The sequence below is a fragment of the Cryptomeria japonica genome, chromosome 3, assembly GCF_030272615.1.
Source record: "Cryptomeria japonica chromosome 3, Sugi_1.0, whole genome shotgun sequence".
NCBI classification, from domain to species: domain Eukaryota; kingdom Viridiplantae; phylum Streptophyta; class Pinopsida; order Cupressales; family Cupressaceae; genus Cryptomeria; species Cryptomeria japonica.
In genome coordinates this window covers 383,417,295-383,542,779 of record NC_081407.1, presented here as the reverse complement: position 1 = coordinate 383,542,779, position 125,485 = coordinate 383,417,295, and the positions used below count along the sequence as shown (strand labels likewise).

Here is a 125,485-nt window from a genome sequence, read left to right as displayed (position 1 = left end):
TGGGACTAACACGTTTATGGGAAACAAAGTTGAAGCCACTTAGAAATTCACTATTAAAAGCTTGGGCCAAAGTGAAAGTACCCTCACATATATTATAGGTGGGTTCTCTAAATTTGCAAGTATTGTTCATCTCTTTTTATGGGTTGTAGGAACATGGATGATTCCTTAGGATGGAGAGCTATTTATTGGGTGATGTTAGAAAGACTTACAACCCTAGAAGATGATTTTAATTTCTTTTAAGACATCAGAGAGATAAAATTGATTCAAGAAAAGACAATTCTAGATGAAAGGGACTTAGTCATGGCCTAATGTAGATGCATCTCAAGGGTTGAATGATCCTGAATTATTGAATAATATGTTTTCCATTTACCTTCTTGTTTTGTGTTTTATGGGGTTTCAAGTTCTATTTAGAGTTTGAGTTTGTTGTAGTGCAAAACCTTTTGGCTAAGTTATTATTGCAGCTCAAATAATTGAGGTTCACATAGTCTTTAGCCTTTGTGGTAGCATGTGAGATATAATTCAGCATTTAAAAATAGTGCGACAACACTAAGGGGATTCTAATTCTTTATCCACATTTCACAATGGCATGAGATTTCAAATATATGATTACAAGTTCTAGATTCATTTATCATGTTATCCATGACTTATAGAAGAAAAGGGGATAATAGGAAGTCCCATGGCTTGCAAAATATAGGTCAACTAGGAACATCATCCAAGGCTATGGTTTACACATTTTATCTTTTGTGGCCATCTTTGGTTCTTAACAAATTTTTTTTTATGGTGCCAAGGATTTAATGGTTTCTTAAGTGTTATTATCATGCAAAGACAATTGTATGTTAGAAATTTTACATTGGAGGTCATCCTTTTCTATTAGAATGTTCTTTAATGAGTTTTCTAAGCCATTGGTTATATGTATTAGAGAGATGAGAACCCAAGAGTAACATGGTATTGGAGGAAGCCTGTGAGGATACAATTGTGCTAATTAAAGATGGGTCAAGAGTATGTATTTGAATTGAGGATAAGGCGCATGGGGAGTCTAGAGAGTATTTGTAGTATCAATCATTATCACGAGGCTCAAAAACCCAAACTTGTATTGATGTTGTAAGTCTTAAAGGCTTAATTGTAATGTTAAGTGGCATGATGGAGTTGTTGATGAATACAAGACATCATTTTTAAGTTCACAATCTTGTTGTATTGTGATTTCTATTGTGCAGGTGGGTCTATGTGCTTGGGTTGTGAGATTGGGCTTCCTTAATTTGGGAGTCTTGATCTTTCACTACATCAAATTGAATTAGAATAGCTTGAATCCAACTTTTAAGAGGAGATGAATGCAGGTTTAATCTTGCCAATTTGTTAAGAGGAGAGTGGGATTGAGTTTTGCTAGAGAGAAATATGAGTGTAGAATATAATTTTAACATAGAGGCATAAGGTAGAAGATATCCAAGCTGTCAATGTTGTAGATAGAATGCTGAAGTGAGGTATCCATCACCGAGTGGTGATAGACCTAATGTTGCCAAAATAGGTCTTCTGTGAAGCATTTTCAAAGAGAGCCATCAATTGTGAGGTAGTTTGCAAGACTGGGGAAGGAGAGTATCAACCAGATAGAAATACCGATTATGGGGCAAATTCTAAGGAGATTGCCAAACATATAGAAGTGTTGATTGTAATGCAATTTGCAAGGAGAGGGCCAAGCAAATAGAAACAACATTTGTGAGGCAACATGCAAGGAGAATGACAAGTAGATAGAAGTGTTGAATTTTGAGGCAATTTGCAAGTGGTTTCTAAGAGGAGTGAGCAGATAAAATCACCAAGTCTAAGACAATTGCAAGTGGGGTGAAGGTGAAGTGTTAGTGGGATTGTAACTTAGTGTGCTCAATCTATGGAGCGTGGTTTGTAGTTCAATTGACAAGGTTTTGTGATCTATAATTAAATTGCTAATAAGAAAATTGAGTAGTAGATGTAGAGTTAAAGTTGCCAATATGGAAAGAACCCTAGAGATGCCAATGAAAGTAGTAAAGAAGATGTTGAAGGACATGGTGCCCAAATTATATAAGTTATAATAGAGAGCAAAAATGAGAGAAAGAAGGTAGAAAAGGATCAATGAAGAAGAACGAACGAAAGAAGAGGTCTTATAAATAGTGAGGCATGAGTGTTGCGCAGTAGGTTATAAGTAGTACTGTAGAGTGTTCTAGTGGATGTGTAGTGAGACAACTAAGATTTGTAGGTAATAGAAATGAATTGACTTGTTGGCAACAAGTGGTTTTTTGAGGAACAAATAAAGAAGAAAAGGTTAGTAGTGGCGAAGAGAAGGGAATCAATCCTCATAGATGAGGATAACATAATATAGATGGATGTGGAGAATACCTAAAGAAAAGACATTAAAGGATTTGGTTTCCAAGATGTTCCCGCAATGGAATTCATAGATAGCAAATTGGTTGATGTTTTGATTATTAATAACTTGATTGAGGAAGGATCAAAGTGTTGTAGTTTGATACAGTTTATGACAAGCAAGAAGAGAATTATAGATACAATTTATAAGAGAACATGTATTGAAGCATAGACAATTGTAGTGGGATATATTGGTAATAACACAAAGCATTGATGGAGATGCAGTGAATCAACTTACATAAGAGGTTGAAGCAAGAAAACACTTTAGAGAAGAAATGAGAAAAGTTGAAATATAATTAGTTCTATTTACGAGATTGAAGAGATGTATCAATTCCTAGAGGAGGAAGTACTAGTGGGTGACTTGAAGTATGAGGCTTAGATTCGTTCAGAGAAGGACTTGAAGGGAGAATATAAAAATATACATAGTAATGCATTTAGCAAAGAAGAATGTCAATTCGTTGGCAAACACATAATAAAGTATTGCTCAAAGTAGAGGACATAATCATAGAGGTTTGATTTCAGCTTGTGGAATACAATGAGATAAAATGGGAATAATTCACATTTGAGAAGATCCTTGGGGAAGAGGAGACATGGGTTACTAAGTGTAGTGATAAGTACATGTTTGTTGGATTACATGATGAGTGAAATGATAAAGAGTATGGTTTAAAGGATTGCTCCAAGTTGAGTGCCTTGCATGGGTGCTAAGTGTAAGTAGAGTTGATAGATAAGAAGCAACCAATGGAGGAAGAAAGTAGAAATTAGAGAAAGTGATAGTGAACCCAAAGGTTTGCATAGAAATGTGTGGATATAGTTTAAGGTAATGTTATTGAGTTGTAAGGATTAGAGAGAGGGATTGCAAAAGAACTAGAGAAAGATGAGGGAGAAGTGTACATGTATTGGAAATGCATTAAAGAATGAAGAAGAAGATTCAAGTCTAGAGTGATAGGATGGATCAAGGAAGTGGTAAAGGATAATAAAGTTGAGCATGTTAAAGGAATATTGCCATATGAAGAGTACACTTGATGAGATCCAATAAGTTTTTTGATTAGATGAGTTGTGAATGAAAGAAAGGTGGCAAATGAGGTTCCATTAACGAACATGAGATTGTGGCATGTGACATTGTAGTTTGTTTTTAATTAAGAAAGCAACAATAGACAAGGGTGTTGACCCTTAATACAATTGTCCAAAGGCAGTAGGAGTTACACTAAAAAAGGGAGAAAGCCTTGAAAAAACAAGGTTGGACAGGTGAAAGGAAAAAACATGTCAAACCAACAACAACTCAACCCAACTCAAGGATGGGGAGAGACATCCGAGCCATGGCAAGGAGGGGTTTGGGGGAGGGGGGAGGACTTCCCCTGCCGCTTGCAACAAACTATGATCCAGGTGATACTGTCAGTAGGACCATCAAAAGAAGAAACAAGTGGGAAGGCCCCCACAAGGATTCTATCAGAGACAACAACAGGTTGTTGTTGCAGAACAATGTTAGGAGTGAAATCAATAGAAGAAGATCGGGGCTATAGAACAAGAGCAATAGGAGTTGAAGCCTCAGGAATAGAGGAGGCCACAACAATAGTAGCAAGAGGCTTAAGCTCAACATCAACAATAGTAAGAGGTACCACCTCATCATTGGTAGAGGCGTCGTTCTCCTGGGAGGACTCAATTGAATCAACATCATAAGCCTTGACCATCAAGTGATCAACTGTAGCATCCTTCCACCATAGAGCAACACCTTTGTGATGCGGAAGAGAGAAATCTGAAGCTAGATGGCTCATACAGAAACATTTTCAACAACGAAAGGGGAGACTCTCATAGTCTAATGGTTGAGTCCAAGGCTTGTCCCCAACCATAAGAACCACATCCCCAAGGAGAGGCGAATAGATGTCAATGCCAATTAACATGCGACCAAAGATAGAATGACCCATAGAAGATGTGGCATCATAAACCTTTAAGAAATGAGCAATAGAGTTACTATTGGCCTCATAGCAAGAATGCTCCTAGAAATTAAGGGGAAGGTTTGGAAGACAAACCCAAATCGGATGCACATTAAGATGTTTAGTAAGAGGGTTAAAAGAAGTAGTCCAAGATGTAATTAAGAGAGAATGATCTCCCCAAACCCACAACTTGCCCAAAACTAAGTCACGATCAAGCGAAGAGGCAAAATAAGCGATGAAAAAGCCTTTAGCACAAGGAAAAATATCAAGGCTATGAGCAACCAAAGGCTTCTGGGAGTCACTCACCCAATGATGAAGGCACAAGAGCGAAGGCCACAATCCAACAAATTTGCACGTCGGTGCACAAAATTGATGGAAACCAATGTTGTCAACAACATCCTATCCATAGACCACCATAAGAGAGGAATTGACACAAGGAAGAGGAGGAACCCCCTTGGGGGGTGAGCAACAGATCTGGCCACACAAGCAAAGCTACGCTTACTAGCAAAGGAGGAAGTTCTAGGCTTAGCATCCACAATTGGGTCACCAACAACATCAACGAAGCCAACACCGACACGAGTCTACACAAGACAAGCAACAACACCAGGTAGAGAATCATTAACACCAATGCTCAAAGGAAGGGCATCCATAGGGGAGGCACCCAACCCAACCCCAACAAAAATGGTGGAACCAACGATATCAACAACACCCATGTAGGGAGGGGGGCAAACCAACCAACACAAAGGCGAAGGCTCTAGGGGGAGTTGCAAACAGATCAACAATGTTCAAATTCTTGTGGGCGTGAGAGCCATTAGCCATCAAACCGGGGAGTTGCTAATGCAGAGCAAACAAATTACAATTCATAATGTGACATTGTAATTTGTTACAAGAGTTGTAGTAATAGAATTTACTTTGAGGAGATGTACTTTAAAGAATAATTAAAGAGGTCTAGAGAAATTGGTGTTGTAAAGGGTGCATATGAAAGGAAACAAAAGAATGTTGGTAAAAAGGAAGAAGGAAAGAGTTTTGTAGCTTAGTGATTCTAGGGCACAAACTGATCATTTCATTGTAGCCTATTGTACACATAGGTGAAGATGTAAATTTTGAATTGATTGGAGACTTGGAGATGAGAACAATATTTTTGGGCACGTTTCTTGGAGTTGCTATATAGTGTATTAATAGAAGTAAAGGTGAAGTATTGTAGAGAATTGGAAATAAATATATTGAAAAGTTTCTGTTACATTAGAATGCGATAGAAGAGTAGTGGGAGGAGGTGGAGGTCCTCAATGAATGGGTAGAAGTGTAGGAGATCCAATTTTTAGTAGAGGAGATTTATCAATGCCTTGGTTCTTAACCTCATAGTTGGAAGAGGTAATTGGAGATGTTTAATTTTATTTCTCGTAGCCTATTAATTGTGAAAATGACTAGCAAATGAAATATGTAGATTACATCATCGTTGCAAGTAAAAACAATATAGAAAAATAACTTAATGTCTTAAGGTATTATTACATTTCATTGCACCGACACATATAGCTATTGTGCAAACTACCTATAGGAATAACTTCCCAAAAACTAACTATTAGATTTCTAACATTTATTTTATTTGATATTATTTATCAATCACTAAACTTTAAACTAACCTATTTACAAAATAAAAAATTTAATAGCCCAACATTCCCCCTCTTATTACATCAATCTGAACAAATGATGGACCATTGTAAGAGTTGATCACAACAACCCTTTTGGAGACTTTCATGAAGCGCCTTCACCAATTCTCCTCGCTCAATCGAGAAACACCAAATAGATTCCATCAATGGATCTCTTGATTGTAAAACTTGCAAAACATGTATACAACATGAGAGAACATAAAGTGTACCCATCATCCTTGCAGAATGAGATAACAACTTTTCTTTGAAAGTACACATCTTTAAGAGTGCCAAAATCCATCCTCTAGCCTTACACACAAGAGAACAACTCTCCTTTGAGATTCCACATCTCCTTTAAGTGTGTTATTATACCTCCTATAGCACTATGAAAAATGTCCCTCCTCTATTGCACAAAAAAAACCTCATCTAATGTAGATACATTAATTGCACCCACAAGATTTTCCACGATGCCAAGCCCCTCTTGCTCCTGAAGGGACACAAATGTGAAATAGTGGTTCTCATGTAGTATATCATCTCTAAATGAGAAACTTGCTTTAGATGACAAAAGTCATCCATCCTGTAATGGCTCCAACCTCCAATTTGATTTTCTTCAATTTTGAAATCAAATTTTCCTCCTCACTATCATAGTGGGGAATTTTTCTTATGCAATGAAAAACCACAATCTTTTATTTCACTTTCAATTGCAAAGAGAGCTTTATTTTTCTACTTCCCAATCAATAAGATCTTTGGCACATAGAATGCAATTCAGTTGAACATGTCAATTATTTTGACAATAATAGCATTTGAATTCTTTATTCTTTCCTATTGAAATATTAAACTTCTTAACAAGAAAAAAAGTTTTCTCACTAATTGAATGACTTTTCTTAAATGCTACTTTCTTCATCAATCAAAGAAAATATAATTGTTTTCAAAACTTGAAGACATACTACCTAGTAAAATTGCTTTAGCATAATCATCTTCAATCTTATAATTTGTACCAGCAAGTTGATTTGGAAGGGATTGTAATATACTAATGTGTTTAAAAAATCTTTCCTTTTCATTCATCTTGAGGCTAATGAGTTTCCATTTGATTAATATCTTGGCACTAAAAGATTAACATCCAAATAATGTACTAAGAGCCTCCCAAATTTGTTGTGATGTAAACTAGATCTTGCATATCCATTTCAATTCCAATGCATTTCAAAAACAAAACAATAAATCAAAATGTTCAACTCTCTTTTGAGGACCGAAGTTGAGCCTTTTTCATTGTTCCCCAATTATCCTGTGTGAACAATAGAGATCCTAGTTTACATTCCTAGGCTTTGAATCACAATGTTCACTATTTCAATTAGTTATATAAGCTTGAAAAATTAGATGGTATTATTTATATTATTATTATTTAAGGGAGATCTAATTATATTTTGTATCATTTTGATGATGATTTTATATATATATATATATATATATATATATATATATATATATATATATATATATATATATATATATATATATATATATATATATATATATATATATATATATATATATATATATATTCAAATTGATATGAGTATATATAATATTATTTTGATTAGGATGAGAGTAAACAATGTTTAAGGGATATTTTATTCCATATAATAATATTTATATGCAATAATAGCAACAATAAAGTATCTATTAAATCAAATAAATTTCTTCTTTGATGAGATTAGATGACATATTTGTAACTTTCTTTAGTATGAAAATTCTCCAGAAAAATTTAATTACTATGTCTATGTACCTAAACAACTCTTTATTGTATTTTCATTGTTTATCTAAATATTAATATCAATTTCAACAATAAATTATTCCATATGATCTCTCTTAATATTTTGGGCTCTTTCATGATTAAGATTGAAGAGAAGTTGCATATTGTGGATTTTAAATTCTTCAAGAAATAGTTGTTTGATTGATACACATATATCCATATGCTCCAATATTTACTAGGACACAATATTGAAGGTGATAGTTTTCGTAATGTTGATTAGGACTCAATATTAAAAGTGACAAGTTTTCATATCTTTCTTGACTATAAAAATGTGCTAGTGTGCCATTGAAAGATGTTGCAATATAATTGTGTGCAATATATATATCAAGTATTGGGTCTAGCTCTAAGTATTCATCATTAATTTTTTTCTAATTTAAAAATGTTTGAAATTTTTTCTTGACTTTCAATTATATGATATTTGTTTGTTATTTCACCTTAGCGTTGGTAAAATAAGTTAAAAAATTGCATGTTTCTTGAATATTAGAATGTGCTAGATATCATATTTTTTCTTACTTGAAATTTTTGTTGTCGCAACTCAAGTAGCACAATAAGGTAAATATATTGAAAGATTTATATTTTCATATGATCCAAGATATAGAAGTCATGGAATACCCACAAATATTTTAATTTTCATGTTACAATCAATCTATAAATTTGTTACTAACATTTACTTTTCCTTCAGTATACAAGGAAGTTATCTTTGACATAGAGTTAGTGAATAAAGGTTTCATAAAATAAATCTATAATATCTGTCAAGTAGTATCCAAAGTAGTTGTATCTATAACACAAGGAATATCTTGATGCACTGCATCAATGGATGTATACATACTAAACATGTCAAAAGCAACAAGAGATGGAGGAGATGAAATGGCTCACAAGTTTATAGAACTTTAATTGATGAAAGAAAATAAATATTCAAATGACCATGTATTATTTCTTCTCAAAAGTGTCGACACTCTATGCCTATGTGTGTGTACATGAGATGAAGGAATAATAGAGTCCAAATGTGAGAGAATTTGTACACTTGAGATTGATGATCTACCTCCCCAAATGTGATAATATCATTGCCATACAAATGTAAGAAAAAAATTTAGTGTGATCATTAATTTTCCTTAGCTCGTTGTGTAATCTAATAAATGAAAAGAAGATTAATTGGTAATGAAGACACAGAAAGGACATCATTGAATGATCATTTGTGTCAATAGACCCTTTCACATGTGTGTGTGTGTGAGTGATATCCATTAGGAGGTGTGGTGATGAACGAGTCTCAAATAAAGATAATATACTTAATGATGAAACTATATGATGTGAGGCTTCTAAATCAAGAATCCATCTATTTGACTTAGAATTTATAATTGCAATAAATATTTGTCCCTTCTATCTATTTAACTTTGAATAAAAAGAGGATGAACCCATTAACATAGTTGAAGGAAAATTGATTTGATTCTTCTTGTGGAGATGCTTCAACTCATCAATTTTATTTGAATAATATTGATGGTCATCATGCTTCGATTTCTTGTAGCATGCACATTTGGGCTTCTCCTTCCTATATGGTTCCCCTTTAGAAGAGGAATTTTTATGTTTTTCTATCTAAGTGGATGAGATCATGTATTCTTCTTAAGACTGCTCTTTTTCTTCTCTTTTCCATTAGAACTCTTCTAATCCTTTGCGAGCAAGGCTTGCAATTTTTAAGCCTTCAAAGTGCCTATTTGAATAAGCTTATCTTGCTCCCTAGCAAATGACATAGAAACATCCTCTTGAAGTAAGGCATCTTAAAATCACTCCATAAAGCACTCTTTGTGGTATAAAAAGCATACATAAATACTAAATAATTAGGTCCTATCTAAGAAATAACACTTAGTGTCAACCACTTATTTAATTTCTTTATTTTATAATCCTTCAATTATGTTGTTGGAGATTAAATTTGGTGAAGTCCTATGTGTTATCAAAAGTGTATAGACTGAGACTTATTTGTCCATTTTCTACTAAATATCCTTGGATTTTATTTATTTTCTTAAATAATTTTTACAATGTATTCCACATAGTCATAGGTGTATCCAAGTGCCTCAAGTGAAAAAATAACATACAAAAACAAATAGATAATGAATTCTTCACAACTAATTAACCACCTATTTAACTCCATTATTAGTTTGTCCATCATCATACAACCTCCTAACTCTTAGCAATTCATTTATTTCAAAATTTTATTTAGTATAGTTGTAAAGTTATAAAAATGAATATGAATATTACTCTATAATGAAGCTCTAGGCAACTATATTGTCTATACTCGACCACACTTGACATTACCCCATCTTAGCCAAATAAATAATATTTATTGTTTATTTAATTCATCCTTTGTCTATACTCTCACCTTTATCCCTCATCTTTAATTAAATCAATTTATATTTATTTAATTCAATTTAACCTTATCCCCTAAATCTTCTAAATAAATAAATAAATTAATACCTACTTAATTAGTTTATTTAGCCTTATTAATCCTTATTATAATTTTTCGTTATATTAATTTTTACCCTCCCTCAATCCTTGTCCATTGAATCCTAGCCATTGAATCCATCTACATGAATCAAGATCTAAACTTTCCAATGTGAAAAGTTTCCCCACCCCCGCATGCTCACACATGTGCTAGCATGCAAAGGATACCTCATAGCCACCCTAGCTCTTACATGTCATATATTAACCAACCCACCTCTTATTCATGTCATAAAGTAGCTACCCTACTTCCCTCACATAGTACCTTTCACGAAATTTCCCATGTTTAAGTACACCTAGCTCTTACATCTCCATTCATGTTATGGCACATCTCACAAAACTAGGTCATTAATCCATGCCCTCACTCTCATTCAAGCCTTGCTCTCATTTTGATAATCTACTTTTATGCTATCATCATGTTGTTTGATTTCCTAATTACCTTCATCCTATAATAATAATGTTGGTCTAAACAACCACATTTTTCATGAACAACATAAAAATAGAAGATCAAGTGAATGAGGGTGCACTCAATTCATCTTAATCAAGGAGACTGAAAAGGTAAATCCAAGGTAACACTTATTAATTTGTTTATCTATTTTTTTAATGTCTTTTTATTCTATTTTTCATCTTCAAAAGCAATTAGTAGAAAGTACAAATCAAGAGAAATGCAAGCACGACCACAAGAAGATCCTCCAAATTCACTCAGCCAATGAACCTTCTAGCAATATATTACCTTTGAACTTTATATTTAGTATGATTACCAATGCCACTTTCCTAATCAATGAATTGGTCTTGACCTTAGTACATCACATATACCAAATTTAGCTAGATAGTATAGTTTTGTGACAAAAAGATATCAATCTAATTACTATCTATGAAGTACACAACAAAAAATATGCACCTTAAGATATCAAATCAAATAAATGTTAACATATAAGCCTAAAAAGAGCCTTAGAAGTTCCAAAAATGAGAACTACTTAGTAACACAACCTTTGAGAATCTTTAATTTTTGGGAATAAATACTTAAGAAAAAAAAAATCGACACCACTATGAATCTCTACAAATGCTACACTAAAAAAATAACTTACGTAAAGAAGCTAATATGACTTAGAACAAAGCCTCTAAAAATCTAGTGTCAAAACCAAAATACCAATAGAGTAGGGGGCTTATTGGTGATTAAATCTATTGATGTCACACTAAAATCACTAAACACTTTCAAATTAAACATTTTAGATTAAAAATGTATTTTAATAGAATATTGAAATAGTCATTTATTTTTTGTACACATAAATTGCTGTCAGTGAGTAAAAAATCACTTGTAATGTATGAAAAACTAGTTGCTAGTTGCGTAAAGGGGTTTGAAGGATTTGGTGTGGATTTGCATTACCAATAATTATCATTTTCCAAACTAATTGTTGGATATAGCCCAGGCGATGCCATGTGGAACGCTAACACTACATTATAGATGTTAGGTACCCTAAAATTCTTGATATGACCTACAAAACAAAATATTGCAAAAAATCTAGCAAACAAAAACATTAACCAACAAACCAAAACATTACCAATGAATAATTGGTTGTGTAAAAAAGTATGTTGATGCCTACTTGTGCAAAATATGTTGGTGTTGATTGTTGATCCACACAAATCCCATAAATCACCTAACAACAACACCTATCACAAAGAGAGAAAAAACAGTTAATTTTCTATGCAACCTTGAGAATTATATTAACTAAAAAAAACATCATGAATAGGCTTCTAATTTTTGTATATGATTGCAATGTATAACAATAAATCCAAGTATAAAAGGAAAAGGGAAAAAACATAAAAAGAGTAGAGGTGGTACTCTTATTTTTCTAAGGAACAAATGGTCTCAATTTGTGACCAAATATGTGGTCTCTCCTTGTAATAGGGTTTTGTGGATTATGTGTTACATTGATAAGAAAAAAAATTGCATTTTCTCAATTTATGCTTCTAACCCTTATAGTGAGAGGATGAAGTTATGGAAATTACTCTATAACCTACGAGCATCATTCCTTGGATTATTGGTGGAGACTTCAATATGATTGAGAATAGTGAAGACAAAATTGGTGGCCTTGATATGAGGTGGAAAGGCAATGAAATTTTTTTTGGGTACAAAATGTTGGATAGTTTAAATCTCTTTGACCCCATGGGTGGTGTATAAAAGGAGAATGGGAATACATGGTTCACTTGGTGGAACTCACATAAAGGCTCAAAAAGGATATATCGTAGGCTTAACGAGTTTTATGTAAACCAAGTTTTTTTTAAAATTTTGATCAAATTGAGGAGGGTTTCTAAGTGAGAGTTCTCTCTCTCTCTCTCTCTCTCTCTCTCTCTCTCTCTCTCTCTCTCTCTCTCTCTCTCTTTGATAATCATCCTAATTAAGTGAAGATCCAACTTTACAATGATAGGCCTATAGAAATTAAGATGAATAACATTTATATGCTTAACACCTCTTTGCTAAATATTGAGGATTTTAATGATGTCATCTTTAATCTAAAAGAGATCAATAAAATCTTGTTGATGAACTATTCTGCAATTGATAGATGGAATACAAATGCTAACAATTGTACTATCTTTTTAAAGACTATTGGGAAGTGGAGGGCCATGAATTGTAGGAAAATTGAAAGTGCGCTTCAAAATAGGCCATTTTCTTTGGAAAGTGATATGCAAAGTAACCCATTTAATGAGAAATTGAATGATAAAATGGTTGTTGTAAAGCATAGTTTAAGGTCACTTCAAACAAAATTGACCCAAGGTTTAGAAGTTATATTTAAGATGAATCGGCTTAGTAATTGTGACAAAGGATCTAGTTTTTTCTTCAAATACTTTAAACAAAAAAGCATTCAAGAAAATGTTGATTGTGTCTTAGTTGATGGTGTTTTGTTGAATAATTTTGAGGAGGTTAAGAATCAATTTTTTTCTATTTTATAAATCACTTTTCTCCTCTAAAGGGGATATAATTCAATGTGAAGCTTCTGGGAATTGTTTTAAAAGGATCATGTCAAAGAAAAGCAAAAGGGAAGACTCTGAAATGTTAAATATAGATATCTCCAAGCCATTGAAACCTTTAAGAACAACAAATCTTCAAGTGTTGATGGTCTTATTGCAAAGTTCTATAAATAGAATATTCAATGGATGACTGAGGATTTGATACAATTATACTCATAAGCTATCAACAAGTGATCTTTGGGGAGCAAAATCAATAGAGGCATCATTAGGCTCTTATCAATAGATGAAGATGAGACGTTGATTAAGAATTGGAAGTCCATTACCCTCCTTAATATTTCATATAAGATCTTAACCCAAATATTTTCATTGAGGTTAAATGATATCCTCCCAACATTCATTAGTAGTACCCAAACTTGCTTTGTAAAAGGGAGGTACATTTTAGAAAACTTGATAACAAGTTGGGAAGTGATGGAATGAGCTAGGGTTTCTGAACAAGAAGTTGACATGTTCCTTATAAACTTTGAAAAGGATCAAGATATAATATAACAATATTTTATTCTTGTCTGCTCTTGAGGCATTTAGTTTTCCTGTGATATTTTGTCATACGGTCAAAACCCTACTCCAAGATGTAGTTGCTGAAGTTGATGTTAATGGGTCCTTGTCTAAGTCCTTTGTTCTATATAGACCAATTAGGTAGGAGTGTTCCCTTGCCTCTGCTTTATTTTTTATAGCTTTTGATGTCATTTTCTCTCTTTTAAGAGACTCTAGCCTAGTCCTAGGGTTAAAGGGGTGAATTTTTCCAATCAAGATGACCTTCTAAACATTTAATTTATTGATGATACTACAATGTTTGTATACTTGGATGAAGATAATTTTGACAATCTAATGCACAAACACCTCTTGATTGGTTTAGTAAGTTTTATTTCTAGTGGAGGCCCCAACAAATAGCTCAAATATTTGGGTATGGCCTTTTCTGTTAACCCTTCTCTGAAAGACGCATGGAGTTGGATCATGGAAGGATTGAAACTAAGACTAATAAATGGAATATATAGTATTTTCTTAGACCGGGGGACTCCAAATTTTATAGAAAATCCTCTCTTCATGTAGCCTGTATTATTCTTCTATGTGGTTTTCCTACAACTATGAAGTTAGTTATAATCAAAAGAAAATCAAATCCTTCATATGGTTAGACAGTAAACATAAGAACAAAATAAATGTTGTAATGTGGGAATGGTGTTGTCTATGTAAGAATATAGACATAGATTGGGTTTGAAAGTTTTGAAGCTTCATCATGTCTCCCTAGCTATTAAATGGAGTTTGAAGGTATTAGAATGCATTGAACCTTGGAAAGTGCTAGTTAGAAACAAAATTCAAATGAAATCTCCTAAAGATGCTAAGTTTTGGAAAATGGTCACCTTTATGACTCCTTTGTTTGCCAAATTCTTGGTCATTCCCTTAAGTTCTAATGTTTTTAAGAGTATTTGGAGAGCTTGGGAGATTGTAAGGAATTGATTGTTGGTCCTGGCTTCCATAATAAGGATGACAATATGATCTTATATTCAAGTGCATTTGGTTGAACTTGTTTAATAAGGATAAACCTTTTTCACTTTTGTAGGGTTGTTCATCAAAAGTTTGAAGCAAAAAATGCATAAAAAGACAATAAAATTCTTGAAAATGATCAGTTGAGTTCTTAGTCTTCTTTAAGTAAGAAGTTTGAGCTCCCTTATACCCACTAGAGAACCTTCTTTATGCTCAATTAAGCTTGTAGGATATTTCATTTTCCTATTCAAGGTGAATCTGACTTAGACGTGATTAGTAAAGACAAATGGTGTGATGGTACTATGTTGCACAAAGTAAATAACAAGTTGATTTATAATGCTCTTATAATTCCCAAGAAGTGACCAAACATCTTAATGTGTGGTGGAACTTAAACCTTAGTCCTAACCGTTGGTTTAAATTCTTCAATAATCTCTAGTCTAAGGTCCTTGAACCTAAAAAATAATGCTTAAATGGTTGTTTCTCTTGAATAAATTGCCCTTATTTGTGTCTTCTTTGAGCCCTAATAATAATTTTTGTTCTATTTGTAAGATTCCCAAGAGTATTGATATTTTTTTAATTATTTGTTTGCTAATGAAATCTATTTTTTTTGTTTGGATTGGGAACTTCGGGGATTATAGGTAATCCGTCCAAGATTGAAATCCTATTTCATTTTGTTGATGGTTTGAGAAAAGCTTGTAATCTATTTTGGCTTTTATTTTTTGAAATACTTTGGTTTCTTTGGAAATCTAGGAATGGGGATTGGTTCCAAGACAAGAAGAGGTTGCTTGTTGAGTCTTCTTGATGACTCATCTTTACTTTTATTGTTGTGCAGGTCACCATCACTATGAAGGTCTCCAAAGAGAAAGTCTTGAAGTTCATTGACATAGGTTAGGCTACATTTAATATATTAGAAGTAAAATATGCCATCAAACTTTTTTCTAAGGAAGGTACTGAGGATTTCATGAGGAAGTAAATAACAAGTATTCCCAAGAGACCTTGATTGAAGAGTTGGGATTTAAAGAGAAACAATTTGGTATTGACGATGATGTTGTGATGGAAGTTGTAATATCCAATGAGGTAATTTTTGAAATATATCCTTCTATTGGATGGAATAACCTTGATGCATATGGTGAAAGGTGTAATATGTAAGCTATCATTGGTTTCTATTTGTGTTGGCCTTGTATGACTTGAAATTTTTCTATACCTTTTTGATGGGGAACAACTTCTATTAATTAAATGTGAACTGCAACTATAAGAAATTTGTGTAACCATCTTTGATCCTTTTCAATAATATATTATCAATTCAAAAAAGAGGGAAAAAATAACCCTAGATGAAACACTTAAGGATTAAATTAAATCATGAGAAATATCCCCATCATATGGTTTGAGGCCAAAAAGATCACAACCTAATAATAGTAAAGAACTTCACTAAGTTTAGCTTCATTGTAATAAAGCAAAAAGGAGACCTAAATAATTAACTAGGTTTTTGTCCTCTTTTATTATAACAAAATATTCTATTAACATAGAATTAAATGGACAACTATATAATTTATACAATAAGGGTTGAAAATATTTCAAAGGCCTAAGATAAAAGTGTACAAAATCAATAAATTGATAGTAATTTTTTTTAGGTTCTTGGGCCTTTTGGATATGACTAGTCGTATTTGATCTAGAATACTCTAAAAGATTAGGTATCTATTGGATATGGTACACACCTTCCAACTTTAAACCCTTGTATAGATCTAGCCTTCAATGTCTAATTTGGATAAATCAACTTTCTCAAACACCCTGACTTTCTCAAACACCCTAAACTCAATGGTAACCTTAGATTCACTTCAAATATCTCCCCAAATAACCTATAATACAAAGGCATAATGTAAAGAATAACCCTCCTCAAATTCAATATTTTAATCAAGTTTTTCTTTCTAATTCTCCAAGTTAACATTTAATGCAAAAGAAGAGAAAAATCAAATATTTTAAAAAATGTGATATTGTAATCCTATATCTCTCAAAAGACTAATAAAAAATCATTGTAAAAGCTCTAATACTATGTAAGAGTTAGTATAAAACACTCATACCATTCAAAATTTGGACCTAAGATTTAACAGCTTTAATGAAATCCTTATAAAATAAAATGTGAGAGAATAATTCTATTATATCAAAGGATTCAATGCATAATGAGTATATTAATTATAATTAATTAATATTACAATCACAAACCCTTGATTATATAGTCCATGACGAGACATAGGAAAACATAAGATAATGACTTGTGTCTTAATCTTAAGACTCGAGACATAAAGTGATATTAATTTAAGAATGCCCTAAGTAAGCTTAAGTAAATTAGTGTGAATAGGACCTACTACACAAATTGAGTAGGTAATATGTCCTATTCACACCAACAAAATCTAAATGAATATAATATAAATTGTTGAAATGAAAACTAATTTAAATTTAAAGATAAATCTAGATTTGAAACTTGTAACAATGTGTTGCAATCTCAAAGAAATGAGATGACCATTCTAATAATTATTTTTGGCTATAAAATATTGAAATACATATATTATTATAAGGAAAATGATATAAGAACAACACACCTAGTATTTGTGAATATCAAAGGTGAGGGATGAATAATGGATGTTTATACGATTATCCTCAAGGAACTATCTTGACAATCCTTCTCTTTTTCAACTTTGGGTGGTATTATTTATGGAAAAAAAGGTAAAGTGTCTATAAAGTAAGATGGTAGAATTACAAAATTGAAATAAAATATTATTATAGTAGTATATTGTGGAGTTTGAATATGTTAAGTTATGGATCATAAATCTTAGAGGTTGCAATTGACTTATAGCATAGGGAAACCTATACAAATAGTTTAAAAAATTGATATGAATATCTTAAATAATTATTCAAACCTATTATTGTATGTGTATGAGGAGGCAAGAGAAAAAAAAATGTAATAAAAACCAATACATAACATTTTAAAAATCTATTCATGAGACTAAAAATTATGTGCAAGTTTTCTAGTTTCACCAAAATAGGATTATCAAACATGTGATCATTGGATTGAATTCTAAATTACTTGAGTGGATTGATATAAAAGAGTTGATCTAGGATTGCTTAATCATTGAAAAATATTTTATTTATAGACAACAAATCATGAAGGATTAAAAATGATCAATAAGCATGAGATAAAAGGAAAGGGAGGTCCATGGGATAAATTAGCACTTCCATAAAGTTTGGATTAGCTAAGAGAGAGTTATGCATTCCATGAAGGTCATGTGCAAGTCCACCAAGACATTATTAGAATAGCCATGTATGCATGCTCATCTTTAAAACACTTAGATGCTTTAGAAATAAATGGATCAACAAGATGATAATGCTCTGAGGCTTCAAAGCTCTATAAAAATAATAACATGCATGCAAAAACTTGATTGTGAGTGAACCTAAATGGGAGAAATGAACCCCTATTTATATATTTAAAAGGGAATGTTAAGGTGAGAATAAGTGAAAACATAACAATTTAGCATAAAATAACCTTGAATTTAATCTTTTAAGTCAAAAAGATGTGGGTCGACCTAGTAGCAAACATTTGAGACATATCCTAAAGAGGCTCAAATCTCATAGGAAGGAGGGAAAAATAAAATATACATGAATTCTAGTTTTTATTGGAGTTGAGGAAAAATCAACTCTATAGATCCCAAAGATCACCTGCATGCAAACCTATCACAGAAGGAGAGAAGCAAAAAAGCTATGGAGGACAGATTTCAGAGATCCATAAAAGAGGAGTCATATTGATTGTGCAACAAGAATGCAATTCAATAATTACATTTGTTATGAAAATACAAAGAGAGAATCCTTATAAAAGGATACTTGAAACCCTAAAGGTGAAAACCCTAAAGAATTATAAGATTCCTAAGTTTAGCTTAAGCATTGAGTATAATAGACTAATAATTAAATAAATACTTATTAGCTAATAAAAGATTACTCAAACACCCCCCTTAATATGAACTTAGGGAGTAGCTAAAAAATAACTAAGGACTATAAAAGCATGTAAAAAATGCAGGAAAACAACAATGGGTCCCAACAACTAGGCTTGATGAGGTTCCCCAGTACAATAAAATCTTTGAAAAAGTGGAGAAAAAAGAGAAAGTCACGTGGGAACAAAACTCCCCTCCAAGAAGAGATGAAAGCTTAGGTGAAGGACTAAGAAGCCTCCAAACAAAGTGTTCCAAAAGATAGGAACGAAAAAAAGAGCAAGAAGAACACCACTGAAGCATGAAATAGCTGCAAACACTGTCGAAGAGTAACTGCTGATCTGAAGAACCTCCACTGAAATATAACATGACCAGGTAGAGAAGACTATAATATGCATGAGTGCCCTCAAATGACACTACTCGAATCATATGACAAACAAAAGAAAATAACTGAACTCGAAGATACAGATGGCATGAAACACCATAGCCTGAAGAGTTGATCAATCGAACCAAGGAAGCATTAGAACAACAAGACAAACCTCCCCATAATGCTGAAAAGGGAGAGTGACATGTAGACTGAAAATAACGGCCAACAAGAACTGCATGACGAAGAACCAAGAACATCGAAGGTGCAAAGAAAGTGCATAGTGTCATGGAAGGAACACTCACTTGACACACATCATGAGGCTAACATCGTGGAAGGAAGACTCACTTGATAAAGGTAGATGACAAACAAAAGGCAAACATCAACCCTCCTATAGCACTTTACAATTAGTGCATGTACAATAAGGCACAAGATGTGCAAGATCCCAAGTATACAATGCATGATGGCACTTTATCTTAGCGTGTTTGTATAAATAAAGTGCTACAATGAATAGAAGAGACAAAAGATTGGAAACATAAAGAATAACCAAAGATGAGACTTCCTACTCAAAGAAAGAGATCTAGGACCCGAAACATCCAAGATATTCACTAGAGCGTTGAAAATAAAAAAACTGAATAAAATATATCTGGAGCATAATCTGGAAAGAAGACTCATATGAATGGAAAAAATATAGAACAAGCTTTCCAACAATATAAAGTTTTCGGAAAATGGAGTTCTGATGCTCAAGTTATGTCTCCCGGAGTGCAAAAATGAACCTCTGACTTTGACAGAAAAAACCGCCATCAAAAAGGTAAAATCAAAAGTTCAAACCTCCAGATCTGGATAGATCTCAGAAAGAGTTTTTCGAGGATATAAGATTTGTCAAAAAACGCCTCCGTATGCCCAATATACGACCAAAAGAAAAAAAAAACCCCTTTAGGGCATAAAAAGGGTAAAAAGGAAAAAAAAAATTGACGAAAATTTTCTGACGCATTTTCATATATTGTACGGATTTTTTGTGCCTCGAAAAATGTGCCAATAAAAATAATGTCCTAAATGCCCCTGTCACAGAAAATAGGTAAATTATATATCAAAATTCATGGAATCAACCTTTTGAATCCAACTGTGAGGTCTTTTTGGCACCAAAATGTACAAAAAATCAGCTACCCCTAGAAATGAAAAAAAAACAAAAAAGAAACTGCACAAACCCCCGAATACACAAATCTGAATAACAAGGCCTAAAATCTCTCATGAAGAGAACATGGGCATGCAAATCTAGAGATCTGATACCATATTGGAGTTGAAGAAAAATCAACTCTACAACTCCCAAAGATCACTTGCATGCAAACCTATCACGGAAGGAGAAACAAAAAAGCTATGGAGGCCAGAATTTAGAGATCCAGAAAAAAGGAGTCATATTGATTGTGCAACAAGAATGCAATTCAATAATTACAGTTGTTATGAAAATACAAAGAGAGAATCCTTATAAAAGGATACTCAAAACCCTAAAGGTGAAAACCCTAAAGAATTATAAGATTCCTAAGTTTAGCTTAAGCATAGAGTATAATAGACTAATAATTAAATAAATACTTATTAGCTAATAAAAGATTACTCTAACACCCCCCCTTAATATGAACTTAGGGAGTAGCTAAAAAATAACTAAGGACTATAAAAGCATGTAAAAAATGCAGGAAAACAACAATGGGTCCCGACAATTAGGCTTGATGAGGTTCCCCAGTACAATAAAATCTCTGAAAAAGTGGAGAAAAAAGAGAAAGTCATGTGGGAACAAAACTCCTCTCCAAGAAGAGATGAAAGCTTAGGTGAAGGACTAAGAAGCCTCCAAACAAAGTGTTCCAAAAGATAGGAACGAAAAAAAGAGCAAGAAGAACACCACTGAAGCATGAAATAGCTGCAAACACTGTCGCAGAGTAACTGCTGATCTGAAGAACCTCCACTGAAATATAACATGACCAGGTAGAGAAGACTATAATATGCATGAGTGCCCTCAAATGACACTACTCGAATCATATGACAAACAAAAGAAAATAACTGAACTCGAAGATACAGATGGCATGAAACACCATAGCCTGAAGAGTTGATCAATCGAACCAAGGAAGCATTAGAACAACAAGACAAACCTCCCCATAATGCTGAAAAGGGAGAGTGACATGTAGACTTAAAATAACGGCCAACAAGAACTGCATGACGAAGAACCAAGAACATCGAAGGTGCAAAGAAAGTGCATAGTGTCATGGAAGGAACACTCACTTGACACACATCATGAGGCTAACGTCGTGGAAGGAAGACTCACTTGACAAAGGTAGATGACAAACAAAAGGCAAACATCAACCCTCCTATAGCACTTTACAAGTAGTGCATGTACAATAAGGCACAAGATGTGCAAGATCCCAAGTATACAATGCATGATGGCACTTTATCTTAGCGTGTTTGTATAAATAAAGTGCTACAATGAATAGAAGAGACAAAAGACTGGAAACATAAAGAATAACCAAAGATGAGACTTCCTACTCAAAGAAAGAGATCTAGGACCCAAAACATCCAAGATATTCACTAGAGCGTTGAAAATAAAAAAACTGAATAAAATATATCTGGAGCATAATCTGGAAAGAAGACTCATATGAATGGAAAAAATACAGAACAAGCTTTCCAACAATATAAAGTTTTTGGAAAATGGAGTTCTGATGCTCAAGTTATGTCTCCCGGAGTGCAAAAATGAACCTCTGACTTTGACAGAAAAAACCGCCATCAAAAAGGTAAAATCAAAAGTTCAAACCTCCAGATCTGGATAGATCTCAGAAAGAGTTTTTCGAGGATATAAGATTTGTCAAAAAACGCCTCCGTATGCCCAATATACGACCAAAAGAAAAAAAAAACCCCTTTAGGGCATAAAAAGGGTAAAAAGGAAAAAAAAAATTGACGAAAATTTTCTGACGCATTTTCATATATTGTACGGATTTTTTGTGCCTCGAAAAATGTGCCAATAAAAATAATGTCCTAAATGCCCCTGTCATAGAAAATAGGTAAATTATATATCAAAATTCATGGAATCAACCTTTTGAATCCAACTGTGAGGTCTTTTTGGCACCAAAATGTACAAAAAATCAGCTACCCCTAGAAATGAAAAAAAAACAAAAAAGAAACTGCACAAACCCCCGAATACACAAATCTAAATAACAAGGCCTAAAATCTCTCATGAAGAGAACATGGGCATGCAAATCTAGAGATCTGATACCATATTGGAGTTGAAGAAAAATCAACTCTACAACTCCCAAAGATCACTTGCATGCAAACCTATCACGGAAGGAGAAACAAAAAAGCTATGGAGGCCAGAATTTAGAGATCCAGAAAAAAGGAGTCATATTGATTGTGCAACAAGAATGCAATTCAATAATTACAGTTGTTATGAAAATACAAAGAGAGAATCCTTATAAAAGGATACTCAAAACCCTAAAGGTGAAAACCCTAAAGAATTATAAGATTCCTAAGTTTAGCTTAAGCATAGAGTATAATAGACTAATAATTAAATAAATAATTATTAGCTAATAAAAGATTACTCGAACATTTTTTTTTGGTAAATTTGGAGCTACAATTTTATAGGATATGATAGAAACATAGGAAAGGTTGGTGTTAACAAAAAACATAGACCCAATTTCAAGGTTTTATATTCTATTTTATATAGTAAACTCCAATATGATGTAGTAAAAATGGAGAACTTAGATATGTTAAATGTAGAAACTAAATTTAAATAAACCATACACACAAATACACACACCAATATACATAAAATCATATATTAATATAATTTGATTGTTTATACATTGCATTTTACATATTTTATAATCTGATCCTCGTGTTTTACTCTCACATAATCATCTTGCTTATTCTCACACACATATATATAATTCATGCTCTTATCTCCCACTTTTTCCTTCCTTGTATAGCCTTGCCATTCCTTTTCATGATGTCCTTTTGTAATATATATTAATTATCTTCTTCCCACAAATTTGTCTCTTCTTTTATGATATTTATCCCTTGTATATCTTATTTAGACATGTTATAGTGTATTAAGAATTAATTAAATAGTATATGGCCCATACATGGGTCTATATATGACCCCAATTATATGTGTGATATCTCACAACCTCTTATATTATGCCAACATTTGCTCTAGACCTAAAATATTACCTTGTTCTTGAGAAAACCTAGTGGAATCACTTGTAACCAAGTTTTACTCGAGGGCTAATCATGACGACCTTTCTTGCTAGAGTGGAAATTTGTATTAGGCCTCTTTGTTGCTATGCCATGTGTTTCTATTTTTCTTGTGTTATCCCTTATTCATTACTTAATAATAGGGTTAGATTCAATGTCACCCCTTTATTTTTCTACCTAACCTACTTCCAAATTAAAGATAGTATCTTCATCTTTTCCTTTAGATTTTCTATGAATTAGTCAATGCGGTCTTGTTCTTATAGGCATCTTATATTTTGAATTGATTTTCTCAATGAAATTTTAGTTGACATGACTTTGTCCTTATAAGATTTTTCTTCGTTACCTTTATTTTCTCAATAGTTCCAAATGAGAATACTCTTGTCTTTTTAGGAATATTTTCCTTGTCCTTTATTTCATTGATAGACCCTACTTGGTATGGTATTATCCTCGAAGGTTTTATATGTTTATTTATCAAAAGCCTTTCTTCATCTTCTTTTCTTAATTTATGTCAAAATTTTCTTCTTCTCCTAACTTGATTATTTCTTTGAATACATATATTGCGTTTAGCTATGGGGAATACCACTACAATTTTCTATGATCATTATCTTTTATCCTCTTCCTTCACATTCTTTTTCTCCTTTTCAAATTTTCTTTCCAACTATTTTTTAAGTAGTTCCCCTTGTGAAGTTTCATCATCATAATATTCAACAATATGTATCTTCCTCTTAAGTCTTTCTAGTGTTTGTTTAGGTTCCTCTATTGCTTTCCATTTTTGACGATTCTTTTGTAGTTTCATTGTTTTGCCGATCCTTCCAATCCTCCTTATTATTAGGTATGGTTGTCATTACACCAAAAGGTCGACTTGTCAATGGTCGCTACAACCACTAGATACATAGAATCCACGGGAGGTGGTTAAGTCATGTCGCAAATCCACCACTTGTCCCGCATAGAGACCAAGGGTGCACACCTTGCAAAAATCCCCTCCTAAGTGCAAGCAGGGTTTGAACCCGCAACCTAGCTCTGATACAATTTGTTGGGTACTATTGTCATTGCACCAAAAGGGCGACTTGTCAATGTCCACTACAACCACTAGATACATAGAATCCATGAGAGGTGGTTAAGCCATGTTGCAAACCCACCACTCGTGTTGCACAAAGACCAAGGGTGCACACCTTGCAATACATATTATTTTTATTTAGGGATGTAATGGAGGGTTGGTCAATTTATTTATGATTTGGTCTAGCTCACAAAGTCTGAAGGTTGTGTACAAGTATTTTCATGTTTTTACTTAATCCCTTACATTTGATCTTCTTGTTTTAAAAATAAAGAACAAGAAATATGCCATTTGTCATTAGAAATATTAATAGATTTCCCAATTCCATATATAGATTTTTGGTGTGGTGCCACATTGGTGATTGTAGTACTCTTTTTTGAATCTTCCTCATGTTCCTTACTTTTCTATGTCATTCTCTTCATTCAAAACTTATTTTCTCATATCTTGTTATCTTGTTATCTTAATAATGTTCCATATGCGGCATGAAGGATGCCATTTGATTAGGGAGGGTCTTCTCCTTATGGAGTCTCTCAAATTGAGGGATTACATCATATTACATCCTTTGGGATTTCATCTACTCTCACATCCTTTATTAATTATCATATCTACTCTATATTTCTCTCCTAACTTATCACCTTCAACTATACTACCATCCACTTTCTCAACTTATTTTTCTCTTCCTACTTTTCATCTCATGAATGAACATGTGTTTAATATACAAGGTGTTGCCTCTCCTTACCTAGTTTCTCTATATTTTTCACCCCATCTATCAATTATAGGGAACTCATATTTTCTTGACCTTGTACTTCACTTCATTTTCAAGCATATTGGTGTTGGTTGCATCTACTCAACAATCCACATCCTTTAGGACATTTTCATAGCTCTCTCATACTTTGAAATGTTGACTTCTTCATGTTTTATGGGTTCTTTATGTCATGGCCTTAATAATTCTATGAGCTTTTGATCTTTCACCATTTTCTATCTCTCTCAACAACCCCCCCCCCACACACACACACTTCTTCTTGTAATATTATCCTCTATTTCTAATTATTTTTGATACCTCATTCACCACAACGTCCTTATTCATTTAATTCCTATTACACTTAATTTATTTTAGCAACCATATTTTTGTGGATCTCCTCCCTTCTTTATGATTACCTTAAATACTAGATAAGTATATTTATTTTAGCAACCATACTTGTTTGAGTCTCCTCCCTTCTTTATGACTTCTTTATTAAAAAATATATTTGATTAATTATATATATATATACACACACATATATTTTTCCTAAAAATAAAGGTGTGGATACAACCGTTATGAAGTATTTTTATTATTATTACCAAATATTAGTTATTAATCACAAATGTAGTGCTTGTAATTGCAATGTTGGGAAAAATGAGTGAATGATGGATCTAGAGGAAATCTTTTCTTCCCTCTGAGGAGAGATGAAAGTTTCACTTTGGATTTCCCTTCAAACACTTTTCCCGTATTACATTGGAAGAGGTGGGGAAAATGCACTAGATTCAACCTCTAGAGAAGGAGATTGAATTCTAAGTGATATAAGAATGGTAAGTTAATCTCCTCTTCTGAAATGAGATTTGAATTGATTGAATTATGTGCTTAAGACCAAGCAAAAAAATGACAAAGATATGATTATAAATCGAGATAGAAGCATAAGATGAAGCTGTGCACCTGAAGCTAGCATTAATATGTCAAGACGAAGCCGCCCTGCGAATTTGAGGAAAATTTGCCCGAACCGTGGCGGACGTGTACATTGTCTACTCCAACAACAATAATAATAACTTTATTTGAAGTCTCAACCCGAAGTTTGGACATTCATCTGGTAAAGTTACTATTTTCATGGCTAGTGCTCATTTAGTTATCAACCCAGGGACATAATACTTGAAATGGGTCTGCACTATATATGCACTAAGTTCTTTCAATGGCTATTCTGCATTACTGCAACAACTAACATTATGCGAAAAGGAAAGGCAAGCATGGAAATTATGGAAAGGCTATAGGAAAAAATTCTGCATAGTATTCATAAAAGCAATGCTGGAAAGATCTAATATGGATAACATAAATGACTCTGTTTTGGCTTGGCTGCAGGAACAATCAGTGGATCTGTTTCCAGTGGCTGCAGGAACAGTCAAGGAAAAAACCTCTACTGCGACTAAGGAAAGAAAAATAATTTTAACTAACACGCATAGGATCACTCACCAAGTGGGCCCCCTTGGATGAGTGATACCAAGCTTCCAAAAAACTACTTTTAACAGATCAGAACAACATAATTTTATTCATTGCTTCCTGAAAGTGATTACATATTTTGAAAAGAAACTCAAGAATGTTTATCAAATATACTCTGCTCTATTCTTTTCCATTATGTCTAACCTCTGAGACAAAGAAGAGCTTATTATAAAAGAGAGGATCAACTACAATAGACAACACAAATCACACCCAGAAGAAGAGGCAGATGATTGACCGATAAAGAAGATAACTAGAGCTTGGTTGCAAGAAACGTGAATCTAAACCGAACCACAGTCTTTGCATGCCGTGGCAGTGTTTGCAAATTCAATTCCCACTAAAGTTAGACTTCAGTAGTGTCGCTTGGCTGCTCCGCCTATGCCGTACCTTGCGCTCGCTCCTCTTCAGTTTGATCTTCAGTTATCTCTTACGCGATCTTTCCTTCTTCAGACGCGAAAGGAGAATATCCACCATGACATCATTTATCACCTGCACTACAACAAAAACAACATACAAGGACATACATACACATTTTATTTAATTAACACATGTATTAATTCACATATGATATTACCCTAAATAATCCGCATGGCAACAGGAACAAATAACATGGCTGGAGGAATAAATGACATGGCTATAGGAATAGACCGACAAAGTTCAAACATGATTTCATAAGTTCAGGTTTAACACATGGAATACATATAGTCAATTTACAATACATCACTACTACTATGCAAACCAAAAGATGTCAAAAACTTGAGAGTTCTGATGATAAAAACATGACAAAGTCTCAACTTATCATCCATGATCCTCCAAAAAATCCATGAAACGAAAAGGTTTTTTCCGCCTTTGCAAATGGAGTCCATATCCGAAAGTACAACTGCACAACTGCAACCTACACATAGAAAAGAGAGAAAAAGGGGTTGGGATTGGGGGTTTGTCTTCAGTTTAGGTCAAATCCCAGTTTTGGAATTAACCAAATGATGAAAGAAAGTACTTGCAAGTAATTGTAAATGAAAGACTGAAATGTAAATCACCTCAAGGGAGGTTGTGATAGAGCTGTTGATAGAATTGCTTGTATAAAGTTGAATGTTGAAGTGAATCTCCTCTACAATGGTTGAATCCTTGACTTGAATGCAACACCTAGCCTTGAAAGGAGACTTGATAATGCTCATTGCTAGAAAGGAACGCTTGAATGATTGAATGTTTTTGAATGCTTGATCTCATGCCCACCTTATCTCTTATTGAACTTATTCCAAATAGGAGGGTGATTGCGACTTATATACTTGTCAATTAGGGTTAATTGACTGATTTTCTGGCGCAGGCCGACACTGGGGGAGTTTTCCCACTCAATGCACAACCACCAAAGCACAATTTGAAGGGTCCTATCCCAAAATAGGGCAGGGGACAGGAGTGCCACGCGCCTGTCGTGCCCTTTTTTTCAGGACATGATGCAGTTTGGGCAGTGTAGAGGGCAAAAAAGATGCAGTTTTTCAGGTGTCGAGCAAGTCTTCGGTCTTTAGAGATTCGATTCGCATGCGTGAGGACCCTAATGTGGTAAAAAATTGCAAGGGTCGTGATTTTATGTCACTACAGTAATACTTATATCACACATGCAAAACTTATAATTCTCAATACTCACCATCTTTTTTCATTTAGGTATTTGTTGAGAAATAGTCTTTTTTACTTGGGCTTCCCACTACTTTATCATTTTTTTAGATTTTAGGGCTCTTTCCCTTTCCCAATCCATGATCAAAGAAGAGTTTTAGTCAATATTGTCTTCCCCCATTTAGTTTGACAATGTTCTATGTTTTGGAAGAGTGCAATAAGTGAAATGGAGCAACATGGATAATGAGATTTAGAGTTACATAACAAATTCCACACTTACTCAAACATTTTGTGGTCATTTATATTATATATTAAGGTTAGGTATACCAAGACATAGGTTTATCATTTTTTTTATTATTATTCATGTTGGATATAAATTCAATTTTAAATAAGAATATTTTCTTAGTAATAATAAAAAGTGTTTTTGTGTTCAATTATTGAGTTGTCTATATTAATTATAAGAGCTAAATATAAAAAGTTTTTTTGGCAACTATAAAGGTTTGGGATCATTTAAATAAATATGAGTTGTATTTTAAGTAAGAATGACATCTATCTAACAACAAATAGGATTTTTGTGATAAACTATAGGGCGATGAGATAAATTTTGGTCAAAATTTTAAAAGTTCATTTTAATGACACCTCTAGTAAACATGGCGGTATAGTGAGTTCCATGATGAGCCACACCTACAAACCTTGGCTATAGAAGTATACAACTCCATGTCATACATTAAAAAAAATGTTGTCCAAAATCCCAAAAGTAAAAACATCTCTCGGTAAACATGTTGATGTGACAAGTTGCATGGTGAATCACACTTCACACCTTATTTGAAGATAAATAAAATTCGATTTCACATTATATACAAAAATTACTATATACTTCCATATAGTAGTAGAAGAAGAAATTTTTTAATGTCCACGAGCCTAAAAATAGTTTTTGGGACAATCAACCTAGTCAAATGGACTTCTACATTTCAATCCTTTCCCTATTCAAGGTGATGATGAGTGCTTCCAACTTTTCAATAGTCTAGTCCCCTTACTGAATAGATTATGTCAAGATATTAACATGTTTGTCTATTGAACAATATAGACATCACATAAAAAAATAAAAGACGCATATTAAAAATATAATAAATGATTTTCTCTACACATTCTAGCTCCCTTTTGTAGGTGATGTGTAGGAAGGCAAATGTTTGTAACAATAACGAACTTGAGCATATAATTTTCGTCCATCTTAGTTTCAATCGATTTGGCCTACTTGAATGTTTTTCTTTCTACATGTGTGCTGGGATAGGTTCAAAACTATGTGCAAACAATCCTGTTAAAAAAACAAAAACAAAACATAAATGCCAATATTATTTGTAGCACCTTGCACCCTTATTTACAATTTACAACCATATATATCAATAACTGCGTAAAAATAATGATAAAAGTAAATTAAGTATAATGAGTAAAAATTTGTTATTATTTAGAATTATTCCACATAGATTTAAAATATTCGTATCTATTTATTTTTAGACAATGAGAACCCAGTGTCAACCCCTTGATCAAATCAACAAGGTACATTTATGATGATGTATAAAATATTTTATATGTAATTCAAGTCATTAATTGAGTAAACAAAATTTATTTAAAAATCAATAATTTGATTTTTGCAATGACCATTTCCAACATGAACCAATAAATAAAAAGATAAATGACATTTTTTAAATTATCAAATAAAAACAAAATTACAGATTATAATTGTTAGATGCAAACTATGGAGAAATTAAAAATTAGCCCCTCCCCTAAAACACTTGCCCTAGACTCTAGGCCCTAACCAAAAACACCTTTTAAGTAAAAATATAATATGCATCAAAAATAAATTTTGCTTGAAAATCAAGACTACACTTAGCTGCTTAAAAAACAATTTATGGACAAGGTGACTTTATGGATAGTCAAATGACTAAGCAAAATTTTAGATAAGTAAATAAGAAAAATATGATAAAATCATGTATCTTTTTTTCAATAAGCAGAGAAATATGATGCATCTTTTTTTCAATAAACAGCAATAAAATTTTACATGAGCACATAAACAGCCATATGGGAACATGATTAGTTCAGAGGTTGAACGTATATCAAGGCTCTAGCCTATGTTTAAACCTCTCTTTCTCTCATACCATTACAATGGCAGCAATCTTACGGATTTCATTGCTCAAAACCCACCTTCGAGTTTCAACAATGGCGAGCCTGGGTACAAGAAGCAGGGCAAACTCTGCATACGAAGAAGATGAAGACGACCCGTTCGTAAACTCCGTCTTAGATTTGGTCAAGAGAGAAGGAAAGTGGGAAAATTCATTCAAAAGGAACGGAATTATGCAGAGACTAAGAGACAAGCATGTGGAGAAATTGCTGCTAAAGTCACAGGACAATCCAAGGCTATCCCTCAGATTTTTCAACTGGTTAGGGTTACACGAGGGCTTTGATCACAATATTGAATCTTATTGCATTCTTGTTCACATTTTAAGTAGGGCTAATTTAGAGTGGCCTGCTTCTTCTGTTATCCAGAGTTTGATACATGATCACCGGAGTTCCACACCCGCAGAAATATTTGAAACCTTAGTCAAAACATCTCATTTATTTAAACTTTCTTCTTCGTGTTCGGCATTTGATTTGTTGATTCAGACTTATCTTCAGGCATTGAAGATTTTGGAAGCTGTTGAGGTGTTTCATAAATTACACAATTGCTTGAATGCAATACCTACATTGCGGTCTTGTCATGGGATTTTGAACGGGCTGGTGAAGATTAATAAGATAGGCACTGCTCGGGAGATTTATGGGCTTATGCTTCAGGGTGGGGTTTGTCCAGATGCATATATTTATATTACCATGATTCATGCTTACTGCAAGCAAGGGAAATTGGATGATGCAAAGGCTCTTTTAAAGGAGATGGGGAGTAGGGGTTTTGTTTGTAGTAATGTTGTTTACAGTATGATGATTGATAAGTTTTGCAAGTGGGGAAAATTAAGAGAGGCCTTTACTTTGTGGGAGGAAATGGTAAAGAAAGGTGTAGTGCCTACTGTTTTTACTTATGGTGCCTTGATTCATGGATGCTGCAAGGCTGGACAACTAGAGGACGCCAACATATTGTTTCGAGAAATGTTAGGCAAAGGTTTGCGACCAAATGCTATCGTATACACTGTCTTAATAAGTGGGCATTGTAGGAAAGGGAATATAGAGGAGGCTTTTACGCTCCGGGATGAAATGCTGGAGAGAGGGCTCGTGCTAGATACCTTTTGTTACACTGCAATAATTGGCGGTCTTTGTCGTGCGAACAAGATGGATGAAGCAAGAGGCGTTTTGAAAGAGATGCAAGATCGAGGCGTGCTGCCAAATTTGGTCACCTATAATGTCATGATTGATGGGTATTGCAGGGAGGGGAATATAGAGAAAGCTGTTCAGGTCCTTGAAGAACTGAAGGATAAGGGTCTTATTCCAGATGCTTATACATATAGCATACTCATCGCTGGCATGTGTAAAGAAAGCAAGATGCAGGAAGCGAGAGAGCTAATCGAAATTATGTTTGCCAAGGATATACCACCCGATGTTATTTCATACAATTCAATTCTTAGAGGATACTGTGATCAAGGAAATATGAAGGATGCTTTCCTTATACGTGATGAGATGCTAGAGAAAGGAATCATGCTGGATGTTGCATCCTACACTGTTCTTATTCATGGTTTGTGTAAGATGGGTGAAATGCAGAGCTCACATGCACTTTTAGATGAAATGTTGCAGAGGGGATTGATACCAGATGAGGTTACATACACCACACTCATTGATGGATACTGTAAGAAAGGAGACAGCTCAGAAGCACTTAAATTGCTTTCTCAGATGGTTGAAAAAGGTTGTAAGCCAAATGTTGTGACGTTCACTTCCCTTATTAGTGGCATGTGCAAGGCAGGAAAAATGAAAGAAGCTGGCATGCTTTTTGAAGAAATGCTGCACAAGGATTTAGTACCGAATGAGTTGGCTTACAGTGCCTTGATCAATGGATATGCCAATGCAGGAAACACTGAGGATGCTATCAGAGTCCATGATGAAATGGTGAAGACAGGTGTTGAACCTAATGTTGTCATATACAATGCATTGATAAAGTGTTTCTGTAAATCTGGAAGGATGGTAGAAGCTATTGGACAACTTGAACAGATGCTGAGTAATGGTTTGTTACCTGATTCTGTTACTTACACCACTATTATTGATGGCTACTGCAAGAAGGGTAATTTGGTGGAAGCTCTCAAATTGTGGAATGAAATGCTGCACAAGGGTGTAATTCCTGATGTTGTTACTTATAATGCTCTGTTATATGGATATTGCATCAAAGAGAGCTTAGTGGAGGCTGTTAAACTTCTGGAAGAGATGGTTAACAAAGGCATTTTTCCAAATGTGACTACTTACAACACACTTATTCATGGTTTCTGTAGGGCAGGTCAGATGCAAGAAGTAAATAATCTGTTGGGTGAAATGGTGGGAAGAGGTTTGGAACCAGACCATATCACTTACTCTACGGTAATCAATGGTCACCGAAAAGATGGTAATATCCATGAAGCTAATAAGATTCGAAACAAAATGTTAGAAAGGGTACAATAATGCAAATGAAAGCACTAAAGCCGTTTGTAACCAGATTACGTTTCTTACTGTGGTTGTTGCAAAGCTCCAACGTGTTGATGCTTGCAAGGGTTGAAGGGGATGACCGAATGCATGTGGAAACAGAAAGTATGCAATATGGCGAGTCCAATGAAATGAGTGCCACATTATTTAGTTTATACCGGGGTTGTTTCTGGAGCTCTTGAAAACGGGAGAGTACTGTATGGTTATTAAGCACATTCATTTGATCTGTTAGCTCTAGCAAATATACATGTCACTCATTACAGTGCCTTTCCAGAATAAAATTTGCTGGGCATTACATCAAAGAATGCCACTGCTACTCGTGAAGGTTCATGACTTGGCATATTTACCGATGCTTGGAGTTTCAAGGTTGGTATTATCACAGTGAAATTCCATTAACAGTTTTCTTGTTCCTTTTTCACTGCGGGCTTCATGTTTCATAAGTCTTGCAATGTAATGAGAGAATTTTTTGATAACCTAAAGAAGCACCATAAAGATAAGAAGGTAGATCGAATAACTCGGTTACTTTTGAAATTAGTCATCTTTTCTCATTATATGAAACATAGTTATGGGTTCTGTGGTGCTGTAGCTGGAATGGGTCAGAAAGATCCGACGGACTCATGGCAGCATAGATAACAATCACAAACAGAAAACAAAAAAACAAACAAACAAACAATATGACAATAAGAAGCAAACACGGAGTTGATTTGGATCTTCAGATTTCAATTTCAAAGCCAATAGATTAAGCCTCAACACAAAAGGTGGTCTCTATGGTCTACAACGAGACTATCTCCTAGCCTAGGTCTACAATGATACTGGTGTGTCATGCCCCGGATCATATCATAATGACCTTAATATAATAATAATATTCATTAACATATCAATGTAATCAGAAATAAATAAAGTAATAAATGAATTCAGGAATATATATAAATATATATAAATTTAATTAATGTTGCTCAGAAAATTGTCTTATTGATAAGACTTCACAATTTTCTTATGTGAAGCCTACAGTTACCATATTCAATGGGCCAAAGCCTTTCATAATATTGACGCGATAATAAATCAAAGATAAATTTGGGTTTTAGAGTTATTATTATGCTCAATTTCCTTAGCCATGGATGCCATGGATATTCTGTGTTGGGCAATTGAGGTAGTCATCTGGTTGATCAGTGAGAAATTTCTAGTCCGTGTATTGTTTCCGTCCCTAGCATGAGTTTACCAGTATCTGAGGCGAGGAATATAGAGCAGACTTGAGGCTGCCATTACTGCGTGAGAATACCAAGTGCAACTTGTGGGCATCTGAGTTTTCATCATTATGTACCTAAAACCGGGTGCAAAGCTATAGGAAAAGCGCAGATTATAACATGGGTGCTATTACTGGTAACAAACCAAACAATTAAAGGCAGAGATGATATCATTGTTTTAAGGCAGCAAATATGATTAACAAGAAGTAGCGGATCATTTGCAATTAATCGGCAAACTTGTAGTCTTAACAAATAATTAAACAAAGTGATTTCTAAGGGACATCTTGAATGAAGAGTGAAGTGATTAGTAGAAGAGGCAGTGATTAACTTGGAGAAGACACCTCATTTGGGCAAGAGGTAAGGGAGGTGTCTATTCATCCCCCTTGAAGGCAATATAAGGAAGAACATCAGTTAGAGGAAAAGGGGATCATCGAAGAAGTAGAATCACTGAGTTTTCAATCTAATAAGAGTTGCAGACTCAGAAGATATATATTAAACAGCAGTTACATATTTATCAAATATTGTGGTATGAAGTAGAATCCATAGCAATATAATTTGGTTAATTTGTTATTTGTCTTTCGTTTGACAGGAAGCTGGAATGTATGCAGATTCTGTTGCTTCTAATGTATAATAAATAATGAGTAGGAATGTATGCAAAAGTAATGATGATGAACATTCCTTTAAAGCTTCAGCCAATCTGCCATCCCATTATGGAGGGGAGATATGTGCATATAAGGAATGGAAGTAGCATAAGGATCGATTTGAGTTGGGTAACCTGTTGACGTGTATTTTGTACACTATCAAACACAGAATAAAATACCTAAAGGTACCTTATCCTCTCTTGAATAAAGCCTCTGATTGCTGAAGATATCGCGAAAAAGGATCAATCAGGATGACTCCAAGGTTCTTGTATGTAGGGTCTCTACATGTGGATAAGCTCTTTGTGGTATGATGTGATTTGCTGGAATCACAAGGGGACTTACATTTGATGCCTGAACTTCTGATTTGCTTTGAATATTGCTGGAACACAGGATTTTCACTAGCTTTGACTTGAAAAAAAAGGAAAAAAGATAAATAAAAATTAAATAAAAGGAGAGGCCGACTTGATAAAAAACATTACATAATACCCCAAGCGCTCCCATTTAATTTTTTAATTTAATAATAATTAATTTTAAATGCCTTCATAATTAAAAAAATTCGATTTTTAGGCTCAAAATTAATTATTAAATACCATGCGCACTTATTAAATGTCAATTTAATTTTTAAAATATCCTGGAGTTCTAGCGAAATTGGCATGTAATTTGAAGGATATTTGGCACCCAAGCATGGAAAATAATGGCTATTAACAAGATCGCTCTGGTCCCTTGGAGAGGGACAGGAGCGATTATACCTTTTGGACCTCACACTTCTTGTTTTTTTACGTCCAAGACCTCATTTTTGACGTCCAAGATGGCATTTTTACTTAGAATTTCGAGTTCAATTTATTCGATCTTTGAAATGAGTGCACTTTAAAGCATTTTCGCCCTGGTCCCTTGGTGAGGGACAGGAGCGATTTCATCTTTTGTCCTTGGTCTTTGCAATCTCGTACCCTCTTGAAGCACTTTAAATATCATTTTGACCTTGTGTCTTGACTTGGACTCATCCAAATTTGGAGGGGAAGACTTGACAATGTATATTTCGCCTTGGTCCCTTGGAGAGGGACAGGAGCGATTTTGCATTCATAAGCTCACTTGTGTTTTGCTAGCTTCCAAAATTATCTTCAACGGATTGATCGCGTCTTCCTTCACCCACCTCAAATGTAAAACTTGTTTTTCTCTTGCCCGAATCTTGTCTTGAGGGAAAATCGCTCTGGTCCCTTGGAGAGGGACAGGAGCGCCCTAGCCAGTCACCTTGGTCCCTTGGAGAGGGACAAGGGCGAACTTGTTACTTAGGCCGGTTTTCTTCATTGTGGCGTACTTAAGTTATATTCAACGGGCAAAACATACTTCCCTTGACCTCCTCAAATCGCGAAACCACTTAAATCTTGCAAGGATAATGCGAAATTGGAATTCAAGCTCCGGTCCTTCAGTGGGGGACAGGAGCGATTTTTGCTCTCAGGGCCAAATCTTTTTACTTTTCACTTCAAATTTCCTTCGCTGAGGAAAATATCATCTCTTTACACGCCATGAATAAAAGTTCGAGTCCAAACAAGGTCTAAAAATGTCTATATGAATAAAATCGCTCTGGTCCCTTGGTGAGGGACAGGAGCGAATTTACCTTTCTAGACAAATACTCCATCATTTCATCGTCCTTAATCAAGTCTGGATGCTCTATCACGTTCATTTTGTCCTCCATCATGCCTTTGATGTCTCAATTTGTCCAAACAAGGTCAGGAATGACTCCACAGGAGCGCTTTTCTCTCTGGACCCTTGGTGAGGGACAGGAGCGATTCGCCTTGGACCCTTGGAGAGGGACAGGAGCGCTTTTCGCTCTGGATCCTCAGTGAAGGACAGGAGCGAAATTTGACTTTTTGAACTCTCTATCAGGATAATTTTTATGGAATATAACATTTAAGTATAAGACTTATACTTTAAGTTATATTCCATATATACTTTCAGGATGTTTGAGAGTGGTTTTAGACCTCCAGGATTTATATTGCAAAATCTAGTTTTTTGAGGTTTTTCAGTTTCCAGACTTAGCCAAATTTCAGGATCAGGACTTTCAGACTTAGCCAAATTTTCAGGATCAGGACTTTCAGACTAGCAGGACCTGCTATCCTATTGATCTCCCCGACAGCACTCAAAATGCAAAGGCTAACTAACAAAACCCTAAAAGACCTAGAAAACAAACCCTAAAAAGCAAAAAGCAAGGGTCCCCATTTGCAATGGGGCGATGTGTGAAAACGTCACAACATCTAGCGCCACCTTGAATAAATGTTCCTGAAACATTTCAGAGATAAAGACTCAATCGACACCTAGAATCTCCGGAAAATTCAACCTAGCTCATCAGGAGATTAGAAAATGTACTCAAAGTGGAAGGAAAATCCTTAACCAAATCCAGACACTTAGTCTTTGATTACCCAAGTGTGTGCAAGTGTATTCATTCCACTCGACAAGACAATTATAACCTTCAGGTTCCCCTGTGATTAGCTACGTAGTTTATCTGAACTTCAAAAGCATCCTGGATAGAGCCTCGCTGCCAGTCAGACGTCTATAGTCCCGACGAGGTTATCGCCGCAAGCTCACGAACATTGCTCCATTGCCAGCCAGGCGTCTATAGCCTCGATGGAGTTACTCGCATATTCCCCTTAGCCAATTTTGATATTTCATTTCATTTCATTTTTTTTTTTTTTTGATATTGCTTTTTCACTCCGTCAATTCCTTTGGCTCGTAAGCAATAAAGCTTACTAGGGTTTGAGGATTGCGGTGGCGCTGAAGCCAGATTTTAGATTTTTCAAAAGTCTGGAAATTTGCCTTCAAATACCTTCAAAACATCTGGAATTTATCCTCCAATCTAGCAAGAAATACGCCTCTCCAATAGCCTTCAAGATGAATTTCGCCTTCCTTAGTCTCCACACTTGGTAGAAATTCGCTCCACACAAGCTAGATTTTGCACCTTGTGTGGAGACTAAGGAAGGCGAAATTCATCTTGAAGGCTATTGGAGAGGCGTATTTCTTGCTAGATTGGAGGATAAATTCCAGATGTTTTGAAGGTATTTGAAGGCGAATTTCCAGACTTTTGAAGAGGAAGGTGGAGTTCTTTTCCAAGCTAAAGGAGGTGCATTTTATCCAAGGGAGAGCTTTGATCTACACTTTGCCTAGCCAAAATTCATCTATTTTTTAGAGTTAATTCTCAAGAAGAGGTATGGCAAAATCATCTTGACACCCTTATTCAAGGTTTGATTTTTTTAAGCATTTTTTGGAAAAATCTAAGTATTGCGTAGTTAATTAGGAAATGATAATTCAAAGATTTATCATAAAGTTTCCTAATTAAAATCTTGAGTCTTCCTTTTAAAGTTTAATTTTTAGATTTCAAGATATATTACTAATTTTGAAATGTTGTGTAGGTATCAAGATGGCGACTCCCAAGCTCGAAGGATCTACAAGTCGAAAGGCTCTCATCAAGGAAAATCAAGCCAAATCAAGGACGGTCTCATCAAGGACGATCAAGCAAGGACAAGGGCGACCTCCTCCAGCCTAGCATCGACAAGGACGGCCTTCTTTGGACTAACGTCATCAAGGGCGACTTCTCCAATCCAGTATTCCAAGGCGAGGTACATCAATCATCCTGCACATCAAGGACACAAGAAGTTAGAACAAGGGTTCGTTGAAGAAGCAGATAGTTCCAGATGAATTAATTAAAGCTAAGCTTCTCAACAACACCAAGTTGAATATTTACCAAGTTACAAGTGTCAGACGAGGTGGCATCCTAGTCATCACTTCTCCAATCAGTGTGGCCCACCTCAGCATTTCCAGATTCAATGTACCTAACTCATGGAAGGTGGCACAAACTCCGATGTACCTACCCCGGCTATCCATTGGTCGATTTTTCCAGAGAGGACATGTGTCCAAGCAATACAATTATTTCATTGGTCGAGCATTAAATGTTATGTAATGGTTGTAACAAACCCTAATTAGGGTTTTCATTGTTGAATCTTGGCCATTGATCACGAATTGATCTAAGCCATCGAATTGTATTGAGGGCACTATATAAGCCCTGGCATTTCATTTGTAAAGGAAATTAGAATTAGAGAGAGTTAGAAGATAGTTGGAAGAGTTAGAATATAGTTGATAGAATAGCAATTAGAGTAGAGTAGAGAGAGAAGGCAAAGATTGTCGCCAAGATGTTGTTGTAAAAGACTTGTAACTTCATTGAAGAAATGGTGAAATTTATGGGTCGATTTGACAATTTGCATGGTCTTTATACTTCTCATATTTGATTTCATGTTATTAGATGAGTGGAAGAAATGTGCTTGATTGATGGTGAAATTTGTATATCCATACTACTAGCAGTTTGTTGATTGCAGACTTGCCTTGCGTAGTCAACTGGAATCATTCAGCTTAAGCTTAACTTCAATTGTCGCTTCTTCATCGATATGCATCAACCTGATGGTGTCTATGCCTGTAGTGATGATTTGAACATCATAAAGCTTTCCTTCGAAGATCGCACTAACCTTGTGGAGATGGTCCTGGGATGTCAAAACAAGACTTAGTTAGAATTTCATCAAAGATCATTCATTGCTTTTACATTCTTAGTGTTAGGATTAGATCCTTTCCTCGCCCTCATCTTTTTTCCTTTTTTTTCAAGTCAAAGCTAGTGAAAATCCTGTGTTCCAGCAATATTCAAAGCAAATCAGAAGTTCAGGCATCAAATGTAAGTCCCCTTGTGATTCTAGCAAATCACATCATACCACAAAGAGCTTATCCACATGTAGAGACCCTACATACAAGAACCTTGGAGTCATCCTGATTGATCCTTTTTCGCGATATCTTCAACAATCAGAGGCTTTATTCAAGAGAGGATAAGGTACCTTTAGGTATTTTATTCTGTGTTTGATAGTGTACAAAATACACGTCAACATAACCCCGGGTGGGGCTGGGAGGTCGAATGATAGGTGTCATTCCGTGCTCTTGGGCTTGATTGACAGGCTCGGGGCACCTTATATGATCTCCCATGGTGCTTCATAGTTCATATTGTGGATAGGTTATTGGATAGAGCTCGAAGGGAATCCACATGCTCACTATGTAAACTACAATGATGATTAAGATAATGTTGCTAACCCTAGTAGGAAAGATTGATCTTATATCTAACATGATTGAGGGGTCTCAATCAGGATTTAATTGGTAAAGTTATTCCTCTAACCATCTTACATTTCTTATTTGAATGGAAATCATCTTACATTTCTTATTTGAATGGAATTTGTGGTTTTAGCCTATTGGGCATTTACAAAAGGGAACATTACATGGTGAATCGAATCGATACTGGTGAGGAATATTGGCCGGTGAATCGAAGAAGAACGTCGATATTGGCAAAGATCCTTCAATTGGAATACTCGCTTCATGTTCTAGCTCGAGATGATGGATGGGAAATGTGGGGTGAATAGTTCAGGATAGGGAAAATTCTTTTCTGGAGCTTGGAGGGGTCAGTCCTATTACAGTCAAACAAGAAATGATAGCAAGTCACAATGGACTCATAATGGATCTGGAAAACAATTTCCAGTTTCAGCAACTTAGGTCCACAATACATACAAACACTGCTTACTTCTGTCTCCTATCCTCAGCACCACAGATGCTCTGCTCGATACTTTGTCTCCCATACCCAAGTAGATTAATATGCAGACAACAAAAGATCCCATTTGCAGACACTCATGAAGACAGCTCTTCAAGTGCTGGAAGATGTCCTCTAATGGTTACATTTGCAATGTAATCTTCATATAGGTATGTTTCACCAACTTTCAACTGTTTGGAAACTTCTAAATCCTGCCTGGATAAGTTCTGATGTCATTGGAAATTCCAATCAAACCATGGGCCAAAACAATTGACTATCTTCGATCCAACAATGACAGCTCCTCTTGGAATCAATCAACCCCGTCAGTTACCTGCAAACAAATTTATACAAGTAAAACAAAACAATATTCTGTTGTTTGATGTTGATTGCGTGTGAACCTTGACATGCTTCTGTATTAGACACCCTAGGTACAAAAAGGCAAGCTCCTAGAACTGAATTGTCTATTTGCACAAATGAGCAAATACTTATTCAATAATCATTCATCATCTGTAGATCTCCTTTTTTCCATCTCATGAAATACTTTTTATAATTTCTATTTTTGGTCTTATTCACAACTTTCTGTAATATTTTATCAATTTTATCCCTACTTTGCTTTCAAATTTGATCAATACAATCAATAATGTGTACTAAATCGTCAGTCTGTAGCAACTTTATTGTCACTTGTGTATGGGTGCAGATCAATAGCATTTACGATGTGTGAAGTGTCTATCTCTGGTGGAAGACCAACCTTATACACATTATCAGAGAATTTTCACAAATTTTATAATGTCCAATTTTTTAATATTTTTTCAATTTATTATATGTCCCCTTCAAAAGCCTCTCCTCTTGCATAAATACTATAATGAAATCACTGGTTGCAAATGATTCCACTCTTCTTTTTTCCATCAACCTTTCACTTGTATTTTAAATTACTCTTTTTGAATCTGCTTTTTGATTTTTTCATGCAGTTGTTGCATATATATTTTGAAGTTTTTGTCCTTCACATTTTTTTAACAGTTTTTTTGTTAGCAACTATAAGAGCTGTTGATCAATCCAATGCTAGCCCAAGGATCATCTGCAACTAAAGCAACCTTCCACACAAGAGAGAAACAATGGAAACAATACGAAGATGCAGAATTCATTAGATGCAAAATGAATCTGATACAATATAGATTGATATGACCCTTGTTATAAAGAAAGATGAAACCCTAGGACATACTAAAATCATGATAGAAACCCTAGGACATACTATAAGTTCATGACAAGTGTCTTAATCCTATGATATGAGACACAATGTAAATGACCTAAATAAGTTTAAGAATGCAAGTGCAAATAGGACCTTATAAGAAACTAGTTAGGTAATTGTTGATGTGTCTTTTGTACACGACCAAACACAAAATAAAATACCCAAAGGTATCCTATCCTCTCTTGAATAAAGTTCCCGAATGCTGAAGATTTCGCAGAAGGTTCAATCGGAGAAGCTCCAAGTTTCTGTTATGTAGGTTCTCTACTCGTGGATAAGCACCAGTGGTCGTTGTGTTTGCTGTTTTACAAGGGGCCTTACGTACTTTCTGGGAAAGCTTGTTCTTGCAACTACTTTTCAATGAGGAAACTGAATTCTCCTAAGACTAATTGATGTTTCAAAAAAGGTCAAAAGATAATGGCTTTAAGGAGGCGATACTAAACTAATCCTAAGAATGACTAAATGAGTACTGGTCTTAGCAAAACTCTACCAATTTCAGTATTGCTAAAAGATTACACCTCTACTGGAATTGGTGCGATCTTCTAAAGGGATTCAATGATTTTCAAATCATCAATGGGATAGATACTATCACTAAGATACATATCAACATCTCCAATAATGATTGAACTCTTAAGCAATCTTAATATCTCCAGTTGACCACACAAGGCGTGCTTACAATCAGTAAGGAGCTAGTGGTTTGGACTATGAGTTTTACCAAAGATCAAACACAACATTTGTCCTTCAATCTAAATTCTAAAACTTAAGTACGATCTCTACTAAGAGTGATTCATGAAGATAGCCACAAGGATTGCAATAAAACACCATAACTTCAATATTTCATTGATCTCATAGCAAAATAAAACAACAATTGTTTAACTTTCTCTCTTCACTACTTCTTTCTCTGCTGCTAACAATTTTAATCTTATTTCTCTTTTCTCTGACTCTAACTCTCTAAAATGAATTGAGTGAGGGCTTATATAGCACTCTCAAATACAATGAACAACCTGGATCTAAAGAAGATCAAAGGCTGAGATTTTGACACCTAAACCTTAATTAGGGTTTATTACAAAAAGAACCCCATTAAGATAAACATTATCAATCCATAGCCAATAGAAATTGGCACAAATAACGAGGAAACATAGCCCAATGGGAATAAAGTTGCTACATCATTTTACAACAACTTCTCATCTAGAATTTTGTTCCCTTTTCTATGCTCTTTTCTGGCATATTCAATGAATCTGGACGTAATCCCCTCAATCTCAGCAATGGGAATCTCATGCAGGTTCTTTATTCGCTCTTCCAGGTGAAGGATTTGATCAAAAGCTGCGAGAAGAGTCATCTCCCATCCAGGCTCTAGCTCTTTTGTCTTTTCGATCAAGAACATAGTAGCATACATTTGATCTCGCTGCTTTTCTGTGACCATGTTCTCCTCTTTGCAAAAAATAATATTGATCCTGTTTTCCAATTCTTGGATATCCACATCTGTTTCAATCTCTATCCTTCTATCAAGGATTATACATAATACATCAAACACCTTGTCTTGAATAGGGTGGATAGTGCCTTCAACTTGGTTGCATTTGGTATTGATGTCTTCGAAAAGAACTTCCTTCATTTGGAGCAAAGTTGACCATTGCAGAAGGCTATGGGTTCCTCCATCCATTATCTTCTCTTGTGCTAAAACCTGCCTTGACGTCTTTCTTATCACTTGCAAGACCGAGATGACAATGTCTCTAGTGTGAGTGAATGCATCCACAGTTATCAATAGATTATGAATGATTTCAAGGACTTGGATAGTCCGATGAACTGTCTTCATCATTCTTGTTACGAATTCAATGGCTACCTTGTAAGATTCATCAATCCATGAACTCATGAGTTGGGCTAAGTTCTTCATCCTTTCTGCCTCATTTATTGATTCAGGAGGAAGTGCATGCAAAGGTGATACTGCTAGATTCTGTCGCCTTAATGGTTGATTAAGGTGGCTAAATAATTCCTCCAAGCACTAACCTCCCTTTCTAGTTTCTTATTCTTTTCCATTTCCTCTTTGAGTTTGTCATTAAGTGCTCTCACTAAATCAGTTGCTTCTTCCATGGCCTGCTCGGAGGTAAGTGGACCAAGATCAAATGTCTCTAGATCATATTCCTCTGCCATAATCTCATCCTCATATTTGTCCACTACTGGTGTGGCTACCTGTATCTTCCTGGATCCTGCATCATCTCTAATTACCTTTGACATCTTTGTAGCCTTCTTCTTTTCGATCTCTTCTTGGGAATTTCCTATGAGACTTTCCAAATCGAATACTTGTTCTTCCTCTTCAACCACAACTACCCTCGTCAGTCTTTCTTTCAGCCAATCTGGAATGGAAGACTTTCTTTCCCTTACCTGTATTTCCTTAGGCAGAGGTCTATCGTCTCTGAAAGGAGACGTTGCTTCATCATCGTTCTTTTCTTCTTGTTGTACATTAGCACCAACCTGGAAAGATTGACTTGATGAGTGCTGAGGTGTTCGTCCCTTGCCTTGTTTATCATTTTGCACCATGGATTCCATAGACTCATCAATTTCATACACTATCTGTCTTTGATCTTCTCTTTGACTTATCTCTTTTTCATGCCTAGAAGACGTACTCGGTGGACGATCAGGATTCACTTTTTGTTTCTTCTTGGAAGGTTCTCTCTTCTCAAGTCCTTCCTTTCTCTTCGATCCCTTGGAATGAGAACTGCTCTCACTCACACTTGCGTCTCCTTCTTCTGGTCTTGTTTATAGGGTGAATGTCATGGCTATATTTTGCTCCTTCAATTTTTGATGCTGTACGTCCACCCATCTGTGAGTGCAATTTAAAACAGGGTCCATCAATGCTCTTAGGTCTGCAACTTCTTGCTCATTCCAATCTATCTTCACTTCTTTGTCTTCCTTCTCATAGGACGATTGGAGATATCTACCACTGTCCCGAGCTTGATCGGCTACTCTATAAACCTTACATTTCCGGATAAGATCCAAGGGTAATCTAGAACGCATCTTTCTTTTCACCTCTACATCATCCTAGACATTCATCCAGAAGTCCTCTACTTGAAACTCATGTTTGTACTTCTTCCCAACTGTCTCTTCCATATGACCATGAGGATCAAAATTCTCTCTTGAGGCAAAGGATGTGAATGAATACAAAGATAATTCCTTTTCTGCATCTTCTGCGGCTTGAGAATTAGGACACACTTCAATTGAATTTCCCAGTAAAATAGGTACGGGGATACCATTTCCATGCTTATGTCTTGATGCTTTAGCATAAGGAGCCAACTGTCTAGTCACTTCTAGTAATATTATTCTGTCTGTAGGATACCTTGGCAACATATAGGGAGGTGAAGGACATCCATGGACCCTGATGTAGGTGAATTTTGGAAACTGAATGAACCATGCACCATGTTTCTTCACGAGCTCCTGTGCCTCGGTAGATAGTCGATGGTGAATCCCTCCTTTCAATGTCCTTGTGATATACATTGTGAAGGTGTCATTGACTAGCTTGTAGTCATTCTTTGGCGGATGATGTAGTTGAACATAAGAATCACATGCTCTTATTTCTCCGGGTTTTCTCCCAACAACTCCTTCGTGTGGTAGCCATGCATTCTCAAAACTTCTTACTAAGGAATATATGATATATGAACTTATGTGGAATGACTTAGTAGGGACTAGCCTCCTCAACTGCACGTCTAGGTTGTTGCTAATGATTCTAGCCCAATCGAGCATCCCTTTTCCTTGGACGATCACTTGAATAAAGAAGAACATCCACTTGTCGAAGAAGAAGGCCTGAGAAGCACCTATAACCCGATTGAGCATGGTTATCAAGTCTCCGAATTCTTCTTGGAAATCAATTTTGTGTGGCGTATTAGGTATCTTGTTCAAGCGAGGCCTACTCTTGAGTAACCAATTCTTATTGATGAAGTTCAGACAGGTATCAGGATCATCTTCGTAGATGGACCTAGCTCCTTCCAAGCTTTTGTAGATCATATCTCTTAGCTCCGGTAGATGAAAGGCTTCACTTATAGCTTCTTTTGAAAGATAGGCTAAGACAGTTCCATCCTCGGCTACGATCGTCCTTGAATGTGAATCATAGTGCCGGGCACATTCAATCATCAATTCAGAACATTTGACTGCGGGAGGGAAGCCTGCAGCCTTGATTATGCCACTCTCAATTATCTTCTTGGCTATGGGTGATGGCTTGCCGATGTAGGGCGCTTCTCGAAACTTCCGCATATTGAAGTTCCCCAAGTTGGTGTCTCCGATATTGCTCCTTTTGGACACGATCCTGGTCTCCAAATCATCGTTCTTTTGATCTTCTTTGATGAGAGCCTGCCGGGTAGCGGATCCACTCGCCTTGGGGGTTGTCATTTGATACCTACAAAAAGAGGCTCAAGTTAGGTTTAAGTGAAGAATTTTAACTAGGTGACTTGAGACTCATTAAAAGGTAAAACTACTAAAAATTGAGAGCTCTCAAACTAGGCATCACCTAGAAATTAAACTTGATATAGAAAACCTAGCCTTAAGCAAAAATAAAAACTTGAATTAGATCTTCAATATACTTTCAAAAATCTGATTGTACATACCTTCTCCTTGATTTCTAGCTATCAACTTGAAAAGATGGATAAAAAAAAATGAAGATTTGTGTTGGATGAAAGGTCTTTGATCTGCACTTCTGGTTCACCCTTGATGATTTAGCCTTTAATCAGCCTTCCTCAATCAGAAATTCGCCTATACCTGCTGCAATTCACTCCTCTAATTCTGCTCCTCAAATTCGCATAGGAAAGAATACAAATGAATGAATGATGCTTCACAAATCTCTTCCGCTTTATATGGCGATTTCTCCATTTTGCCAATAGGCCGACTTGCATAAATAAAATAAAATAAAATGAAATCACCTCCAAGCTGGCCGACTTAGCTAAAAAAGATATAATTGGGTGCCAAAGAATAGAGTTTTTTCTTTTTTTAATTAATTTCAAAGCTCAAAGGTCAATTTAGCCAATTTTAACAATTGTTTAGTCAAGGCGTATTTGCTTTATTTATCAAACATAAGGCTTAATGAGCGACTTAAGATAAGAAAAATGTGCCTTGAAGAAATTCGCTTGTGGATTCTTTAAAGAGACAAGGTAAACCTAGAAGATGTTAGAGTTTCTTCAAAATTTGATGAAGGCACACCTATTCTTCATAGTCAATAGAATGTTCATGGTGTGAGAAAGGCTTAAACCACCCCAAGGAGGCTTGCTTGAACATCTCACCTAGGTCCATTTACTTCATCTTTCAATACCTTCACAATCTTGATTTTTCACTATTCCATGCTCTTGTCATCATGACCTTGCAACTTGCCTTTGCCTAGCTCAAACAAGGTGAAAAATAGGTATATCAAAGGATTTCGCCCTGGACCCTTTAAAAGGGTCAGGAGCAAAATTCATCCCTTAGCTCAAAATCCTCACTTCTTGCACCCACAACTTACTCAAATGCATGCTTGTGGCAATCTTCAAGTCTAATCCACCTTGATCACTGTCCCGGCTTAACACAAACTTGAAGGAAACATGATATTTTGTGAATTTCACTCTGGACCCTTTGGAAGGGTCAGGAGCGAAATTCAAGTTTTAGGCTTGATCCTTCATTTCCTTTACTTCAATTCATCTTGCAAGGCTAAATAACATCATTCCATCCTCAACCATGCCCTAGGAATCAAAGTCTTGACTTCATACAAGGAGAAAATAGTTGATTTGAAGAATTTCGCTCTAGACCCTTTGGAAGGGTTAGGAGCGAAATTCATTCCTTGCTTGTCTTCTCTTACTTAGCTCCATTCTTTTCACTTTGTTTCCCCTTGACTCCCTCATTTGGATCCATTTCTCAACCTGACAACATTTGCTTAATCCCCAAAAGGCCTGAGAGGGAAAATTTGCTCAAAATCATGGCCAGGGATAGGACCTATCTAGGATTTTGCTCTGGACCCTTTGGAAGGATCAGGAGCGAAATCCTTGTCCTAGTCTAAAATCTACATCTCTGGTGGCCAAAATCCATTCAAGGGCAATCCTAAGGGCTTATCTCACCTTGGTCTAGGCTTGGCTTGGCACAAATTTTGGAGGATAGGATGGGTTTTAGGATTTTCGCTCTGGACCCTTTGGAAGGGTCAGGAGCGAAAATCTTGTTTTGAGCTTATTTCTTCATTCTTTCAACCTCAATCAACTTCAAGAGGCAAGGACACACCTTCTCACTTCCATCCATGCCATAGAAACCAAAAGTTTGACTTGATTTGCAAGGGAAATAGGTGATCTTAGGAATTTCGCTATGGATCCTTTGGAAGGGTCAAGAGCGAAATTCTTGGTTTTGCTCAGTTCCTTCAAATTCATTGATTACTAGCAACTCAAAGTCATTCCTAAGGACATCCCCAATCTCAATTCATCTTGATCCACACTTGTCTTGGCGTAAAATTGAGAGAAAAGAGAGGTTTTGGGGAATTTCGTCCTGGACCCTTTGGAAAGGTCAGGAGCGAAATTCCCATTCTAGGCTTGATATTTCATCTTTTCAACTCCAATCTTCTCTGGAAGGCAAAATACATCACTCTCCTTGCATCCACGCCATAAGAACCAAGGTCTTTGTAATGTCCCCTACCTGATCTATTTAAATATACTAAAATTGATAGATTTTCTTCAATAAGTTATTAACAAGTGCTTGTCTATTTTCCTCATTAGCTGATTAATTTCATTATTCATAGTTCTTAATATAGATATCAAACCTTGCTACTACTTCAGTTTTAAGGGAGAAGGGTTTACATATGTTACCAAAGTGCTTAGAGACCAACTACAATAGGTTCCCTCAAAGTTTACAGATCCAAGCCCTTACCTATCTTGGGTCTATACCCTCAAGGCTTATGGGTTGCTGATCCTCACCCTATCTTGGGACTTAACCTATTGCTTGGATTTAGACTGCCCCTCTTTGGAACATCTCAATCCCATCTTCTTAAATACGGAAAGTAATAACATGATTTAGACTATAAGTATATATATTTCTTATGTATTATGAATATATATATGAAATTAAGTATGACTGTCATACATATTGCAGTCCATATTAGCATTACTATTAATTCTGCATAAGAATATTATTGGGCTTCATATATTAAGCATACTTATTAAGCACATCCCCATGCATACCACCAAGAACACAAATGTTACTGCCTGTAACTTGATAACAATTCTGATCTAATCTGATCAATGGTGATCTTACTAGATGCTTTCGATTCCTTTCCCTTATATCTCTCAATGTGAGGGAGAGGTCACACCTCTTCATCATGTATACCCTTTGGCAAGAGATACACCCTTTCACCATTAGCACCCTTTGAAAGAGTGCAACTCTTCATTATTTCTGCCCTTTGAAAGGGATACAACCTCTCATAATCAGATCTGCACTTATCATTTAAATCAGATCTGCACTTCTCATTTCCAAATTATTCCCCCCTCTCAAATGAGGTTCTCTTCTCCCTTTTATATCTCATTGTTGAGGGAGTCACAACCTTTCCTTTCATTTCTTTTGACTTTTCATTAACTTAATTAATTTTTAATTAATCATATTTAATTATATTTAATTATTTTATTTTATATTTTAATTTTATTATTATCATTTATTATTGAATTTTATTTCAAAGTGGGGACATTACAGTCTTGACCTTATCCAAGGAGAAAATGGGTGTTTTCAAGAATTTCGCTCTGGACCCTTTGGAAGGGTCAGGAGCGAAATTCACCCTTAGGCTCAGATTTACTTTGGAATTAACTTGAATTTTCCCTAGACTCAATCCTTGGTGTATATCCTTCCACATCCTTACCAATTTGCTCAACAATTCCTGAAATCGCCTCCTGAATCTTCCCTTGGCCACTGGCTTTGCCTAATCGACTCTGACTTGATGGAAGACAAGACTTTGACATGAAAACCAACACTCCTGACCTACCCTGACTTGAGACTTTTATCTATTTTTGCACAATTTATCCATCTTCAATCTGCTGAAAGGTAAGACCCCTCTAAGATAACCCTAGGGTTCAAGACAACATATGACTTCCCAAATCCAGGCTACACTCAGCTTTGAAAGAAACCCTAGGATGAGCTCTTTGAGAGAAACCCTAATCTACCCAGCCTAGGCGACCACTAACTCACTCAAAACACCTAGCAAGTCGAGAAAAAACCTAGCTAAGGGAAAGCAAAACCCAGAAAAAAAGGGGGTCCCCATCTCGATGGGGCGATGTGTGAAATGGTCACAACAGTAATATACCATTTTCACATCAACATTCCCCCTTAAGTGCAACTTAGGGAGCATGAAAAAATATAAATATGCAAGAATGATGAATGGATGGATGGGTCTTGGCTACATGGCCATGTTAGGCATTAATATACACACAAATCGCTCACAAGTGAAGGAGGAAAACCCATGCGAAAAAAAACCTCTCCAAAAGAGAAAAGATGCAAACATCTATGTACAAGTGAAAGAAGGAAGGAGAACTCAACATGACCCCTTAAGGACTATTTTTATTGCCAATGTATCATTAATGCCCCCTATAAAGGAGAGAAAGAGGGAGACTATGTAGCCCCTTTATAATATGTAGCACCCCTATAATGTGTAATCTTCTACAATAATGGTTTTACTTGACAAAGGATGATAGTGAAGATCCATGAATGGCGAACAACATTCCTCCCCATTGGTAAAAAACTACGTTACCCCAAGTTTCCAAGACGGGGGGACGGGGGGGACGAGTTTCCGGGATGGCAAATTTTTTTGCCAAATTTGGGGACGGGGGGGGACGGCAAAGGGGACGGCTATATAAAATATAGGGAAAATTTAAAATATATAGGATGAAAACATTTTAGAATGCAAACATCGAACATACAACATTATCAATAGACTCAATACTCAATATGCACTCATAATTCAGAATTTCAATTCATTCACATTGTCAAGATGCATATCATAATAGATATTAAAGAAATAACATACATAATGGAGCCTAATCAGACTCAGAGGTTAAATTTTCACTACTTCCATCAGCGCAGTTTTCCCCTATATTTTTCAACGGGGGTTTGGGGGCAGCGCCCCCAAGTTGGGGTCAAGGGGCATCGCCCCTTGCGGGGTCAAGGGGCAGTGCCCCTTGCGCGCTCCTTGTTTTCAATATAGGTCATCCAAGTATGTTGGTCATCTCATGATGAAGTATCCATACAAGATGTTTGAGTATGAACACCTTGAGATGAATTTGTCAATTCTGGAAAGCAAGAATCCTTAGCCTCAAGATAGTGACTTGAAGATAGAGAAATGAAGCCTCTGAATCTGGATTAGGAGTTTTATAGGCCAATAATTAATGAAAATATCTATAGGAGGAGAAGGAGTATTGGGTGAAATCTTAATGTCATCACAACCATCAAGATGTGGCAAATAATCAAGCTGTTCTTCTGCATCATCATCATATGGTAGGTTATCACAATCATCAAAGAGTAGAAGATTATTCATGATAGGATCATTTAGGAATGGAGAGTGATGTGGGTTTTGTAGAATCTCCACCAAAATATACTTGAAAATTTCCAACTTCCTTGACATAGAGAGAGCAACGTTTGGAAGATTGTTTGGATAGTTTCTGACTCGTTTATAGAGTTTATATGGCAAAGATAACATACAATGAAAATACTGAACTTGATATTCTAATTTAAATCAAACTTGAATATGCATCTATTCACTGAAATTAATAGGAGGAGCAACAGTTTAACTGTGATACAGTAGAGGGTAAATAAATAATTCTGACCTTATTCAAACAGCAGTGATAGACATTTTAAATACATGTGCAGGTTTGACATATTGTTCCTTCACATGCTGGTTCCATAATGAAAACTCAGCAGTGGTTAAGAGATTACAGTTTAGACAGCAGAAGGTATTTTGCATGAACTTGAGGCCGATGTCACAGAGTTAAATTCCTATTATGGAGATTCCTCATGCCAATAATAAGGGAAGGTGTCGCTCCCTCTTTTCAATCCACTAGCCACATCTAGACAAGGGTTTATTTCTGTCCCTAAATCTGCAAAGAAGAATGCTATGCCAGTTTTCTTTAAATTCTCATGCCTCTCCTCAAACTACCAATCCAACCCAGCAATACCATGCACCAAGCTTCAGCAGCAATAAAGGAACTCTCATCTAGCATAAATACTAGCAAGTCCACATTACACCACTTACCAATTCGTCCATCAATCTCTTAAATCAATCCAAACTGCAAGCATGAATCTGTTCAGTCAGACCAGCATATACTTTCACATAAGTTATCATATTTAGAAGACCCAGGCATCCATAATAATCAGTTCCAACTCTCAAATAAACACTTGAATACCAAAGTGTCCAAAATATTTCACTCAGCAATAAAAATCAATGATAAACTGTCATGTCGTCTTGCTTAAAGTTTCTCATATGAAACAACTCATAAATTTGTCTTTGCAAAATACATCACAAATTTCTATAAATCTCAATCATTGAATCTTAAGTGAGAAATTTGAGTGATCACTCTTGGAAACTGCTAGGTAAAATCTTGCACTACCAAAACTAGTATCCCTTAAAACTTCCGTGCTAGGGTTTATGCTCCAAAAGATGCTCTCCAAATTCTAAACAGAAGAAATAATCCAAGCATATGCCCAAATGAGCTCAAAATCACTTCTTTATAAAACCCATAGAACATTCACATAGTTGAGTGATGGTGGCCAAGTGGAAATCAACATGGTTGTTTTAGAGTATTCGGGTATTTACTTGATTAATTAAACAATATTTGTTTAATTATTTAAGTTCCCTTTATCTCTTTTACACTTAAGCTAACTTTGAGTGCATAATAATTAATTCTTTTATTAATTAATATGTGCAAATCTAGGTTTTCCCTTTTAGGACTTCTTGACCTATTAAAGGTTGAGTTCTTTCTTTTCTTTGTAACAGAAGGAGGATTATTACATTACATTTTGTGAATATTGAGCTCTCTTTTTGAGCATATTTTCTGTGTATTTCTTTCTTCTATGATTTGCTTCCTTGCTTTTCCTTGTAACAGGTTTTTTAGCTTGCAAAGATCATTTGGGCTCCTGTGGTGTTGTATTTTCTCAACTCCAACATGGTATCAAAGCTCAGATCTGCAGCCATCTGTTCCTGTTTTTGAGAATTTTTGCATTGGAAGCAGATCTGGGGTTTTTCAGAAAGTTTTTTTATGTGCTTAGGGATGGGCCTCTTTTTCTGAGCACGTTGGGCCTAAACGGACCTCACCATCGTGCTCAAAATGCCCAAAAACCCCTATAGTCATATAAAATTTGTCTATTTTTGACTTTTGAGCATCTGGGAGTATTTTTTCTCCAGATCCAGACTTTACGGCCATGACATGCAGTTCGAGAAAAAAATTTCAAAAAAATTATTTTTTGCTTTTTTACAGCATGCAAGCCGAAATTTGATATTTTGTAAAAAATAAACAAAAATCAAAAATAAAAAAGGCGAAGGTTGTTTTTTTGTTTAAAAATAACAATTTTTTTTTTTTTTTTTTGGGTTTGTTTTTTATGCAGGGTCCAGACTTGACAGTCCGGCCCTCGCTGCTCCTCGGTCTCCGGCCCCCGCCGACCCTCCAGCTCTTGCCGGCCCGGCCCCCGCCACCACCGGCCTCCGGCCCCCTGCCGGCTCCTGGCCTCTGGTCCCCTGCACGCTCGGCCACCACTTCCTGGCAGCCCCGCCTTCTCGGCCCTCCGCTCGCAACTCGCCGCCGGCTTGCCAGCGCCGCCCGCCTTCGCACTGCCAGCGCCAGCCTCCCTACACCTGTCGGTCCCTTCTTCTCGACCCGCTGCCTGCAGCTCGCCACCGACCCACCTGTGCTGCTCGCTGCCGCTGCTTGACCATTGCCGCCGCAGCGTTCGGCCCGCCTGCTGGTCTCTTACTGCCGGAAACTGCCCCGGTCACCGCTGCACAACCGCCTGGCCATCGGGGCGCCACCAGCCCACCACCAGTGCGCCGCTCACTAGCCACCTCCGCCCCAGCCACCAGACTACCCCTTCCTCTTGTTTTGAAGGGAGGTTTGGTTTTTTGGTCATATCTTGGGCATATGGAGTCGTTTTTTCGAAAATGAATAGGCATCGGAAAGCTGGTTCCGAGTCGGACCTCATCATGTTGGTAATTTTTTCCAATTTTGCTGTTTGGCTGTGTTTTTTTCCAGTCAAAGTGAGGTCTCTTTTTTGCACTCCGGGGGACGTAGAATGAGCATCCGAGCTCCGTTTTTCGAAAAATTTATATTTTTGGAAAGCGTGTGCTGTGTACTTTCCAGCCATATGAGTTTTATTTCTAGATTCTTCTCCATGCATATTTTATTCAATTTTTTGCTTTTCAGTACTCTGGTGGATATCTTGGTTGTTTCAGGTCCTGAGATCTCTACTCTGAATAGGATGTCTCGGTTTTTGTTGTTCTTTCTGTTTTTAGTCTTATTATCATTGTAGCATTGTATTTATGCAAACGCACTGAGATAAAGTGCCATCATGCATTGTTTACTTGGGATCTTGCACATCTTGTGCCTTGTTGTACATGCACTACTTATAAACTGCCATGAGGGGGTTGATGTTTGCTTGTTGTTTGCCACCACCTTTGTCAAGTGAGTGTTCCTTCCATGACATTCGCCTCATGCTGTGTGTCAAGTGAGTGTTCCTTCCACGACACCATTTACTGTCTCTGCGCCTTTGATGTTCCTGGTTCTTCATCATGTAGTTCTTCTTGGCCGTTCTTTTCAATGTTCCTGTCCCTCTTCAGCATTATGGGGAGGTTTGTCCTGTTGGTTCTAATGCTTCCGTGGTTCGATTGATCAACTCTTTAGGCTTTGGTGTTTTCATGCCATCTGTATCTTCGATTTCAGTTGTTTGCCTTGTTTGCCTTCTGATTCGAGTAGTGTCATTTGAGGGCACTCATACAGATTACAATCTTCTCTACCTGGTCATGTTCTATTTCAGTGTAGGTTCTTCAGATTAGCAGTTATTCTTCGACAATGTTTGTAGGTTCTTCATGCTTCAGTGGTGTTCTTTTCCATCTCTTTTTGGAGTAGAATTTTGTTCTCACGTGGTTTTCTCTATTTCTCCAGTTCATAGAGATTTCATTGTATTTGGGTACCTGATCAGGCCTTGTTGCTGGGACCCATCTTTCTTGCTTTCAGTAGCTGTTCTAGGTTTTAGCTTCTCCCCCAGTCTAGCTTAAGGGGGGGTGTTAGAGTATTCAGGTATTTACTTGATTAATTATTTGTTTAATTTTTTAAGTTCCCTTTATCTCTTTTACACTTAAGCTAATTTTAAGTGCATAATAATTAATTCTTTTATTAATTATTATGTGCAAACCTAGGTTTTCCCTTTTAGGGCTTCTTGACCTATTAAAGGTTGAGTTCTTTCTTTTCTTTGTAACAGAAGGAGGATTATTACATTACATTTTGTGAATATTGAGCTCTCTTTTTGAGCATATTTTTTGTGTATTTCTTTCTTCTGTGATTTGCTTCCTTGCTTCTCCTTGTAACAGGTTTTTTAGCTTGCAGAGATCATTTGGGCTCCTTTGGTGTTGTATTTTCTCAACTCCAACAGGTTGGTGATTATTTTGGGTGGTGTTTGGAGGGGGGGGGGGTCTAGTTCAATTGGGCTGGGGTGATCACAAGTTCCCCTCCCCATTGGAATGAGGGGCTTTGACACTCCCTTGCACAACACTTTTAGAGTTGGCCTTTGTTTGTTGATATCACCAAGGTTCTCAACCCTTTTCTAGTTTGATTGTTGGCTTGTTGACATCATTGTACCAACAAATTAATTAAAAAACCCAAAAAATGTACCGTGCCACCATCGTATTGATCATGCCATTCATATGTAGGGCTAATGCCAACAAATATTCCCTTGCAAGATTTTGATTTGATTGTGATTGGCAATGGTAGATTACGATTACTATACACACTTGTACAAATCCATATTGTTGTATGGCATTTGACTATGATTTTATGCAAACCCCAAAAAAAGATTAGAATTTTTTTGCCACCAAACCCCTTTCGATTTTTACATAAATTTTTAGGTTATTGGGTCTTTTGAGCTCAACCGTGAGGTTTGTTTGGCACTAAATGCATTGTGTGAAAGATCTTGGCCTAAACTCTCCAAAAAGAGGAAAATGAATAACAAATATGGAGCTCATACGATGTAAGAGTTGTTGATCAACCCCACAGTAGCCCAAGAATCTCTTGCAACCAAATCAATCTTCCACACAAGAGAGGAGCAATGGAAATGTTATGAAGCCAAAGAATTCATTATATGCACAATGAAATTGATATAATATACAATGATGAAACCCTTGTTATAAAGATAAGGATGAAACACTAAGACATACTAAGATCATGACAATTGTCTTATTCCTATGATATAAGAGACAAAAAGAAAATGACCTAAGTAATTTAAAGTATAGAAGTGAATATGATGTGATGTCCTCTTTTGGGATATTCCTAAAATTTGCCCTAAAACCATAATTCCAACTAAACATAAGAAATATGATACATTTAAGAGAATAAATTTACCAATTGAAATGCCCTTTTAATAAGACAAATCCTGGTTTAGGTCTTGCACACAATATTAGTCACTTGGAAATTGACATTAAATCATAAGCCAAAAATTATACTAATCATTAGTAAACATCATTCATATTGAAATCCAAATAAGCAATAGACATTTCAATATGGATTCCCATAATAATCTCCTTAGGAATTTGTTGAAACATTTGCAAACCACAATCTCAAGGTTGGTTGCCCTTGTACTGCGAGAGCATGGAAGTTGGGTTACCCTTCCATCCCTCAGTTTACCTTGGAGGCTGGTCATCCTCCTTGATCAAGCCCAACGGCATGGAAGGCCAGTCTTCCATTCCACCGCCTGACCCACGAGTATGGAAGGCCGTCTTTCTTCAACTCTCGTGAATTCAGAAGGCTGTCCGTCCTTCCTATTGGCAATCTGTTTCTCTAAATTCAAAAAGATTATTAAACAAATCCTTATCAGATATAATAAAGAGAAGCATGTAGATTACTCACAAAGATCATTAATTTCTGCAAATATTACTATTGCATGAACACATATGCATAGGTTTATAATTTACTATCTATCAGATTTATCTCTTAATTAGTATTGCTGCTAATATTAATTCCAGTTCTGTTTTCAATTCCTTTTCTGCTTGTTTTCCTTGATTGTTTGATGGCTTCTACAAATGAGGCTTCTTCCCCTTTTTACCCTCCATAATGGAAAGGCTCATGCCTTTTTGTTTTGAAAGGATATACCTTCTTGCAATTGTTGCCCTTTCCTTCCAGTCGCAGCTGTTCAAAGGCTGCTTGCTTTAATAATAATTAATCATTGCCTAAAGATGAATGATAATTAATATCATCTACTAAAAACAAATCGCTGAGTAGGATAATTTATGACTCTTGCTCTTCGTAGGGGCTTTCCTTAGTATTTATAATAGGTATAAGGTGGCAATTCCTTTGTATTTTTTTTACTTGTTAATCTTTACAGTGGGGGCATGGCAGTCCACCCTTCCAAGATTGGTTGTCCTCAAGCAATTTTTAAATTAGGATGATTAAGAGGACTTCTCAATAGGAAATGGCTTGTTCTTTGCAACTTCTAACCTTTTTTTTGGGAATTGTTTTAATTGGGTCTATTTCATAATTTAGCTTCTGCTGCACTACTCTGATATTGTCACAAATTGCAGATTCGAACCAAAACATATTTTTTTGCTTTTAATTCTAATGCGAGTTATCCCAACACATATCCAATAATTGGAATTTTGCAGTGTTTGTAATTTTAAGACAAGTTTTCTCTCATCTTTTTGAGAGAAGGAACAAGATCATCTTTGTAATTGTATGGTATCAATTGTATTTGCAGGAAACTGATTGATTGGCCTTATGTTTGCACAATGTTAGGGAGATTTCTTCAAGTGAGCCTTCCACATCTTAAGATGAGGATTAGAAACATGGCAAATATCTATGGCCATAAATACAATATTCCTTGTTAGAAATGTTTAGAGATGATTTTGACTAGTTCGTTTTATTTGGCTTGCAAGCATCCATGCTTTATGGATTTTCACAAAATCTAAGTGATTAAGTCCAGAAGTCTGCAAGTGTCTTCTTGATAGGTCCCAAAAGCTTAGAATTTTTGAGAGTTTTGTGGTTATGACTTTTCATGATTTATTTATCCAGAAACATGGCCTTTCCTATATTTGAGCATCTGAGCTTTGTTGATTGGATTGTTGACAATGGTGGTAATTGTTGTCATTTTATGACACCCTTGGTCCATCAGTAAGAACCGATCAGAGATACGATCCATGGAGCAGTGCTGCCCTAGTTGATCAAGGAGAAAGCAGAAGAATCATGAAGTGTGAAATGTTGCCTTGTTTGGACGAAGTTCCTCCCTTGCCCTTTTCTTCCTTCCCCAGAACCCCCGAAACCTCGAGGTTCTGAGGTTCTTTCCCTTTGCCCTCTCTCGCTTTTTCTTCTCCAGAACTTCGGAACCTCAAGGTTCCGAAGTTCCCTCTTCGTTTTCTTCTTTCTCCAGAACTCAGGAACCCCGAGGTTCCTTCCCTTTGTTGCCTCTCTTTTCTTTTCCTTGAACTTTGGAAACCCGAGTTTCTGAAGTTCCTCTCTTTCTTTCTCTTTCTCTTCCGTTCCTCGGAACTCCAAAACCCCGAGGTTCCAAAGTTCCTTTGCTCAGTTCTGCCTTTCCCCCGAAGTTCCCTGGAACTCCGGAACCCCAAGGTTCTGAAGTTCCTTTCCCTTGCCTTCTCCGGAACTTCGGAACCTTCCTCCTAGCCTTTCTTCCTTCCTTTCTCTGGAACTTCGGAACCTCGAGGTTCCGAAGTTCTCTTCCTTTGCTTCCCTTCTTCCTTCCCGGAATTTTGGAACCCCGAGGTTCCAAAGTTCCTTCCTTAGCCCCTTTTTTCAGTTCTCCGAAACAAAGGAACCCCGAGGTTCCGAAGTTCCCTGTTGCTATCCTTTCTACTTATCGGAACCTCCGGGAACCTCGAGGTTCCGAAGTTCCTTCCTAGTCTTCCCCACTCCGAGAACCAGAGTTTCCGAAGTCCCCTCTGATAGTTTTGGCGACTTATGCACCTTCTTTTGTGGAGACACAGGGGTGCATTTAATGTTTTGGGTAGGATTTCCATTAGGAGAGGTATGGGGCCATGCTTGTTGTGGTAACTTATGTCATTTCTGCATGCTCTGACTTTTGAAGGTCAGTCAATCCACCCTTCTCAGGGTTGCCTTTTCAGGGTATGGCTAGGTTGCTTACATGTACAGAAGTCAAGTGCATGCACTTCCCTGCACTCCCAGACTGACATTCTGGGGTCATGATCACTCTTGTAACCATTTTTCTATATAAGGTTGTTAAGCCTCATTGTAAAGGGTTCTCTCCCTGCTGCCTTGAGCTTTCCTATGCTCTTTCTCTTCTCTTGAAGACTTGTAATTATTTTTGCATTTCTGCAATTGTAAGTTTGACCTTTGGCCTTTGAATGAATTGAAATTACATTCTTGCCTTCCTTCAACTTATGCATGCTGTGTATGTTTCCTTACCTTCATCATAAGTGTATGTTTTGTGGCTCTTCTCTCCATATGTGTTGTGTTAACTTGTTTTTTCTGAGTGTGACTTGTGGGAATCCTTCTGCCCTCTTGACACTTAGCAAATTCTAGCCTCCATATATGTGTTTGGGTCACTCATACCACTGAAGTTTGTGCATCTCTTGGGTATTTTAGTTGATTCCTTGTGCCATTTCGAGTGGAGAGAGGAACAATCTCTTATCTTGGTGCATCACCTCCTTTCATTTTAAGCATTTCTCTCTTCCCTTTTCCTTTGCAATTTGTTAGGATAGCCCTAGGAGTTAGTTTTGCAGTGTTGAGTTGGTTCAACACTTGCACCTGGATTGAGAAGGAAGCCGACCTTCCTCAGAGATTCAACCCCCTTGCGCAAGGTCCCACACTTTGGGGTTGTTTCAATGTTTCACAAGGTTGTTGAGTTGATAGCTCAACAAGGGTGCGAGCTTTTGTGATAACAGTAATCATGGCTACTATATAAGTATGATGTCCTCATATAAACAAATGAATTTATTCATTTCAATAGTGTAAAGAGTGCATATTTAGTCATTAACAATACGCGACTTTAGCAAAATTCGTGACTGTAACTTGGAAAAAGTTGTAGCGATAAGACTATCACGGGGAGTTCATGGGATTCTTCATGTTGGTGTACTTTCATGATATAGTAACGTTTGATACTCATTGTTAGATGATTGGGAGTGTAGTATTTGGCTTCTCTATTGTTCAATTATGATGGGATCTTTGGATTCCATGTTGATGTCTAGGACATGACTACATTACCATCTGATTTAAAGATAGATGTCTTGCTAGGGAGAGGACGTCCAGATTGCATTAGGGAACTTGTGCTACCAGAGTTTGGTAATGCCCAACTTCTTCCCTATAGTAGATGCCTCTATTCAATACATGATACCTTATATAATTAGCAAATTCTCTCTTCGGTATAAGCTTGCAAAGCTATGTATTTGAATTTTTGGGCAGTAGTATTCCATAAGATGGATTTTTGCGTCTTAGCACTATAATTCGTATGAGTACCTTGTAATCTTGGTGGCATGACATGTTACTTCTGATGTGGCACCCTAAAGGTCGTATATAAGCTTGGATTTTCTTAATGATGTAATTATTAAACTTGTTCTTGTTTGTTTAAGCTTGTGATAGACATAGCAATGAATGGCTGAGCCCTGGGCTCCCATATGACATTAGTATGGAGATGATTGTTGTGTACATGCTATATCTTCACAGAGCTAGACATAAGATAATTGTGTAGTATTTCCTTTTGTCATGGGAATTAAAAATTTTGAATTTAATGGTTGATGAGATTTCAATTGCTTCAGCACCAAATACTGAAATCTGATATCACCCTTTTGGCTATATCTGTGACAAGCTAAGGGGGGACAAAGCCTAAAATTGATATTTGAAAAGGAAGTGATAGGAGATGAGTAATGGGAATAGTAGACTCCAGGGATGTGGATGTGACCTGTTGATGTGTGTTTTATGCACGATTGAACACAGAATAAACTATTGAATACTCTATCCTCTGTTGAACAAAGACTTTTCAAATGCTGAACTATGTGATCACTTGAGCCAACTCCAAGGTTTACAATGTCAGGGCTTGATGTGTTGGATAGCTTCAATGGTTTGACAGCTACTACGCCTATTGAGCACATTGAGCATATACCAGTGGCTGCGTTGAAGAGTATACAATACTTCACTGGTGAAACAACTACTACGCCTATTGAGCACATTCAGGACATTGCAAACATCTGCTCCGTCCATAATATCACTAAAGTTGATGTTGCTGTCAAACTCTTAGCCACATCTTTGAAAGGCAAAGCTTTGCAATGGTATAGAGGGTTGCCGTCTAGGTCCATTCACAATTGGGATGAATTGGGGGAGAGGTTGTGCTACCATTTCGAAGACAAAAGTGATCACCTATCGGCTATCACTTGTGGAGCAGTTGACTATGATCAAGAGGGCACCCCACGAGTTCATGGGAGATTTCAATTTTAGATTACATAAGACATGGAATAGAATTCTTGCTCTAGTGAAGCCATCTCCAAATCATGCCTTCTTGCATTATCTTAGAGCTCTCAATAGCGATATACCTGTCATGGTACAATCAATGGGTGGAGCCTCTCTACCGGTTGCATATGACATAGCTCTAAGAGCAGAAAATTGTTTGATTCAGGCTAGGCAGATAGCTCCAAGGCCTTCGATGCCTCTCTTCCCAAAAGCTCCCACTCAGCAACCCACCTTGGCTCCTATTTCCACGGCTCCCGCAGGACAATCATCCACACCCTCTACATCCTCCAATGAGCTCCATGAGGTCAAGGCTCTACTGCAAAACTTTAGCAATGAGTTGGTGACACTAAAGAGGCAACAAACCCAACATAGCAGACCTTATCAGGCACAAAATCAGAACTATCAGCAAAATAGGCCACCCTTTCAAGGGCAAAACCAATGGAGCAATGCCAGGCCTTTGAATAGTGTGAACCCCACAGTTGCAAGCAACTCAAAGGCGATAGTTCCAATGCAAAACAATCTCGCCCAAGAGCAAGATTGGTGTCAACCATGCAATCAGCCACACAACCAAGGTGCATGCGAAAATGGAGGGTTTGATCGAACCTTAGTGGTGCAGGACGAGCCGACCACTTCTGGCCAGCAATATGACCCAAATCAGCTAAGTGTTGGCGCTCAGGCTTACTTGCAAGGGATTCTACCTTTGTCAATTAGCAGGAGGCAAAATTTTGTGGTTTGAACCAAACAAATGGTGAGTCTATGCTGCAATATACAAGGTCAAAGAAGAGAGCCATGGAGGCTGCCTCACCTTCAACATCAACCCAAGCTCCAATGGCCAATGCAGTTGTCCATGATACAAGCTAGAATACCATGCAGGGGAGCAAGAGGCAGGAGGAGGCCCAAGTCCTCCAAAGAGCAAAAGTAGACCTTGTAGCCTTAAAGGGGCCCCTAAAGTCAGCTAGTGCTCCTTTCAACATAGTTGATTAGATGAAGAAGGCCAACTTCAATGTCACTATGTGGGAGGCCCTTTCCATCCCATCTCAAAGGGATTTGCTTAAAGAGGCACTGAAGGAGGTCGACCAATCAGGTGATGAGGCAACAGTCAGCCAAAAGGCAGTCTCCACTAGTTTGGTGCAACCCAAGGAGGAAGAAGATTCAAGCAAGATCAACAAGCCTCCCCCTTTCTATCTCTCCTTAATCATAGGAGATAACTTGGTTCACAACTGCATGATAGATTCAGGAGCTAGTAGCTTAGTCATGCCTAAGAAGGTAGCCGATCTTTTTGGCATAAAATATGAACCTGTGACTAAAGGGGTGGTCCAATTGGATGGCACTTCTATCAAGACAGTTGGGGTTGTAAAAAAATTGAAGTTAACCTTTCATGCATGCCTTGGTTGCACTGTCTTGCAAGATGTATCAATCATCGACCTCCCTGCCTTCTTTGCCATTTGCCTGTCTAGAGACTTCACTGCCAAGATAGGTGGGTACCTGTCTTCTGATTGGTCCCATATGCTATTTCGAACAAGGTATGGTACGAAGGTTACCATAAGGGTAGAGCCCATTGCTTAAAACTACATTGAGCCCTACACTGCCTGCCTTATAAACGTGAACTACACTTTGCATGAAGAGGGGGAGGAGTGTATTGTCCGTGATCCTGCTATTCTTTTGCAAGAGGTCACTAATTGCTTGCCAGACGAATGGGCCAATGCTTTTCAGTTTGATCCATTAGCTGAGACTGACGAGACTGGGCTTGGCACCTATTGTATCCATGAAGAAGATACTCCTATCCCTAACCTCATCAAGACACAAAGAGACTTAGAGGGGCTATGGAGCATGAATTTTGATGGTTCAAGAAATAAGAACGGTGCAGGTGCGGGTGTGATGCTTGTTTCTCCTGAGCAGGATAAACATTTCTTCTCTTTTAGGCTTCAATTTGGTTGCACCAACAATGTCGCTGGGTATGAAGCCTTGATCCAAGGTCTCCAACTTGCACAAAGCAGAAAGATCAGATCTTTGCAAGTATTTGGAGATAGTGAGCTGGTTGTTAATCACATCCGAGCTCAAAGTGTAGCAAAAAACAACCTACTCAAATCATACAAACATAGGGTTTGGGATTTGATTGAAGGATTTGAGGCTTTCAATATCCAGAGCATTCCTAGAGGTCAAAACAAGCATGCTGATAGGATTGCAGCGGTTGGTGCTCAATTCGACATACCAACGTGTTGTGACGTATTCACACATTGCCCTAGGGTTTTGTCTGTTAACCTTTGCATTTTGAGTGTCGCCAGGGGGATCACTAGGATAGCAGGCTCTGCTTGAGCCAGGGTGAGTCCACAGGGCCCCAAAATTAAGGTTTCTTTGAGAGTCTTCCTTAGGGCCTGGTTTTGCTCTTGTTGCTAATTGTGTCTTGCTTGGTGAGTGAGTATCATCCTTGAAGGTCTGAGTTAGGTCAAATTGGTGAGTGATGAAGTCTAGAATGTCATCCTGATCTTCAAATACCCTGAAATTTGGCTAAGTCTGGAATGTCTTCTTGATCCTGAAATTTGACTAAGTCTGGAAAACTGAAGAATCCTCCAAAAACTAGATTTACATTATAACTCCTGGAGGTCCGGAACCACTCTCAAACATCCCGACAGTATATATAGAATAAGTATAAGAAAGAAATGTTATATTCCATACATGGATCCTGACGGAGAGACCAAAATGTCAAATTTCGCTCCTGACCCTTCCAAAGGGTCCAAAGCGAATTTCGCTCCTGACCCTTTCAAAGGGTCTAGAGCGAAATTCTCCATAAGACATTCTAGTTTGACCCAAACTTAGAACTAACTCATTCCCAGGCATTATTGAGGTCAAAACACTTGTTTGGATGGAGAAATGTGAGGAATGAAGTCAAGATTTGAGCCTAAATGTGAATTTTGCTCCTGACCCTTCCAAAGGGTCCAGAGCGAAATTCTCCCTAGACACCTTTTTTCTCCTTGTTTGCACTGGAAACCTTGATTCCGTGGGCATGGTAAGGGCAAATTGACATATTCTTGCCTTAGGAAGTGATTTGAGGTGTTTGAAAGTGTGGATTTTGTCTAAAGCATGAATTTCGCTCCTGACCCTTCCAAAGGGTCCAGAGCGAAATTCACCTTCTCCTCTATTTTGCTCTTTCATGTGGCCAAGTTTTGGATTTTTGAGGCATAGTTGAGGAGACTTCGATGCATGTTTGCCTTGGAGAGGAGGTTTAAGACTACAAAATGGTGAAAATCAATCTAGAATGGAAATTTCGCTCCCGACCCTTCCAAAGGGTCCGAGCGAAATCTTCCATTTGACCTTCTATCTTGCCTAAAACGATGAGTAGAGTTTGAAAGGACCTTGCAATTGATAAGTTTGAGAGAGAATTGGATAAATCAAGATTTTCGCTCCTGACCCTTCCAAAGGGTCCAGAGCAAAAATCCTTATAACCCTCATTTCCTTCCTAATTTTGGCTAAAGGGTTGGTCTCTAAGGCATGTTGGAAGGTGGATTGATTTGTTCTTGCTTTGGGGGATGATTGAAAGCGTTGAAAAGTGAGGATTTTGTCCAATAATGGAAATTTCACTCCTGACCCTTCCAAAGGGTCCAAAGCGAAATTTCCCATAAACCTCATTTCCTTCCTTGTTTGGACCTACATTCTAGTTTTTGAAGGGTTGGGATGTAAGAATGTGAAGGATTTTAGCCTAGAACATGAATTTCGCTCCTGACCCTTCCAAAGGGTCCAAAGCGAAATTCCTTACAAACCTATTTTTTTAACCTTGCTTGGGCTTAAAACTTTGTTCCTTGGGTGAAAACGATGAAATTTTATCTTCTAATGAAGAATGAGATTGAAAGGATGAAGAATCAAGTCAAGAATGAGAAATTCGCTCCTGACCCTTCCAAAGGGTCTAGCGCGAATTTTCTCAAAACCTCTCTTTTCTCTCAACTTTGTGCTAGATCAAGTGTGGGCTAAGGTGAATTCAAGAAGGAGATGTCCCTAAGAATGACTTTGAGTTGCTAGTGATCCAGGAATTTGAAGGAATTGAGCAAGGGTCTAGAGCGAAATTTCTAAAATCACCTATTTTCCGTGCAGGTCAAGTCAAACTTTGAGTTTTTATAGCTTGGAAGAGTGTGAGGAGAGGTGTTCTTGCCCTTTTGAAGTTGATTGAGGTTGAAAGATGGAGGAATAAGCTCAAATCATGAATTTCGCTCCTGACCCTTCCAAAGGGTCTAGAGCGAAATTCTTCAAAGCACCTATTTTCTCCTTGGATGAGGTCAAAACTTTGGTTCCTATGGCGTATATGGAAGTGGAGTGATGTATTTTTGCTTGGCAATGTAGATTGAAGTTCAAGAAATGAAATATCAAGCCTAGAGTGTGAATTTCGCTCCCGACCCTTCCAGAGGGTCCAGAGCGAAATTCCCCAAAACCACTTTTTTCCTCAATTTTATGCCAAGTCTAGGGTGGTTCAAGGTGAATTAGGATTGGGAGTGTCCTTAGGTGTGACCTTGACTTGCTAGTGATTATCAAAATGATGGAAATTAGCCCAAACCAAGGATTTCGCTCCTGACCCTTCCAGAGGGTCCAGAGCGAAAATCCTAGGATCACCTATTTTCTTTGCAAGACAAGTTAAGTTTTTTGGTTTTTATGGCCTAGATAGGAGTGAGGCGATGTATCCTTAGTCTTGGAGGTGGATTAGAGTTGACAGAATGAGAAAATAAGCTCAAATCATGAATTTCGCCTCTGACCCTTCCAAAGGGTCCAAAGCGAAATTCTAAAATCCACTTATTCCTTTCATATTTGTGCCAAACCAGGCCTAGACCAAGGTGATAGAAGCCCTTAGGATTGCCCTTGAATGGATTGTTGCCTCCAAAAATGATGATTTTAGGCTAGAGGAAGAAATTCGCTCCTGACCCTTCCAGAGGGTCCAGGGCGAAATCCATTATAGGTCATGTCCCTGGCCATGTTTTTTAGCGAAATTCACCTTTTTAGCCTTTTGGGGACCAAGTGAATGTTGTCAAGTTGAGAGAAGGATCCAAAGGTGAGAAGCAAGGTGGAGAGGAATGGAGTTGAGTGAAGGAAAACAAGCAAAACAAGAAATTCGCTCCTGACCCTTCCAAGGTGGAGAGAAATGCTTTGAATCCGAAACAAGCTGCTCCTGAGAGGAATAAATGAATTCCAAAAATCTTAGGCAAATCTAAAGAAGGTTTTCCTGTACGGGAATCACATAATACGTCTAGATCCCAATATACCCAATGCCAGATAGCTGCTAAAAAGCACAAGCCAGAAAACACAATATGTGCCCCGACCACACCTTCATAACTCCAAATACCTGGATTAGATCCGGTTTCTCCGGTTATACTCCATCCACCCCATGAATCCTTTATTCCCAAACGAGTCATAAAAGGTATAACGAACATACCTTGTCTCCACATTGGATCAAGAATAGGATTGGATGGATCGAAAACTGCTAATTCGTAAAGAGCCATCGAACTGGCCCATCCAAAAACTACAGCTGGGTGCATTATATGCACATTGATTAACCGGCCAGGATCATTCAACACGACGGTATGGACACGATACCAAGGCAATCCCATGAAAATACCCCTTTATCAGAAAAAGTAGACACTATGTAACTTTCTCGCATTAGAGACAGATTATGCTATGGAATTATAGCTTTGTCTCAAAGGTGAAAATCTATCTATAAATAGAACAGTTTCAAAAAATAGAATTGAGAAGCGGATATATTTTATCATTTATATGTATCAATATACAATGTGGTAATTGGTCCCATTTGTTTTGTATCAAACAAAGTAAAGTAATTAATTACTTTACAAAACACCCAATGAATTAGGTATTTTACGAAGAAAGGCACGTCCGCTTATTTGGTCCTATCACTCATTTGATCTTATAATCTATCTTTGTAATAGAAAAAAAAGACTATTTAATATACTTTTGATATGATAATCAACTTTGATATGATAATCGACAGCTTACCCTCTTTTTTAGTCCCTTTGGTGGGCTTGTTTTTTCGAGCAATTACAATACTTTTTCTTTTTTTCTATACTCAAAATGACAAAATTTTATGAATCTGATCAATATATCATATATATATATGTATTTTTTTTCTAATATAAGATAAAACCTTGTTTAAATAGATCTAAATAGATATTTTTCTTTATTTAGATCTATTCATATATGATAAATAACAAAAAATGTAAATGTATATGGTATCATATGTATGAGACATATTCATACAGACCCGTGTGTGAAAGAATAAGTCTGGTATCATATGTATGAGACATATTCATACAGACCCGTGTGTGAAAGAATAAGTCTTTCTTACTTCTACTTCAAAATATGTTTATAATACATTTGAATAAGACAGATTCATATTTTTATTTGACTGATACAATGAAGTATTATTTTGATAGTCAATAAGTTAAGGACAAAATTTCCATGTTAAAAAAGAGAAGACAAAAAAATAACATGGAAAAAGAAGAAGAATATATATATGTTCTTTTTTTCTTTTAAATGCTTATATGTATATGGCTAGTTTATTAATATAGCCAATTTATGAGAATGACTTTGGGGTGGGAGTCAAAATTTGTTCAATCCCTCAAATTAATTTGTTATGAATCGTCGATCCAAATGGCTCTGGATAGAACCCATAACAGGGTCTCGAAAAATAAGCAATTTTTTTTTTGCTTGCCTCCTCTTTTTGGGTTCACTAGGATTTTTTGTGGTCGGAATTTCAAGTTACCTTGGTAGGAACCTGATACCCTTATTGTCATCTCAACAAATACTTTTTGTGCCACAAGGAATTGTGATGCGTTTTTATGAGATTGCAGGTCTGTTCATTAGCTCTTATTTGTGGTGCACTATTTTGTGCAATGTGGGTAGTGGCTATGATAAGTTTGATGAAAAAGGAGTTGTATGCCTTTTTCGCTAGGGATTTCTCAGAAGAAATCGTCGTATTTTCCTTCAATTTCGTATGAAGGATATTCAAGTGATCAAAATGGAAGTTCAAGAAGGTATTTTTCCTCGTCGTGTTATTTATATGGAAATAAAGAGCCAACAAGACATCCCCTTAACTCGTACTGAAGAAAATTTGACCCTGCGTGAAATGGAACAGAAAGCTGCCGAATTAGCCCGTTTTTTGCGCGTATCCATTGAAGGATTTTGAAATGAGGGGGGAAAGTCTTCTTAATATACAATCTCGTATCAGTAGATACCAGAAAAAGTTTTGACATAACATTTGTCTGGGGGGAAAGACCATATAGTCAGTATATTTCCACCAACACGAAATGTTACTTATGGAACCATACCGATATTCTTTGGCAGTTCGCAAACACTCCATATCATTCTTTATCTATTGGAAAACACGGATATAATATCTTAAAAGAATACAATGAAGTAGATGACTATTGTTTTTTACACCTTTTTTCACATATGCGCCCGAAATATTATCATCTCCTCTATGTACCAAAGAGTCCAAAATTGAACTTAATTTTCATTTATTTGCCACTCAAATTGAAGCAACTCTTCGGGTCAAGAGTTAAATAAGAAAACAATAAATAGAAAATGAGTCCGGATCCAAGCAATTTTCAAGGATTGATCCTTCCTTTTTTACTCTACTTCTCAGTCGGAACAAACCATCTTTCATCCGAAAGATATTTTCTCTCAAGGTCAAAGAATTACACAAAATATCATTCTATGGATCTCATACCTCGTTCTATAATTCCTACTTTGTTCAGATTTTGGACAAAGCTAACGAGTCAATCGAGCTCGTTAGCGATTCACGAATTGGAAGTCGCCAAATATAAAACATTCACTTCTCTACAATATCTTACATGTTTAATAGTATTGCCTTGGGCAATTTCAATTTCATTACAAAACAATTTAGAATCTTGGGTTACAAATTGGTGGAATACTGGTCAATCAAATTTTTTTTTTGATTATTTACAAGAAGAAAACGCTATAAGAAAATTTGAAAAAATAGAAGAACTATTCTTGTTAGAAATAATGGCGGAAGATTATTCAGAAACGCCTTCACAAGATATTTGTGTAGAGATGCAGAAAAAGACGATCCAATTGGTCAAAATATATAATCAAGATTGTATCCACATCATCTCACATTTATTAGCAAATCTAATAGGTTTGGTTCTTCTAAGTGTTTGTCTCATTCTGGGTAAGAAGAAACTTGGCATTCTAAATTCTTGGATCCAAGAAGTCTTCTACAGCCTAAGCGATACAATGAAAGCTTTTTCTATTCTGTTAGCAACCGATCTATTTATTGGGTTTCATTCGCCCCATAGTTGGGAATTGATGATCAATTGGATCTTTGAAAATTATGGATTTGCTCATAACGAACGAATAATATCTGGTCTTGTTTCAACTTTTCTAGTCATCTTAGACACAATTTTCAAATATTGGATCTTCCGTCGTTTTTCCAGAGGGTCCAGGGCGAAATCCATTATATGTCTTGTCCCTGGCCATTTTTTTTAGCGAAATTCACCTTTTTAGCCTTTTGGGGACCAAGTGAATGTTGTCAAGTTGAGAGAAGGATCCAGAGGTGAGAAGCAAGGTGGAGAGAAATGGAGTTGAGTGAAGGAAAACAAGCAAAACAAGAAATTCGCTCCTGACCCTTCCAAAGGGTCCAGAGCGAAATTCTTCAAACAACCCTGTTTCTCCTCGAGTAAAGCTAAAAATTTGATACCTATGGCATGGTTGAAGGTGGAATGAGGTATTCTTGCCTTGTAAGGTGAATTGAGGTAAAGGAAGTGTAAGATCAAGCCTAAAACTTGAATTTCGCTCCCGACCCTTCCAAAGGGTCCAAAGCGAAATTCTCAAAACATCATTTTTCCTTCAAGTTTGTGCTAGGCAAAGGGCTAGTTGTGGGATTATGATGAAATGAGGTCTAAATTGGCCAGGAATGCAAATTTTGCTCCTGACCCTTCCAAAGGGTCCAAGGCGAAATTCTTATAGGGCCTGTCCCTGGGGAGGATTTTGAGCGAACTTTATTTGAAGTCTTCTTGTTGGTGATTTAAGGTGGAAAATGCTTTGTTGAAATGAACATGTCATATGTACTTATCACCTTTTGGTTTATTTTGTAGATGGAGAAAATCAGGCCAAGGCAAGGACGACCACTTCCAGTCTAGCATCATCAAGGACGACCAATTCCAACCCATCATCGTCAAGGACGTTCCACAAGAAAAAGGGAAGACTCAAGTTGTTCAAGGAATTGCCAGCTACTTCCAGAACCTTCACTTTGCCACACTAAGGAACCACAAGATGACAATGAAAGGCGTGACCAACATTTCAAGGAAAGGTACACCACCCATCCATCACGTCAAAGACAAAGTAGAATCAAATAAAGTCAGTGCGAGGGTCCGTTGAAGAAGCAGATAGTCTCAGAAGAGTTAATCAAAATTAGCTTCTCAACATCATCAAATTCAACATCAACCAAGTTACAAGTGTCAGACAAGGTGGCATCCCAGTCATCATTCCTCCAGTCGGATTGGTCCACCTCAACATGTCCAGATTCAATGTACCTGACTCATCGGGGACGACACAAACTTTGAGGCACCTACCCTTGCTTCTTATTGGTCCTCGCTTTTGTAATGTAATTTTCTAATTGGCTAAGGAAGTTTGTTGTAACAAACCCTAATTAGGGTTTCTATCTTGTAATCCTAGCCATTGGATCTAAGTCAATAAGAGCTGTTTGTTTGTAAGGGCTCCCTATATAAGCCTTGGCTCCTCATTTGTAAAGGTTAATAGTTGATAGTGGTTGAATAGTTGGTTAATAGAGAATAGATAGTAGTGAATAGTCTGAGAGTAGGAAATAGTTAGAGTAGAGTAGAAAGAGAAGGCAAAGATTGTTGCCAAGATGTTGTAAAAGACTTGTAAACTTCATTGAAGAAATGGTGAATTCTATGGATTGATTCAACAATTTGCATGGTCTCTATACTTCTCAAATTTGATTTCATGTTATTAGATGAGTGGAAGAAATGTTTATGATCGATGGTGAAATTTGTATATCCATACTACTAGCAGTTTATTGATTGCAGACTTGCCTTGTGTAGTCAACTGGAATCGTTCAGCTTAAGCTTAACTTCAATTGTTGCTTCTTCATTGATATGCATCAGCCTGATGGTGTCCATGCCTGTAGCGGTGATCTGAACATCATAAAGCTTTCCTCAGAAGATCGCACTAACCTTGTGGAGACGGTCCTGGGATGTCAAAACAAGACTTAGTTAGAATTTCATCAAAGGTCATTCATTACTCTTACATTCTTAGTATTAGAAATAGATCCCGTTTCAACCCTTCTCCTTTTTCCTTTTTTTTTCAAAATCCAGGACCAGTAAAATCTCACGTTCCAGCAATATCTAGAGCAAATCAGACGTTCAGGTAGTCAAACGTAAGTCCCCTTGTGATCCCAACAAAATCACATCATACCATGAGAAGCTTATCCACACGTAGAGAACCTACATACAAGAACCTTGGGGTTACTCCGACTGATCCTTCGGCGAGATCTTCAACAGCCGGGAAACTTTGTTCAAGAGAGGATAAGGTACCTTTAGGTATTTTATTCTGTGTTTGGTCGTGTACAAAAGACACATCAACACAACGCATGTTGCAAGTGAGAAGGAGCAACACATTAGGCTTGTTGTGACGCCTGCTGTCCCAGACAATCAAGTAAATTGGCAAGTGTTCGAAAGCGATCAACAGATCGTCAACTTCTGCAAAATGAAGCAGAATTTTCTGTTAAAAATCAGTCTAAGTTGCAAGACTAGTATGGAGACCAAATCATGCAGCTCAACTCCAACAAGTTGCGTAAAGGTCTAGTTACCTTGGAAGGCATTTTCAACTCAAATGATTAGTCGAAGAAGAAGATGATCTTGGCTGCAAGGAGGGGTGATTACAAGCCAAGTGCTGTTGCCGAGGGTAGGTCCTTAAACTTGGGCAAGGTGTGTTCCTCAACCGAGCAAGAGGCCTTTGTTGAGCTTTGCCAACAATATGATGACATAGTTGCTTGGACCTATGAAGATTTGAAGGGTTTTGACACTAGTGTAGCCCATCATACTATAGAGCTAATTCCGGATGCAAAGCCAGTTAGACAAAAGCAAAGGCCAATAAACCCCAAGATTGAGCCACTAATGAGGAAGGAGTTGACCAAGCTCATAGAAGACAATATCATCTTCCCTATCAAGCACTCCTCCTGGGTCGCTGTTGATGTGTCTTTTGTACACAACCAAACCTAGAATAAAATACCTAAAGATATCTTATCCTCTCTTGAATAAAGCTTCCCCGAATGCTGAAGATTTCATAGAAGGATTAATCGGAGCAGCTCCAAGGTTCTGATTGTAGGTTCTCTACTTGTGGATAAGCACCAATGGTCGTTGTGTTTGCTGTTTTATCAAGGGGCCTGACGTACTCTCTAAGAAAGCTGGTTCTTGCAATCACTTTTCAATGAGGAAACTGGATTCTCCTAATTTTAACTGATGTTTCAAAAAAGGGCAAAAGATAAGGGATTTGAGAAGGCTATGTTAAACTAGGCCTAGGAGTGACTAAATGGGGAGTGATCTTGGTGAAACTCTACCAATTTTAGTATTGCCAAAAAACTACAACTCTACTGGAATTGGTGCGATCTTCTAAGGGGATTCAATGATTTTCAAATCATCAATGGAATAGATACTATCAATAAGATACATATCAATATCTCCAATAATGATTGAAATCTTAAATAATTTCAATATCTCCAGTTTACCACACAAGGCGTGCTTACAATCAGTAAGGAGCTATTGGTTTGGACTATGAGTTTTATCGAAGATCAAACACAACATTCATCCTTCCATCTAATTCTGAAATTTAAGTACTATCTCTACTAAGAGTAATTCAAGAAGATAAACAACCATGTAAAAAGCCACAAGGATTGCAATAAAACACCATAACTTCAATATTTCATTGATCTCATAGCAAAATATAACAACAATTGTTCAACTTTCTCTCTTCACTACTTTTATCTCTGCTGCTAACAATCTTAGTCTTCTTCTCTCTTTTCTAACTCCTTAAAAATGAAATGAGTGAGGGCTTATATAACACTCTCAAATACAATGAACGACTGGGATCTAAAGAAGATCAAAGGCTAAGATTTTGACACCTAAACCCTAATTAGGGTTTGTTACATAAATGACCCTATTTAGATAAGTATTGTCACACCACAACCAATAGAAATTGGCACAAAGAACTAGGAAACATAGCCCAATAGGAATTGACTTGTCATCTCATCTTATAACAACTTTTCATCTAGAATTTTGTTATGTTTTCTATGTTCTTTCCTAGCATATTCAATGAATCTGGACGTAATCCACACGATCTCTGCAATGGGAATCTCATGCAGGTTCTTCATCCGCTCCTCCAAGTGTAGGACTTGATCAAAGGCTGTAAGAAGGATCATCTCCCACCCATGCTCTAGTTCTTTTGTTTTCTCGATCAGGAACATAGTAGCATACATCTGATCTCGCTGCTTTTCTGTGATCATGTTCTCCTCTTTGCAAAAAAATAATCTTGATCCTGTCTTCCAATTCTTGGACATCCACATCTGTTTCGATCTCTATCCTTCTGTCAAGGATTGTACATAATACATCAAACACCTTATCCTGAATAGGATAGATAGTGCCCTCAACACGGCCTCATCTACTATTGATGTCTTCGAATAGAACTTCCTTCATTTGGAGCAAAGTTTACCATTGTAGAAGATTATGGGTTCCTCCATCAATTATCTTTTCTTGTGCTAAAACCTGCCTTGATGTCCTTCTTACCACTTGTAATATAGGGATGACAATGTCTCTAGTGTGAATGAACGCATCTACAGTTATGAATAGATTATGAATGATCTCAAGGACTTGGATAGCCCTGTGGACCATCTTCATTATTCTTGCTACAAATTCCATGGCTACCTTGTAGGATTCATCAATCCATGAACAAGCTGGGCTAAGTTCTTCATCTTTTCTGCCTTATTTATTGACTCAGGAGTGAGTGCATGCAAGCGTGAGACTGCTGGATCCTGTCGTCTTAATGGTTGATTGAGGTGGCTAAAATAATTCCTTCAAGGGTTAACCTCCTTTTCCAACCTCTTATTCTTTTCCATTTCTTCCTTTAGTTATCATTAACCGCTCTCATTGAATCGATCGCTTCTTCCATGGCTTGCTTGGAGGTAAGTGGACCGAGATCAAATGTCTCTAAATCATATTCTTCTGCCATAATCTCATCTTCATACTTGTCCACTACTGGTGTAGCTACCTGTATCTTCCTGGATCCGACATCATTTCTATTTACCTTTGACATCTTTGTAGCCTTCTTCCTTTCGATCTCTTCCTGAGAGTTTCCTAGGAGACTTTCCAAATCAAATACTTGTTTTTCCTCCTCAACCACAACTACCCTCGTAAGTCTTTCTTTTAGCCAATCTGGAATGGAAGATTTTCTCTCCCTTACCTGTATTTCCTCAGGCAAAGGTCTCTCGGCTCTGAAAGGAGATGTTGCTTCATCATCATTGTTTTCTTCTTGTTGCTCATTAGCACCAACTTGGAGAGGAAGAGTCTGACTTGATGAGTGCTGAGGTGTTCGTCCTTTGCCTTATTTATCATTCTGCATTGTTGATTCTATAGACTCATCAACTTCATACACCATCTCTCTTTGATCCTCTCCCTGTTCTATCTCCTTTTCATGTCTAGAAGAAGTACTTGATGGACGATCGGGATTCACCTTTTGTTTCTTCTTGGATGGTTCTCTATTTTCAGGGCCCTCCTTTCTCTTTGACCCCTTGGAATGAGAACTGTTCTCACTTACACTTGCTTCTCCTTCTTTTATTCTTGCTTCTAGGCTGAATGCCATGGCTATATTCTACTCCTTCAATTTCTGATGTTGGATATCTATGCATCTGCGAGTACAACTCAAAACTGGGTCCTTTAATGCTCTCAAGTCTGCAACTTCTGGCTCATTCCAATCTATCTTCACTTCCTTGTCTTCCTTCTTATAGGACGATTGGAGATATCTACCACTTTCCTGTGCTTGATCGGCTACTCTATAAACTTTACATTTCCTGATAAGATCCAAAGGTAATCTAGAATGCATCTTCCTTTTCACCTCCACGTCATCCTGAACATTCATCTAGAAGTCCTCTACTTGAAACACACGCCTGTACTTCTTCCCAACTGTCTCTTCCATATGACCATTAGGATCAAAATTCTCTCTCGAGGCAAAGGATGTGAATGAGTATAGAGAGAATTCCTTTTCTGCATCTTCGACTGCTTGAGAATTAGGACACACTTCAATTGAATTTCCCAATGTAATAGGTACGGGGATACCATTCCCGTGCTTATGTCTTGATGCTTTAGCACAAGCTGCCAACTATCTAGTCACTTCAAGTAGTATTATTCTATCCATAGGATACCTTGGCAACATATAAGGAGGTGTAGGACATCCATGGACCTTGATGTAGGTGAATTTAGGAAATTGAATGAACCATGCACCATGTTTCTTCACGAGCTCATGCGCCTTTGGAGACAATCGATGGCGAATCCCTGCTTGTAACGTCCTAGTGATGTGCATTGTGAAGGTGTCATTGACTAGCTTGTAGTAATTCTTAGGCGGATGATGCAATTGAGCATAAGAATCACATACTCTTATCTCTCATGATCCTCTCCCAATGACTCCTCTATGGGGTAGCCCTGCATATTCAAAACACCTGACTAAAGAATATATAACATATGAACTCATGTGGAATGACTTGGTAGGGACTAGCCTCCTCAACTGCACATCTAGGTTGTTGCTAATAATTCTGGTCCAATTGAACTTTCCTTTTCCTTGGACGATCACCTGAATAAAGAAGAACATCCACTTGTCGAAAAAGAAGGCAGGTCTGAGAGGCACCTATAACTTGATTGAGCATGGTTATCAAGTCTTTGAATTCCTCTTGGAAATCAATTCTGTGTGGCGTGTTAGGTATCTTATTCAAGCGAGGCCTACTCTTGAGTAACCAATTCTTATTGATGAAGTTCAGACAGGTATCAGGGTCATCCTCATAGATAGACCTAGCTCCTTCTGAGCTCTTGTATATCATATCCCTTTGTTCTGAAAGATGAAAAACTTCACTTATAGCTTCTTCTGAAAGTTAGGCGAGGACAGTTCCATCCTTGGCTACGATTGTCCTCGAATGTGAATCATAGTGTCTGGCACATTCGATCATTAGCTCATGACATCTGACTGCGGGAGGGAAGCCTGTGGCCTTGATGATGCCACTCTCAATTATCTTCTTGGCTATGGGTGATGGCTTGCCGATGTAGGGTGTTTCTCGAAACTTCTTCACATTGAAGTTCCCTAAATTGGTGTCTCCAATACTGCTCCATTTGGACACGATCCTTGTTTCGAAGTCGTCATTCTTTTGATCTTCTTTAATGAGAGCCTGCCGGGTAGTAGAGCCACTTGTCTTGGGGGCCACCATTTGCTACCTACAAAAAAAAGGCTTAAGTTAGGTTTAGGTATAGTACCTTAGATAGGTGACTTGAGACCTCTTAAAGAAACAATTGAACTTTAATTTGAAAATGAAATGATAAACCCTTAAAATTATGAAATTTCAAACTTGACATCACCTACAGATCAAACTAGATTATTGAAGACCTAACCTTAAGAAGATTGATATAGAAATTTGAATCAGATCTTCAATACACCTTCAAAAGCAGATTGTACATACCTTACTCTGGATTTCTAATTATCAACTTGAAAAGATGGATAAAAAGGTAGATTGCTGCTGGATCCGCCTTCTTTCCAAATGGTATTCAAAGGAGTTCAAAAGCGTCAGGTCTGCCTTTGCAGATTTAGACCTTGACCAGCCTTCCTAGATCAGAAATTCGCCTACACCTGTTGTAATTCGCTGCTCCAAATCTGCTCCTCAAATTCGCTTAGGAAGAAAATATGAATGAATGATTAATGCTTGCAAAATTTACTTTCCTTTATAGGGCGCTTTCTTCCTTTTCCCCAAGAGGCGAACCTTTTAAATAAACAAATATAATTTAAAAATTTCATCTCCAAGGTGGCCGACATAGCAATAAAGCTTAAAAAAAATATAATTGGGTGGCAAAGAGTGAATTTTTTGAATTTTATGGCTCAAAGATCAATTCTAGCCCATTTGACAAGTGTTTAATCAAGGCGGATTTGCATTTTTAATTCAAAATGAGGTTTGATTAGCAATTTAGGAGAGGAAAAATGTGTCTTGAATGCGACTTGCTTGTGAATCTTTTGAAGAGACATAGGCAAGTCTAGGGGATGTTGAAGTAGTCTTCAAGACTTAATGTTTGCCACTTTACTCCATCCACTCCATCTTTCCATTATTTCACCATTTTGATCCTTAACCTCTTAATGTTCTTGCCATCATGAACTCGCAATTTGCCTTCAATCAAGGTGAAAAATAGGGATTTCAAAGGACTTCGCCCTGGACCCTTTGGAAGGGTCAGGAGCGATTTTTGTGATTAGGTCCAAATTGTATCATTTCTTTACTCCAAATTGCTTTCCAAGGCAAGCATATACTAGTCTTCTTTCCACCAAGGCCTAGGAATTCATATTTTAGCCTCCATCATGAGCAAATTAGGTGATCTTGGGAATTTCGCTCTGGACCCTTAGGAAGGGTCAAGAGTGAAATTCAAGATTTGCTTGTTTTCCTTCACTTAGCTTCATCCTTTATCCCTTAGGTCATTAAGAACAAGTCCTTTAGGCTTCAAAATTGATTGGGAATGCACTAGCGTGTAGTTTGGAGCAAGGAATAGTGTCCGGTGAAGAAATTCGCTCTTGACCCTTTGGAAGGGTCAGGAGCGATTTTCTTCCCTTAGGTTGAATTTTACTTCCTTCTTACCTTGCATTGTCATGATTTTCACATTTAGATTCCTCTCTCATGAAGACAACACTTGTTTTGTCCTTAGGAAGGCCTGAAAGGGGAAATTCGCTCAAAACCATGGCTAGGGACAGGACCTATTTAGGATTTCGCTTTGGACCATTTGGAAGGGTCAGGAGCGAAATCCATGTTCTAGCTCAAAATCTTCATTTTTGGTGGCCATAAGCCTTTCAAGGGCATGCCTAGGGGTATCTCCAAACTCGTTTCAACTTGATCAAGGTTTGTCTTGACCAAAGAAACGGGACTCGGACTCGGCTCGGACTCGGCAAGGCCAAATCGGACTCGGACTCGGGACTCGGCGTCAGACTCGGCTCCAGACTCGGCTGGACTCGGGAAAGTGAAAAACTCAAAAAATTTAGAGATTTTTTAAGATTTAAAACTTGTTTCATGCACCCTTTATTGAATAAGACACAATAACATCATCAAACTTGGCTCATTTCATTACATAATACATACACAAGTATACATCTATGATCTATCACATAAGCATAAACACAAATTGTAGCTGAAGGAAATAACAAACATAGATATATAAATATTGTCAAATGTATACAATATTACAAAACTCATGGAATAAAAAATCCATGTCATCATATGATCATCATCAAATGTTCCATACAAATAACAAAGGTAAATACATCTACAAGCCTATGGCGCAGAGGAGTCTGCACCCTCCGGCCCCGACGTCGGCTCCGATGAAGGCCCTGGCCCCCTACGAAGGCGTCTAAGGTAGGTCATAGATGATTGGGCAGCCATAGCCGCTCCTCGTGACACCACACCATGCTCACCAACATCAGGAAACATCTGTGCCACTGTCACCATCTGTGTCACTATCACCATCTGCCTCTGAATCTCCTCTCTCTGCTCGTGCTCTCTGCTCCTCCTCTGCCATGGCTACAGCCTCAGCCTCTATATCTACCTGGTCGATCCAATCAGTGTCATCATCACTAAAGACAGCCACAGGATCTGTCTCAATGGCCCACTCTGCCTCAGGATCAACCTCATCTAGAATGATAGGAGAGATGTCAGCTAATGCATTCTTTCTCATTCTCAGGCGGAGGTTGTAGTGAACAAAGATAAGATCATTCATCTTCTCCACGGATAATCTATTGCGCCTCTTGGAGTGTATGTGCTCAAACATACTCCAATTGCGCTCACAACTAGATGCACTGCATGGTTGGCTCAAGATGCGAATGGCCAACTTCTGAAGATTTGGTGTTGTTGGGCCAAAAAAGCTCCACCAATTATCTGAGTTTGAAATGAGAAAAATAAATAAAATCAGTCTCTCATAAACTCATTTAACAATATACAATAAAACTAAAATTAAGCCTTACAATTTATTTTTACCTGGCATCATAGTTGTCCTACTTTCTTTGGCGATAGGACGAGAAAAGGTCTCCCCTTGTGCATTTGAGAACAATTGTAGCTCTCGCATAAGATCTGTCTGAGTACAACCAACAGGTGCCATCTTCTCCATGACTGAGTATAGCCCATCAAGGACCTCCGCATCAGCCCTGAAAGTAGGGCTAAAATGGAATGCCGGATTCAAATAATAGGCTGCTGCATGGATGGGCCTATGAAGCTGATGATGCCATCTCTTATCAATGATCTGCCAAATGGGACCATACTTGCTCTCATCTCCTGCATAGATAGATTTGATGCCCTCTTTCGCCCTATCCATGCCCTCATATATGTAGCCCATTGCGGGCTTTTCTCCATCCGCAACTCGCAACAAAACCACCAAGGGCTTAACAAACTGTAAAATTGAAAATATTGTGTAATTTAAAACATGAGCAAATAAGAGAATATGATGAATAAGTTATAAAACAAAAAGTTAAATAAAAATTGTAGAATTTATAAAAAAATTACCTTCACTATCTCATCACAAGGGCTCCAAAAGCCTCGCTCATCAAAAATGCAGTCTGCCATATCTTTCCCTGCTGGGGTGGCAGCATAGGATGAGGAAGACCACTCCTCACCAACAATCATACGTCTCAAGGCCATCTTACAACGAAGCATGGACTGCAATGTGATGAAGTTTGTGGCAAATCTTGTGATTCCTGGAGGAGCTAACTCCTTATGCTCTGTGTATTGTCTCATAAGAGCCAACACCCATGAATGATTATATACAAATTTGCACACATTTCTTGCCTTTTCTACACATGTCTTGACCCATGGAAGTTTTCCAATATCCTCTAACATGAGGTCAATGCAATGGGCGGCACATGGAGTCCAAACTATAGATGGGCGCCTCTCCATCAATAGTCTGCCTGCAACAACATAATTTGTTGCATTGTAATTAATGAGGTTACAAAATAGAAATTAATTTGCAAACAAAATTAGTTTGTAATCAAAAGTTTACCTGCAGCAACATAATTTGGTGCATTGTCAGTCACCACCTGTACCATGTTCTCTTCACCCACCTCATTAATCACCTCCTCTATCTGCTCACATAGGTAGGTGGCATTCTTGCAATGGGCGGAGGCATCAATAGACTTGATGAAAACTGTGCCCCCTGAAATAAAAAAATAAAGCAAGATCAATGATCATTCAATAAATCATTAAATGAAAAATAAAAAATTAATGCCTAAATGAAACTAAAATTAATCAATCACCTGCGGAAGAAACAAGAAAATTAAGGAGAGTTCTATTTCTCCTGTCTGTCCAACCATCAGTCATGATGGTGCAACCTTTAGTGCTCCATATTTGGCATTGATCACCCAATTCTTTCTTCACATCATTCACCAATTCAGTCAAAATGGGTCCCCTCAAATCAAACTCAGAAGGGGCTTTGAACCCCGCCCCACAAATGGTAAGGGCATCAACCATTTCTTGCCAATAAGGTGACCTGTCACAAATAATTTTAATGAGATAAGTATGTACTATGTATAATGAACTATATACAACAAAAATTAATACGAACAATCAAATTATAAAAATTAAAACAATCAAACATAAAACATTTACCTGGCTGTGAAGAATGGAATACTGCCATAGATCCAAAATTTGCCAACTGCCATTTTAGCAGCATCATGGACCTCCTTGTTTCAACCCATGCTCTCAAGTGACTGTTGGGACCCAGGAGTAGTGCGAGGTGCAAAAAAGGTATCCAACCTAGATTTACGAATCCTAGGTCCAATGCTAACACTCCCACTACCACTGCCAGTGCTAGGAACATGAGAAGGGGCAGAGGCACTGGCACTGGCACTTATAGAAGCAGAACCGGAAGCATGAGTAGTAGCAAAATGAGTGGGACGATATGAAGGTAAGGAAGAAGGCCCTCCAACACAACCTAATTGTGTCCCTGTTCCTAAAGGTGCATGTCTCCCAATGACTGTGAGATCCTCTTTTTCTTTCCTTTTCCTTTCAATTTCTTCAACCATTACATAGCAATCACGTACGGCCTCAGTGACTGCTTTTGTGCATGGGTCGGCATCATGCCCACGCACACCAGCAATATGGTATTTCAATCTATATATGCGTCCATGGAATATTGTTTTGCAAAATATACACTTTGTTTAACCTTTTCTTTGCCCTAGAAAATCCTCATGATATTTCCAAGCAGGGTCCTTTCTAATGGGAGGTCTAGAAGAGGACATTGTATGATTGTTTTGTGAAACTTGAGGCAAATAAGAATGTGAAGGTTGCTGCAATAAAACATTACAAATGCAAAAATAAATTAAGACATTCATTCTGTGTTGTGCATTCATAATTTCATTCTCATTGAACATTTTTTTCAAAAAAACTAAAGTAGGGTTTGCAATTTTTTTTTTTTTAAATTGTAGGGTTTGTCAAACCCTACTTTAAAAAAAATAAAATTACAAACCCTGGGCCTACATAGTAACATAGAAAAGATTTTGGAATAAAATGTAAAACTTTCAAAAAAAAAAGAATAGAAAAATGAATTTTTGCATATAAGAAACAAAAAAATCTCAAAAAACAATGTTACCTCTTAGAACTCTTGAAGAAAATTGAAGAAATTGAAGAAATCTTCCTTGCTGGTTTTTCTTCAATGCACCCTTGTTATTCTTTTTATCTCACTTTACTCCTCCTATTTTTGCAAATGAATGAAATGAAAGTCACTTTTAGGTATAAAACAAAAATAACACAAAAAAAAAGTCAAAAAAACCATTTAAAATTGTTTTTTTTTTAACTTTTCATTGACTTCGCCGCCGGCCGAGTCCCAGGCACGGGACTCGCCGAGTTTGGCGAGTTTGGGCCAAACTCGCCAAACTCGGCGAGTCTGGCGAGTCTGGCTCCTGGACTCGGCAGAGTCTGAGTCCGAGTCCCCAGGACTCGGTGAGGGTGACTCACACTCGGACTCGTCGAGTCCAAGCGAGTCCAGGCGATATTCGTTTCTCTGGTCTTGACACAAAATTTGGAAGAAAAAAGAGATTTTGGGAATTTCGTTTTAGACCCTTTGGAAGGGTCAGGAGCAAAATTCATAATTTGAGCTCATTTCTTATTTTTTTCAACTCCAATCTACCTCAAAAGGCAAGGACTCATCACTCCACTTCCATCCACGCCATAAAAACCAAGGATTTGACCTCCTCCAAGGAAAAATAGGTGTTTTCAAGAATTTCGCTCTGGACCCTTTGGAAGGGTTGGGAGTAAAATTCATGTCTTGGACAAAAAATCCTTCACTCCTTCACATTCCATCACTTCAAAAGGCAAAGACATGTTAATCCATTTCCAAATATGCCCAAGGAGCTAAAATATTGGCCTAAACAAGGAAGCAAATAAGGTTTTCGCCTCGGAACCCTTTGGAAGGGTCAAGAGTGAAATTCCCAATCTTGGACAAAATCCTCACTTTTCAATGCTTTCATTCTGTGAGATTTTGCCAAGATTAAGAGGCAATGGAAAGCACAAATAAGAGAGACAAAATAGATGATAGGAATAAACTGTATTGTATCAAGATGCAAAATATGATCAATTGGATCATTACAAGATATAGATTGATTGCTCGTACAAACAATGTAGATGAGCCTTCTTATATAGGCAAGGCTAGGGATATGTGAGCACACAAACATGACATGTGACTCAATAAGAAACAAGGGTAGGTAGGAAATAGGTGTGGGTAGGTAGGAGAAATAATATAATATTCCACATGAGGTGGATCATCCACTAAACGTGGAGTGTAACAACAAGATAAGATCAACACCATAAAAGGTGGAAATTCTCCTACACACACCATCCCAATGTGGCACAAACACCCAAGTGTCTCATACCCAAAGAACTATTAAATGCATGTACCTAAGTAAACTTAAGTAAAGTGTAGTAATATCCATGATGAATAATTATTTACACCAACACATTCACTTCCTAAGGCAAGAATGAAGAGCACACAGTTATACTGAGAGGGGGGGGGTGAATCAGTATAATGAAACTTTTCAATTCAATATTTTATATGATAGAATCAATCACCAAAATTTTTTGCATATGAACACAATAACACAAAGATTTAAGTGGAAATCCAATGCAGGAGAAAACCGCTGGAAATGAATGCTATATATTTATGTTTCTTCTTTTACAATTTTGTGAGCACCAACCCACTGGAAGCACCAACTCCCTAACTTTGTTTTGTGAGCACCAACCCATTGGAAGCACCAACCCCCAAACTCTGTTTTGTGAGCACCAACCCACTGGAAGCACCAACCCCCGAACTCTGTTTTGTGAGCACCAACCCACTGGAAGCACCAACTCTCTCTGCTGAAATTGTGAGCACCAACTCACTCTTCACAAATCTAATTTTCCATCTTGAACATGTTGCTGTAACAATGGATGATGGACAATGGTAACACTCTTTAAATTTGCATACACATCTTCATACAAATATGTCACAATTTCTTTCTTAAGTCTGTTGTAAGCTGATCATAAATCTGCCTTACTCTTCATTTCAATTCTGCGTGTGCTAAGTTTATATATCTGCTATTATATTCTATACTTATGCTCTTTTAGGACTGATTGTTCATGTTTCTCTTTGCACACCTCTTACTTCACCTACGTGAGGTATACTTTCAAAAATCCACAGTTTTATACATAGTATATATATCTAGCATATCAACTTCCCACTCAAAGCATTTTTTAAAAATTCATATATATATGTGCTAGTTCCATCGGTTGCAAACCAACATGACTTTTAGTTTGAAAAGTCATATCCTTCAATATTTCAATAAATTTTTGTTAAATTCTATTAATAAACTTTTTACGGGAGTATTTGTTTGCCAAAGACTTTTGTTTATATTAATAAACTCTTATGCCAAGATACCTTAGACAATACTTTTTCATAATAAACAAACCATCGAACTTAATGAAGCCCGATAATATGTATCGTAAAAATAAGGTATGCAATTTATTTACGATATTATTTTCTCCCAGCTGATATTAAGTAAGTTCCGCTAAACACATAGTTTAATAATTTTTGCCGTTGTGATTTATTTTTGGTTTAATACCGTTGATAATATGTGATGAATATAAGCCCCTATACAACACTTCTAATTTTGCCGCTCCATGTCTATCTCCGCTTTAATTAATTTAAAGTGTGCCGCCGATAATATTGTTCAATATATTAAAGCTCATGAGGCGCCGTCAAAAATACTTGGTTAATATATCCGCCATCAAAACATTTTTTCGCTGTAATAAACTTGCCGCTATATTAATATATTTGCCGATAATTATAAAGTCTTTCCATATTATATATCGGGTAATAAATATATCGGATTATGTATAAAGTCTTTCCATTAATAGTTTTCATTTGATTTTGATTTTTGCCTTCCGATAATGATATAGATATGAACCATGCTGACTGTAATCTTCTGCTTCATCGTGCAGATTTGCCAGGAAACTTCCAAACCAACACCCGACTCTAGGATATATTTTAGATACTTTCATTCTTTCTGTGATGTCATTTTAGATGCTTTTTGCTTTCAATTAATTTGACATCAATGACAATACTTGCATCAAAGAACATGTCCATTTACCCCCACTATGTCCAAGGAACAAGGTTTTTAGTCTAAGCAAGGAAGAAAATAGTGTTTATGGGGGTTTTCGCTTTGGACCCTTTGGAAGGGTCAGGAGTGAAATTCACATTCTAGGTTGGTTTCACACTTCTTTCATCCAATCCACCTTCAAACTTGATCAAATTCACCTCTCTTTACCACCATCAAGTCTATTTGCCATCTACTTAGCTCAAAATCCTCACTTTTCAACGTCTTAGGCAAAATAGGGGGTCAAATTGAGGATTTCGCTCTAGACCCTTTGGAAGGTTCAGGAGTGAAATTCTCATTCTAGGTTGATTTTCACCATTTCATTGCCTCAAACCTCCTTTCAAAGGCAAATATGCATCAAAGTCCTTCAAACCATGCCTTAGGAGTTACAAATTTGGTCATGTCAAAGAGAAAAGTAGAGGATATGGAAATTTTGCTCTAGACCCTTTGGAAGGGTCAGAAGCGAAATTTTCATTTTAGGCTCATTTCTCACTTCCTTTCTCCTTTCCTTGGCTTGGATATAACTTGTTAGGCCTCCTTCAATCATTATCAAGCTCAACTTGGCATTCATTTGGAGACTTTGTGAAGAAAATAGGGTCTTATATGAATTTCGCTTTGGACCCTTTGGAAGGGTCAGGACCGAAATTCTTCCTTAGGCTCCAATCCTATCTTCATTTTCCACATTTCTTCACTCAAACAAGTGTTTTGCCTTCACTCAAGCCTGGGAATGGGCTAGCTCGTAATTTGGGTCAAGGTGGAGTGTCATATAGAGGAATTCGCTCTGGACCCTCTGGAAGGGTCAGGAGTGAAATTCCTATTCTTGGCTCAATTTACCTTGAATTTGACATGACCTTGCCCCAGACTCAACCCTTTCAACCTCTTTATACAATCTATACATTTTCCATCTCCTCAAAGGCAAGATCCCTCTAAGATTACATCAGGGTTCAAGGCAGACAACACATGACTTTCCCAAGCCCAGGGCAAATTTGGCTTTGAAAGAAACCCTAGTTGAGCTATGTGAAGGAAACCCTAGGTCAGCTATCCAGCCCGGACAACCACTAACTCACTCAAAACACCTAGCAAGCAGAGAAAAAACTAAGCTAAAAGAAAACAAGACCCAAAAAAGAAGAGGGGGTCCCCATGCTGATGGGGCGATGTGTGAAATGGTCACAACAGTGGCCAACCTTGTCCGTGTAAGAAAGAAGAATGGGGAAATTAGACTATGTGTAGACTTTAGTGATCTCAATAGAGCCTCCCTCAAGGATCACTATCCCCTTCCCTCTATGGAGCAGATTCTCCAAAAAGTTAGTGGCTCGGAAAGATTTTCATTCTTGGATGGGTATTCAGGCTACAATCAGATCTTGGTCCAAGAATCAGACCAATACAAGACTGCATTTACTACTAAGTGGTTCAAGAATCAGGCTCGGAAAGTAATGTTTGATACTCATTGTTAGATGATTGGGAGTGTAGTATTTGGCTTCTCTAGTGTTCAACTATGATGGGATCTTTGGATTCCATGTTGATGTCTAGGACATGACTACATTACCATCTGATTTAAAGACAGATGTCTTGCTAGGGAGAAGAGGTCCAGATTGCATTAGGAAACTTGTGCTACTAGAGTTTGGTAATGCCCAACTTCTTCCCTATGGTAGATGCCTCTATTCAATGCATGATACCTTATATAATTAGCAAATTCTCTCTTCGGTATAAGCTTGCAAAGCTATGTATTTGAATTTTTGGGCAATAGTATTCCATAAGATGGATTTTTGTGTCTTAGCACTATAATTCGTATGAGTACCTTGTAATCTTGGTGGCATGACATGTTGCTTTTGATGTGGCACCCTGAAGGTCGTATATAAGCTTGGTTTTTTTTAATGATGTAATTATTAAACTTGTTCTTGTTTGTTTAAGCTTGTGATAGACATAGCAATGAATGGCTGAGCCCTGGACTCCCATATCACATTAGTATGGAGATGATTGTTGTGTACATGCTATATCTTTGCAAAGCTAGACATAAGATAATTGTGTAGTATTTCCTTTTGTCATGGGAATTAAAAATTTTGAATTTTATGGTTGATGAGATTTCAATTGCTTTAGCACCAATTACTGAAATCTGATATCACCCTTTTGGCTATATCAGTGACAAGCTAAGGGGGGACAAAGTGTAAAATTGATATTTGAAAAGGAAGTGATAGGAGATGAGTAATGTGAATAGTAGACTCCAGGGATGTGGATGCGACTTGTTGATGTGTGTTTTATGTATGATTGAACACAGGATAAAGTATTGAATACTCTATCCTCTCTTGAAAAAAGACTTCTCAAATGCTGAACTATGTGATCACTTGAGCCAACTCCAAGGTTTACAATGTCAGGTCTTGATGTGTTGGATAGCTTCAATGGTTTGACTTGTTTTTCTGCTCCTCCAAGGGGACTTACATAATTGTTCTAGGAGATGAAACTTCTTAATCTCAAGGAATGTTGTTTCACGAATGATGTTGCAATATAGCTATTTCCTACTATTACCAATGATCTTGATAAAAAAGTGAAAAAGGAGTAAGGTTTAGGAATGCTAAACTAACACTAAGAATGCAAGAGTGACATACAACTTCAAGTGAGCTCAATTGAGCTTTTCTGTGACATACAATGAACATCTTCACAAGGCTAGTGCGATCTTCTAGGAATAGCTAATGATTTTCAAATCACTACCACAAACATGAATACCCTCAAGATGAAGCATATCAATGGGGAAGTAGTAATTGAAGTTAAGCTTGGCTAAAATAAGTTTAGTCGACTACACAAGATACTTCACCATCGATGATATATTAGTAGTATGAACAATGAGAGCTTCAGTATCAATCATGCACATGAGTCTTTCATTCGTCTAAATACTTAAAGAAAATTCTATTCTATCTTTTTTTGTCTTTTTCAATATTAATTTCGCTCATAAAAGGATGAAGAAACAAGCAAATGCTCCAAAACACAATAATTCACCAACGCTTCAATGACTATTATTTCTGGCAACATGAAACAATAATTCTTCAAAACTCTTCTAATCTATCCTTTACAAATGAGAGTAGGGCTTATATAGTGCTCCCAAATACAATAAATGGCCAAGATTAAATCAAACTCAAGGGCCAAGATCTTACCACCTAAACCCTAATTAGGGTTTGTTACATCAAAATTATTGCAAATTATTAAATATCAGCCAATGTGAACGTGACATTCATTTGGCACAAACTTTGAGGAAAACTCCTCCAATAAGTAAAAAAGATGCCACATGGGATCATAACAAACAATCTTCTAGAACTTTGTGTTCCTTATCCTTTTCTTTTGTTGCAAATTCAGCGGATTTGGACACCATGATTTCAATTTTGGTTATCGGAGCAGCAGGCATGTTCTTCAATTGATCTTCCATGAAGCTCACCTTGTTTAAGGCAGAGGCAGAGGTTTTCTCCCATCTTGGCCCAAAATCTTTAGTCTTGCTGGCAAGTATCATGAATGAGTGTATGTCGTCTAGCTGCTTGTCCGAAGGTGTACCAGCTGTCCCAAAGAATATGACTTTCATTGTATCAATCAACTGATCGACATCTATGTGAATTACTTCATTCATCTCCTTCTCAAGTATGATTTTGGCTACCTCCACAATCCTATGTTACCTCGAGTTTCCGGGACGGGGACACAAGGAAACGGGTTTCCAAGATGATTTTTTTTTGCCATTTTTGAGGATGAGGGAACGGCTATATAAAAAATAGGGAAAATTTAAAATATATAGGGAAATTTCAAAAATTCATATGCTAACATTGATAAATCATTCATCATATACATTATAGATAGCAATTGAGTTGAATTAAGTGTTTAAATGAGAGTTGAAATTCATCAATTCATATACATGATGTAATGTCATAGTTAATACATGAGGTGTCCCCTGCCGTCCTCCCTTCCTCGAGACATTTCTGTTTTCGGGACGCCTCATTTTTCCCAAGAAACGCGCCCCCTGGTCGCACTGCCACAATCTTATCATGTATCAAGTTTATTGCATTGTCTACTTGTGTGCAACCACTACTGATATTCTCAAAGATGATCTTCTGGATTCCGATCAAGTTATACCATTGCTGAAAATCAGGTGAATATCCATCTTTCAACACTCCTCCGTTCACTAAAGTCTGCTTAGGTAAACTCTTCATTGCTTGTAGTCGTGGCATGGTGTGATCTCTGGTGAAAACGAAAGTATCATAAGCTGCCATGAGGAATTGAGTTCTTTCAAGAACACTTGCGACTTTATCAAATATCCTTACTAGCTCCTTCGCAAATGCATTCGCCTTCGTGAAAGATTTATTTATCCACCTCTCCATCAGGTGAGCTGAAGTTCTCATTTTCTCTAAATTATCAACTGAGTTTGGATGAAGCAGCGGTGGTGACGTGCTTGAAGGATCATGTTGCCTTAGCGGTTCCTTGAACTGCTGCAGGTAGCTTCTGAACGCAATCACTTCTTTCTCTAGTTTCTTGTTCTTCTCTACTTCCAACTTCAACATATCATGAACTGTTTTCACTACATCATTCAAGTCTTTCATTGCCTATTTAGTGGTGGGAGGACCTAAGTCGATAGTCTCCAAATTATACTCTTCCGTTGTGATCTCATCTTCAAGTTTGTCTACTCTTGGAGTGGCAATCTGTATCACTTGAGAACCTGTACTGTCCTTTGTTATCTTTGACATTTTAGTAGCCTTCTTCTTTTCAACTGTCTCTTGAGCTTTGTTTAGGAAACCGTCGAAGTCATCTTGAGGCTTCTGTTCTATCACTCTGACTTCCTTTGCTAATCTTTCCTTAAGCCATGTTGGGATAGCAGATTTCTCTTCTCCAACTTGCACCTCCTTGAGCTGTTGATCTTCTTGGGGTGGAGAGGTTACTTCTTCATCTTCATTCTCTATATCCACATAATCATCTTCACCTGCCTTGCTATTAGCTTGCTCATGTGGGACTGAATTGTCTTGAACTTGGGGTTGTTTCCCTTTGTCTATCTTTTCACATCAGCTATTTTGGATTGTAGATTCCATGGATTCATTCACTCCGTGATCTATGCTTCCTCTAGCTGATTGACTCTCCTTATCAATTGCTTGATTCATCTCTACACATTGTATGGAAGAAGTACTAGTAGAAGGACGACTTGAATTTGATTTATGCTTCTTGTGTGAGGGTCCTTCCTTATAGTTTTCTTTCCTCTTTGAAACTTTGGAGTGAGCTGATTGGGTGGCGCTTGCGCTTATGCTTGTGCTTTCTATATCCTCATCAGATGATTCTATCTCTCCCATCGATTCGAAAGTCAGCTGTACGTTCCGACTCTTCATCTTTTGGATTTGGATATCTACCCATCGTTGTGTGTATACTAAAATTGGCTTCATCAAGTCTTTTAGATCGGTGATCTCCACATCAATCCAATTGACCTCTACTTTCTTGTCTTCCTCTCGCTCGTATACCGGTTGGAGGCATTTTCCACTATCTTGTGCTTGATTATCCTGATGATGTTGGTTGGTAGCCTTGAGCTTATCTTCCTTCTTATCTCAAAGTTATCTTGAGGATTTATCCAATAGTCTTCCAACTGTAGCTTGTGTTTGTGTCTTCTTCCATTAGTTCTTCTCATGTTACCGTAATGATTAAATTTTTCTCTAGAGAATTATGGGATAAGGAAGTGGGACCTCAAGTCTTTTTCTATTTTTTTCGTCGCTTGTAGGGATGGACACACGTCTAATGATTGTTCGATTGAGATGGGAAAAGCAATTCCTCTCTTATGTCTATTCTTTTGCACTTTGTCATATGTGGTCAACTGTCTCACCAACTGAAGCAATATTATCTTGTCGGTAGGATAGCATGGTAGCATGTAGGGCGGACAAGAACATCCTTGAATTCTGATGTAGGTGAACTTGGGAAATTGGATATACCAAGCACCAATTTCTTTACTAACTCTTTTGCTTGTAGGCATAGTCTTTGATGGATGCCACCTTGCAATGTCCTTGTCAAGTGCATGGTGAAAGCGTCGTTCACCCTCCTGTAATGTGGTTTGCCAGGGTAGTGTAGCTGGGTATAGGATACACATGCTCTTATCTCTCCCACTCTCATTCTGACTGGACCATTATACATTAATCCTGCATATTCATGAGCTCTGGCCTCTTCAACTGTATGTCAAGGTTGTTGCTTATTATTCTTGCCCTGTTGATTCTCTCTCTTCCAGTGGACACTATTTTTATGCAGTAGAATATCCATTTCTCAAAGTGATATGCTTGAGGACTTTCTGTAACTCGGTTGATTAGAGTGATCAAATCACCAAACTCTTCCTTGAAATCAATTTTGTGCCTGCTGGGAACCTTTGATTAGTCGGGTCTTCTCTTCAATACTCAATACTTGTTGATTATACTCCAACATCTGTCGTGATCATCATCATAGATTTCATGTGCGCTTTTACTCTTGTAGACCATGCCTTTGTGATCCTGGATGTGGAATCATTCGTTGATGGCTGTCTCAAATAGGTAAGCAAGTACTCTACCATCAGGTGCTACTATCGTTCTAGTACTGGCATCATAATGTTTGGCACATTTGACTATCAATTCATTGCATTTGATGGCTGGGAGAAAACCTGATGCATTCAATATCCGCTCTCGATCACCTTCTTTGAAAATCCGGATGGCTTGCTTGTGTATAAGGGACCTTGGAACTTTTTCATGTCGATTTGTCCGAGATTGCTGTCTCCTACATTGCTCCACAATGATGTAATCTTGGTTTCGGGCATTACTCCTCTTGAGTTCTCCTTGATGAGGGTTTGCCTTGAGACTACTGCCTTCGGGGCTGCCATGTTCTACCTACAAACAATTTCTAAACAACTTGGTGACTTCAAATTGGTCCTCCAGTTTGGCGAAATTGCGCTTGTATTGATGCAATTTCACTATGGGAATGATGCCAAATGCTAATGTTTGTCTTGAACTCGCTGATCTTGGGTATTGATCTCTGTTCTTGAAGATGTAGAATCGCTGTTCTTGAATGAATTCGCTGATTTGCAATGATGAATAAATTGTCCTTGAATGAGCTGAGTGTTGAAAGAATTCCCTTTATCAAAATTGCTGCCACTTGATAATGTAAGATCACCTTGCTTGGATAGAATCGCTGCACATGAAGCATGGAATTGTGGATTGATCCAATGGAATGATTAATCCAACCTTTATAGAGACGTAAGGCGTGTCTTTTAATTGCATTAGACCGACTTGATGTTTGTTAAATGTTTTCCCATTGAGAATTTCAAGACAAAGCCAACTTGTATTACCTTTTCACATTTGAATTAAAACATTTATATCCTTTTTAGGCGGGGCCTTTTTGATCATAAGCACTCTAACATACCTCATCGCTGATTTGGATAAGCATAAAAAGGTTCGGACTCACTTGAGAACTGACTGGGATGGATCAGACTTTTGCTAGGGCACTGATTGAGACACAAGAAAGATTGAACTTTTGCTACCACACTGACTAGAAAAGTTCGGACTCTCTGGGAGGCATTGATTGAGACACAAGAAAGATTGAACTTTTGCTACCCCACTGACTAGAAAAGTTCGGACTCCCTGGGAGGCATTGATTGTGCCTTCGAGTTTGTTGATGATCTTTCTTGATCTTCCTTTCATACTAACGCCTTGAATTGCTCTTCCCTTCATCACTAGCTTGATCATTAACTTAAATATCTTCCTCTATCCTTGGGCAGGGATCTCATCTAGCACTAGCTATTACCTTGGGAGGTTGTGGGCTTGATAGAGCATTGATTGAGAAGATCGGGCTTTTGATAGGGCATTGACTATGCATAAAAGAATGTTAGCCTCCCTTACCCAATCACTTCAATTTCATCAAATATCAATTATTCATCTTTAAAATGTTCATCTTGCTAAGCAAAAGGCCTCCTATCATGGATCGGACTTTGGAGAGGGCATTGACTGAGCAAGGAGGAGATTAGACTTTTCTTACCCCACTGATTGAGAGAGGACGGACTTTTCCTACCACCTAAACCCTAATTAGGGCTTGTTACATGAAAACCTAATCTTATTGCAAATTATTAAATATTCGCCAATGGGAATGTGACATCCATTTGGCACAAACTTGGAGGAAAACTCCTCCAATAAGAAAAAAAGATGCCACATGGGATCATAACAAACTACCTTCTAGAAGTTCATTTCCCCAATTCTTTTCTTTTGTTGCACATTCAATGAATTTGGAGACCATGAATTCAATTTTGGTTATTGGAGCAGCAAGCACATTCTTGAACTAATCTTCCGTGGAGTTCACCTCGTGTAAGGCAGAGGCATAATTTTCTCCCATCTTGGCTGGAAATGTTTAGTCTTGTTGGCAAGTACCATGAATGAGTGTATGTCGTCTAGCTGCTTGTCCGAAGGTGTTCTGACTGTCCCAGAGAATACGAATTTCACTCTATCAATCAATTGGTCGGGATCTATGTGAATTCCTTCATTCATCTCCTTCTCAAGTATGACTTCGGCTACCTCCACAATCTTATCATGTATCAAGTTTATTGCATTATCTACTTGAGTGCAACCGCTATTGATATCCTCGAAGATGAATTTCTGCATTCGGATCAAGTTATACCACTGATGAAAATCAGGCGACTGTCCATCTTTCAACACTCCTCCATTCACTAAAGTCTACTTAGGTAAACTCTTCATTGCTTATAGTCTTGGCATGGTGCGATCTCTGGTGAAAACGAAAGTATCATAAATTGCCATGAGGATTTGAGTTCTTTCAAGAACACTTGTGATTTTATCAAATATCCTTACTAGCTCCTTCACGAATGCATTTTCCTTCTTGAAAGATTTATTTATTCAACTCTCCATCAAGTGAGCTGAAGTTCTCATTTTCTCTAAATTGTCAACTGAGTCTGGAGGAAGCAGCAGTGGTGGTGTGCTTGAAAGATCATGTTGCCTTAGTGGTTCCTTCAACTGCTACAGGTAGCTTCTCAACGCACTCACTTCTTTCTCTAGTTTCTTGTTCTTCTCTACTTCCAACTTCAACATATCATGGACTGTTTGCACTATACTTTTCAAGTCTTCCATCAGCTTTTTAGTGGTGGGAGGACCTAAGTCGTAGTCTCCAAATCATACTCTTTTGCTGCGATCTTATCTTCAAGTTTGTCTACTCTTGGAGTGGCAATTTGTATCACTTGAGATCCTGTACTGTCCTTTGTTATCTTTGACATCTTGGTAGCCTCCTTCTTTTCAACTATCTCTTGAGCTTTGTTTAGGAAACTGTCTAAGTCATCCAAGGGCTTCTCTTCTATCACTATGACTTCCTTTGCTAATCTTTCCTTAAGCCATGTTGGGATAGAAGATTTCTCTCTCCTACTTGCACCTTCTTGAGCTGTTGATCTTCTTGGGGTGGAGAGGTTACTTCTTCATCTTCATTCTCTATATCCACATATTCATCTTCACATGCCTTTCTATTAGCTTGCTCATGTGGGACTGAATTGTCTTGAACTTGGGGCTGTTTCCCTTTGTCTTTTCACATCAGCTATTTTGGATTGTAGACTCCATAGATTCATTCACTCTGTGATCTATGCTTCCTTTAGGTGCTTGACTCTCCTTATCAACTGCCTGATTCATATCTATATCATGTATGGTCCTATGGAAGAAGTACTAGTAGAAGGACGGACTGAATTTGTTTTATGCTTCTTGTGTGAAGGTCCTTATGATTTTCTTTCCTCTTTGAACCTTTGGAGTGAGCTGACTAGGTGTCACTTCCACTTACACTTGTGCTTTTTGTATCCTCATTGGATGATTCTATCTCTTCCATCGATTCAAAAGTCCATTGTGCGTTCCGACTCTTCAACTTTTGGATTTGGATATTGTTGTGACGTTTTCACACATCGCCCCATTGCAAATGGGGACCCTTGCTTTTTTTTTGCTTTTTGGGGTTTGTTCTTTGGGTTTTTTTAGGGTTTTGTTAGTTAGCCTTTGCATTTTGAGTGCTGTCGGGGAGACCAATAGGGTAGCAAGTCCGGCTTGAGTGAGGTCCTGATCCTGAAATTTGGCTAAGTCTGGAATGTCCTGATCCTGAAATTTGACTAAGTCTGGAAAATGAAAAACCTCAAAAAACTAGATTCTGCAATATAACTCCTGGAGGTCTGAAACCACTCTCAAACATCCTGAAAGTATATATGGAATATAACCTAAAGTATAAGAAAATTTCTTATACTTAAATGTTATATTCCATAAAAATTATCCTGATAGAGAGTTCGAAAAGTCAAATTTCGCTCCTGTCCTTCATTGAGGATCCAGAGCGAATTTCGCTCCTGTCCCTCTCAGGAGGACCAAGGCGAAGCGCTCCTGTCCCTCACCAAGGGACCCGGGCGATAATACTTATTTGAGCCATTCCTGACCGTGTTTGGACGAATTGAGACATCAAAGGCATGGTGAAGGACGAAATGAGCATGATAGAGCATCCAGACTTGATCGAAAACAATGAAATGATGAAGTTTTTGCCTAGAAGGTCAAATTCGCTCCTGTCCCTCACTGAAGGACCAGAGCGATTTTCTTTATATGCACAATTTTAGACCTTTTTTTGGACATTAACTTTTATTCATAGCATGAGGCAGGATGATATCTTCCCTAGCAAAGACATTTCATGGTGAAAAGTGAAGCATTTGGGCCTGGAGGGCAAAAATCGCTCCTGTCCCTCACTGAAGGACCGGAGCTTGAAATCCAAAATTTCCTTGTCCTTGAAAGATTTGAACGATTTGACGACTTGAGGAGAACCAAGGAAGTGCTTTTTACCAGTTGAATATAATTTGAAGGCACAAACATGAGGAAAAGTAGACCAAAATGCAAAATCGCTCCTGTCCCTTAGTCAGGGACCAGGGCGAAATCCATTGTAGCTCCCGTCCCTCTCCTAGGGACCAGAGCGAAATTCTTCATAAGGTAAAATTCAGGCAAAAGCAAGCAAGTTTTAAGGCAAGAAAGGAGGGTGAAACTAGACCGTTGAAGATAAATTTGGAAGTTGGCAAAGTATAGTTGAGCTTGAAAGTACAAATTCGCTCCTGTCCCCCAGGCAGGGACTAGAGCGAAATCTTCATGAAAGCTTAGATTTTGAATGTTGATCACGTTTCAAGTGTCCAAAGGGGACCAAGGGACTTCATTTTACACGATGAAAGCAATGGCAAGTTGATGAAAGCAAGCATGAGCCCAGGACATTGAAGTTCGCTCCTGTCCCTCAGTCAGGGACCAGGGCGATATCCACCATATTTGCCAATTCATTCAAAATTCATGCCAAGTCAAGATTGTACATGGTTGCACAGGGTCTAAGGCGTCTTAAGATGATGATATGCAAAGGTTTCAAACGTCAAAAGACTATCAATTTGAACAAGGAAGCTATATCGCTCCTGTCCCTCATCAAGGGACCAGGGCGATTTTCATTAAATCATTCGTTTTCCTTCAAGATCACGTCAAAGTCAAGGTTTGCAAGATCAAGGATATCATTTGCAAGGTGATGAACAAGGAGTAAAGCTTGAGAGATAGCAAATGTTGGCCAGAGCATGAAGTTCGCTCCTGTCCCTCACCAAGGGACCAAGGCGATATCCACCTTAGAGGGCATTCATCCACCAAATCAAGACGATCAAGCTCGAGTTTTTTGGCAAACATGCCAGTCTCAACGTGAGGATGGAGGTTTTGAACATAAAAGGCAAGAGAATCAAGACTAAACATCAAATTCGCTCCTGTCCCTTAGTCAGGGACCAGAGCGATAGGTTTGTGTCCTTACCTCTTCCAAATTTGGCGCTAAAACATTCTTTAGATTTTATTAAATGCTAGGAAAAAATCGATAAATTTGAAATCCAATTAAAGTTAGCATTTAACATTAGCGCATGGGTCTTTATTAATTAATTTTTGCCTTTTAAAAATCGAGTTTATTTAAAATTATAGGCATTAAATTAATTAATTATAAATAAAATGGGGCGCTTGATTTAAAATTTGTTTCATTTTACAAAGGTCGGCCTTTAAGTTTATTTTAAATTTGCCTTATTCACCAAAGTCGGCCTAGGGTCAATGTGAAGGTGAGCGCCTATAAAGGGAGGTGTTTATTTCATTTTCAAATCATCATTTTATCCTCTTTCATATGCGATTTTGGAGAAGACAAGGTGCGAAATTATCATCAAAGAGGAGTGCGTGTTTGTTTCAAGTAAGGCGAATTTGTTATCTTCAAGACATTGAAGACTCCTCCCCCAAGGTGGCGAATTGCTAAAGTGGACGTTCATTTGGAGAGATCACGTTGAAGCCATCAAATTTTGATTTGTGCCTAGGCGAATTCCTTTGTTTTGCATTTTAGAGTTAAACTCTCAAGTAAGGTATGACAAGATCCCTTGTTTTAATTTCGAATTTTGATCGTCATAGCCTTAAATTTTGAAATTTTGAATTCTAATAGCTCAATCGTCGTTTAGGAAATGATAACTCAAGGACTTATTATGAAGTTTCCTAAATTTAATCTCTAATCTAGTTATTCATTGCAAAATCATGTTGCTAATTTTGAAATGTTGTGTAGGCATCAAATGGAGATCTCATCAAGGGAAATCAAGCCAGATCAAGGACGGTCTTCGCCGGGACGATCAAGCCAGGATAAGGGCGACCTCTTCCAATCCAGCATTCCAGGGCGAGGTACATCAATCATCCTGCACATCAAGGACAAAAGGAGTTAGAACAAGAGTTAATTAAAGATAGCCTCTCAACGACATCAAATTGAATATCTAGCAAGCTACAAGTGTCAGATGAGGTGGCATCCTAGTCATCACTCCTCCAGTCAGTGTGGTCCACCTCAGCATGTCCAGATTCAATGTACCTAACTCATGGAAGGTGGCACAAACTCCGATGTACCTACCCCAGCTATCCATTGGTCGATTTTTCTAGAGAGGACATGTGTCCAAGCAATACAATTTTATCATTGGTCAAGCATTAAATGTTATGTAATGGTTGTAACAAACCCTAATTAGGGTTTTCATTGTAAAACCTTGGCCATTGATCTCGAATTGATCTAAGCCATCGAATTGTATTGTGGGCACTATATAAGCCCTGGCATTTCATTTGTAAAGGCTAATTAGCAATAAGTTAGAGAGAGTTGTAAATAATAGAAAGCAGTTAGTAGATAGAGAGTAGTTAGAAATTGATAGAATAGTAATTAGAGTAGAATAGGAGGGCAAGGCAAGAAATTGTTGCCATTGATTGTAAACAAACTCCATTTTCATTGAAGTAATGGTGAAGTGTGTCGTTTCTTGCAATTTGCATGGTTTCTTGTTGAGTCTTCAATCCTAGATGGTAGATGATTAGATGAATGGAGGAAATGCGATTGATTAATGGTGGAATTCGTATATCCATACTACTAGCAGTTTGTTGATTGCAGACTTGCCTTGTGTAGTCAACTGGAATCATTCAGCTTAAGCTCAATTTCAATTTGTCGCTTCTTCATTGATATGCATCAACTTGATGGTGTCTATGCCTGCGGTGATGATTTGAACATCATAAAGCTTCCCTTAGAAGATCGCACTAGCCTTGTGGAGATGGTCCATTGATGTCAAAACAAGACCTAGTTAGAGTTTCATCAAAAATCAAATCATTGCTCCTACATTCTTAGTATTAGGACTAGATCTTCTCTTCGCCCTCATCCTTTTTCCATTTTTTCAAATCTAAGCCAGTAAGAGCCTATGTTCCAGCAAAGCAGATCGGAAGTTCAATCATCAGATGTAAGTCCCCTTGTGATTCCAGCAAATCACATCATACCACTGGAGTTTATCCACACGTAGAGACCCTACTAACCAGAACATTGGAGTCATCCTAACTGATCCTTCATGCCAATCTTCAGCAGTTAGAGACTTTATTCAAGAGAGGATAAGATGCCTTTAGGTATTTTATTCTGTGTATGATGGTGTACAAAATACACGTCAACAGATATCTACCTAACTTCGTGTGTATGCTAAGAATGGCTTCATCAAGTCCTTTAGATAGGTGATCTCCACATCAATCCAAATGGCCTCTACCTTCTTTTCTTTCTCTTGCTTGTATACCAGCTGGAGGCATTTTCCACTACCTTGTCCTTGAGCATCCTGACGATGTCGATCGATAGCCTTGAGCACATCTTCCTTCTTATCTCAAAGTTATCTTGAGCATTTACCCAATAGTCTTCCAACTGTAGCTTGTGTTTGTGTCTTTTTCCGTTAGTTCTTCTCATGTTACCATAATAATTAAATTTTTCTCTAGAGAAGTATGGGATAAGGAAGTGGGACCTCAAGTCTTTTTCTATTTTTTTGCTGCTTGTAGGGATGGACAGACTTCTAATGATTGCCCAATTGAGATGGGAAAAGCAATTCTTGTCTTATGTCTATTCTTTTGCACTTTGTCATATGTGGTCAACTGCCTCACCAACTCAAGCAATATTATCTTGTCTGTAGGATAGCGTTGTAGCATGTAGGGCCGACAAGAGCATCCTTGAATTCTTATGTAGGTTAACTTGGGAAATTGGATATACCAAGCACCAAATTTCTTTACTAACTCTTTTGGGGGATAGTCTTTGATGGATGCGGCCTTTCAATGTCCTGGTCAAGTGCATGGTGAAAGCGTTGTTCATCCTCTTGTAATGTGCTTTGCCAAGGTAGTGTAGCTGGGTGTAGGATTCACATGCTCTTATCTCTCTGGCCCCCTTTCCAACTAGACCTCTATACATTAATTTGGCATATTCATGAGCTCTGGCCAGTGAATATATTAGATATGAACTCATGTAAAATGTCTTAGTGTGCTGAAGCCTCTTCAACTGTATGTCAAGGTTGTTGCTTATGATTCTTGCCTAGTTGATTCTCTCTCTCTTCCAGTTGACATTGTTTCCATGTAGTAGAACATCCGATTCTCAAACTGATATGCTTGAGGACTTCCTGGAACTCAGTTGAACAAAGTGATCAAATCACCAAACTCTTCCTTGAAATCAATTCCATGCAATTTGTTGTGAACCTATGATAAGCATGGTCTGCTCTTCAGTACCTAATACTTGTTGATTATACTCAGGGATCTGTCGGGATCATCATCATAGATTGCTCGTACTCCTTTACTCTTGTGGACCATGCCTTTGTGATCCTGGATGTGGAAAGCTTCGCTGATGGCTGTCTCAGATAGGTAAGCAAGTACTCTAACATCAAGTGCTATCGTTCTGGTACTGGCATCATAATGTTTGGGACATTTGACTATCAATTCATTGTATTGGATGGTTGGGAGGTAACCTGCTGCATTTACTATCCTGCTCTCGATCATCTTCTTTGAAAATCCGGATGGCTTGCTTGTGTATAAGGGACCTTGGAACTTCTTCATGTCGATTTGTCCGAGATTGCTGTCTCCTACATTGCTCCAAAATGATGTAATCTTGGTTTTGGTCATTGCTCCTCTTTAGTCCTTGATGAGGGTTTGCCTTGAGACTACTCTTGGCTTCGGGGCTGCCATGTTCTACTTGCAAACAAGTTCTAAACTGCCTGATGGCTTCAAATTGGTCTTCAATTTGCTAAAATTGCCCTTGTATTGATGCACTTTTGCTGTGGTAATGATGTCAAATGCTAAAGTTTGCCTTGAATTCACTGATCTTGGGTATTGATCGCTGTTCTTGTAGATTTAGTATCACTGTTCTTGAATGAATTTGCTAATTTGCAATGATGAATTCACTATCCTTGAATGGCAATCTGCTGAGTTTTCGCTGCCACTTGATAATGTAAGATCACCTTGCTTGAATATGATCGCTGTACATGAAGGATGAAATCATGGATTGATCAATCCAACCTTTATAGAGATGTAAGTGCGTGTCTTTTAATCGCATTAGGCTGACTTGATGTTTTATTAAATGTTTTCCAATTGAGAATTTCAAGACAAAGCTGACTTGTATTACCTTTTCAAATTTGAATTAAAACATCTATTTCCTTCTTAGGCAGCCCTTTTGATCATAAACACTCTAACATACCTCATTGCTGAATTCGGATAAGCATAAAAAGGTTCAGACTTTCACTTGAGCATGGACTGGGATGGATCAGACTTTTGCTAGGGCCCTGACTGAGACACAAGAAAGATCGGACTTTTGCTACCCTATTGACTGCAAAAGTTTGGACTTTTTGGAGGTCATCGACTGAGAAAGTTCGGACTACCTGGGAGGCATTGACTGTGTCTTCAAGCTTGTTGATGATCTTTCTTGATCTTCCTTTCATACTTAACGCCTTGAATTGATTTTCCCTTCATCATTAGCTTGATCATTAACTTAAATATCTTCTTCTATCCTTGGGCGGGGATCTCACCTAGCACTGACTATCACCTTGGGAGGTTGTGGGCATGATAGAGCACTGACTGAGAAGATCGGGGTTTTGAAAGGGCACTTACTGTGCATAAAAGAATGTTAGCCTTGCTTACTCAATCACTTCAATTTCATCAAATATCAAGCATTCATCTTTAACTTGTTTATCTCAGTAAGAAAAAGGTCTCCTATCATGGATCAGACTTTGGATAGGGCATTGATTGAGCAAGGAAGAGATCGGACTTTTTTGTACCCCACTAACCGAGAGAGGTCGGACATTTGAGGGGTCAGTGACTGGAAAATTTTGGACTTTCTGGGAGGCATCGCCTGTTAGCTAAGGCAAGGTGGGGGTTTTGGGGGGTCACTGTCTGTGACTCAACCTTGTCAAATTTTGTGAGTAGTAGCACTCACCTTGCCAACTCAGAGGGTTCATTATTGTTATCGAAGCTTTCTCATGCAGTTAAATCCTTCCTCTTGCATCAATCATCTCAATCTCATGATGATCTTAATGCTTACATTCATTGTTTCTATCTCTGATGATGATGATCAAATGAAATGATGATCATATGTCTTTCATAACCAAGGTGTTGAGGAGCAAATCCTCTCAACTTCATCTCATCTAAAGGATCTGACCACTGCCAAATCTATCTAAAACCTAAAACTAAAGCAAAAGAGGTGGTCCCCATTTGTGATGGGGCGATGTGTGAAATGGTCACAACATGACGCAATGGAGCACAAATTTCAGTACAGGATTACTCTGAATTCCCAGCTCGAAATAATGGTAGAGTCACGGATACGTTGCTATAGTCCAACTCCCTGAAACATCCCCGGGACTGGGACAAGGGTTTTCAGGTAGGGGACGCGTCCCCGGTTTTCGTAGGATTTTTTGAATTTAAAAACATTATATTTTTTATGTTTAAGAATTAGAAACATAGAAAATCTTTTTGATGTTTCTAAATTCAAAATTAAGATTCTTTCCTTCTCTTTTCTATCATTGTGACTATTAATTTTATTTTTTTAAATAATTAAAAATAATAACATTCTATTTAGACAACAATATATTGTCAAAAAAATAAAATTTATTTGTTTTATCACTCTATGAAAATGAAAAGTTTTTGATATTTAATTGATACTAAATATTTAATGTACTAATTCTTACAATATTTCACTTGAATATATAAATTATGAAGTTCATTGAGATAATATTTGCATTCATAATACTTACTATCACTATAAAAATTAAAAAATCACATCTTTTAATGAACTAAAATGAACCACAAATTATTAATTCCTCAAACATTTCCAAATACCTTCTGAAATTAGATTTTTTAATTTTTATTTAAACTTCCAATCTAATTGTAAATTTTTGGAATTCCAAAATATATTATTGTCAATAAAATAAACTACAAAATATCAATTCCTCAAACATTTCCAAATACCTTTTACAATTAGATTTTTTAATTTCTATTTAAACTTCCATCAAACTGTAAATTTATGAAAGTCCAAATTATTAATAGCAGCAACCAATAATTGATGTTTACAAATCTCTCTACAAATATAATATAAGTAAGGAAATTACATAAAGTGAAATACATATGGTGAATAATTAATCAATCAAGATATCCCTGCAAACTGATTTTTTTGTTTTTCTTTTAAGAATCTAGACCTCGTTCCTAAATAGGGATTAATCCATTGGGCTTTCATTACAGCACCCTCGAGTCACAACTCCAGAAACTAAGAGTAATGTAGATCTCTACATTTTTATTTAGGATCATCATTCTTTTTTGATGGTAGCAAGCAGAAACAAAAATAGTTGTAAACATCCATCTTTGCCTTTCTTACCTACAAACATCCATACGGAATAAATCCTCATAATACGAGAGAAAAAAATATGAATTTGATGGAAACAGAGCATATCAAAAAAAAAGAACAATCTGGGTAAGTGCTAGTTGAAGCCCATTGCTGGCTTGGATCGCCCAGTGGTTGGCTTGATTAGCCCTTTCGTTGGCCTCATCGGCAGTCCATAAAGACCTTTCGGTCATGAAGATAGCAGAGATAGCAAAGACAGCCAGGCATATAGACATGCAAGCCACTCATCTATACACACTAAAGGGTATGCAAGAAAAACATATACAAATAATCAGATAACTGCATGCCTGGATATTTGTGAACATCGCATGATGAAGAAAGGTGGAGATTATAATGGATGCATTAAAAATATTTGTACAGAAATGGGTTGCAACTAAACTATTCTGAGAATCTTAATGGAAAATCTACACACAATGGATCCCAAATAAGAGAACAAAAATGTAACGTCCAAACATTTTTTCCAAAGCCCAAGAAAAGATCATCATACATGTTGGATGAATCAAATTTGCAGAAGTTGAAATATTTGCAGGCATCAACACCTCTTTTTTCTTCCTCTTTTATCTAACGAGGGTTGCACTATTGGAGGATATCCCGTTCTTGCAGGAACGCTACTCTTTGTGAATGCTTTGGCAATTCATCGGGATGCAGCTTTGTACAAGCCCACGGAATTTGATTCTCAACATTTTCTCAACAGCATCAAAGAGACCACCATTGTAAATGATGGGAAATGAGAACGCCATTATAAATAACTCTTGCACTTCCATACGTTACAGTTACATGCCATACAGTTATCTGCCTCCAATTCCATAACATGTCATACAGTAATTGTTTTCAATTCCATGCTTTGTAACTCCCGCAGCTTTCTTTTTTATGTACACGGATGGGCAATCTCCACCCCCGCTGCCGCTGTAGGGATGCCTCTCGGCATAATTAATTCCAGTTCTGATTTCAATCCCTTTTCTGCTTATTTTCCTTGATCATTTGATGCCTTCTACGAATGAGGTTTCTTTCCTTTTTTACCCTCCATAATGGAAAGGGTCATACCTTTTTGTCTTGAAAGGATATACCTTTTTGCAATTGCTGCCCTTCCTTCCACTTGCAACTGTACAAGGGTTGCTTGCTTTAATAATAATTAATCATTGCCTAAAAATGAATGATAATTAATATCATCGACTCAAAACAAATCACTGACTAGGATAACTTATGATTCTTGCTCTTCATAGGGGCTTTCCTTAGTATTAATAATAGATATAAGGTGGCGTTCCCTTATAATTTTTAATTTTATTCTTTGTGGTGGGGGGCATGCCATAGGACCTAATAAGAAACTAGTTAGGTAATATAATGTGTTCATACCAACAACAACCACCATTATCAAATCTGTGATGCCTCTTGAAGATAACTAAATTATCATATGCGAATTCTATTTGGGCAAGGACCAAATCCCATTGAGTAGGTCTATCTTCATTTTGGGTAGATTATCATTACTCTTAATGACTACCTTTGTTTGTCCAATAGTTTGGGGATGATGGACATAACTGAAGTCCAACTCAGTACTCAACCTTTGCCATAACCTCCTCCAAAAATGACTCATAGACTTAGTAACTTAGTTAGATGTAGTACCTCTAGGCAAGCATGTAGTCTTACCACATCTTGGAAAAATGATCTAGCAATATTTGATGTGTCTTTAGTTTGCTTGAGCCATTTTGGAGAACTTGCTCACAACTACAAAGACACCACCATTTCCCTTCTAAGTTCTTGGTAATCCCAAAACAAAGTCCATACTATATCTTCCCATGTTCCATTTGGAATAGGTGATGGCTTGGACAACCTTGTGTTCCTAGTAGTTTCCTTTGCTAATTGACAGATTCTACATCTAGAAACAAAATTATCTACATTTTTGTTTCAAACCAGGCTAGTAATATTTCTAATTCTTTTTTAACTATAAAAAGGTTTTGCCCCTTTAAAAATGACCACTAAGATCCTCTCCATGCATTTCCCTTTTCAGGTTTTCCCTCATAGAACCTTGGGGCATACATAATTGCCTTTTTTAAAGAAAAATCCTACTTAAATAAAGAAATCTGGACTTACCTTACCATCTTGACATGTCCTCTAGATCTCAACAAAATCAAGATCATTTTTGTATAAATCCTTCGAGTAATCAAGATTGATTATCTCACGCTCCATTGTCTTCATCAACAATATCCTTCAGCTTAGTGCATTAGCTATACTACATAATTGCCTTTTTTAAACAAAAATCCTACTTAAATAAAGAAATCTGGACTTACCTTACCATCTTGACATGCCCTCTAGATCTCAACAAAATCAAGATCATTTTTGTATAAATCCTTCGAGTAATCAAGATTGATTATCTCACCCTCCATTGTCTTCATCAACAATATCCTTCAGCTTAGTGCATTAGCTATACTACATAATTGCCTATTTTAAACAAAAATCCTACTTAAATAAAGAAATCTGGACTTACCTTACCATCTTGACATGCCCTCTAGATCTCAACAAAATCAAGATCATTCTTGTATAAATCCGTCGAGTAATCAAGATTGATTATCTCACCCTCCATGGTCTTCATCAACAATATCCTTCAGCTTAGTGCATTTGCTATACTCTATTTTACTATCAAGACTTGTGCTATAAAACAAAAGGGTAAGTTTGTAGGTTTTCAACCCACCTCATTTTTCTTTGGTTCAATTTTTTCTTGGCTGTTCATATGCTTGAATGCTTGATAATTCATCTACAACATAAACTCTTTAGACGATAAGTAATGTCTCCATTTCTTTAATCCTGAAATGATGGCATAGAACTCTTGGTTATGAACAAAATAATTTTGAAAATAATTTTGATTTGCTTCATTTAATTTCACACTAATGAAGGCTATGTCTTCTTGACTTAAATAGCTCCAATGGCCTTTCCACAAGCATCCCAATCTACTTGAAACACTTTCTCAAAATGAGGTGGTGCCAATGTGGGCTGTTTGGTCATTTTCTTCTTCAAAAGCTGAAACCTTTTCCTTGTTTCCACTGTCCATGTAAATATACCCTTCTTCATACAAGAAGTCAGTGGTGCACAAATTCCTCTAAAATGTCTTATGAATTTTCTGCAACTACTATCCAATCCACAGAAAACTTAGCCTTTGTAGCACTTTTGGAGTTGGTCACTCCCAAATTACAGTTACCTTTGCAAGATTCATCTTCAACCATTATCTAGATATCACTAAACCCAAATATATCAATTCTTCTTTTAGAAATGAGCAATTGTTTGGATTTATCGACAACTTCTCCTCTTTCAATTTTTCTAAAACTTATCTCAAATGTGGTAGATGGTTCTTCCTTAGTTTCCCTAAATATCAATATATCGTTAAGGTTATCCCATAGATGGTTGTAACGCTTCATTTATTAGTTTCATGAAGGTGCTAGGTGCATTGGTTAAGCCAAATGGCATAACTAATTATTTGTATAATCCATCTTTAGTTCTAAAAGTAGATTTACATTCGTCACCCTCACTTATCCTAATGTAATGATATCCACTTTTTATTGGAGAAATAGCTAGCATGACTTAGATGGCCTAATAAATAATTTTTTTAGGTTAGAGAAATCTATATTGAATAGTGATCTTATTGATAGCCCTTGACTCAGTGCACATTCTCCATTCAATACCCTTTTTTGGTGTCAAAATCAATGGAACCACACATGAATTCAAACTTTCCGTAATCAATTACCTATCTAATAAACTATGTACCTATTTGTTTAATTCCATGGTCTTGCTTAGATCCATTAGTTGGGGTGCCTTGTTGGGTAGACTAAATCTTGGGATTAAATCCATTTGATGGGATATTGTCCTCATAAGTGGCAACCTTGTTGGCAAGTTCTTAGTGTCGGTATTATGGATGTGTTGCATTGGTTTTGTCATTGATGTCAACACTTATCCTTCTGGAGATCTACATTGTTGATTTGGCACTATGGTTATATTGGTTTACTGTTGAACCGGCACATTGTGTTCACCGGCAAGGTCAGTGACTTATGCACAGTCACCGGTATATGCTCACCGGCAGGTTATATGGTTCACCGGCAATAATGATGACTTGTTATGACTTGGAGATTACTTGATTATGTCAAAGACATGGTTTGGATACTTGGTTTTGGTGTTTTGGTTATTGATCTAATCGGGTTGACATATTTGTTGTTATTGGCAGATAAGTCTAGGGTATGGACCGGTATACGTTATCTATTCCAAATCAGCACGACACGTTATGGTGATTATTTATTATTGGTTATTGTATTAAGGCCGACACCTTGTATCGTATTAGGACTTATTTTGTAATTGATTTGAATGTAATATTCGTAGTGAGCCGACCTTAGTATTTGGTCTTAGGTTTTGTATAAATGTAAGATCTCATTTGTGAGATGATGTATGTATGGTATTGTAACTCGGTATGGTAATGTCATGTGCGAATATTGAAGATCATATGAGCAAATCTTAGAGCGAATCAAGCAGACATCATTTGAAGGTTGAAGGAGGTATGAAGGTGTTTATCAGAGCTTAAACCGGTACTGAATCTAGCATTGCAGATGCACTTTGAAGCAGTACATTATTCTAGGATTTAACCATCCTACTGTAGTCAGTGCAACTCCCATTATTGAGCAACGTGCTCTAGGCGGTTGGCCTTTCTGCATGTGTAGACCCCATTTGTATACACATACTATCTGCAGTAGCATCATTTGATTGTGGGTAAGGTTTCCCACTATGGTTTTTCCCCTTACAGGGTTTCCACGTCAAAAATCTGTGTGTTATGTGTTGTGGATGTTGTTTCTCTTTTTGTTTCATGCATTAAGTTTCACTGGTATTGATATATACTGCTAATCTGTTTCACTGGTATTAAAGATTGGTTTACCGGTATTAAGTATTAAGTTGGATTACTTTTAAATTTTTAATTGGGTTGAAATTCGTTGACAACTGATTCACCCCCCCCTCTCAGTTGTCCTTCCGGTTCCTAACACTTAGAGACAAGTTTTGCTCAATATTTCAATATATTGGCAACTTATATTAGGATCTCCTGTTTTCATTGTGCCAAGTTGCCAACAATTTCTCCATGTGTAATTCTTTTCTCTCAGCTATTGCATGTGTGTTTCCTACATGGTTCTTCCTTCACTTTTTGGCCTGCATTTGTCATCCTTTTGTTGATCTACTTGTCATACTGTTTCCTTACACATGGTTTTGCATTTACTTTTATTTTTCCTTATTTCATTCATTATTTTCTATACACACATTTCCCTTGTTGACCACTTAATAGTTTCCTATTTCTTTTGAGTTACACTAAGAGAGGTCTTCTACCTTTTCCTATTTAGATGTTGACCTAGAAGAGTCCATATCCTAGTGCATATAGTTTGCTAATTCGAGTTGATGGATAATCAGATGCTTTTAATGCGTTGATGCCTCAAATATGATTCTCATCATCTGAGTTAAGTGAGATTATGATTACTATTGCCATTGTCTTGGATTTAGTGTAACTGTAATCAGTTTACTCTAAAAGTTCTTAGATGTAATGATTTCATCTAATCAGTCCATAAGGATGGGAATGGGTATGGTGTATTATGTCCACCATAGTTTTTCTTTGTTTTGCATGCACAGGCCATACTTCTTGGTTGTAACTTGCACTTGATGACCTTATATCATTGACCTTAAGCCATTTTTTCCATGAAAATTTCTGTTTACCCTTGTTTTACTATGTTAACTCAATATTACCATGAGAGTATCCTTATGACGTTGTTAACAAGAAACATGTTTGTAGCTTCCTAATAATTCTACCTACTTTAGTCTTTTAAATGTTTGATTTATATTTTTCTAACAAATTGTCTCTCCATCGAAATTGTACTGTTTCATTTTTTGAATATTTTTAAGGCTATAACTGGGTTAATCCTTGCCCATCATTTGACCTGCCTTGGAATGATGACAGGTTCAATGCTTTGGGATGTTTCAAATTGAACAAGCTGAATATGGAAGTAAATGAAAGGAATCCTCAGGGACTGCCTACCCAAGGTGATATACACGTTGACTGTGCCAGATGTCAATTGGAGCCTTGCAAAATTCAGAGCATAACATGCACAGATCAATGAATGCTGGAAGCAAGGTCTAGGTAATACATTGATAAGATTGCTTGTTTTCAGAGAATCTGTGTGTTCTCATGCATTGCAGACTGTGATTTGGGCATATCTTTACTCTTATAGGGTCAACTCATAGAAGCAAAAAACCTCCAAGTGAGTATTTTTTAGGTTTGCAAGCACAAAATACTCAGTTTTTGGAAGAAAGTGGACTGACTTTGACCACCTTGATCTCTGACCTTATTTTTTTTCGATAGATAAATGAGGGATTCTATAAGATCCTTGCATAGGAAGAATCAATTTTCCCTATGGGCATAAATCCCTGGTCATGCAGCTTTAACCATAATACAAAAGAAACATTAAGCTTAATATAGCATTATATCAAAACAGAAGCAAGGTTGTCCCTATACAATACTGATATACAAAAGTCAGTTCCTCAAAAAAGATCACAACGAGATGGGGTTAGGGATATCCAAGGAATAACTCTTTGTTTATAAACAGATCCCTAGCCTGGGCTGATCTATTATCTCACCAAAATTAATGCTTGTAGACATTAAGAATTACAAGTGATGGACTGTAATATATAACAATAATTAAATGATATTGAGAAAGGGGTATAGTTTTATGAAAAAGAGAAATAAGACACTCAATTTTTTATACTGGAAACATCCTTAAAATGGATGAAAAATCAGCTGCTACTGGCTATTGCATAGCTGTCAAAATATTATTAAGATTTGGATAAGTACAATGAATTGCAATCTTCCACTTGCTCCATTGGTACACACTCATTATCAAGCCTACGCTTTAAAACACAATATTGGAATCTTACTTATCTAAGTCTACAATACTCAACTCCTCCTCTCATAATATCAACAGCCTTTTACAAATGTATATAAAGACACTGGAGAGTCCTTTTTGTGCACTGTAATGCTGCCAAGCCCAGAAATCAAAGCAACAAAGATGTTGGTTCATTTGAAATTCTTGCACAATGGGTGAAAATGCTACTTTCCATAGAGTGACAGTCTCAAGATTGGTGGGCGAATTTCTAAATCGCCACCTGTATAGAATCATCATTTTTGATCTACTGAGGTTTTCTGGTGGCTTATGAGGACAAACACTTGCTGAAGTGATTCCTGATAAGAATACAAATTTTTATGATTAAATATGGATCACACCTCTCTTATTAGAGAGGCTTTTGGTCCTACGAAAGTTTAATGAGACCTTAAGTGAGGAAATAAATTCACCACTTCTTCCTTATATTCCCACTTTGCTTGCTTCGGCATTTTCCCTTTGATTACAACTTGCCAGAACTGCCGGTCTTCTCTAGTTTTCTTCTGCAGTAACACATCCTTCAAATTTTTTTCTTGGCTTCCAGGGTCTTTCGTTGAGGGTAGGAACTATTCTTCTACATGGTAGTTTTTGACACATGCCTGGTCCAAGTCTTGTGGTTTTGTGACAAGCATCCTTATTTTGATGGGGATGTGAAAGTCTTCAAGATACTTGATGACTAACTCATCCTCCAACTCCGTACCTAATAACATGGCTTGCCTTTTTAACTCCATGCTGTATTCTTCCATACTTTTCCCATTTTCTTGCTTGAGATGCAACATAATTTTCTAGCTAGTCTTTTGGCCAATTGGATAGAAATCTTGATGTGGAAATTCTTAAATATTTTGCAAGTAGTCACAAGTAGTTTAGTTTCTTTTCAGAAGTTGTTGTTACATAGCTCTCCCACCGCAAGAGCATGCTTTGTCATCTTGGGAGGTGCAAAATAGAATTTCAGCATCCCAGTCACATCTTGCACACTAAAATATACTTTTAACTATGTGATCCAAGTATCTTAGAATTTTTTTTTGATTGATCAAAATGGCAGAGCCATATATAGAAAATTTATATTAATAATAGGAGATTACATCAGCATTCAGGTAGGATGAAATTATCTAAATTTGGATACATACATAAAAAATAAGTACAGGATCAAGAGTGAAATCTTCTCAGAGAACAGAGTAAGCAGGAACAAATATAGGACTACAGAGCCACTAGACCACCAGCAATAAGGATCAACAAAGTTGTTTTGCTAGCAATTCAAAACAACAAAAAGACTTGGTAGACATTTATCGACTGAGTTTAGAACTTTAGACCTTGCAGCTTCTGCTTGAACTAGCTCCACTAGTTGTGGGTGGCGGGGGTGGGGAAGGAAGGAGACTGCAGATGCACACCTTCTTCTACATGTTTAACCATAATATAAAGGGTATTGAACATTATGCATTCATAATTCAAATATTCTCCCAACTGCTTTTTCATATTCCCCAATCCGTGCAGAGCCCCTAAAGGTGAGTCGCAGGTAAGCCCAGTTCTCATTATAGAGAGTGCAGAGGGACTAGTGGAATAAGAGGTCAATGATTCTTCAGGGTAGATACCAACAATTGTAGCCAAACCACCATCCAAACCATATTGATCAAGGGCAATATCCAAAGAAGAAACCATCAAAATAAAAGGCTCAATATAGTTGTTTGCCAGATGCTTAACCAGACCTTTATCAAGCAGGATCTCCATGCAGTTGGAGAGGAATACTGACACCAACTCAGAGAAGAGGACATTACTGTTATTCTTTAACCATCCCCGACCAACAACTGTTCTTATTGCCTCTTTTACCGGCAGGCAGGGGGAAACGAACATGTGGCTATGTCATAGGCATGTTTAAGAATTTACATCTATTCACCCATAAAAAGATTGCATTTCTACTTTTATTTAACTTTGGATGGAGTTTGGTGCTGAATTTACCTTACTAGTTTGAGGATCTTGGCCCTTTGTATTTTCACAGTCTTCTCCTATAGCAAAGTTATTGGTGATTGACCACAGCTGACTAACCTTGGCTTTTGCACTTCTGTTGTTGGCTAAGTTGCACTATTTGTTTCATAGTCAAATTCTAATTCTTTGTGGCAATACCCATGTTACTCTCAAGGAGGGTTACATGTTCACTCAGATTTTTGAGGTTCTCCATACTGGCATAAAACCACAACAATGTTTTCCTACAAATCCCAAGCATTAGTAGGTTGCTTTGATACCGAAATGATCCATAATCTAACCAAAATTAATGCATTTAGAGATCAAGAATCACAAGTAATAGATTGGTGCTACTTAAAAATAATTGAATAATAGACAGAAAGGGATACAATTCTAGGAGAGATAAAACACCCAAATTTTTATCTTGTAAGTGTATTATTGAAGGATAAACTAGCTGGTAGTGGCGATTGCTTTGCAACCAGAATGTTATTAAGATTGAGAAAAGTACAATGAATTGCAAAAGAATGTAGATTGCAATCTGCCCCTTGCTCCACTGACGCAAACTCACCAAGCCTATGCTTTGACATACAATACTAAAATCTTAGTTCCCTATTCTACAATGCTCAAAACCTCCTCCCATACCCTTAGTTTCCTTTTCCAAATGTATGTAAAGATGCTGGAGAGTCCTCCCAGTGCACTGAAAGGTTGCCAAGCCATGAATTTGAAGAGACAAAAGTAATGGTTCATTTGAAATTCTTGCACAAACACATAAGGTGAAATTGCTTCTGTTTGAAGAGTGGTAATTGTGAGACTGCCAGGGAAATGTCAAGATTGCTGAGGTAATTGTGAGACTGTTGGGGTGATTTTGAGGCCACTGGGGCAGTTTGGAATTTACCACCTGTATAGAACCACTGTTTTTGTTTTTTTGAGATTTTCTGGTGGTTTATCATGAAAAAAACTTGTTGAAGTGATGCTCAATGAAAAACACAGTTTTATATGATCTAATATGAATCATAGGCCCATGTCATAGCCTGCTGCTACTTTCCCTTCCAAAACTATTCGTTTCCTGTCCAAAGCCGTTGCCATTTTAGCTGGTGCTGAAAAATGCTCCCCAACTTCTGCAACCTTCCTGAATGTCTTGCCTGCTTCTCTAATGTTTCCACGTCCAAGCTTGAGTGTCCTAGTCCTAACCCACAACCCCTTCCACATCCATTCTTTCCTTTTCTATCTTAGCCTTGTCGGCTGACGCTCCTATCTGGTTAACGAGGGGATGCTTTCCCATTTAGGGGTGCTAGTAGAACCACTCTATTTTAGTTCCATTCAGGGATAGTCTCTCACCAAGAGAATGCGATGTACCTGAATTCTAATATTTTTGGCTAACTTTATCCACTCCAAATAATTCATGGGCAAAAATATCCCTCCCAGTAATGTTAGCATGTTTATATAAGCAAAACAAATGAGGGCAGACTCTGGATTGTTTGGGGAAAAAACCTAGGTTGGAGTTTTCCACTGCAACTGTCCAGAGATTGGTCTCAGCCTTGAATTCACTAGATGATAGGAGCTCTTGTCATTCACTTATAATTATTCTCACAATTAATTTTTTAAATCTTATTTTTTAAATTTCATTTAAAAATAATTATAATACAAAAAAATAAATACAAACGATTAAATACACAATAATTTTAAAAAATAAATAAATATATCTTAAACAAATATAATTTTTGTTTTTCCATTGTAAATTCAAATAAAGGCTAATTAAATATATTATAAAAATTTAGAATAGTTTTTTTTCATTTAATAAATATTAATTATGGCAAAGGCATATTATACTCACAAATGGATGCAAACTAGAAGCATTTAATTCCATGTGTTTGTGACACTTAAATGCATGAAAAATAAATAAATCAATTTATTATTAATTTATATTTAATATTATTTTGACTTCATTTCCACCTCTCTAATCCCACTCAGTGTGAGTTTAACTAATCAATCAATTTGTCTATCTCCATCATGCAATTAGTTAACTTTGTAATTATCTCAATTAGTTCATCTCATCAAATTTTCTCGTCAGATCTCCACCATTGATCAATATCTGATAACCTATAAAATAGTAGTATAATAATAGATTAGAATTAATATTTTAATTTTGGGGAATTAAAGTGTCACTACATAAAAATCACTTTTTTCTAGAATGGATATAAAATAAAATTATAATGATATGATAGTATAATAATAATGTTTCAATAGTTTAATAAAAATATAATAATATAAGAATATGATAGTTTTTTGAGTGAAATAATGAACAAATATGATATCTTCAACATACTTTACCTATATTCCTTTAAAGATAGGTATGCTAGTATAATAGTTTTTTTTTATTATGTATTTATTAATTGTAACATCCAATATACAAATATAGTTTAAAACAATTTTTTGTTTTGGTTCACATACCCAAATATTGTCACTGCACTAGGGGAAGAGCACCAGTAGCCATAATAGCTAACTTTGCGCACCCATAAATCCTAAACTAATAGAATATTAAAATAATGTTAATTTTAGTATTAATGCTCAATAGTGTATATTCTATTTTAGTCAGATCGTCTTCGATCTTCTCAGCAGTTTCTTATTAGAAACTTGCTATTCTTGTAAATATCCTTGTATTATTTATGAGCGTCTTGCTCATTCTGATAATTAATCAATTCTTTGAAATCCATTGCGTGTCTCGCATTGTTTTATGGTATCAACGCTATAGGAGAAATTTTTTCGAAATTTTTTTAATCCTAATTTCCAATTAGTGGAAATTTTCGAAATTATTTCTGAAAAAATCCATGAAAGTTTTTTTTTCTGTTGTCTAGCTTTTGGGGTTGTATTGTCGCGTTTTTCCGCGACCTGTGTTCGTGCGACCTGCAGGGTTGTCGCGTTTTTTCGCGACCAGTGTTAGCGCGACTTGCAGGGTCGTCGTCTCCGGCGTTCCGTCTGCAACCTCCGCGTCGCGACCTCCGTCTGTCATCTCCAGTGTTGACCTGCAAACGCGTCGTTTCGTCTGCAACCTCCGGTGCGTCTGCAACCTTCGTGTCGCGACCTCCGTCTGTCATCTCCGGTGGTGACCTGCAAACGCGTCGTCGGACCTGCACCTTCGGCGACGCCATTTATTTTCGGTGAAATCCATGGCTTCCACGACCTTCTGCAACTTTCGATTAAGGTGTTAACCTTTCAATTTTATCGAAAATCAATTTTTCTTGCAGATTCGTGGTGGGTTTTTCGAACCCTAATCTGGGTAGTTGTTCGTTTTTCTGGGTGCCTCGATTTTCGAGCCCGCGGATCCAGATTCTGACAGCAAATTCCTTCTGGGTTTTTCGCACAAATTTGTGGGTTGTCTTTGGATTTTTCTAGGTCAGCCGGAAATTTTTTTGGGAAACGTACAAATGGCTTCTCTCACCAATCTGATGTTAGAAGGCAGTCAACGCTTTAATGGTCACAATTACAACATCTGGAAACAGCGCATGTTGACCATTTTTGAATATAGGCGTCTTGACCAGCTTGTTTTGGGAAAAGAGCTCAGTCCTGGTACACTTGGTGCAGATCAAGATAAGTTTGATGAACGCAATCGGGAGGCAGTTATGCTTCTCAAACTCTCAGTGACTGATGATCAGTTACCACAGATTCCTTCCGGCAAGACAGCTTCTGACATCTGGAAGCATCTGAAGGAATTGCATGAGACATCCGACAAGAGCCGAGCATTCTTTCTAAAGAATCGGCTGTTCTCCATTATGATGGACGAACGTATGTCCTTACAGGAACACCTCACGAGGATTAAGGACATTCGAGATCAACTCGAAGCTATTGGTCGGACTATGGAGGAAAAAGACATGGTAGTAATCACTCTGAAAAGTCTTCCGAAATCGTATGAACACTTCATTGAGACCCTCAATATTACTTCCACTAATGTTGATCTGAAGTTTTCAGAATTGTGCACCAAACTTCTACAGCAGGATCGCTGGAAACAACAATTTGGTAGTGGTACTACATCAGCCTCCTCGGAAAATGCCTTCATAGCTCAATCCTTTCAGAAGGATAAAGGCAAATTTTAGTCCTCTCAGTCTTCTCAACAGAAAGGCTCTTCTCAGACACAGGATGGAGCTAAGAAGAAGAATGTGCAGTGCAATTACTGTCACAAGTACGGCCATATGAAGAAAGATTGCCGTCAGAGGCTCGCTTCTGAACAAAAGAAGCAGGGAGGGTCACAACAGAAGGCGCATGTTGCTGAACATTCCGAGCAGAAAGAGTCTGCCTTTTATGCCTTTATGGCTAAGAGGTCTTCAGATCATGTCAGGTCTTCTGCTTGGTACATCGACTCTAGTGCATCACGTGACTTTTCTCATCGGTGTGACTGGTTTACAGACTTCTCACCTTTCAGTGATTCCGTTGTATTTGGCGGAGGTGAGGAGTATACAGTTTTGGCAGAGGCACTGTTCAGATACAGTCTGGTGGCAGGACTCTCCTTTTTCTGAATGTGTACTATGTTCCTGGAATGGAACTTAATCTGCTCTCTGTTAGCCAGATTATGAGGAATTCTCCTCAGCTAGATGTGGTGTTCAGTGCTCACAAGTGTTCCATCATTGATCGGGAGACTCGTCTTACTGTTGCTATTGGTCTAGAGGATCATGGCCTATATAGGCTTCTTGACACTGGTGATTCTCCTGAAGTGGCTTTGGCAGCTCGTATTTCTCCTCTCAGCACTTTGTGGCATCAGAGATATGGACATCTCAACATTCAGTATCTCTCTCAGCTATCTCGGGAGGGACTTGTTTCAGGGTTACCCGATATTTAGACTTAGCATCTTGGAGTATGTGGCGCCTGTCAAGCTGGCAAACAGCATCGGACTTCATTCACACATAGAAAGTCTTGGCGCGCATCTAAGGTACTTCAATTACTTCATGCTGATATTTGTGGTCCTATGAATACATCTTCTGTTACTGGTTGCAAATATTTTTTGCTTATTGTAGATGATTTTAGTAGAAAGATGTGGGTGTACTTTCTTAAACATAAATCAGATGTATTTAGTATCTTTCAGAAGTTTAAATCCTTTGTTGAAAAAGAGTCTGGACATAGTATCATTACTCTTAGGACAGATAACGAGGGGGAATTTTGTTCTTCTGCATTCTCCAACTTCTGTGATACCCATGGCATCAAATGCCAGTTGACTACACCCTACACTCCTTAGCAAAACAGTGTTGTCAAACGTCGCAATCGTACGGTTGTTGAGATGGCTCGCTCTATGTTACAACACAGGAGTGTTCCAAATAAGTATTGGGCTGAAGCAGTGTTTACTGTTGTCTACCTACTTAACCGTTCTCCTACTCAGGCTGTTAAGGGGAAGACTCCAGAAGAGGTTTGGTCTGGTCGGAAGCCTAAGATCAGCCACCTGAAGGTTTTTGGCTCTGTTGCCTATGTTTGGATTCCAGATGCTAAGCGCTCCAAGTTGGATTCCAAAAGTCAGAAACTCATGATGACAGGATACAGTGATCACCATAAGGCCTACAGACTGATAGATATAGACACTGAACGTCTTATCTTCAGTCGTGATGTTGTATTTGATGAAGACAGACGATTCTTTCAATCCCCTTCTTCTGAGCTGAGTTCTGAGGATCAGCCTCACAGTGTTCTTATTCCATTAGGTTCGCCTGATGGGAGGGATGATGCAGAATCTATTTTTGATGATACACTACCTGAGTTCCCTCCGGAGAATAATCCTCCTCTTGCTGCTCCTGTACCTGATCCTGAGCCTCTTCCAGCTCCTCCAGATGTTCGCACTTCTACTCTCCGGCCTAAATGGTGGGCCAAGACCATTGGTGATCTCAGGGATACTGAGCTCATTGAGGGTAGAACCTCCCATAATAAGAGCAAACAACAGCATACAGTCAATTTTGCTCTCATGGCTAACATACACAATGTTTTTGAGCCTCAGACATACTCAGAGGCTATGGAAGTTGAGTTCCAGAGTCTTCAGAAGAATCACACTTGGGCCCTTTCTGATCTTCCTTCAGGGAAGAAGCCCATTAGCTGCAAATGGGTGTACAAAGTAAAATACAAAGCTGATGGAACCTTAGACAAGTATAAGGCTCGTCTTGTTGCTCGTGGGTTCTCACAGAAAGAAGGCATTGACTACAAGGAGACTTTTGCTCCTACAACCAAAATGAGTACCATACGGCTCGTTCTTGCCTTGGCAGCCCAGTTCAGTTGGAAAGTCCATCAGATGGACGTCAAGAGTGCTTTTTTGAATGGTGACTTACAGGAAGAAGTCTACATGACGCAACCCCCAGGATTCAAGGTTGCTGGTCAAGAACAGAAGGTCTGTAGACTAGTCAAAGCACTCTATGGTCTAAAACAAGCTCCTCGGGCTTGGTACATGAAAATTGATAAGTACCTGACAGATCATGGTTTTCAGCGGAGTCCATCTGATGCAAACTTGTATATCAAGCATTCTAGTAATGATATTTTGTTTGTAGTTGTCTATGTGGATGACTTAATCATTACTGGCAGTTCAACACATTTGATCACTGGGATCAAACAGGATTTGTGCCGCACCTTTGATATGACAAATTTGGGACTTCTACATTACTGCTTAGGAGTTGAAGTCTGGCAGACTGAGCACAGTATCTTTCTCTCTCAGTCCAAGTATGCCAGAAGTCTTGTGGACAGGTTCAGAATGCAGGATTGCAAACCTGCCTCTACTCCTATGGAACCCGGGCTCAAACTTTCAGCTCAGTCATCCTCACCAGTTATGGATGAATATCTGTTCAGGCAACTAGTGGGCAGCCTCATCTATCTTACTGCCACTAGACCTGACATCAGTTTTGCAGTGAGCTACATTTCACGCTTCATGACAGCTCCCAAGGCTGATCATTGGATAGCAGCGAAGCATGTGCTGCGTTATGTGAGTGGCACTCCTGATTATGGACTTCTGTACACTCGGAGTTCTGATCCTATACTCAATGGTTACACAGATTCTGACTGGGCAGGTTCGGTTGATGACTGTAAGTCTACAGCAGGGTATGTGTTTAGTTTGGGATCTGGTGCTGTCACATGGACTAGTAAGAAGTAGCAGGCAGTGGCTCTCTCCTCGACAGAAGCAGAGTATCGGGGAGCAGTTAAGGCATCTTGTGAGGCGGTTTGGCTTCGACGAATGCTTGCGGATATGCATGTCTCCCAGACAGGTCCTACTCCCTTGTTCTGTGATAATCAGGGAGTGCTCAAACTCGCCAAGAATCCAGTCTTCCATGAAAGAACCAAGCATGTGGAAACGCATTGTCACTATATTCGACAGCTGGTTGAAGACGGATCCATCCAGTTGCTGTATGTTCCTACCTCGGAGCAGCCAACAAACATCTTCACCAAGCCCCTTGGCCCTGATACATTTGTAAAATTCAGGGGGTCTATAGGTGTAGTTAATAGATTGAGCATTAAGGGAGGGTAATAGAATATTAAAATAATGTTAATTTTAGTATTAATGCTCAATAGTGTATATTCTATTTTAGTCAGATCGTCTTCAATCTTCTCAGCAGTTTCTTATTAGAAACTTGCTATTTTTGTAAATATCCTTGTATTATTTATGAGCGTCTTGCTCATTCTGATAATTAATCAATTCTTTGAAATCCATTGCGTGTCTCGCATTGTTTTATAAACGATCCAATAGTGGTACACAAATGGGACAAATTTTCCAATAGTTGTGCACAAATGGGCCAATTAGTTACAAAAAAAATATCTGCTATTGGTACAAAACAAATTTATTAATGGTGTTTTCACTATGACGGCTATTGGGGGGTCAACATGACAATAAGGTAACGGTTATTGGAACTATGTTATCTATTGGTGCTCTTCCCCTATTGATAAAAGAAAACACAATTTTTTTTTTGCAAAGAATCCATGCTTATTACCTCCCTGAAAATGCATGTTTAAGAATTGCCCTAAAACATCAAAGGCAAATTGTGCTGGATTAAGTATGAACAAATTGCACGAAATAAACATCCATGGGATCGTTGTGAGGTTCGTTAGGAATAGGGTTTACTTCTAATTGAAAAGCTTAGTTTTTCCCATGAAAATGAAGATTTTGGTCGTTTATTTTTGGAAATCAAAACCTATGAAGCCAGTGTGGGTAAAAAATGCCATTTTTGTGAACATGTTGGTATAGTTTCCAAGTTGTAGTGAGACCACATTGGTTTCGTATCAATACTAGGTATGATGGTACGTGTAGCAAAGGAAGGGGGGTGTAACATTCTTCTTGTGGTTGGCTACTAGACATAAAATCCTTATGTAGGACAAGCTTAAAAACTATGGGCTTTCGGCCTCAAGATTATTTGATTGTTGTGTAAATGATCGTTGCGATGTCTACTATGCGTGCGTCTCTTCCCGCTCTATCTAGTTCCAATGGGGCTCTTGCTTCTACTGTGGCCTCTCCCTCTATGCCCTCTATTTCGCCTTCTGCGGCGTTTGTTAGTGTTGGCACTTAGCCTTGTGTGTGCGTGGCCCACCTCTAGGTTTCTCACTATGCGGCTGTGGAGTCCGCTCTTGCAACAACTTTATCTGGGCCTTCTTTGCTCGGGGTGCCCCTTTTAGGTGGGGCTAGGTCTTGGCTCAAGTCCTCTTTGTTGGGGGGCGGTGCTGCTACCACTGCTTTAAATGGTGGTCATGCTAGGGCTATTGTGGGTGTTGATGTCCATCCTGAACCTTTTTCTATTTTTGGTGGGCAGCGCTTTGCCTGAGTTGCTAGAATTGCGATTGCTCATCCTCCCATAGGGAAATCTCGCCATCTTTCTTGTGCCAAAACCTCCCTTCTTGTTGTCTATGGCCAAGATGTGGTGGAGAATGTTGATTTCTACCAACGTTGTGGGTTGGTGTGCAAATTTGCTAGGTTTTGGCCTTCTCTCCCTAATCTTCATCGTTGGGTGAGTGATTGTTGAAAGCGCTTAGTTGCTGGTAACATTAAGCTTTTCCCTTGTGCTAAGGGTTTTTTCATTGCTTCTTTTGCATCCTTTGATGATTGTGACTTGGTGCTAGGTAAGCTGTGGGCCTTGGAAGTTAACTCTCTATCGGTTAAACCTAGGATATTTTTATTTAACCCTCTTATAGAACCACTTAATGTGCGTCCAGTGTGGGTTCACCTTCCTTCCCAATCTTCCTCTCCATTTTTGGAGCATCGTTGTTACGAGGCCATTGGCAATTCTCTTGATAGTTTCTTGAAGGTCGATGATTCCACATCTTTCATGGGTCAATCTACTTTTGCTCACATTTTAATTGACATTGACATCTCTTTGCCTGTCCCGAGAGATGTGGTTCTTATGGTTGGGGAGGGCCTCCCCTTTTGCTGTCGTAGATGCTTCTAAACTATCCATCTAGCTTTGATTTGTTCTAACTCTCACTGTAAAGGTACTACTACTTGGTGGAAAGACACTAGTGTTGATCATTTGAGTACCAAGGCTCTTGATTTTGATGACTCTTCACATGCTGATGACTCCTCCCAATTTGAGGTTGTGCCTCTTTTGGCTGATGTTGCCACCTTGGATCCTACTTGTGTGGCCTCCTTAGGCCTTGAGGCTCTTTCTCCTGTTGCTCCTATTCTACAACAATTGTTTGCTCTTGTCGAGCTCGCTCCTAGTGTTGGTCAGCAATAACAATTTGCTCCAGGTGCTGATAGACACTTGGAGGGGATTTCCCTGCTTGTCCCCTTTGGTAAGGATGTTTCTAATAATAGTATTGCTTGAACTATTGTTTGTCGTAGGCATAAAGGTAAGTCTTTTGCCCTTCCCCTCCCCCCGCTCGTCCTTCCCAAAAAATCTCTTTCGTGTCATGTTTTGGGTGAGTCTCCCCACCCTTGAGGTGGGTCTTGCTTTTTTATTAGGTCAATGCCCTTGTTTTTTTGACTTCCTTTTATGCAGCCTATGGGTTGTTTGTATATAAGGCCAACACCCTTATTTTGCTGCTTATCTTAATAAAAAACAAGGAGAAAGAGAGCACACAATTTTGGTATTATCACATGTGTAATCCTTCCAATCCTTCCTAAAAGGAGAAAGTAGGCTCAATAACCCCTCCCAAGTGTTCTTTAAAAAACAATATGATTTGGGCCATAAACATTTTACCAGTTTGAAGGAGATATACTAGGAAAGACTCTTCACTTCACAAAAAGTCCAGTTTTGCCTTTCAAAGATGAGTTTGTAGTTACCTGATCTAGGATTTCACAAAACCATGAAGCAATCTCCTATGCATATAGAATATGATCCAAATATATCCTAGACTTCCCATTTGTTCACAATTAAGAAACAAAGATCCTTATCAAGCAAATTGTGTTTTTTGGATTAGAACTTTGTCTAGCCTTGACATAGCAAGTTGATGTTTTACAAACCTCTATAAGGCTCTTCATTTCATAAGTGAAGGGTCTTGCCCTCTTTGCTTTAAGAAATAGGACGACAATGAGCCTTGACTACTCTTGTTTCACATTCAACCTTTTTCTCTACAATTGTCAAGTATAATTTTTTGTGTTTGTAATATTCCCATTTTGAATAGACTTGATTTATGAGTGCTTGGTTCAATTTTCAAGTTTTCCAATAAACTTCTTGGTGAGTTGGGGAGAACTCCAAAGTTCTTGGAGTGTGTAGGTTTAGTGTTGTAGGGGTTTTCGTCTTGTGAATGAGCTTGGTAGTATGGATCATCATGACACTTTCAAAAGTGTATTTTGATTTTTGGGGTGTTCTCCAAACTTCTTGGAGAAAGTGTCTATTTTTAGTAAGTCATCTAGTTAGCTCTAATCATCATCCCAAGTCTTCAATTTCATCATGGTGTGATCAGATTTTAATTCTAATGTTGTTTTAGTGCTTTTTGCAACTTGCGTAAAATAATTTAAACATGCACCTAAATTCTAATGTAAACTTATTTAATTGTGTAAGTTAAATATTAAAAAAAAAGTGATTTAAGTGTTTCAAACGCGGATGCTTAGGAGAGATAAAGGGGCCTTTGCACATGAAATGTTATTATTTTAAAAAATATTTTTTTGTTAAAGAAATTATTATAATTTTAAATTGAATATTTTCTTGCCAAAATCTAAATAAGGTGTTGGGGTTCATTTTGAAGATAAGGCTCGAAATATGACATTGTTATGCTATTGGAATGAGCTTGAGTTCTTCTAAATCTTTTGCGGACAAAAACCCTTTCAAGATTACTAGTTTAGGGACAAAAAAACCCCTAGTTAGTTGGTGTGATTCCATCCAGGGATCACCACTACTATAGACTTCAGTTTGTTGGATTCAGCCATTGAAGTCCTTGATGTGATGAAATGTTTGTTAAGGTTTTGGATGAAGTTTTGTTGTTGAAAGTGTGGTTTGAAGAAGTTTTATGATTGGCCATACCATCCATTTCTCTTACCAATTCAAACAATCTAGTGGTGATCCCTTATATGGTATAACTTTCAAGTTTGATTTTCTTGTTTGTCTTGGAATTGCCATTTTCCGTGTATTGCATGTTGTACACATTGTGAAGAAGTGCAAACAAGAAGAGGTTGTATTGTTTTCCTTGTTGGTTGTACTATGCTAGAATGTTGTGTGGGATCTCCAAAATGGAGTGCTTGAGTTTTGGTGCTTGTTTCTTTCTAAATGGAGGTACATAGTATTCTCAAGTGTTGTTCAGTGGAGAAGTTATTGTATGGGGAACTATAAATAATTACATACCTATTGTACCTGTTTCTACAAGCATATAATATGCTATTTCAAAATTATTTTAGTTTGAATTTGGAGTTTCATTTTGCATCTTGATCCCTTATAGAAATTTTCACATGTTGAAGGTGTTTTGTGCTTTTCTTGGCAGTGGTATGCTATTCAAGAGTGTTGAGTCTTATATTATTTCTGTACGAAATTTGCAAGGCTCCATTGGCAATATCACAATCTTGAATTATCATCAATACAATGTTGGATTATTGTGATTGATGTCAAAGGGCAAGTCTAAATTGTTGGAGGTTAGATTGTGCCAAAATTATGGCACCATTCACAAGATATCATTAGGCAAAGAAGGAGTTAATTTAATTGCAAAGTTAATGGTTAATTTTTCTACATGGATCGACCCATGTCTAGTGCCTTTTCCTTGAGTTTAAATTGCACAAAATAAAAAAATAAATAAAATGGGATGACCCTCCCCATAGAGCTGCTCCACTTGGGGATGTTGAAGGTATAAATAAATTAATTTCCAAAGGGGCTAACCCTTATTGACTTTGGCGCCCAATTTGAAAGAGTGTTCAAATTAAATAAAAATAATTTTGTGGTGTCACAACCAACCTCAAAGAGTCACCCCTCTTAGATGAAGAGGTGTGTGTGGGGTACATAAGAAGGTAAATTGGTGGTCTTAAGAGGCAATACATTATTGAATATCTTTTCAATTTTTAGAGCAGATTTGTAAGTTAAAATCTTATTTTGGAGCAGCTAGATAGCAGATTTATGAGCACATTATAGATGATTATATTGCAGATTTGTGAGCAACTATATGGCAAATCTATGAGCATAAAGTATTGAAGATTATAAGTAGATTTAAAGAAGCATTTTTAGAGCAGATTTGTGGAGGAGAAATAGAGGTAATCCTAAAAGAAGTTTCATACAATTATCATATCATTTCTTTGGAGGTTGGTGCCTCCTAATTGAGATTGGGAGGTTGGTGCCTATCATTCAAGGAGATCAATGTCTCTTTCTGAGTTGGTGCTTAGTGTTGGGGATTGGTGTCTCTAGTGTGTTGGTGCCTATGAATCATCAAGAGGGGATTGGTGTCTCCTGTGGGTCGGTGCCTACAAGATTTGTAAGAAGATTTATACAAGTAATATTTTGTTGTGGTTTTCCTCTATAAAGGTTTCCATGTAAAATCCTATGTCTTTTATGTGTGTGTTTTGTGTTGTGTAATTGTTGCATCTTATGTTATTGATATTGTGTAATTGATATGCGTCAAGTTTGAAAAAGAAAAAATACAATCACCCCTCTTAGTATAAGCTTGTGTGTTTTTTTAATTGATATCACAACACGTTCCTTTAGAAATAGCCTAACTGTTTGATGGAAGGTATCAAGAACACACATGGTGTGCCAAGAAGGTTTCTCTTCAATTGAGCTCCTTTGTTTGACGAAACTAACTATGCCTTTTGGAGCATAAGGATGCACACTCAT

General features: G+C 37.3%; 3 protein-coding genes across 3 annotated transcripts; 1 reads left to right on the top strand and 2 right to left on the bottom strand.

Annotated features, from left to right (window-relative positions):
• Positions 1-30,309: 30,309 nt before the first annotated feature.
• LOC131044712 (putative pentatricopeptide repeat-containing protein At5g59900) lies at positions 30,310-110,331 on the top strand. The gene is made up of 2 exons (XM_057978102.2): positions 30,310-33,268; positions 109,367-110,331. Exon 1 carries the CDS (start codon positions 30,419-30,421, stop codon positions 32,879-32,881), a length of 2,463 nt encoding a protein of 820 aa, XP_057834085.2. The 5' UTR covers positions 30,310-30,418; the 3' UTR covers positions 32,882-33,268; positions 109,367-110,331.
• On the bottom strand, positions 56,500-66,860 carry LOC131874205 (photosystem II CP47 reaction center protein-like). Its single transcript, XM_059217469.1, has 2 exons — positions 66,376-66,860; positions 56,500-56,632 (listed from the first exon to the last, which is right to left on the bottom strand). Exons 1-2 carry the CDS (start codon positions 66,858-66,860, stop codon positions 56,500-56,502), a joined length of 618 nt encoding a protein of 205 aa, XP_059073452.1.
• Positions 79,005-80,266, bottom strand: LOC131038919 (uncharacterized). Its single transcript, XM_059217468.1, has 3 exons — positions 80,081-80,266; positions 79,559-79,967; positions 79,005-79,459 (listed from the first exon to the last, which is right to left on the bottom strand). Exons 1-3 carry the CDS (start codon positions 80,228-80,230, stop codon positions 79,005-79,007), a joined length of 1,014 nt encoding a protein of 337 aa, XP_059073451.1. The 5' UTR covers positions 80,231-80,266.
• Positions 110,332-125,485: the final 15,154 nt, after the last annotated feature.

Excerpts from the sequence above, each read along its gene's own strand:
- LOC131044712 (XM_057978102.2), top strand. The coding sequence starts at position 30,419 with ATGGCAGCAATCTTACGGATTTCATTGCTCAAAACCCACCTTCGAGTT.
- LOC131874205 (XM_059217469.1), bottom strand. The coding sequence starts at position 66,860 with ATGGGATTGCCTTGGTATCGTGTCCATACCGTCGTGTTGAATGATCCT. Across the intron at positions 56,633-66,375 it reads TTTCTCTCCACCTTGGAAGG|ATTGCCAATAGGAAGGACGG; the intron begins GTCAGGAGCGAA and ends TTAGAGAAACAG.
- LOC131038919 (XM_059217468.1), bottom strand. The coding sequence starts at position 80,230 with ATGCTTCGTTGTAAGATGGCCTTGAGACGTATGATTGTTGGTGAGGAG. Across the intron at positions 79,968-80,080 it reads CTTGTGATGAGATAGTGAAG|TTTGTTAAGCCCTTGGTGGT; the intron begins GTAATTTTTTTA and ends TCAATTTTACAG. Across the intron at positions 79,460-79,558 it reads TAGGACAACTATGATGCCAG|ATAATTGGTGGAGCTTTTTT; the intron begins GTAAAAATAAAT and ends TTTCAAACTCAG.